We start from the raw sequence: 119,667 nt of genomic DNA on the forward strand, positions 1-119,667 counted from the left end.
TTTTTTCCCATTGTGCTGACACTTTGATGCCTGGTTACCTGAACTTAAAGGTTCAGTGTGTAGAATTTTGTGACATCTAGTGGTGAAGTTGCATGTTGCAGTTGAATACCCCTAATCTCACCCTCCCCTTCCAAACATGAAAGAGAACCTGTGGTAGCATTCAGTTGTCATAAAAACTAAAAAGGTGTTTAGTTTGTCCAGTTTGGACGACTTTAAAAAACATGGCGGCACAGTTTAAATGAAACACACTAGTGAAAACATCAGAAGGATAATTTTATATTAAATTTCTGCCAATAGATCCTTTTCACGTTAATGTTAAATACTGAACCTTTAAAACAAATATTTTGCCAATTAGGGATTTTCCCTCATGGAATCACGTAAGCATCTCTTGTGTACAGTATTTGTGTGTTTGTCAATATTTGTATCAATGTAAACTCCAGATGGAGGAGGCAGTAAACTATTACATTCCATTGTGTGTGTATCTGTGTGTGTTTGTGTTAGTGTGGTTTTGCTCATGTTGTGGGGACCTAAATCTCATCTCACATCATAGGGACAAAACTGCAGGTCCCCATAATGTGATGATTACATTTTTAGGTAAGTGATTAAGTCAAATCAATGTAGGTCAAAGTAATATCATGGCGACATGACTTCAGAGGATATTACGTGTGTGTGTCTGCGTGCATGTGTGTTGGCTTGGCATCTTTCTGGGGGATCCATATGGACAAAAGAGTGCACACACACAAACACACACTCCATTATACTGTATGTAGCCTACCAGTGTTGGCATTAGTCCATGATATGTATTTGTTGCTATGTCAAGTATGTCACTGTAAAATAAACTTGCTGAACCTTTAAAGCACTTTATTCTACCTGTCAACACGACTTGGTACAAACTGCACAGGTCCACTTTCATTTCTGAAGCCAAAGAGGGCAAATACTTTAATCTGCAGTAGAATAATCAAAGCAAGCCCAGGAGAGTGTGATTAGGTCTGCTTGGCTTGGCAGTCGTCCCAAGAGTGTCTAAAAGCCTTCCAAGGCGGTAGGAAAAATATCAAGTTGTGGTTGACCTGCCCATATAATATATCACCCAATGTCACAGAGTGACGGCAGCATAAAGCACAAAACAATACCCATATGATTTACTGTGTCTTTAGTGTAAAATATGTAGCTGCGCATACATACAGTACATGCTGCCTGTTATTCTGCTATAGGTAAAAAATGATATCCTGGGTTTGGCACTAGTCAGAATTGATTACCCACATTTTCAATAAGATCAACAAACTAGAACGGCACTCAGAGAGCGTTTACTCCCACCAACGCCCAACAGTCCCTTTATGAAACCACAGTTAAATTCAATAGATTCAGATTTTTATTTGTATCTGCAGCAAATTGCACACACTCATAAATATCAGTCCCCAAAAATTATTGATTTGTTTTCAAGATCCATAAACCATTTGCTGAGAAATCAAGGATGATGAAAAACACCCTATCTCTCATGTTGAAGAAAGTGGGAAAAAAATTTAATAATCTGAATCGGAACCAAAATATAATGAGTTCTTCCTCGACCAATACCACATCGTTTCACCAAGTTTCATGGTAATCCTTCAAGTAATTTTTGCGCAATTCTGCTAACTAAAGGAAAAAGCAATCGAACGCAGATGAAAACATAACCTCCTTGGCAGAGGTAATAAACTAGCTCCTCTTTTAGATACAAATCTGAATGAACATGTTTTGCATTACATTCACTCAAATTCACTACAAATTTCCTGTCTGCATCCAGGCGTAAAGTCACTCAAGTGTATTTATTGTATGTCACGACTGAACAACAAAATATTCACTTATTTCTTCCGCCAAGTAAAAATGTTCCACTTCAGTCACACATTCTGCCAACGGACACACAAACAAGCAGAACTGTCTCTTTAGATGTATTTATTCTTCTAGTAACTGTAACCAAGGGTGGCATTTCCAAAGCTTTCGCATTTTAGGCTGTTCTGCGTGTTTCACACTGCAGAGAGGCATGTTCGGTATATTGAACTCTTTTCATAACTGCTCAGCAAACACTCTCAGGTATTCTAAATATTTCTTCTGGGAATATCTTAAAAACAGTCTGAAGAGTGAACAAATACGTCCGCCTCATTGCTCAATCGAGATCTCTGTCAATGTTTTTTGGATCACCTGTTTTAGCTTGAGGGTTTGTGGATGCAGTTACTCATAAATATGGTAAATATACAGGGAATCAGAGAGAATGGAGCTACTTTCAGTAGTAAATAAGTGTATGATAATATCGACGATCAGGTACAACATTAAGATATCGAAGGCCTGGTTCACACTAGAGAATTTTTAACTCTTAAACCATTTTAAAAACCTGGGAGACCAAAGCCATAATGACAGATTGAACCAGTTTTTAATATTATAGTCGTCAGAACGCACACACTAGACGATTTGGCCGTAAGAACACGCACTTTCCGGTTTTAGGCAACGATTTCAGAAAGGCAATTCCAGGGACTTGGGTCTCATAGAACGTAATGTTATCAAACGTGACTTCAGAAGAAAAACAAAGATGGAAGAGGATCGACGACCAGTTGGAAATTTTTGGCGCAATAATACAAGAACACAACATTTGGTGACGCTTCCTGGTCAGCTCGCACTCATTGGCTATGCGGGTTTATGCTCAGTATTCCGTCTGAGCCAATTTTCGTAAATATCAAACATATTATGACACAATCTGGAGCATAAAGTTATTTTGTAATCCCCTCACACTTCAAGATTAATTTGGGGAAATAAACGGCTCCAACTGGCCTTGAAGCGGGACAGCCCGCCCCAGCCGGCGAATCGGGTCGGATCATCCTATAGTGTGCACCAGCCCTAAGGATACACATTTATAAATCACAGTTTTTTCCTGACTTTAAGGCCTCCAGGATTTAAAGAGAAGGGAGAACTCAAGTATAGCTGGCCTAACTCTCAGAATCAGGAAATTGGTTTCATTACATTGTTTCCTCGATGGTCTGTGTTTGTACTTCTCCTCTTTTCATTATGGCTCACGAACAAAGGGACCACCAGGCGGAAGCCTGATTTTGTGTAGCGCCGGTTTTGGAGGAAACACTTAGGACAGGACCAAACACACAGAGCTCAGAGGATCACAAAGAGCCTCTTCTCTTCTTTGTGAGAATTTTCACAAGCTCAGGTTAGTTTTCCTCTCCTTTTTTTTTTTTTTTTAAACAATGCAGATCTTTCATGTTGGGCTGGACTCAGGGCTGGGAATAGTAGGTTCAGGTAACACTATGTTCTCAGAGGGAGAGTTGAGTGGTTGGATGAGAGGGAGCCCCTGATATGAACACAACTGTTTTTGTATTTATAGTTGTATATTTTCTTTGTGCAGGCTTCTGTTCCTTCCACTTGCAACGACCATACAGTTGTGCCAAAACAAGCAAATGCACTATACGGCTGAATGTACAGTATGTGCTTATTTTGTGTACTTTTGTTCTGGGGCTGATTTTCATCATCTGCGCCCCTTTGTTCCAGTAAAGGGAAATGTCAATTACATTTTAGACAATTTTGTGCATGTTACTTTGCAGCTTAAAGGGATAGTTCACCCAGAAATAAAATTCACTCATTATCTACTCACCCCTATGCCGATGGATGTAAATGACCTCGTTTCAGGTTGAATTTGAATGTCGGGGCTTCCGGACACTTGGATGACACCACAGGAGCAGTATGGAGGCATGTTATGGTTTTTCTGTTGTTTTATTACATCTGAAGAAGGACTCACCGTTGACTTCAATTGTATTGGATTCTGCTCTTACAAAGTTTACCCCTGAGACTCCAGAAGTAGAAGGCCCTTCTCTGGTTCAACATGATGGTATAATCCTTTGCACAATGGGTTATGTTGATTACCTCCACACAGGAGGTTTTGTTTTCACCCCTTGTCCGTTCGTTTGTAAGTAAGATGACACAAAAACAACAGAATGGATTTCCATGAATCTTGGTTCCATGAATCTCAGCTCAGAAAAATTTAGCTTTTTTTTTTATTTTTATTTTTTGAATGAATTATTGCATTCAAGTGAATGCAATACGCTTCCGTACTTTGTTAATGTGGAGGACATTTTTTAAAATTTCTTTCTATTAAAATGCAACATTTGCTATTTTGACACTGCATTGACTATTTGCTACTACAACCCTATAGATGTACCCTATACCAAACTGCAGAAAACTACAAAGGTGTGTGTGAAAACACTCTAAAGGTCAGTCCAAACAAAGACCAAGCATCACTCTCTTTCTTTGGAACTCTTTCTTCCTCTCCTTCTTTTCCCCCTCCCCCTGCTTCCTCCAAGACAATTGTAATTCATCAGGCAGCAGCGTCCAGAGGAAACATGCAGTGGGTGAGTGAGGATAAGAGTTTAATCCATCAAACCTCTTCCACTCCCGCCTCGCAGCTGACTCAACAACTTCTCCCCAGGATTACAAACTATTGGGTGGGGGATTGATCCAGTGTGTATATGTTTCGATCAACGTCGCTGTAAGCCCACGGGCTTCTGGTGGATGTACAATCCGACCCTCGAAAGACAGTCTGATGCTGGACTGGCCGTATATGTTGATTGTTCTACAGTGGTATGAGTGAGGCCCACTGTGACCTCCACCTCTGCTCATGTGCAGATGAATAGGTCAGCAAATGTACACAGATCAGAAGGAGGTACTGACCTCTGCTCTTTGTTCTCCACTTTAAGGCGAACGCCACCAATTTTTACAAATAAGGTTCAGTTTAGTTGACTCTATACTCAGCCTATGAAAACATTTGAATGTTTACTGTGGATCTGAAGGGAGTGTTTAAAGCAAGAGTGGACCAGAAATAGCAAAGGAAAAGAAGAGAAGTATTCCTCCCTCATGTAGCCACTGTGAATATTATATTTAACCAAGAATGGGAAACTGGCTGGACACTGGACTGCTGTGCTATTTTTACAAGTGTCCCAGTGCTATAACTTGAACTGGTACCAAACCCAGAAAACCAGCCTGGTATGTGTCAGTGATGTGGACTTCAATAGATATGAAATTAATCATAACCCTTTTCGACTCTGTTTTAAGGGCAGGTTTGTGTTTCAACAGCCAAAGAACTGGTTTTCATACAGAAAAACTGGTTTGATTCTGTCACCAACACTTTTCTAGTCTACAAGACAGAACCGTTTTTTACGTCATGGGCTGGGGGCAGAATAATCATGACCAACAAGACCAATAAGAGCAACCACAACATCGTGACCACCATTAAATAGCTTATGTAGTGTGTAGTCTGCGAAGATTGAATATTTTTATGGAGGCCAAAGCGGGGCAGCAGTGGTCCTTTCTGTGGAAGAGACATGAGAAGTGTCTCCTTCTCCTGTCGTCATCAGCTGAAGTGCAGGATAAACTAGAAGGAGCTTCATGAACAAAGTCTGAGTTCGAGCACATATATTAGTGAGAAGTGGCTGCAGCAGAATAAGAGAGGAGCACAAAACAGATGAACAAACTATAGAAAGGGGGTACAGGGACCACAAAAAGGACCTTGGGTAAAGCAGCAATATGAGATCAGAGACACATTCAGTGACGTAATGACGTGGCTCTAGAGGCTCTAGCAAACCGGTTCCTCAGAGCTTCGCAAGTTGAATCAACTTCGAACCAGCCTTAGCACCGGTCCAGCACTATAGCTCCAGTTTCTCCTTAGTTGAAAACAGGTATGAGAGCCGCAAGTCATTCAGAGCTCAAGTGTGATCAAACCGTTGAAGTTCGTCCTTCGTCCGCTCCACCCACTAACCCCTCCTCTGTCACTCCCTAGCTAACACCCTCAAAACCGGATTAAGAATTCACATTTGTCAGTCTGTCGTCTCTAAATCTGACAGCACAACTCTCCCAGCCTGGGAAATTCCATCATCATGGTTCCTCCGTATTTATCACACATTTTTAAGCTGATGGCCTCATTGTGAAATTCCTCTTGGCTCACTGTGGATCTGCTGATGCTCTTTAAAGGAGTTGATTCCTTCCACATGCCCTAAGCCTAGTGGTTTTGCTTTCACTGGAAGATCTACCAGTTTTTACCCTAACTAAATAGTTTTGAGAACGAGTGATGTAAGAATGTGACGACGCTGACAGAAACCCATGCTGCTGACGAACTTACATTTGTGCAGACGCAGATAAACACTGTGTACGGACACTATAACCTTAAATAACCCTTCAAACACAACTCTTTCCAATCAGTGAGAATACATTTCAAATCTCTGTTTTACATTTAAAGCGGAGCACAGTTCTATGACTTCAACTTTAGACAGGGAGTGCCTCACCTTCAAACGGCGACACAGATTCACCCTGAGCCCTTTTGTGTTAAGGATTGGTGTGTTCTTGCATGTGAGTACGTCATTGTCAACCGAACACACCCCAAGGCAATCACATCAGCCCGACACAAAGGCCAGACGTCTTCCAAGCTGTGTCAGTATGTAAAAAAACCACATCTGCACTGTGTTACACTGACCCATTATTGTGGGGAGATTAGAGGCGTTGTGGCGGAGAGATAACTCCATCATCCCGGGAAACAGACACAAGCTGCTTGTCTACTGTGAACCTGACAGAGTTGAACTTAATAATCAGCCTGCTTATGTACCTGGTATGCAGGTATGTGTGCAATCCAGGTATTACTCATGTTGTGGGGACCTTCCTTAGGCCAGTCCCTGTGACGTCAATCGTTAAATGTTAAGGTAAAGACTTGTTTCATGGTTAGTTTAAGGTTAAGGTCAGAGTTGGGGATAGGGTTATATTTAGGGGTTAGGCAAGTAAATATGGTTAAGGTTTGAGTAAGACTCCCATAAATCAATGTAAGTCCATGAAGTCATTAAGACACGATTGTGTGTGTGTGTGTGTGTGTGTGTGTGTGTGTGTGTGGGGGTGCTAAACCAGTAAGTCAGGACAGGTTTGCACACGTCTCTGTCTGTGAACATGTCAAGCTTTTGGTAAAAGGAGATGTTAGAGGAAGGCAAGAGGAATTAAAGTAAAGCACGGAAAAAACGTACTGTCAACAGCAGACGGTTTAAATACTTAAATCTCCTTTGGTGTGTAAACCATAGCATTTTTAGAGGTTCCTCATTAGCAAATATTTCACCCTGAATGCACTTTAACAGTTTAACATTTATCTTTGAGAGTGATTTTTAACACCTCAAAACATGCTGCGATTGCACAAGCAAGAGAGGAGAGGGATTACTCGGCTCTGTCTGGACTCCTCAGAGCAAGTCTACAAATGAATAATAACTTTGTATTTGATCAGTGCAATGGATGTCAACACAGGGCTGATGGGTAAACGTGATAATGTCATACGTCCGCGAGGGGACAAAAATGAGATGAGATAGAAAATGGGTGAGAATTACTTTTGGTAATTCAGTGTCATTGCAGTTGTGTACGTGATGAGTGTGTTGGCTTGTTTCTTCATGCTGTGCCATTTTACCAACACAAAAATTAAGCCACAGGTAATGAAAGTGACATAAACAGACAAATGAGAACTGAGATGCTGCAGAGCTGTAATCAGTTCCAACATGTCTTTCTTCAGCCACATGCTTTTATTTGATCAGCTATTCCTCTACATCCCCACAGTACATACAGTCGTACGAATGTAATCGCTCTGTGTGTGTCAGCCTGTGCCTGTGGTTTTGACTAATCTGCGAGCACATGCACACTGTCAACACAAGCAGCTTGCTACTGAGCTGAATCCTTACATGATGCTTTGGCAGTGGATGGACACATTCAATCAATATAATCCACTTAGCTGGGATGGACACAGATAACTTCAAGGTTAAACAACCTGGTGTCTGCGGAATGAATTGCCTCTGATGGCAAATCATGATCAACATTAGAGCATGCTCCATTAGTGCCATGAGAGCATCTATAACAAATAATGTGATCTATTAGTGTTTATTTGCCTGGTTGTTGTGTATCTGACAAGTTGTTATGATCCAGCCGACATATATCCTGGAGCCCCCTTTGCACGGGAAGCAGGTGGACTTATCTTCGTCCAGCGGGCCACTTAACAGCCTCTGTGCGCGTAAGCACGGATGCACATTAATAGGCAGGAAAAGGAGCGAGTTTGCATAAACAATGCGACCAGGAGTTGTTGCCGGCAAACGGCTTACTGTAAAGTCATTATGTGTCAGAAGTGGCCCCCGCGGTGGCTGCTTCAGCGGCCCACCCGGTGCCCCCGTGCCAAGTTCCCCACTTCCCAGTGACGCACGGCGGGCGCGCAGAGATGGAGGCTGTAGGTCTCCCTGCGGAGCTTTCACTAATCAGGGTTTCTCTTCTCCTCTGGATGGTGATTGTCGGGAGCGTGTCTGAAGGTTATCCGGTTGTGTCTTTAGGTAATTCTGGGGATGTGTAAACAGCTGGAGTACACGGCCAGTTTACATTGGTAGTATTGCCTAAATATATTTATCTTTGTTTGGTCATTATATTTATTTATAGGCTATTGTGTACCTTTAACAATGTTTTTGATGCATTGTATTAACCGTAGAATAGTTAAGTTGTAACATCCCAAACACACAAACTTAGATACATCACACAAAACATGTAATTCCAATAGTGTTGAGCACCAGCCCACATTAAAGCAGGGTCATCTTTTCACTCCACTCATACCAAACCACAGGGTCTCACCTGAAGCTGCGAGTCCGCACAGGACGGTGAAGAAATAGAGCCCTTTTACGCACATTGGATGGACGCTCCGACCACCAACACACCGGGAGTCAACTAAACCGCACAGAGACTCCTCCGCCACCGGTTCACAGAGACAGGGCACACGACCGACGACTCTCCAGATGCCTTTTCGAGGGGGATGAAAACGTGTGTTTACGCCGAGTCAACTCCACCACCTCGTTTCTCCAAAGACGCGTCCCAACTCGCCGCCGCCCTCATACACTACATTCGAGCACCCTCCCACTACAGTTTTCGGGCGGAGTAACAAAGTCACCCCCTCTCCTCGCTGCCTTTATCATTCTTTCTCTCTCACACACACACACACACACACACACACACACACACACACACACACACACACACACACACACACACACACACACACACACACACACGCACGCACATGTCAAACCCAAAGCCAGCAAATTCTTGATGGTCACCCAACCGGTTCTGCTGCTGCGTAAAATGCGTGGCTTCATGCCACAGCTGTTGCGCAAACACTTGTTCAGGTGTTGTACAGTGGAAACACCACATACAGTATAATCTAATTCTGTGAGTGTGAATGCTGACAACAGTCACACTATTGTTTAGTTTGATTATAACTATAATAATCACCTCCGCTAAGGACCCATGTTTCCGTTTGCTTGGTTTTAAGCAAGATTACGAAAAAACTACTGCACTGCTAAACACAAAACTTGGTGGAAGGATGTTTTTTTGTGTCAGGGAAAAACCCAATAGATATTGGTGTAGATCATGGAGGATCCTGGATTTTCTTAAACATTGTGAGATAGGGTGTTTTTATCTATCTATCTATCTATCTATCTATCTATCTATCTATCTATCTATCTATCTATCTATCTATCTATCTATCTATCTATCTATCTATCTATCTATCTGTCTGTCTGTCTGTCTGTCTGTCTGTCTGTCTGTTTGTCTGTCTGTCTGTCTGTCTTTTGTAGCATCTAATAACTAATTAAAACCAAACTTATATAGGAAAAAAGCCAGCACTTGTATTTTCACTTTTTGGTTTGGTCCCTGTCCCTTCTGCCAATGTGGAGGAGGCAGGATTTATAACCTATACTGCAGCCATCCACCAGGTGGCAAAAGGGAGGCTTTAGCTTCCCTTTTTTGGGAACAGTCATATCGTCCTTCTTTGTATACAGTCTATGGTTTGACCACAGACATACGAATGACAAAAGCCTTGATGTCAGTTTTTCAGAAAATTCACTCATTATCTACTCACAACAATGCCGATGGAGGGGTGGTTGAGTCCACAAAATACTTTTGGACTTTCAGGGGAACAGTGTTGCAGCCAAATCCAACACAATTGAAGTAACTGGTGACTCCCTCTTCAAATGTAAAAGAAAAACAACTATACAAAATGCCCCCATACTGCTCCTGTGGTATCATCCAAGTGTCCGTAAGCCCAGACATTCAAACTCAAAACCCCCCCGAGCGTACCCTTGGGCGAGGGCTTGTGTGCGGTGTGTGCGCGGGTCCAGAGGAGGATATCAGAGGACATTTAAGCCTAAAAGATTGTGTAAATGACGCTTACGGACACTTGGATGACACCACAGGAGCAGTATGGAGGCATGTTATATATTTATTTCTTTACGTTTGAAGATGTGGACACCAGTTACTTCAATAGTATTGGATTTGGCTGCAAAACTGTTCACCCCTGAAACTCCAAAAGTGTTTTGTGGACTCATACATTTCACCCACCCCTCCATCGGCATAGTGGTGAGTAGATAATGAGTGAATTTTCATTTTTCTGTGAACTATCCCTTTTAACCAGTTAAAGTGGAGATGATCCAGTCTTAGAGGCAGGATCATTAGTCGGAGTCAGAGTCAGAGTTATCCTATAGGTACACAAGAAAATTGTCCCCAGGAAGATGAAGACCGTTAACTGATTCCCTCACTTCATTATCTCAACGTGTCTCTCACTTCGTAGTGCATGAGCAGAAATGTAGAAAAGCGTATTGTATTCGGCCCTGTTTTTCTGAAGTGACGAGATAGCCTTAACCTCCCAGCTTCTTTAATTCATGATCTTCAGCTCATTTAAGATTTTAAAGCCATGTTTTTCAGCCAATTCTGGAAATTGTAGTACAGCTTTGAATTTTCACTGGATTTCAACTTAAAATCAATTCTGCTGTTAAATAGTTTTTTCCAGTGAGTTAATTTCAGTCGTCTTCTACTTTAGGTACAGACGTCCACCTTTTTTCAACATTCATTTCATATTCAACTGTATTCTTTTTACTTTTTTCTGCATGACTCTGCAAAGCATTTCACCAGCTCAGCTTTCCCCTTCCATTTTCAGAAAGGAAATGTATTTTATATTTATGATTCAATCTTAAATAATCTGATGTGCAGTAACACAATAAATCGTTATGAAATACACAGTCATCCTTAATGACTGCTGTAAAATGTTACATAGTACCTGACTTCATGTTGAAGGCTGTGACCTGGTGTTGACAGGTTTATTCTACTGTAAGAATAATGATTGACTTTTTGATTCAAATGTTTGACTTCAATTATCCATTAATCTTGTCATTAAGGCACAGTGTGTCGGTTCTTCACATTTTATCAGATGGTTAAAAGGAGAATTTCATTTTACCCAGTGAATGTATGTGAAAGACAATAACACCAAAGGGACAGTGAAAAGTGATGAGACATCTTTGAGATCAGAACGAACACTGATGGGATGCTGATGTGATGTGAGAGCAGCAGAGGACTGTGCAGCTTTTCACTACTGCATGAAACTGGTTACTGGTTTGAACCACATGGGGGCAGAGCCGCACTTTGATGCGAAGCCTGTCAGAAAGATGAAAAACGCTGCAGTTCTCTGCTCTATATGTCTGTCATGTCAACATATTTCACTCAACTATACCGGTCCCACTATGTGAAACACTGTGGACCGACAAGTGCACCTAAAATTATGTTCAGCTTCAGAAAGATGTGTAAAAACCCCAACAGACAACACAAAATAGTTTACAGTTTACTATACAGTAAATATCACAGTAAATATCAGTTTTGTAACATTCATGAGCTGAGAGCAGCAAAAAATGAATAATAACAGCCTTTATTTGGTATCGGGTTTATAGCTTAGACATAACTTACGTTACTTATGTTTCAAATGCAACACAGTTTTAACAGTTTTTAAATAGCTTCTGGTTTGAGTCTGGAAATCATCTTCCTCTCCAGGAAGACGATTTCCCTGTTCGATTAGCTCCTCAGTTCATCACGAAGAGGCCGTGGACTGTTTGACCTCTGACCTCTGAACTCATTAACACTTACAACTTAGTGGACCACTGTAAGAGCTCTTTTATTGCCTTTTATTATTAGAGTGTTACATGATTCACCAACGCAAATGTGTTTTTTTTTTTAAATGACTTATCTAAAACACTTTGTTGGCTATTCATTCATCACTAGTGTGTGACAGTGTGTGTCGTACTTGATCACCAGTATCTACTTCAGCTGAAAAGTAAAGCATTTGCTGTAAAAAAAGAAAGTATGTGCGGGAAAGCTCAGTTCTTGATCTGTGACCTGCGGAAGATAGGTAAGGCTGAAACCAACAGGGTTTAATCACAAAACTATGAATAAGACTGGAGTGTTGCTAAATGACAACTTGATGTCATAAAAATATCTTCCTCAGTAAAATGTTAACCTTCACCAAGGCCCAACAGTCCCCTTATTAAACCAGATTTAAATTCACGAGATCCCGATTTTTATTTGGATCTGTACACAATTACACACACTAAACGTGTCCGATTTTTTAAACTTTGACATTTTGTTAAGGGTTGGGGAATGACCCAAGGAAGAACCTATGAAACCTTAGTGCAGCTTCGGATCAGGGTTACTTTTCACTTACTTGTGTTTTTTGATATTTTAGTGAATTTTTTGAGGTAATAAATAATATGTAATATACATATCAAGAGTTTTTTTTCATAAAAACTCTTGATATGTCTCTCAGTATAAAATGTGGAGATAAAGTGGCCAATCAGCCTCAGTGGAGGTATATGCGCTCCCTGAGTGCTCTTTCAGTTTTGTAATGCATTACTGTAATTTACTCATTTCTTTTTCTGCACTCAGAATTATTCCAAGAAAAAATTCACTTATTATCTTAACATATGTAACTTATTAACTTATATTATGAAGAATCACCCTCAATGCAATAAAGAACTTGACTTGTTTACTTGTAATTGAGTTTTGGTTTATGCCAAAGAAATAAACGAAAAGTTAATTCAGAACAAAATTGATGCATAGTTTAATGCAGCGATCCTGACTGATCCTGACTCTGACATGAGAAGCGTTTGAGTTGCATTAGTGCATTTAAAATGTGAGATCAACAGTTGTGCTGAGCTGCATGTGAAGTATAGAGACCTGTCTGAATAGTTCTGCAAAAGTACTAATATCTCTTTTACACTGCAGCTGTAGCATCTCTCTGAAAATAAACAGATCAGGAATAATTTAGGAAATACATTTTAAATCAATTGTAATAAATAATATTTTCCTTTTTACTTGAGGTTTGACTTAAAAAAACAACACTTCCTGTGTGTGTGTGCGTGTGTGTGTGTGTGTGTGTGTGTGTGTGTGTGTGTGTGTGTGTGTGTGTGTGTGTGTGTGTGTGTGTGTGTGTGTGTGTGTGTGTGTTGAGAGAGAGTAAGAAAGAGAGAGAGGGTGAGAGAGAAGGTCGTCTGTGTTACGGAGCAGGCAGTTTGATGTTTGTATCTTGTAGAAGACACTTTGTCGTATCTGTTTTAAACAATATTAACATATAGAAACTAAGAACAAAGTCAGGGGTCGTCTGATGAAAATCCACAGCATGGGTGTCCGGGCAGTCATCGCCATGACGCTCCTCCTGTCATTAGCTGCCAGTGAGGAAGAGACTGCTAAAGGTTCAGGTGAGATTTCGTAATGTTTTACAAAAACTATGTTTGAGGGCTACAAGTGTACAAGTTTTTATAGTATTGTATTGTGTATTGGAGTATAGGAAGGCATGTAGAGGCATTTGCTACTGCTTGAAGTTTTTCACTCAATATATAATTTAAAGACAGTTTACACTGTCTACATTGTTTACAGTTGCTATACAATATGTGATGATGACTGAATAAATCAATCAATCAAAAAGAGATTTCAGATGTACATAAGAGAGGTTTAGTCTTGGACATCCACCTGATGCCGCTAAAAAGTTACGTGGAGTAAGGATGTTGATTACGTGATAAAATGAAGCTGAAACTCAACATCCTGCCATGTGTTTTTCTTTTTATGTCTTTTTTCAGTAAAATTCAAGGGGGGAAATTTCACCATGAGCTGTCCAGGGTTAGGGAAATGGTACAGAAGGAGCGCACAAGTGGGAAACGGTGAAGAACATGACAGTTTGGAATTGGACTACAACAGTGATACCAAGGGCTTATACAAATGTGTATACAAGGATAACGGAGAAGATAAAGAATATTATTTCTATGTGAAAGGAAAGGGTGAGTAAAGGGTCTTTTCAGGTCTCATCTGAGTCAGGTGTCCTTTTCTGAGCAAACACTTTTGCAACTGCTGTTCTTTGTTCCTTAGCGTGCGCAAATTGCATCGAGCTTGAGGCAGCTCCGTTAGCCTTGGCCATCACTGTGGACATGGCTGGGACGATAATACTGATGATGATCATCTATAAGTGCACGAAGAAGAAAAGCTCAGCTGGATCTACACAGGCCTCAAAAGGTAAATCTTTTCACTGTTTGTGTGCTGGACGTTGTTTCCAGAGCTTTTGAACAACAGTCAATGGTGCAGAGTGAGTTTAGAAAACTTTGTGTTCATCCTACCGAGTTTATCTGCGATGAAAATCTTACTGGCAATTATTTTCATAAAATGTAACTGAATTTGCTTTATTACTGTTCACGTGAATGGTTTATAAACAAGTTTGAGTGATTTACTGAACTGCTGTTATTTTTCATACATTGCATATCGGCAATTTCAGATGTCTGTTCAGCAATTGACACAATATTTAGAGTCAGTTCACTGATGTCGTTTGGACCGAGGCACATGTAATGCACGTTTTCTTGATGCATGCTGATTTTTAGGTGAGCTTTCGCAGCTGATGCAGCCCTTTGAAATTCTAATTCAGGTATTGAAAATAATATCTGACTCTGAAGAGTGCTGACTCGTCACATAGATTCGATTTTTGCTCCAGGGACATTTTACACTGATGTAATAAAAGCTGACAACTTGTCTGCATGCACAATGAAGCAGGAAGCATCATTTAAAGTAAATCTGTGCTTGGTCACAATATTGTTGTATTTGCCTTGTAGCACCAGCTCGTGCAGGAGGCCGTGCTCCACCTGTCCCATCTCCTGACTATGAGGTAGGTGTTGTATTCGTCCATTGTCCATTAATTTCTTGATGACCTCAATGAAAGAGTAGTGCCAGGCAAGAAAAGGGGTCAGAAAACAACCCCACAGGGGGATAGTTTCTCTTAAGAACGTTTGTGACACCAGCCACATGATCAGATGTCCATCTACGAAACAATAAAAGGTGGATGCCTGGACATCTCATCTGATGCTTGCAGTGATCAGATTCTTTCTCAGGTGTACTGAAGAGAGGACATAAGTTTGGATATACCTGAGAACTTGTTGCTAAATGCAGAAGACAGGGTCAACTAGCACAGTTATTTCAGTATCTGTAGCCATACTATACATATACTATATTGTTACAGCCTCCCAAAGGTGATGAAAAAAGGACAATTCTAAAAGGCATTTCATTCACAGCATTTTGAATGTGAGATGAACTGCTGTGTGCAGCTGCATGATGGTAAAGAGCAACTAAACAGATCTGAAAAAGTGAACTCAGCATAGAGAAATGTGGGTTTGCATTTGTTAATATGGAGAGTTGGAACTTTTTATGTCGGCTATTCATTTGTTTAAGGCAGTCCCAGCTGACGTTGGGTTCAGCTCCAGAATTATAGTTCAGTACTTTTTCATTGTAAATAAAACTGCTTCATTTATTCAAAATGGATAAAGTGAAAATCATTGAAAATCTTCCTCCTGACAAGGTTCATTTGGATTATCGACAAGTTCCCTTACTCTCCTATGGCAAAGTTTGATTAGGATTTAGGGGGAACGATGGTTCAGGAGGAAGAGCGGGTTGTCCATGGGCACCAAACTAAACCCCAAATTGCCCCTGACTGCTGTGCAGAGTTATGTATGATGGAGAGAGTGCTGCACATAGATGCACTGTGTGGATGTGTCTGTGAATGGGTGTATGGCAATGCTGTGAAGCTCTTTGATTGGAGACAAGAAGAGCTCTATGTAAACACAGACCATTTACCAATAATATGGTGTATTGCTTTCTAACCATCTTAAACAAACAACTATCACACAGTAGTGGTTATAAGACTGTGATCCACCTAACACTGTTTATGTTGTGTTCTGGCAGGCACTGAACCCTCACACTCGCTCCCAGGACCCTTACGCTATTGTGAGCAGGACGGGATAAAATCACATGACCTGGCTGCACAAGGACACTGGTTTAAAGGCCCAACAGACAAAAGCATTAACAGCATGCTCCCATGGTCCCAATTTGCGCAGAGGTGACTGGAATTTAGTTTGTGATGTTCTCAGTATTTACAAATTATACTGAAAAACTACTTTCCTCTCCAGAAATCATCCCTATGGAATCCATCACAAGTGTGTGTAGATTCAGAGGAACACACATTGCTTTTGTATGTTGCTGTAGATTAGTCATTTACAACCTGGAGGCACTTCAGCAGCTCAGCTTATTTGAAAATGTATAATTTGAATAATTGTAATTATGTTTATGAAGGAAAAGAACACAAATGCCATAGGATTACAAAATTGGTGTAGTGCTGATCTCCAATGTGTTTATTGTAACAATAATCAAGACAGTGTTCTCCTGGATCAGCTGTAATTCCTTGACACAGAGTTCATGGAAACAAGTCATCAAAATGCCTAGAAAAAGATCAAAGTACAAGAACAGTACGAACGGCTGAAACTTCTATTGTGTCATGACTGACCTTTAAAAGACAAGGGGGAAAAAGACAAGCATCTCTATGATCACTGTATCTACTGGTTTTCTTTGCTGTTAAATGAAAAGGAACAGTTCTATTAAACCCTCACATCTATAGCTATTGAAGGAGAGGGGACAGTGAAGGGGTAGTTAAATAGTTAATTTGTTTTTAATGACACAAAAAAATTTAACTTTTGGGTCAGAACTATATAAAAAGCATTTATAAAGAAAAAAGAATATATATATATATATATATATATTAAAAGGTTATACAATGTGATGCAGCGGGCAGAGGCAGGACGTAACGTATAAATTCCTCTGTGGAGATCAAGTGCTTTTGTTTACAGCACATCCACACTGGCCTCGGACCTCATCACCCCAAACTCTCTTGACATTTTCGTCGATGTGTTCTACATGTGTGGCTCCGCTTTTTCATCCTGAAATATTTTGTACATTTCTGCGTCTGTCGAGCGTTAACCTCATCAACCTCACCCGCTCGATCTCCTGCTGTGCATCGGCTCCTCCGGACGTCCTTCCTAAAAAGACTGCAGGAAGTCCGAAGGCTCTCACTTGGACATTTGTGTTCACACATGGAGAATGTCCTGAGGACCCCCTTAGTTCAGAGCATGTCTGAAAGCAGCTTAACATAACTCAGGTGCTTTAAACCGTGTTTAACCACAAAGAGTAAACTCAGTTTAGTGGAGTATGTGTCCAGGTTACGGGTCTGTCTTCCCATTTCCACACACAGGTACATGAGCCCATCTAAAAAGGCGGTGTGGGATATGTCAGATAAAAAAAGAATGAGAACTAGCGCTGTCAACTAATTTGGAAGAAATATTTGAAAGCAGTGAGCAACACAGGTTTACCTTCATGTCTGTTGTATATCTGTGGGGAGCCAGAAATCTCTCTCTTGCTCTTTAATATCCACTCACTCCTCTGTACAGTCCTGCAATCCAATACAACTGTTCTGCCATTAATCTGCTGTAATGATGCCATTCATTTTCAGGTGTTGTAAAGTATATATATTTTTGAGTGTACTGACCCTTTAATATAAAAAGTTTACAGAGGTTACTGTAAAAATCATTATTTTTCATTTTGAATAAAGAGATATAGACGTGTTTCCGGTATGTGCAGTTGTCCGTTTATTAAGTGCACCTCACCAAACCCATGTAGTCTAAATACCACAGCACCACAACACAAGTTACAGTGTTGGCTTCTGGTTGTAACTATATGTAAAAAACGGGATGGTCACTTCACAGACTGCCGTTTGTGGTGCTGTCAAACTGTATTGCATTACACAGAAAGGGGTTTCTGTTATTTTTAAGTTTTCACCTTGTTTTTTGGTTGATTTGTATGTTTCTTTGTTTTTTCAAGCAAGATTACACAACGGCTGGACGGATTACTATGAAACTTGTTGGAAGGATGAGGTTTGGGTCCCATTAAAGGTTGATGTCGATGCGGATCAGGGGCGGATCCAGGACATTTTGTTAACTTTCTATCAAATTGCAGGACAGGGCATTTTACTAAATTTTCACTGATTTCTCTGAGGATAATGGATCAATCCAAGACGGATTGATTTATGCTAAAGGGACCATTGGGCCTTGAGCTCTACTGAATGCCATTATAGTTATTTCTTCTAGTGCAGCGCCCGTTCATAACCTGGCTGTTCCAAATAGGCTGTTTTCTTGGCTGTGTTGATGCTCTGGAGACCTCCTCAAACAGTTCAACAATATACTGTCACTTTTTATTGTTTGTGTGCTGGACGTTGTGTGCAGAGCTTTTTATAAACAGTCTATGGTGCAGAGAGAAGTTAGAAAACGTTCTCATCCTACCTGGTTTATCTGCAGTGAAGATTTTATAGTCATTTTTTCAAAAAATACTGTGCATGTGTGTGGCTTATATGCAAGTTTGAATGATTTACTTGACTGGTGTTATTTTTTCATGCGTTGCACGTCGGCTATTTCAGAAGTTTGTTAAGCAACCGACACAATCTAGAGCCCCAACGTTTCTGAACGAGAGCTCTATAATCGGTTTTGTGGAATTAGTACGTAGATTATTTTGTCCACCAAGACTAAATATCACAGAAACACCTCTCTGTATATCACAAAATAGCTCAACACCACCACAGTCTACATATTCCAAAATAACCACAAGTACCTGTTTGTTTTATCGTAAATTCGGACTTGTTCACTCTGTATAAACAGCAGTCAATTGTACTTATCAATTTAATGTGAAATGCAATGGAAACAAGACGTGTCTCTACTAAATAAACAAGTCCACATTGTTCATATTCTCCTCTGCGCTCATGGTTGGAAACAGTACTGAGATTCTTCTATAGATAGTATGCAGTAAATGAAGCAGCCTAAAGCCACAGCTCATATCCGCAGCACACCAAAAAGCACACAATCATCATCTGTATGCATCTTCATCAGACATGTTTGTGTGAGTGACATTCTCTCGTTGCACACGTCTGTGAAACATTCCACAATGTTTATACACATGTTTCATAACGTAAGAAAGAGTGGAAATGTTTTGTCACAATTTGGCCTCCTGTTTGTGTCTCTCTCTGTGTGTGTGTGTGTGTGTTTTCCCCTGAGCACAGCTGCACTGATGGAAATGACAATGGGAAACACTATGTCACATAATATTCATTTTTCTTCTGAGGACTGATGGTGATAACTTACACTGAGTTTTAGCTCAGATGTGCTGTGTTTAGTGGAAACACAGCAGTTACTTGCTCAGTTATCTTCATCTGCTGTGTGATCGTGTGTTGAAGAAACAAAGAGGTAGAGGGTAAAGGGGGATGTGGTGGGGGTGGTGGGGGGTGTAAGGTGTGATCTTCTCTCTGAATGTCTTGATTCAAACTGCTCCCACACACAGACCTACATCTGCCTGACGAGTGTGTGCGGTCGTGAGAGTGAACATCCGTGCATGAAAGCACTCGTGTGTGTGTGTGTGTGTGTGTGTGTGTGTGTGTGTGTGTGTGTGTGTGTGGTGTGTGTGTGTGTGTGTGTGTGTGTGTGTGTGTGGTTGATCAGGGTCGTGTTTTTTTGTCTAAGCTCCGGATCTTTCTTCTCCTCCTCAGCTTCGGCAGAAAACAGTTTGTAGCAGCAGCGTTGCGAAGTCAAAAACTATCTTAAGTCACTTTCTCAGCTCCTCCATTGCCTTCTCCTCTTCTTTATTTCTTTCTAAATTGTTAACCTTTCTTTACCCTCTCCTCTTGTGCCTTGCTGTGTAATTATTTCTATTACTTCTCTCTCTCCATCACTCTCTATATTCTTATCTACTTGCATCTTTGGTGCAACAGACTAAAATAGACGTCTGAAAGCCCCTCCCCCTTAGCAAATAATTGTTGCAGCAGTGGCTCGTTGTGGTCCAAGTATTCAGATTACCTAAAGTAAGTAAGACTACCAGTGCAGTAATGTGAAAATGCTATCATAAAAAAAGATTATAGCGTTTAAGTGTCAAGCGTAAAAGAACGCATTGTGCAGATGAATGGCCTCACAAAATTATTTTCATTCTTGTTTCTCAAATCTTTGCTTTGTGTGAAATAATCCGTCTGTCCATGTGAGAGGTTTATAGTGAACATTTATCTTAGGCTATATTAACTATCTATACACCCGATAAAAAAAATTCACAGACACCTGATATGGGGTCTGTGGTAGACAATGCTTTTCAAAGAATTTAAAGACCAGTGGTTTAATGTTTAACAATGTTTAGTTTTTTTCTCTGAACTAGTAACTAGTAACTCATGTATGAGTATAGAGTATAAGCAGCATAAGTACCTCCATGTTAAAATACAGTCCTTGAGAAAATGTACATAACAACAGTAGCTGCAGGCATCATCAGACAAGACAGGCATTTATTTTATTGCAAAGTTTCGGGAACACAGTAACATTTTTAAGGTTTATTGTGATGTTGCTGTTGTAGCAGCCCAATATATGAAGAGAGAACATGGTTAATTAAGGAAAATAACACATGGTCAAAAATACTGCTAAAATAAAAATGATGATGGCTGCTACTGAACTTGACATGCAACAAGCTCATCAAGCAAGCACAGTGAAAATAAACACAATTTAAAAAAAAAAAGAGTATCATAAAGAGCAAACTACATCAGGGTTGAGCGACAATGCATCACATGCTACACATTAAAAAGCGTACTGTGGGCGGGGGGGCCATCCCTCTATCTAACGTTGCCAATAACATCATATTCGTCCTTCCGAGCACCATTTTTGAATCTCAGACGCTGAAGGAGAAGGGATTGAATATATTAATTAAAAGAATTACAATATATATATATATATATTATAATTATAAAAGAAAATTAATCAAAACATATCATCCATTCATTTAATTTAAATGAGATTATCACATATGGCAGTGGAAAGGTCGTCGCGTCATCTTACCTGGTATGGGTCGTTTGGGGTTCTGCTGCGCGTGTCAGTTGGAGGCTGCCGATTGGAAGCTGAGGACAGACGAACTGATGATTACACTAATACTATTTTCTTCAGTAGTATTAGTATTTATATTATGATTATTATTAAGATTGGATTAGCCATTTTTCATAATGAGACCATTTTATTTAAGTTATTAATTTGGATGATATATATATATATATATATATATATAGTGTATGTGGTAAGTGAAAATGTATTACTTTCGCCCAATAATTAATGAACTAGTTAATAAAGAACGGGAACATCTCTGAAACAAAAATATGTACGTAGTCACAGGACAGGCTGGTTAGCAAAGCCCAACACAAAGATTGGAAACATTACATATTATCTAACTGACACTTTTATCAAAAGCGACTTCCAATAAGTGCATTCAACCATAAGTGTACAAACCTAGAAAAGCAAGAAGCATGTGAATACATTAGATTTTAAAAAGCCAAACTACAAAGTGCTACATGTAAGTGAAACAGCTATTTTTGTCAAATCTTTTTTATATAGAGTCTATGCTCTGAATATGGTTATATTTATATAAACAGATTTTTTCAATCTGGTGCATTTGTAGAAACTGACACTGAATTATATAACACAACAATAAAAATCAACATAATAATAATAACAACATAAAAAACACACAAAGTTTGACACAACAGCATTTCACAAAACACGTCAACATTTCAGATTATGGAAAAAGTGAGACATTGCTTTTTGTTTCCAGACAGAACCCAATTTCCCGACAACAGCTCAATGTCATTTCCTGTTTCTATTGTTCACTTTTCTTAGCAGCGTCCTTGCAGGAGTTTGAATGGATGGAAGAGGAGATGGAAATGATCAGCAGATCTAGGATTCTTTATTTACTTCGCTGTTTGCAGTGTTTCCCACAGAGTTAATTCAAACTATAGCAAGTACACACAGAAAATGAGGTGAATGAATAAAACTTTATGGATATGATAGCATGAGCGCACAGCAAATAGGGCTGCTCACAGCTATACAATGCAGCAGTGGAGCACATCAAGTTAGAGATCTCAAATTTTAGTATGAGTGTAAAAAATGTTTTGGCTCATTATGAAAACTGTGGTAGGCAAAATAGAATATGGGCCACCACAGTCTAGATGATTAATGAGAAACACTGCTTTGACATAGCGAGATAGAGCATTGGCCTTGGCAGGGGTATGAGCTCTAAGAGCAGCCCTCTAATTCTCAATATGTCTGTTAAAAGACTCATCAAGGCGAAGTTATTTCAGTAAAGACACAATCCCACAGGATTGACCAGTTAGCCATCTCAGTTAGGCTGCTTCTGTACAGCCAACCATGCCCCAGAGGGACAACAGCTGCCCAATAGCCAAACAACCAGGGGCAATTCCAGGGGTGGGGCTTGGGGGGCACTGGTCCTGGAGCGCCCCTGTACTTTTGTTGACATTACTAACAATGTGAACAATAAATATGACAATGTGTTAAGAACCTTTATTTTCTAAGCTTTTTTGAAGTTCACAATGTGCTTGAACAAGGAACAGTTTTCAAAATATATTTAAAGATGTGTGACTGTGCTCAAATACAGAGCTGACAGTAAACAAGGAATGACTTAAATATTATACTATTGAATCAGGGATTGTGCACAGATGTAGGACAGAGAATTGGCCCATCTGTGTAAATCGTGTTGGCATCTGATAGTGGTGGTGGACCACGATTGAGGTGGCAGCTGATGGTGGATCCTGATGGCGGCAGTGGACAATGACTGTGGACTATAGTGGCATCCGATCTTGATGGTGGATCATGATCGTGGTGGCAGCTGACCATAGACTATGATTACAACAAGACTGCTTGATACATAATATTTCTCCTCAGATACTCAACCATTACTGACAATAATCCATCAATTCATTGACCTTCAGTTATGCTATAAAGTGTTTATTCTAATCAATGCTGCAAATACCCATATCTTGTTGATGTTCTCCTTTACAAGTGGCATCTATTGCACTTCTGTCCGTCCTGGGAGAGGGATCCCTCACATGTGGCTCTCTCTGAGGTTTCTACCTTCTTTTTACCCTGTTAAAAGGGTTTTTTTTAGCAGTTTTTCCTGACTCTTGTTGAGGGTTAGGGGCAGAGGATGTCACACCTTGTTAAAGCACTATGAGACAAACTGTGATTTGTGAATATGGGCTATACAAATTAAATTTGACTGATTGATTGATAAATTGTGGCCCCTTTATCGCCCTTAATTCAGAAAAAACTGCCAATGGAAATAACCAATCACCGACCAAAGTGAACACATCAGCTGAATGAACGCTGACTTTGAACACAAACAACTGAGAGTACTCTGAAATGTTGTGATTATCAGTATTATGTTGTTGTGTTTTGACCCTCAGAGCTACCGTAGAGAGTAGTTCCTTGTACTTATTATGCAGGGGGCTTACACAAAACTAGTTGCTATGATTTTAGATTCATTGATATGAATGAATTTTCATAGATAGATAGATAGATAGATAGATAGATAGATAGATAGATAGATAGATAGATAGATAGATGGATATACTTTTCTTGTGAGGGCTGACTGGACCAGCCTGAGACGCGACAAGGTAGACAGCCACTCCTAACACGATTGTTGCCACCGCATCTCCAATAGCGATGCCGGCTATGGAAGCTGGGTTCAGCTCGATGCAGGTGTCACAGGCTTGACACACACACACACACACACACACACACACACACACACACACACACAGAGAGAGAGAGAGAGAGAGAGAGAGAGAGAGAGAGAGCGAGACAGAGTCTTGAGAATCTGAGATTTTGAAAAGTATGATCAATGTAAAGAATTGCTGTACTCGTGCTGTAAACATTATCACACAGTGTGAAGACAAGTGCTACATATAACATGCATTGCACATAAAACCAATGATAATGCACAACAACATGAGTGCTTTCATAACAACAAGATACTTGTTTGGAACTTACTCCGAAATTTCACAAAGATTGTGATGAGTTTCGTTTCGTTTTTGAGGCAATGGTACTCTCCTGTGTTCTCATCTTTGTAGATCAGATTCATAGATGGCTCCTGTGTACTTGGGAAATATTCACCTCCGCCCTTGCAAGTCATCTTAATCCCGTCTAATGTTGTTGTGACTCCAATCTTTTCAACTGCTGCTGTGTCTGTGTAGGAAACAAAAACATTAAACACATTAAGCCTGTGCTCCTTACTGAACGGCTTCGTAAAAAATTCTCTGCAGGCAAACTTTCATTAAGACAAATGTAAACATGATTTCACTCATGTAGTCACTATTGCACAACACCATTTATCTGTCCAAGCTGTTAAAAAGCATTTACTTTTATGAAGCTGATCCACAATTGGCTGCCATTCAAATAATTAAAGGTTTTATTTTTATATAAATCCAATTAATATAAGATGTTTGAAGACCTTGTTATAATTTCATCTAATTGAAAAACATTACTTATGACAGAGGCCTTACCTGGCAGTGTCCAAAGCAGCAGCAAACACGCAGGCACAAATGATTTAAATTTCATTGTGTGTGTGTGTGTGCTCTCCTCTTTCTTCTGAGTTCTGCTGATGACAGGTGGAGATATTTCAGATAGCTGTAAGTAAAAGCGAGGATACGACAGAAAACAGGAAGGCGCCATTTTCTAGTCCCGGTCGACCATTTTATTAACTTACTGCGACAGATAGTTGATGATAAAAGACAAACACAATATGATAATACAATATGATCGAAGCAGGACATTTTAAACAAAAGTACAGACCTCAAGATAAGAAGACCTGCCTTGTTTCGGCTCTCAAAGCGTTCAGTGTCTTTTATGTCAGTGTGTGTTTGTGTGTGTGAGTGAGTGAGAGGGAAGTGAGTGTGATTGGTGGATTTTCCGTCTCTGTTGAGCTCTACATCTGGAGGATGGTGTCACTGTGACTTGAAGCAAATGACACCATATGTTGATGTTGTGTGACACTGGTGGAATATAGTTTAATTGACTTATCTAATTGTTCTTCACTTCATTTTTCTTTTTGATACTTTTGTTTAATTATTTTGTTACTTACATACTTTTACTGATGTAGCATTCACCGTGCTTTTTACAGGACTTTTGCTTTAAATAAAAATAGATAATTCAATACAAAGATCAGAATATTCCTCCAAATCTTAGGATATACTGTAATTAGAATAGAAGTAAGCCTGGAATGTAATTCGCAGCAGGAAAACAACAGAAAATTGTTCACTCTTTGTTCAACACTAACCAGGGCCTCATGTTCATGGTTGGGAGATTCATGGAAATAAATGCATCAAGAAACTGGAATTGTTTTTCCATGTGACACTGTTATTTTTGTCAAAGCGGTTTTCACATTTCTTAAAAAAAGAGACAGAAAGCAATCTGTAAAGAACAAAACATCTTCATTACCCCTGTTAAGGTGAAAAGCCCTGTTTCACCCATGTCTCTTACCTTGGCAAGGAGGTAATGTCTTCATCTGCGTTTGTTAGTTAGCAGGATTATGCAACTACCGGATGCATTACCATGAAACCTGATGGAAGGATGTGGTATGCTTTAGGGAAGATCTAATAAAAATGTTGGTGCATGTTTGTGATCCAGGATTTTTTTCTCCACTTTGTTTTACATTGCATCTTGAAAATGTTGCATTGATCTGAGAATAATTCATGAATATTGATGAAAAATAATCAGGCATGTTTAGGGGATTGATATTTATGAGTGTGTGAAATTTGATGCTGATCCAAATTAAAATCTGAATCTGGTGAATTTAAATGTAGTTTCATGAGGAGACTGTTGGGCCTCGGTGGAGGTATACGCTCTACTGAGCTCTATTTATTCTAATTTGTTGTTGTAATTTAAAGTGTGGATAATAAATAGTGATTAGTACACAACCCAGAATGTTTTTTTCAGCGATTCCAGAGTAAAAATCTTTACAGACACAGCATGTATGCATAGATACACATCTGAGAACAAAGACAATAAATGATCAAGGTCTTCCCAGGAAATAATTCAAGGATCTGGATGAGACCAAATATAGGCATATTTAGGGGACTGATATTTGTGTGTGAAATTTGGTGTAGTTTGATTGAATTTGAAGGCTGTCGGGCCTTGGCGGAGGGATGCGCTTTACTGAGTGATATTCTAGTTTGTTTATACCGTATGTCAGCAGGTTTCCAAAAAGTACTGAACCGAGTTGCACCAAACTTGGAGGAGGGGTGGTACCCGGGTACTTTCTCAAGAAATAATGTACTGGCATCTGACATATTTACGATTAGTACAATTAATCGCAGATTTTTTTTCTATTTGCATTCTGACACTCTATGGAAATACCAGCTTCATATTAGCAGAAATGACTCATCAGTGTGTTAACGCTGGCTGCTGCTTGCTGTTGACTTGCTGTGGGAGACACAGGAATCAGCTCCAATGCGGTAAAACAGGGACATGAGCACAACTGGGTGTGTTCAGATAAACATTTGAATTCCCTGCATGATGTCAACGTTTGTCCCACTGTCTGTGACAGACGACATTCCCTGTGAGGCACTGAAGAAGCAGCGGAAACAGAGAACATTGCTCCAGCAACACCACAACTCTGTTTCCTGTTTGAAGAGAAGCCACAACAACCCAGAGTCAACACCTGGTGCACACACATACAAACACACACAGACACACATAAACAGAAAACTCTTCTTGCACCTGCTACTGAATGCAACAACACTTTCACCATCACACAACACACTTTCAAACACCAATCAACCTCTAAGCTTGACTTGTTTCCACCTAGTAATTCGTCTTAGACTGCCCCCTGGTGAGCACTCATAAAACCACAGCAAGTCCAGCATGTACTTCATACAGTTTCAACTCTTTATTGGACGTCCTCTATTATACACATATACAAATGCATACAAATATACAATGCTCGACATGTAACATGTCCATATACAAATACACACTCTATTATTATGTTCCACCTTATATAGGTTCAATTGGTCAGATTGTATAATTCACATACAGTACATTACTTTGGACATTCTGGTGTTAGCATAGAACATTTAATGCATTCAAATAATGCAACAGGGAGGACGACACTATGAGCATGTGGTTACAGGGGGAAATCATAGCAGTCCCATAATATGAGCCTTTTTTATGTCCAGTTCATACTCAGCATTGTTGAGACAACAGAGCAGCAGTGTAAATACCCGAGAGAGGAAAAGCATCAACAGAGGTCTGTGCTACGAAGCGAGTTCAACATGGATATCGAGATCCAGCTGAACTTAACCTAACAATCACAGTCAGGCTAAGTGGTCTAAGGGGTGGGGTTTACTGTCTATGACCAATCACAGACATGGGGCCAATCCCATTTCACCCCTTGGCCCTTCTCCCTACCCCTTGTTTTCGAGGATTATCTTGCCCCTTAAAACGGAGTTACGAGGGGTAGTGGTTGAAATCTTCCCCTAGGAACTGGGAAAGCCCTTCCATAAGCTGTGTGAGGGAAATGTAACATTTTGATCATGCACAATGTAATCATGTTAATGTCCCCTTTGATTGATCATGATTGAATCTTATACAATGTAACCTTGATCATGCTGTATCCTGTACAACTGAATGAATCTTGGCCTGATTGCCTAAACTAAGGCATTGTTGCCTTGATGTCATCGGAAGATCCTGACCTTTGGCTTAGAAACAACCTCAACCAGGGGAGGAAGGAGCCAAATGTATAAAGAGAAAGAACAGCTTCCCATCGGTGTGCATATTACAAACCAACCTTTGTCTTGTGCACCATGCTCTGAGCATTAAAGTGTGACAATACTGTTCGAGATTTGTGTCTCGTTCCTCGCTGTCAGAGTGGGATTGCAGAATTGCCACGACAGCTGTTACATCATCAATAGTCGTCGAGGAAACCTGACACGTCATCAGAAGTCATCGATTAAACAGAAGCGACAAAAGGTTTTGCCGGGGATGTCATTATAATAGCATTGTTGAGATCTTAAATAAGCCAATGCTATTGTTTGCAGCTACTAAAGTGACCAACCTATAATATCCAAATAACATCGTAATAAATTTAAACGCTATTAAACTAAGATATTACAATCATTATTAATTTAATAATCCTTATTAATGGAGAAATTTATACATTTCTGGGTCTCTCTCCCAGCTTGCCAGTGATTCGCAAGGCATTCTGGGAAGTTCTCGTTGCCCTGGGTTTGCAGTGTGGGTCTGAAAAATCTCTGTTTCGAGGGCTATACTGCCCTAACACTTGGCCCTACACCTCTGTCCCAACAAGATTTGGGACAAGGAATCAAATTGGATCAAACTGTTATATTAAAAAATGCGAGGAGACCAAACACACATTATCTAGACTAAAAGAAACAGTTAGAGCTGTGAATGCAGGAAGAACAGCTGGAAAAACATCTCTGATTGTGTAAGTTACAGAGCCTCTGGTGACATTTGGTAAAAAAAATATATGACGTGACCACGACATAATAACGCATGGGAACGAGATGAATAACTCTGGGCCAGGAGATATGAATCTGTTCTTTACTAACAAGACCTGTGGAACTGAAGTGAAGAAGCCTCTTGATGAGAGATGAAACTTTTCTCTGAATCACATGATGTAGCCTCTATAATGAGCTTTAGTTACACACACACTGTCTGCACTGACTCTGGGGACACACTGTGGTGGAAACCTTATTTCTAGTGAATATACACATACGGACCTATAGATTGAGATGTACTGGGTGTGTTAGCGGTGGAGAGATAGAGGAGTGGGAGGGAGGGAGGGGCGCTTTCACAAGGTAAATCTGTAAACTATCTATCCCCCTTCCAAATAAATAAACCTACTTAAAGGGAAAGAGGTACCTAAAAAGATGTACCTAACTAGACTATGTCTAGTTTTACCGCCGCTAACACACCCAGTACATCAAAATCTGTAACTCCCACAAGTAAAGAACCATAGATCAATGCAGACAGTCTGTGTCACTGTGAGCACATTGCTCAGTCAGGTTGGTTATGTTCAGCTCCAGCTATTGACAATCATTCCCTCTGATGAGAATCTATATCTTTCATAATGATATTCATCAGAGTAGCAGAAAGGATATTGTGGGTCTCTGAAAACCCCAGAGACTCTAACACTCCACACCCAGCTCCACGGGATCCTCTAAGAAAGCTGATTTTATACTGCTTGATCTCTTATCTGCAACTTAACCTGCTCCGGACCAGGTTAACTGTTCAGCATTAGTTACCATGGGGATTTACCCCGATAAGAAGTAAACGAGCTTCGTAAGACCGGAAACCCCAAATTTACTTCGAAGTTACCTCGATAAGCTCAAATCCGGCTTCGTAGTACAGACCTCAGGTTTGTTTAGTGGACATGAAATTCAACAAGTCGGAGTCGGAGAAAGAGTCAGAGTGTGTTGATATAATATGTGGCCCAGAAACATGTAAGAGCTCAACAACAACATGGTCTGAGGGTCCTGGTCGTTCCTGTCCAGCTCAAAGGGGACTGATGAGTGTTTGAAAGACTGACTGGCAGTTGTTCTGAGTTTCCTCTTGGACAACTGCATCTGTTGGAAGGAGTTATGCATGCATGTGCTGTCTGTGTGTGTGTGCGTGCGTGCGTACGTGCGTGCGTGCATGTGTGTGAGGTAAGTCAGAGCCAGATCTCCTCGCTGCTTGTGCTGTTGACCTTATAGATGTAGCCCACCATCGGATATCTGGCAAAACCTGAGAATCATCAGGGAAAAGAATTCAGAACGAACACGTCACGGAAAAATGCTGCCGTTGCACCACAATGAGGCTAAAGTATAAAAATAATGGAAAGTGTAGTTCCCTGACCTCTGGCGGCGTAGGCTAAAGACAGATCTTCCTCCTCCTCTTCCTCTTTCTTCTTCTCTCCCACACTGTTGTGCTGGGCAGCCTCTCGGGCTTCGAGGAGAAATGCAGGAAAGATGGAGGAGATGGTAAAAGAGATGTTACCGATGAGTTAGAAGGGATAGCTTACCTTTATTTATATAATTTCTATTTCTTTGTTTGATGATGCGATTGATACCACTCTCTTGTATCCTTCCTCACCTCCATGTGAGGAAGGATACAGTGCATGGTCATTTTCAGAGTGAGGCTGCTGCCATCACTGAATCTTAAAGCGGTCGTATTTGTTTTTTGGTGTTCAAGTCACCTTCACATGCATCAGTCACAGACGAGAACACTTCCAGGCTCTCTATAAATCTGTCATCTTTTTGCTTATGAAGAAACCAATGCGTGAAGCTGATGATGATGATGCTGTCCTTCAAAGAATCTTCCTATGAGTTCACGTCTTCCTGTCACAATAAGCAAATCATAGGACCTTTTAAATAAAAATGTGTCTGTGTTTGTTTGTTACTTAGTGGGATGACACAAAAACAACTCAACTGATTTTCATGAAATCGGGAGGGTGGGGTTTGACCCAAGGAAGGTCAAGGGAAGGTTTTTTTTTTATAATTCTATCACTATAACATTATTCTGTGTCCAAGAGATAAACAGCGACTACAGTGTGTGTCTATGTCTGTGTGTGTGTGTGTGTGTCATCACGGAAAAATGTGATCTAGGAAACAGCTACTGTTGTGGGTAGATTTTCTAAATGCAATATCGTCACAAATGTTTAATATGAAGCCACAAGATTGTACAGGAGTGTAGCTGAAATCAAAATGAAGGCTAATGACAGTGTGGTCCAACCCAGCGCAGAATACTGAGTACAAAACGCATACCTGGACCGACCCATTAGACCAACCACTGATAATCATATTGTTTAATCAATTGATATATCATATTTTAACACAGGTTGCATATTACTGCTTCATAATAAAAAATCATCAGAAACTACAGAAACCCCTGAGACTAAATTATGATTATAATAACATGCTGCATTCAAGACTTGTAGGAATTATGGCCTGAATAACTCAATTGTTTGCAAGTAATACCTTCGTTGATTGAGCTTAACACTAACATGGTGTTTGTCTGAAACTTTTGTTTGGTCATTCTCATCAAACTCCATCATGTAAAGAATCGTAGAGTGGGGACCTCTCACCCTTTCTCAAAGTGCTGAGGTCGTTGAGCTGCATGTTTGAAGGCAGAGACATGTTCTCTCTCGGGATGATGGTCTTATCGCCCTTCTCTGCTTTCAGGTTGGCAGAGTTACTGTGCAAGAAGCATGGATTAGACGTGTGATTGGCCTTCAGGATGCACAAAACGTATTTATAAGAGCACAAAAAATGCTTTCATCAGACTTTCCCTTCTGTGCTGAGGTTATAACTATTTGATTGAAAGTTGGGGTCAGATAGTGGTGTGTGATACTCTGTCAGTGTGGTGTCAATGAAAGGAAGGTGGTGGTGAGAATAAAAGAAATACTCAATCTACAATTAGTTTCTTTCTATATCGAAGGCGTTTTTATTCTCTACAAGTGACATGTAGATGTGATTATGTGACTATGTGTCGCTATATGTGTGAGTCGTTCAGTGACCATGACTGAATCCATGTTAAATATCCCTTGTACGTTTGAAGGTCTTCTGCACATTATAGGTAAACATTTTGGAGACATGAACACTTTCTTGCTGAGAGCCAGTTATCTTAGCTTGGCATGAAGACTGGAAACAAGGGGAGCAGCTCGTCTGGCTCAGTCGGGCCTTGTGCAGTCACTCCTTCGAGGCTGTGCCGGTTGTCTGGTTATCTCACAGTGAAGATATTACTCATTGTTAGCTTTGTATTCTTTGGTCAGAATCAGGAAACTTAAAACCCTTCACTAAAATAAGCTATTCCACTGCTGGAGGTAGCTATTTAACCTACATTTAAAGTGTTAGTGCCGCACCTGATCTAAACTTGCCTGTTTGGAATGGGCTGTTTGTTTGGCCTGTAGTGATACTGGTTGCAGCTTTCTTTCTGAAACTATAAAAGTGACCCACAGTAATTTAGCTGAATCCAGTAAAGACCTGCTGCTGGACTCAGTCCACAGAACAATGACGCTACACCACTGTTGCTGCACAAAGAGCTGTTATCTTCTTTATTCTATATTCAGCTTAACGCAGTAAGCAGAACCCTGAACTGGAGAATCAGTTGTAGTTGTTAGCATCGTGAACGCACAACCATGCCCTGGCTGACTGGAATTCAATCTTTCCTGTTTGGCTGCTTTACGATGTGATCTAATGACAGAAGTCTGATTACTTTGTTTACCTTTTCTTGGTCATCAGAATCTCCACTGGCTCGTCTGTAACACAACACAAGGAGATGCATTATCCTGCTGAATGATTATTATGCGCTACAAGTTTTCCACTGCACAAACACAAACTGCCATCTCACCAATAGACTTGCTTTTGTTTTTTTGCATGAGGCAGAGAACGATTAGACTGAGGATGAGGAGGGCCATGAAAGCCATGGCTCCCCCAGTCACTATTCCCAGCATGGGCACCTCTACACGAGACTGCAGGAACTCTGGAGAGAGATGGAGAGAGAGTTAAAGGAGTGATTCCAGGGAGCTATGCTAATTCATTGTCTAAGAATTTTAGTACCACTTTCATATTTGTGCAGTAAATATGAAGCTGCAGCCTTGACATGGTTAGCCCACCGAAAGAGTGGCCTTATTGGTTCCTCTTTGCCTTTCACCATCACTGACCTGCTAGTGTGAGGTTGTTCTGCACCGCTCCGACACTGTTGCTTGCGTTCAGTGATAAATTCCCTGATAGGCTACCGAGCGTCACCCTCAGCGTGTGATTGGTCAGCCAAGGGTAGCTTCGCGAGTCCAGGATGAAGAAGTCGGAGGTGTTGGCCACCAGATGGCCAGACTGGTCAACGAAGGTGATGGTGGCAGGCGGGTTGGACCGTACCAGGGCAAAGAGGATCAGGGAGAGGCCGGGGTCTGAGGTTTCAGTGTAGTGGGCGTTCAGCCTGAGGATCTCTGGCTGAACTGGGGAACAGAGGAGAGGAAGGACTCAGCAGTTTATTCATCGTATCAAAAGAAATTAGCTGGGTCCTGTTATTATCCTGAAACTTTTTACACTGGACGTTGAGTGTGACTGTGGCATTGTAGCTCTCTCCTGTCCAGGGGTTCGATGCTACACACACTAGCTCCCTGTCCCACTTTCTGGCCTGCAGAGAGAAGGTGCTGTTGTGATTGGTTCCTGGTCTCATGAGCACTGAATCTTCCTGTGATGTCATCACCAGGCGTCCATGGTTGGGTGACGGCGTTCCCTGTTGCTCCCCATTCAGGTACCAAGTCAGCAAAGGTGGAGCATGAGGATCCCAGCCGTCCGCTTGGCAGTTAAACCGATGTGTCGTGTTCTCCTGCAGCGTCACTGCTGCCCGGTGCCATCCATCAATTTTTGGGGCGGGCTCAATCGCACCTGTGGGTGTGTAATGTTGGATTGGTAGGGCAACAAGGGTATGAATTCAAACATTTTAAAATGATCTACCCTGACAGTAAAGACAGCACAAATCAATTTCTCTATATGTGTGACTTTATAGCCTATGTGAAGCATTTCAACACATATATTTCAACTGAGCTGATTAGCTTAGCTTAGCACAAAAACCAGGAGCAGGGGGTAACAGCTAGCCTGGCCCTGTCTAAGGTTACAATTAAATCCACCTACTGGTACCTATAAATTTCAAGAATCAAGATATTATCTCTTTTTTTTTATCTGAGCAAAAACCAAAGTGTTAAATCAACAATTTGTGCTGCAACACATTCAAGATAATTAGCTATTTCCACCACCTGCAAAAACACATTATATTATACATGTAAACAAAAGAACTGTATTGAGTTCAATAGAGAACTGTAGAGGTGCTGCTTTGTGACTGTACAACAGAGCCAAGCAGCAGTCTTTATGCTAAGCTAAGCTAACCAGCTGCTTGCAGGAGCCTAATATTTGGCTCACAAGCATGAGAGTGGTATCAATCAACTTCTAAAAAATGCTTATGAAAGGTATTTGTGTTCAAATCCCAGCTTGGCCAGGGTCTGTGTGCAGTTTGCATGTTCTCTCTGTTTCCTCCTGTTTCAGAAATTTTTCAAACAAAAATGATATCAACAACTCTTGAAGTTAATGTTTATCTTTTTATCCATTAACCTTTCATCAAAAGATACTTTAGACCATCTGTTAAGATCACAGTCCAAGCTACACCTATTAAGACTGTTTTGTCTTAAATTGGATGAAGCAACTGTCATGTTTATGACTATTATTATTGAAATAGTTGTAGTGTAATAACCTCAACATCCCTTGAATTGAAAAGAACCAGCTGTATAATAGATTACACTTCCTGTGTACCTCACCTGTCCAGGATAAGGCCAGAGTGTGAAGGAACACGACAGCAGAGCCCGAAGCCCACCTCCTCAGACACACACACTCCATACTGGCCCAGCGGAGCACCGCATACACACACACAACTACCTGCTGGAAGAAGAAACCACATAATGTGAACAACAGCAATGATAACATAGGATTGAACATTCACTTCACCAAATCCACAGCCAGTTGGAGATAATTAGGGTTTAGACCCCTGAGGTTGTTCAATGTCTGCTTTTAAAAATGGTGTCATCATCTCAATACAGGGTGAAAGGAGAGGTATTTAACTTATGATGCATAAAGTCTTGCAAATGTATATCAGGAAAACTCTCAATATTGAGTATGATGTGATCATATCTCTTGGTTCTACTTAACTAGCTGCTGGTTGGTGGGAGCTCTTACCAGAGCTGTTCAGCTTGCTCCTTCACTCAGTTTGAGACTAGGATCTCAGGGCTAGATAAGCACTAATAAGCATAATGCACCAGAACCTCTGATCTTACAGTCACCAAATAGAGCGTAACAGTGACCATCCACTTTAGTATGTAATAATGTAATAATAACAACATGACAAAGGTACAAGACTGTGTGCATAATTATCTTACAAATGAAGGACCCACACATCCCACAAACCATTGCAAGCCCACAAGCTGGCCCTCACTAGCGCTACGCTCCAGTACATGACAGGACCCTTTCCTCATGGCTCACTGTGGGCAACATAGTGTAACACTGAACCTTCTGATTGTAGCCAACATGATTTTCGTGATTGTGGTGAACATTTCTATTCCATTTCCAGCACGCTCCACCAATCAGAAACGTCATTATCAAACCTGAGGATTGGGGGTTTTTTTTAAATGTACTTGTTATCATACAGACTTGTGGCTTCTACAGGAGCATATACAATAATTTCACAATCTTGTAGCTTGTGGTAAGTCTACCTTGGATGGTTACAACAGTATGGCTGATATTCAAAATCTCTGGGGTTTTTACTTCCAGAACCCCCATTCAAACTTTTTAGCTGTTCTTCATGAGTCCAACAATGTTATTGAAGTGCAGCCTTAAACAGTGGAACACTACTATTGTTACTCTACCTTACTTACTCTGGATAGTCCACAGACACACTGTAGACAAGCTTCCACTGTGACACTGAAACACCACAATGAGGTCTGTGGATTATCCAGAGGAACCACCAGCAGCACTCTCAGAGATGGATGCAGCAAAACATAAACACATTAAACCAGAATGAGCTCAAATCCACTGTGGGAACAGAAGGATGTAGGTGTCAGTTTGTGATTCAAGAGAATTCATCCTGAAGACACAATCAAGATTCTGATGTTTAAGACAGAAGACAGTAAAGACAAAAAGTGTAATACAAAACAGGCCTGGTGGGAACAATGGTGATGATCTCACACACACACAGAGCAAGTGCAGGGAATTAGCCATGTCTAGTGCTTGCTTGCGATCCGGGTCATGTGATCAGTGTGAGCACCTTGCAGGAAAACAGGAACTGAGCCATCAAGGAAAGACACACACACACACATACATACATATGGGCCGAAGCAAGACAATTGTCTTCACCACATGCACACATGATAGAAGGTGTCACAGCTCTTGGGGCAATTTGATAGGCTGCGAGGGGCTATACATTACAGTGTTGGTATACACACACACACATACTGCGCTTTGCAAGGCTGCATGAAGGCATTTCAGTAGAGATGTGTGCACCTACATGCAGAAATAACATCCTACACAATACACACACACACAGTATTACCTCAGCCCTTTCTGCAGACGCTGTTGTGATTCAGCCTGCTGGAGCTCCATGGCAGCAGAGGAGGAGAGGAGGGAGAGTGAAGGATTGTGGTAACAGCAGAGAGATGAGAGGCAGCCCTCCCTGACTCAGTTGCTCTCCCATCTGCGTACACTCATGCACTTACACACACACACACACACACACAAACAGGGTTCTCTGCAGGGTATACGGCAGCTCCAGTAGCAGCGTCCACAAGCTGGCAGGGGCTGCCAGAGCCGGCTGACGCAGGCAGTCACGCTGTCGCCACACTGTGAGAGTGGGAAGGGAGGAGGGGGAGAAAAGGAGGAGAAGAGGAGGAGGCAGCTGAGGAGATGAAGGGAAATGGGAAAGAGAAGAGGGAGAGGTTATAGTAGCAGAGGATGCAGAGAGGGAGATGGAGAGGAGAGGAGAGGAGAGGAGGATGTACAGGCTTGAAGACAAGAGAAGCTCTGTGTAGAACATCAGTCTGTAAGGATCTAGGACATGGTGTTGTGGTGGATAGAAGAGAGGAAACTGTCAGTTCAGAGGGACAACACACATCTTTTCCCATCATCCACTTCTCCAGTCTGTCATCAGGCGTGTTAAAACAACCCCTGAGACACAAACGCTGACACACTACAGGGCTGATGCTGTCTGAGCTCAGTTACTTCAGACTGGAAAGACTCTGCACTGCAGCTGTTCAGACCAGAGCAGCAGCATGCAGAACACTGCAGCCATAAGACAGACCAAGAACATGTTTTAATGAGAAGTCCAGTGTGAATCTAACAAATACTACGTCCTTACACTCAATACTGATCGAGCATCAAACCACCTTGAGAACCAGGTCAGCAGAGGGCAGGGAAACATCAAGACTCTATAAGTGGAGGTTAATCAGCTGCATATGAAGACACACAAACAGATAGAGACAGTGCAGCACACACACTTGTGTGTTCAGACTGTTGACAGGACTGGTTGGTGTGAGACACAGTCAGCTATCTCCTCTCTTTAAACCTGCTGGATGAAACGGCAAATTCCTCTAACAAAGAATGCACACACACTGAACAGCAAAAAGTAATCTTAAAGGGATACGTCCCCCCCAAAATGAAGTTCACGGATTATCTACTCGCCCCTATGTCGATGGAGGGGTGGGTGAAGTGTTTGAGTAAACAGCGTTGCAACCAAATACAATTGAGTAATGGTGAGTCCTTCTTCAAACGTAGAAAAACAACAGAAAACAAACTAAAAAAGCCTCCATACTGCTCCTGTGGTGTCATCCAAGTGTCCGTAAGCCCCGGCATTCAAATTCCACTCAAAAGGGTGTCATTTACACCATGTTTTTAGCCTAAATGTCTCTGATATCTTCCTAAACTCAATTCTCAAATGTCCGATTTTTTCCCTTGAAGTGGCCCTAATACTCCGTCGTAGTAACAAGACATTGAAGAACAGAATGGCTGAATTCAGATGAAGGTAATGTAGAAACACTATTAGTTCGTCCACCAGAGAGCACAGACACAAGATTTGTACAAAGTAAAATCTCCCACTCAGCATTATGGTCGCATTCCTCGACTGTATATGAAGACGAGTCTTCACCTTGTCCCACTATCCAGAAATGAAGCCAAAGTATCCCAGATGCGAACGCTACCTCTTCTCTCAGAGTCTGCGCTGTAAAGATCAGAGGATGGAACCGCGGCATCAAGGTTGTGCTGATACATGTGCTTGAACAATCGCGAGTCAGTCTCAGCTGTCAATCGTAGAGTTTCACCCCAAACTTACCAGAAATATTAAGACTTGGACAGTGTCATAAGAATTAATTAAATGATGAAACCATCCCTGAGAAAAATGTATTTGATGTGTACTTACTTTAGTATGATCATGTCCCATCCACTAAAATAGATGAGGCAGGATTTATGATGTATACTGCAGCCAGCCACCAGGTGGCGATCGGGATACTTTGGTTTTACTTTTGGGGATCAGTCATTTCTTCCATCTTTATATACAGCGTATTATGACAAAGCTTTACATCAATAAATCTGAGGAATCTGTTTTCACATTGTTTGTCATAGGTTGATCATACTCTTAGCATTTTAGCAAATCAACATCAGTGTTGTCAAGTGAATATAATTACAAGACACTTTCATTTAAAGATCTTCTCTACATTTTTATTGCATCACATGGATGTTTGAGATGTACAGTATATGCAGTGATTTACACTAGAGGCTGATTTCACATTCAGCTGCTGAAGTCAGTGGAACGTTTCTCGGTGCTCGTTTCAAAAAGAGAATCGGTATCTGTTGCCCTCGCAGGACTGTAATAAACACATCATTTCATCCAGATCAAATGACCGACCTGCCTGTGTGTCGTCCCCATGCTCTCAAAGTGCATGACCGGAGATTTCAGCTAGAGAGACATACTCCACTGAAGCAGACGATAGCCAGAAGTTAGCGAGCGAGTCACAGAAACGTCGGCTTCTAGCAGTCGTCAGTCAGTGCACGTTCATGTGTTTTGGGGCTGTAGCTTTGATGAGGGGGCTGATAGGAAGTGGTGGGATGTATCATTTTTAAAGTGCAGCCCGCTTTTCTAGGATTACCAACCCTAGCTTTAATGCCTACAGGGCACATGCACGGCACAGGATTGTTATGTTATTCGTTCAGACAGGTTTGTGTCTGGTAACACAAAGACACACAAGACATGACCTTTTTAAATTATTTCTTTATTTATATATATTTATTTATTCATCTCAGTTTGGTTGATATTCTTTTTAATCATTGTTGTTGCACTTTAGTATTTTTGTACTCAACAGAAATGAACATAAAAACAAACAAAAAATGAACCAATTGAAAAGAAAATGAACCTAATGAGAGGAGCAGAGAGCTTGCTGCCCAAAAAGTGAGGCCGGGATGGAGAGAAATAAAAAACAAAGTCAGGGATGGAGACAATCAGACAGAAAAGAAAAGAAGGAGCCGGGTCAGTCTGATCGGGCAGGAGATGTGTGCGTGAAGCAGCTCTCCCCCCATTACCTCTGAATCATGTGCAGTGCTTTCCATTCCCTCCAGCGCTCCTTTCCTGTGTGCCACTGGTCACAATATCAGACATAGTGGAGCCGCTCGTCTTTAATTTTAGAGTTTCTATCCTGTCATGAGACAAGAGACGTGCAGACGTTTCCTCTGCAACACATCAAAGTACTCAGTTCTTTCTCTTCCAGATCTCACTTTATGGGCTTGGTGTAAAGAATGAGAGAAAACAGCAGGTAAGATCTGAGAGAGGAATGAATGAGAGCGGGAGGGGAATGTGTGATGAATGAGAAGTTTGGTTTTTCCTCCCGAATGAGACATTGATTTTGAGAGAGAAGCCAAAAAAAACGCATCAGATCGAATTCATTCCATGAATCTATCCCACTCCCCACTTAACTCCTGCTCTTGTTTTTAGAGATAAAGCCCACCCCGTCCAGTCTGAATAAGAGCAACTGCTGGTAAACAGGAAGTGACGCAATGGGAATGGAAAGCAACAGGCGCTGCATGACACCATCTACAATTCTCTCATGTACATAGCAAACGATGTCAACCATGCAGCCAGGTATTGTGAAATCTGGCCAGTATAAACACAAACAAGTGGAACAATATTTCTTTGCACCAGTCTCTTGCTGGCCCAATATAGACTCTATATCCAGGGGTATTGTACTCTATATGGGAGGATAAATAGATGTTAAACAATAAAGAAAATTAAAAGGGGGGGGCGTTCAATCCTTGTCTGTGGTCCCCAGGGTGCTGTAGCCTCCATGTGGCTGTGTTCAAGCTCCACTATGCTCAGGGTGCACAGACCTTGGTAGACATGTTTAAGGTGGGCACGCCTCGCCCTGCACTCACCACAACCTTGTATTCCTCCGCGGCGCAAAAACTTCATTCATCTGTGGTCGCCTTCTGCAACAAATGTTTCCCTTTTAGGCTTTGGAGGTTTGTCCAAAGACAGGATCCATTAACCGTTCATGAAATGTAACCTCCTGGGATCGTTCCTTCCAGGCTTGAGGGAGGGAGAGGGGGCTAACACAAGTTAAAGAAAACCAAAAGAGGGTTGAGGGCAGTTGAGTAATAGCAGTTGTAGTTTCCTCCTTGGTTGCAAGAATAAAAGATTAGCTTGCGAGGAGGGGGCCATGTCCGGGATGCTTCATCTAATCAGAGGCTGATGTAGTAAAAGATGGTGAGGGTCACAGCGGACAGGAAGGGCAGCAAGAGAGAGAAAGAGAAGTGGGTTTGTCCATCTCCACACTTGTGATGTTCAGGATGATATGTCAGCTATTTTACAAATTATTCCCTCTTTATTTGTCTTCTTCTTCTTTTTTTTTTTTTTTAAGAGTGTCAAGTCTCTGTAGCACCCGAGCCAACCCAGACAAAGCCCAAAGCCTGACCCTGTATAGCCTGCCGCAACTACAACGTTAACAGAAAACAGGCCCAAACATCAACAAGAATGACAGTCACGACAACAACGACTGAAATTATTCTTTCAAGAGCAACACAAAATAATTACTCTCCTCTTATTCAAGTGTCTCAATATAATAATATTAGAACAAATAAGGACAATCTTTTTTAACGGGACAGAAAGAGCAGTGTCTCTTCTCTCCGTCCTCTTTTGGCTAGAAATCTCAAAGATTCATAAAACAAAAAAACTAAACAAAAAGAGAACATTTTGAAGTACAAATGATAAAACAATACAAATATAAAAAAGCCTCCCCAACAACATCTAAAAACAAAAAGAAAGTAACAAAAAAAAAAAAAAGAAGTTTGATACAGAAATTGCAATAGCATTCTATACATGGCATCACTGTACAAGGAAAGGAGCGAAGGTCTGGTAAATCTACCCACAATGCAATACACTGTCACTGACGTAGGGGAAAAGGAGGATGGCGAAAGAGGTGAACACAAGGTGGGGAAAGTTAGGGTTGGAAAAGGGGTGGGGGTGGAATTGAGAGGCAGGGTAACATCGTGACGGGTAATAAGGAACTGTGAGGAGGGGTGGAAACAGAGAGAGGATAGAGATAGCTTGAACCGAAAGTGCAGAATTACTTAAGTAATCAAAGAACAATGTTGTCTTTCTCGCAACACAGAACTGTAATAATAATAATAATAATAACAATAATATTCATCAGAATAAAACTTCTTTGACAGAAAACAGTAATAACAACAAGAGTAACAATATTGACCATAATGCCTAGATGGACATTAGCCGTAAAAATGAATATTAAAAGAAAATTAAAAGAAAAATACCAGAACAAGAGAACAAACAAACAAAAAAACAAACTATGAGAGCTGGTTTGTCCTGTGCGATGTCACTGAGCTCTGTCTTTGGAGAGAGAGCGGTTTTGTTGCCAGTTGGAGCTTGATCAGAGCCTAAATCCAAAACACCACCCACCACTCGGTCAAAAAAGGGGGGAGGGGTCGCAGCAGTCGAGATTTCGGCCCGTGTCGGCATGATCTGCCGCATGGCCAGCAGGAGGGGGGAGGGTGGCAGACTTACTCTCATAGACAACCTTCATGTCCGCTCACGCCTTCTTCTGAGTCACACATGAACACTCACGCCTTATGTGAATACTTTGGGTTTGTGGCAGCAGTGAGTGTGTGTGTGTGTGTGTATGTATGTATGTTTGTGTGTGCGTTTGTGTGTGTTGGACTCCATGCGTTCTGTGAGTGTGACTGCACCGATGCGTTGGCCGATGCGGCACATAACGAAGTATGCCAACAGTTAATAGCAGGATGAACGGTGAGAAGTAGAGGTTAAGGTCAGGGCAGCAGGTGGGTGTGGGGGGTGGGGCAGGGTACAGGTTTGTAAGGGAGTGAGGTGGGGGGGAGGGGGCAAAGTCAATGATCACTAAGTGTTAGAGGGAGGAATAGGAACCCCGATCTACAAACACGACGGGAGGTGAAAAGAGGAGACATCCTGCAGCAGTGGACGCTGGATGTCCCTGCAGAAAATGCTGGCACTTTGACCTTTGAACCCCAGGGCCCTACCTGTGACCCCCCCGTCCCCCCCTATCTGATGTCTACACCTATCCACACTCCCCCTCTCTCGCGTAAACTGCTCTCCCAAAGACAGATGGAGACAGACAGATAGACGCAGAGTGTCCCCCTGCTTAGGGAGACGAAGGTGGTTTGGCGTGATGCTGCTCAACACAAGTCAACACAACTCAGGATGGCTGATATGGACCGCTGTACACAGGAGACACGATTTCCTGCAGGGAGACACAAGGAAAGAAAAAAATACACATTAATTAGTTTAACAAAATAATTATGCTGCAAGTCTTTCATAATATCTAATGTGAAATATGACCCTCCAGCGATATCCGCCCATTTGTTTTGTTTTATCTTCACAACAAAGACATTTTCACACAAAACTGGTGTTTTGAGACAAAACTGGTGTCAATACCGACACTGGACATTTTGAAAGAAAAGATGTGTGTCTGCTCAGTATCTGTTAAGCGTGTACTTCAGGAAGCGTCTGCAGTTTCCCATTAGGGTTGCAACTAAAGAATATTTTGATAAATGATTAATCTGTCTTATTTTGTCAATTAGAAAGCATAATTTGATCCTTTCCAGCAATTTATTCGAAAAGCGACTTCATATTCTTGTACTATTCTGTTTCTATTTGTATTACAGATATCGGCGACTTAATTATGATGATAATTCCACATTCAGACAGCTACAATTTAATTTTGACCATTCATAATTCAAGTTCATGATATCCATAACACTATTCAAACTAAAAGTTCAAACAAAATTTAAGGCATCTCTAATTGAGGCGAATTAAAGATATCTTGAACTAGAATTAAGATAATAATATAATATATAATAATATATTTCAAATAAATTGTAGATATCCATAATGAGAAATCACACACACGTCTATAACAAAAGTAGTTTGAATCTTACTGTGTAACTACAGATGCTGAAATGTTTTGGGTAGTTAAAACACAACACACAGTTTTTGACAAGTCAGAATAATGTTATATATATATATATATATATATATATATATATATAGTCCGGTTTGTTTCATTTTCATTTAAATCTGTTAGCTGTAATTTCCTGTGAGTAGGTAATGATAAAATTTTCCCTCTGTATAAAATGAAAACATCTTTTCTCAGAAAGTGCCATTTTGTTTTAAACAGGAAACTTTATATTAACTGTCAGTGCACAGCCTAAAGCACAGAGTACCGTGCATTTGGTGCGTATCTTGTTATAAAGTTATTTTTAAAGCCTGAAGAGTGTAAGTGGAGTCCGATTTTCTCCGCAACGTGGTTCTCCTTTCCTAACTCCTTACAGATTCTCCTGCACATCTTTCCTTGACCCTGTGACGTAATCGATTACTAAATTATTTGTCAACTATTTATATAATCGATTAAATCAATTAGTTGTTGCAGCCCCATTTCCCATTTCGACCTGCTGCAACATATGCGTGAATATACCTTTAAGACTGGCTACGCTGTTCATGTGCTTCTCCTTTTAGAACTGTATGAGATGGGATGTCATCGTTTTCAAGACATTTGACTGATGAAATACAACGTGATTCGCTGAAATACTCGCTTTAAAGGCAAAGTGCTTTATGAGAAATCAAGTTTGTTTTTCAACGCTCTTAGTCTGCAAACAAGCTTTTCAAGTAGCGTTTCAATATTGAAGCAGAGCACAGCATAGTTTCACTGACTCAATCAACAATGGAAATAACAATGAAGAAGATTCAGACCCACAAGATGATCCTGCTGACCAAAGCTCAGTCAGTTAGTGACATGTTTGAGGAGGAGGAAGAAGGAAGGGATCTCTGCAAGTCTGATTGGTTTTTTGTTTTCTTTTTTAAATGTTGACAAAGTTTATTGAAACGGCAATGGTTTACAATGAAAAGCCTCAGAGGACGAGAAATGTAAGTTTTTGTACATGCTGGCATTTCTCTCAGCTCTTCAGAAAACCCTCCGATTTTAGGTGGTTGTTTTTAAACAATGCTTAGATGTTAGAATGTGTTTTCATTCAGCTCCTCAGGTCTTGATGGGTTACATGCATTTGTAGCTATCCAACTAATTCTGGTATATAAAGTGAAGATAAACCTTTTGATCTGTTAGTGTGTGTACCTGTGCTAGACCCCAGCCTGCTCCATGCTGTACTGCAGGTCCGGGGGCTTGTAGCTGAGGAGCATGTCACTGGTGCAGGAGGAGGGGTAGCAGGCTGCTGCATGGAGCTCCCCTTCAACATCACATACTGCAAGAGAAACATTTATAATTTAGTCACACACAAAGAGAAAATCCACAAATAGTTTACGATTATCTCATATCTCCTACTGACCTGACTCTTCCCGGTGGCGCAGCTGCTGGCTTCCTGTCAGTGATGTCTGGCTGAGGATGTCTGACATGCAAGCGGAGCTTAATGCCTTCCCAGCCAACAGGCTCATTCCAGACATTGGCTCTGCCTGGTCCTGAGCAGGAGGTAAAAACGACGATGCTTAATGAACAGCTTCTACTCAACTAAGGACTTTGTCTTGGATGATTGGTTTTGCTTACAGTGCATCAATGCCTCCAAAAAGTGAAAGTCACAGTTGTTACGTAGTTGTTAGAGTGCCAGTCATACAAACATTTGGTTTCTTCCTTCAAGCTACCATCCTAAACAGGATACCTCCTGTATCTCTAGCACAGCACTGGTCAGGAAAATGGGCCAACACTCTAATACACACACAACAAATATTAACATGCCATCTAAATATGAAATGGTTTGTGCTGTTTTTGCAAGTTATCACCCTTACACTACATTAAAGCCCAGTCTGATCAAACATTTTTTATGCACCAGCCTTACTACAGCTTCTCATAATGAAATGTGGCCAATCTGGATTAAGTAGCTCATTAGCAGACTCACAAAGGCATCATCACAGGTCTGGATGGTGTGGTGGCGCTGTAGCTGTCCACGGGACCTATAGGCGTCACCCTGGGGACCTCTTGAATATCCCACTCCGTTATGATCAGGCACCTCCATGGCCTGCCCCGGGGGCCTGCACTCCACATGCTCAGATTCTAAAATAAACATTAAGTACATTATAGTGTACAAAAATAAGAAAATTGAAATGCTCTGATGTTTATCTTTCAGTCTTTTTCAAAGAATGCTAGCAACACAAGGTAAACAAATATATTTTTGTTAGTCAGGACAGAAAATGCAACAAGTTTTATAAGACACATGTCAACAGGTCTTACCTCTTGTTGCGGGAGCATTCCTGATGAAGCCGCCATGCCTGTGTGTTGGGGAATTGTAGGGTGGGGTGCCTCCTCTGGGAGGCCCCAGGAGCTCATGACCTTCTCCTGCCTTGGCCAGCAGGCCCTCGTGCGTGTGGTGGTAGCCAGTCGGCACCTCATCCTCCTCCATGCTCTCTGAGTGAGGTAAGCTGGGGCAAGGTGCCTGTGCTGGGTGCTGCTGCGGCTGGACATCTGGGGGTCGAATCTGGAGGAGGTGGAGGTAGTGCTGCCCTCCGGAGGCACCTTGCGGAGCCGGGGGATCCAAACTCTCGCCCTGAGTCAGCTGGTGGAGAAGCAGCATCTCTCCATACTCTTGGGGTGGACCGCTGGGTGGTGTGGGGGTTGCTTGGCAGCGAGGGCTCTGCCTCTTCAGCAGGGCAGCTAGGTCTTGGGGGGGCAACCTGGGATCGGCGTGGCCAGTTAAAGAGTGCCGGGGGGAGAGGAGGCCCTGCAGAGTAGGAGTGACGTGCTGTTGTGGCGGGCGGTAGTCCAAAGGAGTTGGGGAGAGCAGGGCCTGCTGTAGTGTAGAGGGGGGGCCATAGCTGCCAGCCCCCACTGCCCCGCTCTGGTAACCCTCCAGGCCGGGGACTTTAAGGGAGGCTCCCTGCAGGTATGGGCTGAAAGAGGCGCCCCGGGAGGCTGGGTCAACACCAGAGAAGATGTGGGGATTGAACTGTGCCTGCTCATAGCCTGATGTGAAGCGGCCAAGACTGCGACTGGATTGGAAGAGGGAATGCACAGGATGATTAGTGACCTGCTGTCTTACAGCAACATGCTCCTACTCCTCTTTAGGGTGCAACTTCAACACCTTGCTTTCAACAATCTCCATTAAATCACTGCACACAGAGACACTTCACTTCAGATTCGGTCCAGGTATAAATGTTCACTAAGAGGTGTAAAGATATTTCAAGTGATCAATTATGATTGGTGTGTATTTGAAGATTGTTAAATGTTCTCTCAGTGAAGGCAGTCCTGGTTACCGGGGAATGTTAATGGGATAGTGATATCAGGGGTCACAGGATGACAGATCTCCTACTCCAACTGCTGGGACCTCAACATATACTTTGCTCCTAAAACACCTACATCCAACCACTCACCCAGCTACTATGTAGTGGAGAATTTGTCGAGGATATCATCTCTGGCAAACTCGAAGTAGGATGTTAGTAATTTTAAATACAAGTAACAAACAATGTCCTCATTGACTGCCCCTTCATACACAACATTTCTGGGTGTAACAGTATTGATATCAAGTCTCAAAATACAATTCAAAAAAAAAAAGTTAACACAAATAAAACAGAAACATACAATGAAAAACGTAAAAATACATTAAATAGCATGCAGGGTTCAGGGCAGTGAGGTCATGATGAGTATTAAGACAAAATAAAACAAAAAGATGGAAGAAGACACCGAAACAGAAACAGTCCAAAGGTATTGCTGGTAGGGTTTGGCAGCCATCGGGGGACTTGGTGAAGGGATGGGTGGGGTCACCTGTGCATCTCGGCGTTGTCTGCACTCAGCTGCTTCCCGAGGACTCTGTGTCCCCCTGGCGTGGACAAAAAGCTGCACTGTCTCTGCACCCCACCTCCGAGTTCCACTTCCTGCACTTGGATGGTCACCTATACAAACAATCAATGTTAGTACTCATTGTTGATCAGGAAAATGGGTTATGAGCCTTAGTTCCATGGAAGTTTAAATAATACATGTTCTCATCAGCTGAGAAACAAATGACAAGCACATTAGTTGATCGGCTCTTTGTAGTCACCTGCTGTTGCTGAGGTACACCCTGGGCCAATGGGACAGTGGATGGTGCTTGTTGATTGGTTGGTAATGTAACTCGGGCCAGACCTGTGGGAGGAGGGCTACCACTTTGTCCCTGGTACATAGCTGGAGCGCAGTGCTGGTACTGCACCTGTGATGGACCTCCTAGGGAGGAGAGGAGAAACTTAAAAGTAGAAGTTTTCCCCCAAAATAAAGTCAGGATTTGTATACAGATAACAAAAGCTAGTGAGTGTATAAAGTCAAACTAACTCTAAAAAATATAATTAATAGTAATCCACCGATGACTGGAGAGTAAAATGCACCACTTTACCTACACCAGTTACAATATGAGAGGTATTGCACTATGCCCTCTAGGAATGGTATTACTAACCATGTCCTTGCATTATGCCTGCAGAGCAAGGTGGAGGGCTCTGATTGGTCTGTCTGAAGAGGTGGTTGCTGGGATGTGTTGGCGGAGGGCTGGAGGGCTGGATACGCAACCTGAGGGAGGACAGGACAGTGTAGGAGAGGAGAAGAGAGAGAAACGACAAAGATGTGATGTAACACGGTATCAAGTTCATTGTGCAATAGCTGATGAGTAATGTGTGTGTGTGTGTGTGTGTGTGTGTGTGTGTGTGTGTGTGTGTGTGTGTGTGTGTGTGTGTGTGTGTGTGTACCTCTGAAGCTGGTGGGTTAGGTGACTAGGCTGGCTCTCTCCATGGCCTAAAGACAGACCCTGCAGATAAAGAGAAATTCAATTGCTCAGAGCTTCAAGTTAACATGATGTGTTACTGTAATTATGACCATGTACAGCTATTGCATCAAATTATTTATATGCAAATAATAAACATGCATGTCCCAAAGGAAGGACACAAGCTGATGAGATAAATGAGGCCACGATAAATGTCCAATGTCCATGTAACCTGCTATTATCGCCAAGTCAAATCCGGACCTGCCACCTGTGATTAAACACACATATTACATACACAGCCGCACACATTCAAATTGTTTATGGCCTCCTTGTGCTCCTGTTCAAGTTGTGGCACTTTTTAAAAGCAGCAAAATACTGATGAAGTATTCACCACTGACCATTTCAGTCTTTATGTGATCTGTTTTAATGTACTAGCTAGGTCGGTGTGAGTAGTGACAAAAATAAATCCTTGCATCTGACTGGGTTTCCTATAAACTGATTTGATCATTTTAATTTCTTCAGAAAAAAAATATTCTTAGGTTCTCACACGCTGTCTGCCCACGTTTCTTTAATTTTTACTCGTACCCATGAATTTATATAAATGTACTTTTTACCCATAACACATCTTTTATAGGTACCCAACCAGGTGCAGGACTGTAGCTTATATCTGAGCTTTATACTTTATATTGTATGAGTTGCTGTCACACAGCTCATTCCATCCTGCATGAAATATCATGGCAGTTTCTGCGTAGTTTTGGTTTGTTGCATCTTCAGGAAACATATTGATCAGCTTCAGATACCTGGATTTGCTGGTGGAGGATTTGTTGCTCTTGCTGGTAGAGGATATGCTGCTGCTGGGTGTGCTCCAGGAATCGATCATCGTGCTGGGCAGCATATATTTTCTGGAGCTGCTCACACTCCTGTAGGAAACACAGACAGGGAGTGCAAACAATATTAAACAAAAAAACCTTCAAACAACAATCACACAGCAATAGAGCACAGACAAGTAAAATGTTACAGATGAGAAGTGAGTAAAAACAAGATAATATAAAACATTATCAATTGATTAAAATAGTCGGTAAGATCAGAACTAGGAGAAAGCACACCTATAAAAATGTGTCTTCAAGAGAGATTTGAAAAGAGGATAAGGAGTTTGCCAGACAGATCTCCTCAGGAAGGGATTGTTCCAAAGGCCGGGAGCCCTGACAGAAAAGGCTCGGTCACCTTTGGTCCTCAGCCCGGACAATGGAATGGCGAGCACATCCTTCACTGAGGAACTGGGGTTGCAACCGAGCACATATGGTGTCAACAGATCTGAAATGTACTTAGCTGCAAGTCCAGAACGAGCCTTAAAAGTCAGCAATAAAATCTTAAAATGAACCTTAAAAGTTACTGGAAGCCCATCAACAGAAGCTGAAAACTAAGTAACATGCTCTCTTTAGCAGATTTGGTGAGGTGCCTGGCTGCTGCATTTTGGAGTAGTTAAGTCGACACTGTTGGCTCAGGCAGGTGAAGAGAGAATTGCAGTGATCCAAATGAGAGGAAATGAAGGCATGCATGACAATCTCTAGGTTTCTTTAGGATAAAAACAGGCTGATCTTTGAAAGTTTCCTGAACTGCAGAAATCATGACTGGACAAGGTCATTAGGTCATAATCAAAGATGACACAGAGATTTTAACATGAATAACTTTGGGTAAAGTTATTTATGTATCTGTATTTATTATTTCTATCCTGCTACAATACAAAATTATTTATCAACAGTCAATCATAAATTTATCAGAAGTAAGCTTTTCCCATCTTGCTAGCAATTCCTGCTGCAGCAGATCTCAGCACTAACCAGTCTGCTTAGTGTAATTAGTTCACTCTGTTTAGTGTTCAGAGGAACCAAAGTTTAACACCATGCGTCACCTCCTGACTGTTAGCCTAAAGCTGCTCGAATGGCATGACCAACACAGGTGCACTCAAACAATTAGGCTAATGATACTAATCACATTTAGCTAATTCAACTAGTTGTGCTGCAAATTATAAAAGCAGGTCCTTCTACAGAATTCCAGTCTGAACCACTTTTCTGCTGCATATGATTGAGATGCGAAAGCCTATTGCCTCTAAGCACTCTGTGAAGTCCAGACTTCCAGAAAACAACAGGCTTGTCAACTTGTATGACCTGCTAGAAACACATAATACACACTGAGGTCATGTCATTATCCCTGCGCTTGTTTACACACAGTATCTTCCCAGATGAAAAATATGTACACTCATAATAGGAGAAATATCAGTAAACATTTAAGGTTTTCAGGGGTCCCGAGCTGGGTGTAGGTCATGTGTGTTAACCTCTCCTCTATCCTTATTAACCCTCTTAACACTTGAGTTAAGATAATCCGGGCATGTCAGTTCATGCCTAAGATGAAGCACCCACTGCGAACATGATGATTATCTCTTCCTTTCCTACGCCTCCTACTGGGTGAGGTAATCTCAGTGCACTGTCACTGCGAATGATGTGATGTCTCGAGAAGCAGCTTGAGGTTTTCTCAGGTGAAAGAATTCCATTGACCTCAGCTTAAGAAACTCTCTCCGCTCTGCATCAAAAGAGTGCACAGCAAGTCGGAATTGTTTCAGTGTTTTACTGGCAATCTTTGCAATGTTCATGACGGTCAAATAAAGGGGAATCGGCAAAACACAATCTTTAAAAACAGAGAAACATTAATGCCAATGGTCCTTGGTGTGGGACCAATAAAGGAATCTTGAATCTTGAATCTTAATGCTTGGTCCCTGCTCTGCCAAATCTGCCTTAAGACCATCAGAAAAGCATTCCCCATTATAAGTATAAAGTGTAAAGGATATTTACATTTACTGCAATGAATGTGAAATCATTTTTTCTTCCCAGTTTTCAGACTGTTTTTTTTTTCCTGAGGGAAGTTTTAGGAAATCAAACAGTTACCTGTGGTTTTAAAGAAAAAAATGGATCACACTTCGACAGGTTTGTGCAATGTATAAGAATTGTCAATATATTGTTTGTTACAATACTATTATAATGAGATATCTTATATCATATCAATGCTATTCACTGTATCCTTGAACCTAGCTCCTTGTCTACATTCCTGCTTTCACATATGCACTGAACTCTGGACAGTTTCCTGAGGCTGAATGTCAGAATTCAAACCTCAGAGTCAGTAGTTGCTCTGTATATTTTCCGGAACTTTTCTTGGCAGCTTGGCGGAAATTTACAATGAGCGAGTGGGCTTGTTGATGGAGTTTCTAACATGCAATTGATGCAAAACTGAAAAAATAAAAATAAAAAAAAGAATACAAATATCTCAAGATGAAAAAGAGGTGCCATACCCATGGAGGACGCCAATGAAGATATTAATTTGGAAAGACAACTAGATCCAAGATCTTTTGGCGATAAGGGCATATGCTGGTGTTGAATTGTTGTACACAAAAATACTTGATTTCTGCAGCGGAATTTATACATAATTTCCTGTCTCCTGCATGCTCTACCCAGATGCCACCCCTTGACCTTTTCCTGTTGTTATGAATGCACCTGACCCAGACTCCTTCAAATTTCTTCATATATGAGACCCAAGGCAACGTTTTCGAGAGCGAAAAAAGCTATAGAGTAATATACCTGCTTTAGCTGCTTAATGAGGCTGCTGTTCTCTAGATGAGCCTTGAAAGCCTGGATGGTGGCGGCGCCATCAGAGAACCGTCTGACGGGTGAGAAGCGCTCCATGGGAAGATGAAGGGTGTTACAGTCCTTATAGCTGGATCTGAGGAGGGGACCACAGACACAGACACACACACACACACACAGACACAGACACAGACACACAGACACACGCACACACAAAGACACAACGTAACACAGACACATTGACACACACATATGAGACACAAACACATGACATGAGCTCTTTAAACTTCAAAAATGTATTTAGTGAATCGTAGCAAGTATCTAACAGTGGAACATTTCATGTGTATGAAACAGAAAATCAGATTCACACAACTGATAGGTTGAATGAATCCATGTAAAAGGTATCCTTTAAATAATTTAAATCCAGTTCTCATGACAGAATGACCATCAGTTTTTAGTATTATTACTTTATTATTAAATATCATTTAGCTGAAGCTTTTATCCAAAGCGACTTTCAATAAGTGCATTCAACCATGAGGGTACAAACCCTGAACAGCAAGAATCACGTAAGTACAATTAGCTTCAAAAAAGCCAAACTACAAAGTGCTACATGTAAGAGCAATATATATATGTGCAACTAACTTATATATATGTATATACACCAGAGTTGACGATGGTTATTAGACCACCATCTTCTTAACTAAGGTGTAGTCGGAAGAGATGTGTCTTTGTCTGCGGGGGAAGATGTGTAGACTTTCTGCTGTCCTGATGTCAAAGGGGAGCTCATTCCACCATTTGGGAACCAGGACAGCAACCTGTCGTGATTTTAAGCTAAGTCAACTTACCATTTTTACAGTCTCTGTGCTGTGCTTAGGACACAGCAGATAGATGTGGAAAATGCCCCATAAACAACTACTACATGGTGGTATGATTCATAGAAAACTAAATTACTGGACAAGATGACTTTTGGATAGCAGTGATTTTCATCAAGAAGTTAAATTTTTCCATCAAAAAAGAGTCCGCTTTTCTAAAAGTACTCCATGAACAAAGATAAAAAGCCTCTAGCTTCACACATCTATTCTACTTGACAGAGGATGCTTTCTTCAACGAGCACAAATTTACTCAACTCAAGCCCTTTATTCTATAACAGGTCCTGCCTACCACTGCATCTAAACACAAAAACTCACTTTTCTCACAAGAAAAGGTTTGCCCAGTTTCTAAACTGAGTTGGAGGGAGATGATACTCTCAGGGACTGACAGCTAGAATTACTACATGGACAACACAACAAATATGGCCACTACAGGAGATAATATACACAGAGATAGTAGGGGTGTAACGGTACACAAAAATCTCAGTTCGGTACATACCTCGGTTTTGAGGTCATGGTTCGGTTAGGGTTCGGTTAGTTTTCGGTATGTTTTCGGTACAGTAGAAACAAGGAACAGAAAACATTAAACTGATTTTTTTTCTTCTTTTTCTTCAACCCTGGTTAACTACGGCTTTGTCTTTCTTACCTTAGTTTTTACAAAGTAAAATTGCAAAATAAACACTAAAATAGTCAAATAAATATCCATTAAGGTGCAGCATGTAAAAAAAATAACTGTACTTAACCTGCAACGTTATTGTATTGTATGATTATCATTATTAAATATATGTATTTTCTTAAAAAAATGATTAACTACCACATAGTTTGAAGAGAGGGTTTGATGCCCTGCTGGTACTAACAATGTCTCCACTGTGGAGAACACTCTCACACTAGGGACAGAGGTTTATAAAGGGCTGGTGTGACTCGCTGGCTGAAATGCGGACGAGAGGGAACTTTGTAACGGGGCTCGGTTACTTTCTGTGTGTTTGAACCCTGCGTTCTCAACATCAGAGAACGGTCGCATATCCGCTGCTATGAAAACACCTATTATTACCTCGTTATTGCTTTGACACGGTCTGAATTATTCGCAAGCGGCAGCTTTATTGTTGTGGGGAGCTGGGTTTGCACGGAACTCGTTTTTTCCTTGTCCCACTAACGCTAGTGTTATTCCCAACGTTAGTGGACATTACTCCGGTGATACCGTTTCAAACAAGTCGGCATGTTCGATGTGCTACCAGCTACATATCCCATAGCAGTCGCTCAGTGTCTGCTTTTGTAAAATCCACTCATCTATGTCCGTCATCATTATAGTTGAATGATAAACTAAACTGAAATTCTTCCGTTTCGGACACATGTACCGTTACACCCCTAAGAGATTGTGATTTAAATTCCAGGGGTCTTTTGTACAAAAACAGGCATACACCTGTCACATACCTGCTCTTTCCAGGTTTGGGGAGAAACATATATTTTGAATCGAGGTTTATTGGTAATATGGAGATATGTCTGCCATGTGCCACACTCTACTACGATGCCATTATTTTCAAAAAATATCCTTCTTTGGAAGGTGCACAACCGTCCCCTGTTGTAGGTACTTCAATAGCAGCGTGTGTGTGAGTGTGTGTGTGGGGGATAGAAGAGTTAGGATTGAATTGCCCACATTTTATTTGTGGGTTCTTGCATTTGTGTGTGTGTGTTTGTGCATATACAGCGCAGAGCGGGCGTGTCCCCTCACCGGGTGTATGTGTCGGGGGCCCAGCCCCCCCTCTGGCGGGGGCCCTGGGGTCGCTGTGACTCTGCTGAGGGCTCGCCATGCGATGTGCTCATGAGAGCATGCGTCGTGTGCCGCTTGGAGCGGTTCGCCAGGTACCTGGGCCGCAGGGAGGGGGGAGGACGGGGTTGAGGGTGAAAGACAGGAAGCAGCGCTGGTCAGCTCTCTGTCCTCATTGGCTGGTGAGGGAGGGGGGGAGAGGCCCGCCCCTTCCCACCTCTGCCAATTGGTGCCATCATTCATATCATCTTAGCCAATCAGAAAAACAGTTAAATTACACCATAGATGGATGTTAAGCTTGAGGCTATCCCACAACCCCCCAGCTTCCAATTTAAGGACTGGCCGGGTTGCCTTTTGTTATCACTGGTTTTGCAAGCTTCAGAGTTAGCAAAGCTGTGAGAGAAAGAGCAAGAAATTATTTGGCACTTTATGAAAGAGATAAAGAAGTTTTCGGCCAAAGAGTTTGAGAGATAGGAGGGCTGGATTTGGTGGCAGATTGAGTTTGGAATTGTGGCAGAAGGCACTTGCGCGATGGACAAAGGAGGAGAGATGGGATAAGCACCACAGCCGAGTGGCCACCTCCCGTGGGAAAAGCAGAGCAGCCTAAAGGCACTCACTCCCAGCAACCCAGGACACCAGCGAAGCCTGCAGAGGCTACTGTCTGAAGAGGACCAACTGGGAAACCCTAACCTGGACTTCTGAATCCAAAGCCCTATCTCCATAGACCAAACCTGTGGCTTGCTCTTCAATGGTTACACCTGTTCTTTAACAACCCTTACTATAGTTTCTGCTCATTCTATTACAGCTTTTTCACAGTATATCAGAAAAAGGTCCCGTAATCAAAATTTTCAGGATAAGCTGTTGGTAGGTAAAAAGTATGTTTTGCATGTCACTGCCCTGTTGTATTTAAGACCTGTAAGAGGTTAAACTCACATAGAAAGTCATGATGCAGATGTGTATTTAGATGTACACTTTGTAAATTATTTTAAATAATATTTAAATAATGTGAGATCAAGGCTTAAATGTAAATCTAACTAGCAATATGAACTGAAAATTATAGATCCTAATCCTTAACTTAACATTCATAGCGAACCCATCAGTCTATTGTCACAGGCTATGGGCCTTCCAGAGGATCCAGTATAGACAGCACCTTTGTAAAGAATATCCCAAAACCATCACTGTGGGTTACCTCTGTACTGCCTCTTGGTCTGGTTCTCCGTCCGAACCCTCTTCGTCCACGGGAGCTACTGCAGGGATAGGGTGCTGAGAGAGGCAAAGAGTTTACTGGTCAGCACCCCTACAGCTTACATGATGGGAGAGTAACAAACCTCACAAATACTGAAATCCAGACCCTTTGGAATAACACCAATACTCACCGGGCTAGCGACAAGCGGCGAGGGCCCCCGGGGCCTCTTGAGGAGCTGAGCGTGTAGTTGAATGTTAGCCCCACCGTCGGAAGCTCTTCGACCCAGAGGCCCCATGCCGTTGAGCAGTTGCAGAGTGGGTGGCTGTAGCAATGACTGCTCCTGTGGCATCATCAGACGTAAGAAGTTAAACCAAAGACAAAAATCAATGAAGTTGATATTTAGATTCAACCAGTACACACATTAGAGGTTTCTGCAGGTAAACTGATTGACACCAGAAACCCTCTAATTGCTAACCGAGAGACCCCGACTCACTGTACCTTGTACTCCAGCTGTTGTGTGGGCTGCATGCTCTGTGTGGGCATGAGAGTGTGCATCTGGCCCATAATGGGGGCCAGTGGGGGGAAAGGGGGCTGTGGCACTCCACCACGTGGGAAACCCGGTGGCAGTTTCTGTAGGTCCTCCTGCATCTCTGTCCTGTGGTAGGAGGAGAGAGAATTACAGGAAGGAGTCAATGGTTTAAGTTATGTTCAAGAACTAAGCTCATACATGAGTTGATGGTTTATATGGGACAAATTACTCAAATCTATCTTAAATAACCCAGACGCCACTACCCTTGTATCAACGTACCATCAACTAACCCATTTAGATCGGATGCAACCGGATTGAGAAATGCATTATGGGATATGTAGTTGATTTTTAGTGAGTTTGTACAGTAGTGTTTTCATTCAGGAAAACAATGATGAAAATAACAATGAAGATTCAGACCCCGAGATGATCTTCCAGCTGACCCACTGAAATATTCACGTAGTTTAGGGAAACAACAATTATTTACGATAAAAGTCAATGTTTAATTTGTCAAATATTTTTATTTAATGTCTCTATCTGCTTAAGTGGCTGAGAAATTGAATCAAATGATCATTTCTGTCAGCCCTTCAGAAAACCCTCAGGGTTTTGCTTAGGTTTTAGAGGTTGTTTTAATTTGGGCACCTTATGTCTTAAAGGGTTAACATTTCCCATATGTGACTGAATATTTAATACTATTAATTTGATTATTTGCAACCAAAATGTGTTACCTTTGGTCCGGTACCCCCACAGTGTGCCGCCTCATTGAGAGGTAGCGAGCCATGGCCTCAGGAGATGGCTCCTCTCCTTCATCACTGTCCAGTGCCATGCTGCCATCAGGCTAAACATAACAAAATAAAAAAAACACATATAAACATATTGTCATCAGTAAAGTCTGTAGTGCAGAAAATGAATCTAAAGTGAAACCTAATCCAAATATAATATACATGCTTCAAAGTCCAGGTCTTCTATTAAAATCCCTGGTGCAATGCAGCAATATGACACATTCTTGTGTTTCACAGCGTTTGTGAGTTTGTCTTGAGGCTCTGTATGTGTACACGTATGTGTGATTGTGTCTGACCAGTCTTGAGATGAATTTCAGGTTACACTGACAGTTGTAAACTCCACTGCTAAAGCTTAAATAATGGACAGACAGCCAGTGACCTATAGGGTCGGGTACGTTCACATCTAAACCGGTACCGGTCCTGGTACCCATCTCAACTGGCGTATCTGATCCGCTATATTTAATCGTCGATTTGTTTGAACTGACCACCACATAATGATTGTTCCGACTGTGCACACTGATCGGAAATGAGCTTGGCTTGATCACGTTTCAGGGGTGAATCACATAATCTTGCTCTCTCTCTACTTAACGTATACTCTCTCTTTTACTCTTACTCATGTTTACATACTCTCTTACACAGATGCGCTCACAGGTACCGAAATTTGGCACCGATATATTTAGAGTGAATCGGTACCTGGTAGTACCAACGTTAATCAGGCGGTACCCTTAAAAGTACACAGTTCAGTACCCAACCCTAGTGACTTCGAACAAGCAAATCTACAAATATATGACGAGCATATGTTGTTGTGTTTACTGACTTATGCTGCAAAGAGCTTTTCCGACAAATTACTTGTCAAAGTCTAAGTAAAAGCCATGATTAGGATTTTCGGCTCGTTGAACAACAGTTCTGATTGATCTCAGCTTAGTATCAGGCATGATCAATGCTGCCCGCACACTGAGGCTACGCCGACCCAAGCCGGTGGACACCATAGTCAACTTACCTCAACAATCTGGTTCTCTGGGTTGATGAGCTGGACATGGGGAACGGTCATGCTAACTGGATTACCCTGTGGATCTGTCTGCTGGACGGACACACACAAGCACACAGGTGATGTGAGGATTGCACCAATTTGCTAATAATCTTCTTAGTGCAGTGGGATTGGCAGATGTGGGTTAAAGCCAATCAACTCCACTCAATGGACAGACATGCTGCCTACTGTAGGTCAGGCTGATGTAACAGTCATGTGAAACACTACACTCTTCAGAAATCAAAGAAAAAGAAAGATGCTTCTTTAATACAAAAAGAGTGAAGAAATCTGTCTGATGGTTCCTCCGGGTCTCACAAATCAAACTCTACCTTTATACCAATGATGAATCTCTTGCGTTGGTTTCACATCAAACACAACAAAAAAAATCCGCGCAACATTACTTACACAGAATAAACCAAACTCATTAAAAATGCTGTCAAGTAGTGTCAACACGGATAAATGGGCTGTAACCCCCCCATCATATAATGGCACAACCAAAGGACAATGACTCACCTGCACAGCATTAAGGGGATAGCTAATGGAGCGCGGCGGAGGCTGGGCAACACGCAGGGTCTTGTGTTTCTTGAGGCGGTCGGCCAGCAGACTATAGATGGCACTGTAGTGATCATATGCATCTGTTTGTAGAGACTATGGTGTAAAAATAAAATAAAAAATGATGTTAAAATCAAGATGACTTTTGACGAGAAGTGCTGAAAACCTAAAATACATAACGGCATATTTGTGTCCAAACCTGAAGTGTGCGTTCTCTTTCCAGGCCGATCTCTGACATGGCTATGAGCACCTGCTCGTTGATGAGCTCTGTCTCTCTCTCCGTCTTCACCTGCACACACTCTGCTATCAACTGGAAGACCGAAGAAATGGGGAGAAGAGTTGAGGGGGGATTGTGAGCAAAATGGTGAAAGGCCGTGTCAAACTTCCATAGCCTTTCTTACGGACACAATTTGAAACATACAACCACTTGTAAACCCCCCCCCCAAAAAAAGGAAATAGTTCAGAAAAAAGATAAACCAAAAACAGTGTGTTTGAAATAAAATTCCTAAATAGTGAGGTGGAAAATTAGATGGGTAGAGAATTATTTTCACTAAATAATTCTATAGAGGCCTCACCCTGTCAAAGTCAGGGTCCGGGTCTCCTTGTCTCATCCACTTGTTCTTACAGATCTGCTCCATGGTCAACCGTCTGCTGGGCTCCAGAACTAACATGTGTCTGATCAAGTACTCACAGTCTGTGGCAACACACAAACATGCATTCTCACATAAGATCACTTTAACATAAATAGAGTAGAGTATACAGTGTAGTTTATTAAAACTAGTTTAAGAGATAGTGATAATAACCAGGAAATAGGTTTTACCAGCTTAAATCGCTTCATGAAAAGCCATTTTCAAGTTGTTTTCTTCATTATACTAGTAACAATAATGAAAACTTACTGCCATTTGTTAAGAAAATGTCTAAAGTATACTGAAAATAAAACTGCAGTCACCATCTTTTAATCAAAAACTCAGGCATGTAGGCCCAAATTGTAGTTGGAAAAAAAGATGGTAACAAAAACTATAGAGAAAAGTTGTTAATGTTGAGTCCACTCACGTCATATAATAGCAGAAATACAAATCTCCCATACACATGTTAACCCTCTAATGCAGCTTAACCAGATTCTATCTACTTTCTCCTTATTTAGTTTAAAATCATATTTTCTGCACTTTTTTATATTTCTGCAGGAGTGGTTTCAGTTAATGTTTGATATGTTTTCTTTAACAATGTGAAATCATGTCCCTGTTGGGATTAAATGTAAGTGTTGAGTAGGAGGAGTGCTTCACAAAAAAGTAATAGAGTCTTGGTTGTGTTTGAATTTGCTTGGTTACATAGTGCAGCAGTAGGGATTTGTGCTGGAGGAGAAGGTGGACAGAGGGAGTCAGGTTTGACAGAAGTCCTACCTGTGGACATGAAGAAGGGGATGCGGAACTTGCCACTGAGGACACGTGCCCGTAAATTTTGTAGAGTGCTGCCATCAAAAGGCAGGGCGCCACACACCAATACATACAACACCACACCTAAGCTCTATAGAAAAGACAGCAGGAAACGAAAGTATGAGTTTAGTTTTTAGGCAGGCTTCAACAAAGAATAATTTAGTTAAATTTTAATTATCAAATGATGACAGCCCATTAAAGATTCTTAGTTCTTTCTGGAAAGTTCAAGTTAAATAGCTACACCCTGCGATGCACCCCAGCAGGGCCTCATGTGTGACTAAAAGTCTACTCACCCATATATCTACTTTTGGCCCGTCATACTCCTTTCCCTCGAAGAGTTCTGGTGCGGCATAGGGAGGGCTGCCACACCACGTCTTCAACAGCTGGCCTCGAGAAAACAGGTTACTGAAGCCAAAATCTGACAGGGGGAGAGAAGTTTATTAAATCTTATCACACTCCTCAGCAGAGAAAATTGAATCAAATAAGGAAAATGCTCCCAAAGTACATGCTGTCACTTGCCTACACCTACTCACTAGGACGGCCCAAAACCACTAAATTAAGTTAACCACCCTTACATTCTTAAGCGCAAACACACACACACACACCTGCGATTTTGATGTTGAGGTTGTGGTCCAGGAGCAGATTCTCAGCCTTCAAGTCTCTGTGGACGATGTTGCGGCAATGACAGAAATGAACTGCTGCCACGATCTGCTTGAACTTTTTTCTGGCATCCTTTTCTGCCATCCGCCCGTGAGCCACCAGGTGGTCTACACACACGCACACAGACAAAGTACGGCTCAGACATTTGTGTTATACGGGCAAAGTGCATCTGCAGCTAAAGGTTTAGTTAAACTGAAAGCCTGTTTTCCCCAAGAGACAGACGACATTAACATACAAGAGACTGGACCTGACTTACAGCATCAGTAAGGCACATTTGAACTTAATGAATGCTTAATTGACATAAGAGACAATATAAAGATAACCGTAAAACAAGAAACCAAGCAGTGTCAATAAAAAAAAAAGTTTTTTTGTAGTGTAATACAAGAATGAACAAGGAGTTTAGAGAAACAAAAAATGAAGGACACAAATAAAAAATAAATCCCTCTCATAACCAAAATTCGAATTAGATTTAGATTTTATTTAGCAACATTTAAAGATATTTAAAAGATGATGGTCTGCAAGTTTTTTGGACAAACTGCATATTTGAACAGCACTAAAACAACAACAGAAACGCAAACTAAAAAGCACAGGCAATAACAAAAATGAAGTCCTAAACAAGGCAACAGTGGGGAACTCCCTTACCAAATATCTCTCCACCGCTCGCATACTCTGTTACCAGATAAATCATCCTCTCCGTCTCCATCACCTAAGGGCATAAACAAAGGATATCAAACAGGACCTACAGACCATCGGACAGACCAACATCTGAGGTTGGTGGTTCGCCCGTTACACAACAGAATGAGTAAGCTTTCTTTGGCATACAAACAGGCAGATTTATATAGAATAAGAATGCCTGTGTAGTACTCAGTATATGTATGTGTTAGGATTTACAGTCAGCATTAATTATCCAAATTTTACGGACTACATGTTCTTGTGATTAAGTGGCAGGTTAATTGGATTATGTTTGAAACACTGACGGCTGTTTAAGACAAGTTGCTGGGCACGTCTTGTGAAATGTTGGCTTGAAGACTGGGTTGGTTTTGTGTTACGATCCCCATACACCTGAAGAAGTGAAAGCCAATAGGAAACTGTTTTCCTCAAGAATATGGTTATACTGGACAGCCCGCAGTTCTGCATCAATGAATGTGAAATAAAATGTTTCCTTTTATTTTACAGCTATAGCCAATATTTTTGTGCAAATAAGTCAAATAGAAAAAAGGCAGGTAACATCAGGTCCCCCTTAACCAACACATTATATTTGTTTGTTGTCAATTGGGCCACAAGTCTGAGGTGTAAGATCTGAGCAGTGTACATGTACCTCGTAGCCTTCGTGGGCTAAGGTGTGTACCTGATAGAGGCGGATGATGTGGGGGTGCTTCAGCAACTTCATGATTTGCACCTCTCTGAAGATCTTTTTCAGGTTCTCATCGTCCAGCTGGGTCTTATCCACTATTTTTATAGCCACCTTGAGACAGAGAGAAGGGAGGGATAAGGATGAATCATAAGAGAGGGTGAAGTGGTGAAATGAAAGTGCAAGATTACGAAGGAAACGGTGAGGGATGGAGTGGTTGTACGAGACAGGGGGAGAGAGAAAAAGACAAAAAGTCAGCTTTAACCATGCAAAGTGTTTATAACCTCTTGAGCTACCTAAAAGTAGACAATACATTCGGGGTAATGGTATGTAGCTGACACTTAACTACAGGCAATAATTCCAGAACACGGCTGTGGTGCCTGTGAAAATTACTGTGATGACACAATGATCACAGAGTCAGGCTCAGTCTAACCTGACCTGGCACAGCACATCTATTAACAAAATACAATAAATACAACAAGAAAAAGAACAACATCAGTAGCAACAACATACTAGAACTACACACTTGCACTTTTAAGATGAACAGCCAAACTATATAAGGACCAACATAGTGCTTTCTTGCATTCCAGCTTGTTTGGGTAACCTGACCTACGCCATGACCTTCGACTGCAAGAAAGAATATTGTGTAACTGCCGAGCCCTCGACAATGGCTTCGGCGGTGTGGACGGTGATGGTGTGTGACAGGAGCTTTGCTCTGCCACTTAGGAATGGGTAGACGACTTTAATGACTTAATCAAGCGAAGCTAATGGGACTGCCCCAAAACACAGCTCCTGCCAAAAATAGACGGATCGAGCTCAGTCTGTGTGGAAAAAATGAAAAGCATGCATCCTGCATCAACACACACATACTCACACACAAACAAAACACATACATGAGTGCAACCCTGAGCTCCCCTTTTCCTGATAAGAGACATGAAGATGATGAGTCCATCTGAAGCCCGACAAGGCTGACTTCCTGTTGCAGACAGGAAGGGGAAGTGAGGGAGAGCAAAGAGGAGGCTCCTAGGAGAACACAGAGCCACAGCTAACTGGCATTAATCCAGATCAGTGTGCAACAGTTATGGAAAACAAGCATTTTAGTTTAGTTAATGTCTTCCTTTATGTTAATGGTAAACTGAGGTCAGTTGACCAAAAATGGTTCTTGAACAGTTTATACAGAACGGACTCTGTGGAAGAATTCTAAATTTAAAAGATGAAGAGACACAGTCCATATGTTGCTTTATAGTGTAGGTAATCTCACTTTGTGTGTTTGTACCCATAAATGTTTGTTTTACTATTTGTTGCACTTCTTGTCCTGAAATGTATCACACTGAGGAGCAACATTTCATTTTCCTCTAAATTGACATTTATGTGTGAAATAAATCTGCACTTGAACATGAAAGAGTTCGGTGACACTTAACACAAATAAGTGTCTCATTTGTTTGTTTGTACTGACAATCAGTAAATATATATAAATATACATAGAATTACTGCTTTGCAGTTGAATGTCTCCACCAACCAGTTGAATTGCAGGTTAAATCCATGTGAAAACTTAGAAGAGTGAACGTTCACAGAGAGAAATAAAAAGCAGTCAAATTCCCTGTATGTGGTCATATAATTCGTCAGTAGTGCTGATTCTGACCAAAGTAACTGCATTACCGTCATCACTGTGATTTTCTTTCTATCTTTCCTGCTGGTGAAAGTTACAGGAGTGCATATGCAGCGTTTTTTCAAGCCGAAAATGAGGTATAATTCAGTTATAGATCAAGTAGTCCTCTTGGGTCTTTTCATACATGTTTTATTTTTTCAGTTTTTACCGTCTCTGTCAGTAATTAACTTATCCTCTCGGTGTCTCCATCATTCGCGCGAAACACTGCCAACCGTTCTAAGTCAAACCGAGCATGATCAAAAGTGATCACTATAAGCACTGCCAAACCATAGTAATATGTCGCTTTATCACCACGATGAGAAAAAATCCATACGGTCACAGCCGAAATTCTGACAGAGACATCCAAGATTATTGACTCCAAATTTGGACACAATCTCTTTCGGTCCTGACTAGGGATGTCACGATATGAAATTTTGGTGCAGCAATATTGTCAGAGGAAAAATCACAGTTTTCACAATTATCGTACTATAGAAGGAAAAAGACACACAACAAGCAATATATAGCTACTAGAATTAAGCTAATGAGCAAAAATATTTGTTATTATCACCAACTATATCCAGTTAGTTTTTATAGTGTTACATTTGGCTATTTAAAAGTAAGTTATGTAAATTATGTTATTTAGTTGCCTTATTGTTGAAGGTTGGTCAGTGAATCTGTGTTTCCTGTCATCACAGTGCAGTGTATCTGTTTGGGACTTTTATTGTGAAGGGGTCAGCAATGGAAGTTGTTCTGTTTGGGGAGCGACGTGTTGACCAGTTCCCTCTTCTCAAATAACGTTTCAGTGGCTCGTACACACAAGCGCACTGCGCACACACAAAACTTGACTCATGAGAGATTTCACCGCACAGCACACACAAATTACGTGACTCGCGAGAGGCAGGAAACCGTTAGATATCGTAGTTTTTACAATTCTTAAGGATATGAATACCGTTGCGTTATGAAACCGTGGCTATCGTAAAATCGGTTAATTCTGACATCCCAAATCCTGACTTATGCTTTGAATAATGGCCAGACGTGTTTTTGCTGAACATAACAGCGTTTCCCACAGAATTAATTTAATCTATGGCTGTTGTGGGGGTGCACATGACATGCGCATGAAGGTCACTCTAATGTACAACAGATTCAGATTGACACATACACAGACTAAAGAGTGAAATAGAACCTTTTCATGTAAAAGAAAGAAACTGCACTGCATGCCATTGGTGGGTATGCATTTACACCTGCAGCTGAAACAATGAGGTCTAACCTCTCTGTGGATGGTGAAAACTTTATGGACGAAGCAAGTGTGTGTGCATGTGTGTGGGACCAATAAAGGAATCTTAATCTCAATCTTAGCATGCAAATAATGCCTCACAAAGTTATATAATGCTGCGACGTCACAAAGTGTGTGTGTTTGAAATTGGATTTACCCATTTGAAAAAAGGAAAGTCAATATGTGGTGGTCAGCATTAGTATTATGGCAGTGGACATGAATAAACATGCGTTCCAGACCACCTCCAAAAGTGGTCTGAGTGATCAGATTTCAAGAACCATTCAGGACATATGTTGGTGCATTCACACATTGTCCACTTGTTATCAGATCACTCAGGGCAGATGTAAATACCAAGTCTTGACGGTGTCAAAGGCAGAAAGGGAGCAGGGTACATTATCAATTTAATCGCCAGTGACTCACATTCACCGCAACACTAAACGAAAACAATTATCAGCCTTTTAAAAACAGCGAACGTTTCCTGTGGAGGATGATGGGCTCACATCCTACAGGATCTATGCTACACTCAGGGTAAGGCTGGGCAATTGACCAACATTTTATCAAAACCAACATTTATAACCTGTAGCGGACTCAAATTGCTCATGTCGGTTAATTCTTTCCCCAAACTGTCGGGTTTCCGCTACATTCAGTACTGTATCACTGTACCGCATGTCCCTCCTCAACCCCCCCGCTGATCTGTATTTGGGACACATACAGGACTTGAAGTTTACTTTGTGTTTATTTGATTCGCTTTGAAAAAAAGTCCAACATTTTGCACGCACGCAGATTACACACAACTCCAGACGTAACATGACGCACAAAGCCAGGACATCAGGATTGAAGTGACTGGAACGATCCAGATTCATGATCCGACACCACTGGTTAATTACTAAATACAGGTGTATGTCAGTTTGTGTGAAGAGCGACAGAGACGAGGAGACACATACACACACAAATAACGATCCTGTGGTGGTTGTGATGGTAGATCAAATAATCGGCATTAATTGTAATCGAGGTAAAAGTTTGAAAAAATCATGATATTGATTTGAAGTCATATTGCCCAGCCCTAAATCAGGGCGTTAATATTTCACTGATGTATGCCTACCATCATTATAAAAACAGTGTATACATGTCCACAGCCTTATGAAACAGTAGAACTCTAACTCGTGTTCTTGAGAAAACAAACACCGACTGTTGCGTAAACAGTCCAGAACAGATTATGTGACATTCAATCTGAGTGCCTGTACACCATCGCTACAGTCCCCGATGAGATGGGAGAAAACTTCTTTCACACATTCTACAAATTCCAGTCTATGTGTATGTCCAGCCATGACGCTCTGAGTAAATTAAGAGCAGGTGCGAAAGCAGGCAAATAACATTTAAATTGATAGAATTGACAGAATTGATATACAAAATGAATAAACTATTTATATTGCGTGCATATGTAGTATGTATTTTGCATTTTAATTATGTTTTATTTGTTGTTTCCAGCAATTGGTGAACAGTTAAAAAAATTATCAGAGCACTGATAATGCTAAACTTTTAGGTTTAATAATCTATTCTTGGCATTAACACCAAGTTTCAATCCCGGTGCATTCAGGAACCGTCAGAAATCCTAACGTCCCCTAGCTGAGACACTTCCTGCGGCCTTTAACCAGTTGAGCTGGTTAAAGGGGCACTGTTAAGGGGCAAACGCTTAACAGCTTAAAATGCTTCGTAGAGCTAGGTACTGATGCGACATATCTTTGGAAAGCTAAGATTCTTTTGATTCGATTGATGCAAACCATTTCAAGATACGATCACCACAGCAGGTACAATCAATGCCTCTGCCAGACCACCAACAAAAACAAAACAATAACAAAATGGAGGTCACTCACCTAAGAAGCCTCATCGTAATCCACAGATCGATAACATTCCAACAAAAACGGTCTTGTTACATTTCCAAAGGTCCAGACGATCCAATCCAGTAACATATTTAGTCCAAAACACATTATTACATCAATAAATACCCACAGACTGCTGCTGCATCATTTCAAACTAGCCAGCAGCTATGTGTAACGTTTGATGTATTTTCCCTCGTAACTCCCGTTTGCATGTAAACACAGCACTCTGAACTTTAGATTGACAGCTCACTTGACCCAATAGAAGCTGGCATGTCCTGTCCACAGCCTACGAGAGACCTCGTTGAAGGACAGTGCCTGCCCTCTTCTGTCGTGTAAAGAGTGAGCCAATTGCAACCGATTGTTCTGATGACTGGCACTTCGTATAGCCAATGAAATTTCGAACATGCAGATATGCCGCTTCAGGGGGTAAATTTAAAGCCACAGCGAGGAAATCACTGCGTAAAGACGAACAGCTGTGCGTAAAAGGCAAAAAAGTGTTGTTTTTGTGTATGGCCCTCTGTTTCACTGTGTGTGTGTCTTTAGGTGTTACTTCTGATCTGGGGGAGGTGTGTGTGTGTGAGTGCCCCTTTTCTTTCACTGTGTATGTGTGTGACCATGGTTACCAAGGGCCTTTGGAGTCTCCAAATGGCCTTTTTTGGAAAACGCCTAGACATATCCTTAGAAAAACGTGTAAAATATTCATTTTATGTGGTATTGTTATCAAATTTGAACTTGGGCTAGGTAAGGCTTCATGCTGTGGTCCCATTGTGTTTTCCAGCTCATAAGTCCCAGCTAGAGTTATCTGCAGGCATCTGTTTACCAAAATTTTCAGGCGGAAATAAAAACCTTCTACTTCAGTGTGTTCCAACTTCTATTACTCAATGCCAGTAGCACTTACGATGATTCTGACTGTTGGGGGACAAAATTCAGAGTGTTACCTTTCAAAAGAGACCAAAACCATGCATGTACTCCAAATGGTTCAAGAACAGCTTTCAATTTACTTTGGGTATGCCTTTTAGGCGAATTTCACCAGAATGAACCGCTTCTTAACTGGTTAATGAATTTAACTTTTGTACAGTGATTTGGAGAAGATTTCAAAATATCGAGATATATATTGTGTATCGCGTATATAGCCTAAAAATATTGTGATATTTGTTTTAGGCCATATGGCCCAGCCCTACATGAAGTTACAAACACAGACCTGACTAGATCAGTGGTAATGCTCGCTTGTAAACCGGCCAAGGTACAGTTAATGTGTTGTGAGTGAGAGTGAGTACCTTTACAGTAATCTGCTTTGCATTGCCGTCAATGACTCTGGAATCTTTTGGAAGATCGCGCACGCACACACGCACGGGAGGCTGACTGTAATGAGATGACGTGTCACATAGTCCCTTAGATCACAAGACTATGACCTCAACATAGCAACATGCCAGAGCAGCTGGTGCCCAGAGTCTCAACCAGTTACTGTACATTCTCACACACACACACACACACGCGCACGCGCACGCACACGCACACGCACTCAGGTGATTGATGCCTAAACTACGGCAGCCTGCAATACATTTATATCTCCCCCCAGTTTCAAATTCAACTAAAAATTTAAAACAAACTTTGTAAACCAATCAACAATCAATTATTCAACAGCACAGGGAGAAATCCCACCACATTAGTAGGCCTAGATTTGTTGCGTCATCACACCCAAGAAGACTCAAGGCTGTAACTGCTGCCGAAAGGTGTCAAGAGTAAAGGGTCTTAATACCTGTGTCAAAGTGATATTTAAGGTTTCAACCTCAATCAAAAATACTTTCTTGATGCCCTGTACATGGACACAACAAAGCATTGACTGGATGAGGTAGACACTGAGCTGTACACAGCAGCATGTACTGAGAAGTTCATTGTGCAACACACCTACCCTCATGTAAACGTTTGTTGATGAGGATATTTCAATGCCATTGTTTAATTAACACTAAACAAAGAGTAAAAACAAATACCTGCATTTTCAGCCCAGTTTTATTTTGGACAAACATTAAACTGACCTATTAAATGTGTATCACTACACGTCAGATAAGGGCACAGCTTTTGCCATGTTGCTTGTTTTTAAGAAACCATTTACAGAGCAAAGCATAATGTGGATTTTTCAGAGTTCAACTGCACGTATTAACCACATGTTTAAATATCGGCAATTCAAATTCCCCCATCTAACTGAATGTGGTTCATTGAGCCATGATGAAAACGGTTACAAATATATAAAATATAACTGAAACTTAATATTTAAAGCCCCTCTCAGTATAATAGAGTACAATGAAACAGTAAAACATGCAGCAGCCCCAAAATTAACCATTAAGGTGTATCGACCCTTGTAAAAAATGTTTCACAAAGACATAATTATTTCCTTCGTGAAGGTGGAGATATATCATTTTGCTAATATAATGGTCCGCCTCAGAGAATTCATTTAACTGTATAAATATGCATACAAACTAACACACACACACAAACATTCATTCATTCAGTCCACCCTGACGCAGATCACTCACCTTACTCTCTCGCTGGTACACAAACACACACTAACTCAGCTGGCGTCTCTGACCAGCTACAGTTTAAACGTTGATTTGCTTGTAACCACCGCCGCAATATCAACACTGATCACTACATAATGATCGATACTTTTCCTAAATTAGTAAAAACTTTCTTCATAGCTGCACGAAGTCCGTCTTTTGATTAGTCTCTCTCTCTGATTGAATTTTCCAGCATATCCCCTAATGCACTGTGTGAATGGGTGAATGTAAAAACTGTATTGTAAAGCGCTTTGACTGGTCATCAAGACTAGAAAAGCACAATACGAATACAGAGCATTTACATTTAGTTGAAGCTACTGTATGTGTACATAAATCAGCGACTTGATTTGATAAATATAATCACAGTTCTGGATAATGCAACATTTATTCCAATAGTCACTGATGAAATAATACTGAAAGTATATAAATATTATTGGAACACAGCCAAAAAGCTGTACACTCTGAAATTATATAGCATTTAAAGTTGACTAAGATTTTATGTATAATGTTCATGGTGCCTTCCAGGAATCTTGAGAACTCTCCAGATTTTGAAAACATTCTCATGACACAACTATAGTGTGGCTAATCCTACATAGAGAATTAGGTCTCTGGTGTATCGTCAGTACAGTGGAAAGCACAGGTAAGTGCATGTTACATGTTCATGTGTACACACACAAACACACACGTTTGTACTTCTATCTTAGTGAGGACACTCATTGACATAATACATTCCCTAGGCTTTTACCCTAACCATCCAAACTAAATGCCTAACCCCAACCCTTACCCTAACCTAATTCTAACCCTAACAAGTCTTAACCCTCAAACAACCCATTGAAAAAGTGAGGACCTGTCAAAATGTCCTCACTGTAGGGTCTATGCTTAAAATGGTCCTCACAAATATATAGGTACAGGAATACACACAAAGTTGCTGTGACATAATGTATGAGGTTAACCTTCATCCAGAGGTCACAAAGATAACACCTCACTAGAGGTGTAATGCTTGAGCTTAACCTTTATCAGAGCATGGGAGAATGTAAGTATATATGTACACACATATACTTGTTCTGGGATTATGCTACCTTTTATTTACAATAATAATAGCTAATAAGAACTTTCTTGGTACACAAAGGTTATTGTTGCTGTGTGTGTGTGTGTGTGTGTGTGTGTGTGTGTGTGTGTGTGTGTGTGTGTGTGTGTGTGTGTTGTGTGTGAGAGAGAAGGTCACAACACTAGAAAGGACCAATGCAGGTCAGCACTAGCTCCACTCCTTTATGACTGTAGTATGCATGCGCACATGCAGTATGAGTCAGCTCCATGCCTTTCAGAGATGTTCTTGTGTGTACGAGATTGTGTGGAAATGACTCAGTCGAATGTGTTAGGATGAAAGTACAAGACTGGGGACATGCTACAGAGTGGCAAAACTGGGCATCACACATTTGTCTGCAATTAGCATTTTCCCGTTGGTGTAGGGCTGGGCCATATGGCCTAAAACAAATATCGCAATATTTTTAGGCTATATCGCGTCACACAATATATATCTCGATATTTTGAAATCTCCTCCAAATCACTGTACAAATGTTAAATTCATAGTCCACAGAAAGTGGCATAGGTAGCGTACTTTAGCATTTGCTGAATGCACCTCGTCAGAAGATATCATTAAGGCTTAAAACAAGGTGTAAATGACCTTGTTTCGAGTCGAATATAAATGTCAGGGCTTGCCTTATGATCATTGAGCAGAACAAACTGTCAATAACCGTCTCTGAACATTCGTAAACTCGCTGGGACTATTCACTTTCTTTCTCTCCATGCTCTCTGAGTCTCTTCCCTCCTTCTCCTGATACAAAAATACACACGCGCAGGAGAGTTTTATGGCTGGGCAGGGGAGCGAGCAGTCTGTTGTGAGAAGGGCATGAGAAGAGAAAAGAGAATTTCATGCTGACGGCTTAAAACATTCACGTGACAATTTATACTCAATAGTCTTGAGTCTTTTAAGGTCTTAAACTTCTAGGTAAAGTGCCTTGAGATAATGTATATTATGATTTGATGCTACACAAATAAAATTGAATTGAATAGTCGCAAAATAGTAATTGTATACATCGCACGTGGTACAAGCCGCGATACATCGAGTATATTCAATGTATCGCCAACCCCTAACTTGATGACAAGACAATTTTGACATGCACCTCTAACCACAAGCAGTACCCGGTGACTAGTTTTGATAAACACATATCACAATGGTCAATTGCAGTGTGGAACGAATTAGTGCCATAGTAACCAGAACTTCAATACCATCTTTGAAGAGAAAATCAATGTCCAAATGTAGGACATAAACAACATTTTCACAAATATGTTTGTCGATGACAATATTGTAGCAAAAGCCAAACCGACTGACTCTGCATTGTCGTAATTCCCATCTTGATATGGGCATATCTCAAAAACTTTAAAAACAAACTACAAAGTTCAAATAACAATTTGGAAATCTTTATAATCAAATTTTATCATTCATCATGGTTTATTGACTTATATACGCTTTTAATGTGATATAGACTTAAGTAATATGAAGTATTTTAGGATCCTCCAAGAAATGACATCACAGTAAACAAAAATACCAAGGGCGGCACTGGCAGACCGTTTCTAGTTGAAAGGGTTAAGAAATGCTACAAGGATTCACAATTCAGTGTTTTAGCCCACCACAGTCTAGTTTGTCTTCGATGGTTTCACAATGATCCGAATACAATTCTCATAATAAAATTACAGTGCTCTGCGGGGCAGGCAGAATACGGTATAAAATTAATAAATACCGACTTCGCTTTGTGTGTTCGTTGCAACGACAAGCTTACAGTTCTCAGCAGGGACGACACACCTGCCCTCTCTGTTTTTCGGGTGCTCATGACAATGTACATGTTCATTGAGCAATCCTAACATGAACATTTTCATAAAGAACCAAAAACATTTTTACACTTCTCATAATAACATAAGAGATCTCTAACTTGGTGTTTTGCTTCGTTGCTGCATTATATAGCTGTGTGCAGTACTAGTCCAAAACGTTAGCTCAAGAACTTGTCTTTAACTTTTTGGTCTGTCACTTGGAATCTGTTGCTCGTGAACAAATCTGCCTAGTTATTTAATTCAGAAACAAACTTTAACTGTTTTTTCTGACAGTTTGCTGTGTCACAATATTGTTATTGGGGCATAAAGTAACATATGCTATGATAGATAATTTTTTACATGTTATGAACACTGCACAGGGCCTTTTTTGGACCAAAAAACCCATATTGTGTCAATCACAGCAGTTCTTCTGGCTGGAAGCAATAAATTCAATGGCCTAGTTAAAGGTGGGATTTCCCAGCTCACTGTACAAATTTTACTGAATCTGCAATATGTCAAAAAAGACAGACAGAATAAGACACACTTCATGGCAGACACTGGCAAGTCACTTCCATTCAGAATTGGTGGTTGGGGTCTGCAACTATCATCATCTCTATGGAAACCAGCAAGACTTCAATGGAACGACCTTTCCCCAACTAAGAGCCTTGGCAACACAAATCACCTCTAACAACATATAGTGCTGTGGATGATGATGATGATGGAGCAGAGTTGAGATTTTGAACTGTGTATGCTCAGTTGCCATGAACCGAAGGGGGGTATAACCATAGGTGCACTACAGAATAACACTGATAAAGGCTTTAGTGTCCTCTGTCATGTCATGTAACAGAGACACACACACAGTTTGGACTGTGTTATTTGCTGCAAATTATCGCAACTGAGAATGTAGGAACAGACAAACTGAGGGCAACAAAATAAGTGAAGCAGAAACACAGCCTTTATCATATTATTTACCTAGATAAAATCACGCTCGAGTATGCCTCTGCGTGGTTTGGAGAAACAGAGAGGGGATGATGTATGTTAGAGAACTGTGTGCGAGTGTGACTGATCGAGAGAGTGAAATTGTTACACAGTACATTAGGCCTGTTACCTAACGCTTGCCATCCTGCCTGCCCTCTTCCTCATGCTCATCCTTTTCTTGCCTGAAAAACACTCGAGAGGAAAGGGGAGACGACAGGAAAAACAACAGGGGGGAAAAAACGTTTCCGCACAGAGGCAGGTCAGGACACGCAGCACAGTGCCATCTTTTACCAATCATGCTCACCTTGCTGTGGGCACAAAGAGATAGAGGGCTCTTCAAAGCAAATCTTTACTTGATCGTTAGTCAGCTGCATTTTTAGTAATTACTACCGATGACTAGGGATGTCACGATATGAAATTTTAGTACCACGATTATTGTCAGAGGAAATATCATGTTTTCACGGTTATCGATACTATAGAAAGAAAAAGACACAACAAGCAATATATAGCTAATGAACTAAAATGTGTCCACCGCTGCTTTGGAGCTGGTCAGAAACCGAAAGTAAACAAGGATTCTCCTCTGGATGTGAACTCCTCCGATGGAGTATTTTGTCCAGCGTTGGTGGAAATAAGGCTGTTACGTCAGTTCCCTCTTCTCAACTAACATTTCAGTGGCTCGCACACACACCATAGTTGGATATCGTAGTTTTATTATTTATCAGTGGAGAAGTGAAATAATAATTCACCTGCAGAATGTATTAGAAGTATAGTCAACGAGGAGACATCTGCAAGACTGGTTGTATCACAATATACTTGAAATATCATTTCATATAAAGTGATGTTAAACAAAAAGTTACTCTTTTATCAAGTTGGATATCTTTCTATAATTCCCTAGAATTAATGTGTGCAATGCCTGAACATTTCAAAATTTTCATTTTTATATTATCCAGGACATTTTCCATTATAAAGGATTTGACTAGATTACATCACAGAATGTACACATACTCTGAATATAGCATAGTAGTAAAATATATAATTATATTTTGAGTGTGTGTGTGTGTGTGTGCACTCACATGCACACCCAAAAGTTACATGGGGGGGGGGCGCAGGTGACATGTCAAGGTCTGCCTGCCTGCTCTGAAATGTATGACCATTGCAGAAACTACTAATGAAATGAGAAAAAAAAAATCATAACATTATGAAACAAGTCACAGTCTTGGTTAAGTAATGGGAAACACTGATTAATTCATTTAAACATTTATGTGTTGACAGCTTCAACTAAGTTCGTCTCTATGTTCGTCAACACTTTTTCCCAAAAAACGAATTGGCTATTGGTTGCTGCTGCAATAATTGAAAAATAATCATGAAAAGCAAAAGCATTGAATGTTTGCTCATTCTCTATTGACTTCCCAAATTCATACAGTAATTAGTATAAAAGGAACACCTTAAAGGAGTTGTTTTAAGCGTCACCCTGAGACTCTGCAATGAAATCAACATTAATGAAAACAGCAGCAATGCATGGCGTGAGAATAAAAACTCCTCTTTTGACTTCCACTCTACTAGTTGACCTTTGTGGGGAGAAGATGAACTTTCACTTTTACAGGTGCAGCACACTGGTTATCTGCAACTGAAGATTTGGTTGTATGACTGCCTCTATGTTAGTAAGAATATACACCAGCAGTCCTGGTCAACAATTATTGTCAAAATACATGCTTGAAAGGGTTGTGTGTGTTGGGGAAATCAACTTAAAACAAATTGCTTTAGGTTTAACAATCCAACAGAACATAATGGCACTGTTCCTTTCTGGGCTTCTAAGGCAATCAAAAGTAAATAACCAGGTTCTCGTCAGTGTGACTGCGCTGCAGGGTATCATCCATCTCCATCTCACAACTGATGACGTTGTTAAGGTATTTTTGTCGAGTCAGCTTTTCTCATTGGATTGTTATGAAGCCTAGGCAATAAAACAAGGCTCCAAAGTGCATTTCATCTGATGACTGGTAATTGTATCCATATTCATGACATCCACAGGCATGCAAAAGCAACTGGTGATGCCGCCGAAACCCCTGCACTAGATGACGGAAATCATGAGCCTGTATGAGACCACCACCAATAGACAACAAACAAGGCGTCTCTTTCATTCTGTAATTCCAAGTTTGACTGTAATTTTGTCCTCTGTCTCTCACTCTCAGTTAAACAGCCACACACACACACACACAAGCATTGACAAACACACAACAGCTACAGCTTCATAACCAGCTCATTAATCTGTCACTATCATGTTGATTTGTCTATGTATTTATTCCCCCTAAAAAAAGCTTAAACAAACCACTCTCATACCCATTAGTATTTAAACACGAACCCAATTGAAGCTCTTCAAGAAATGTCATCTGCAAATCTATTCCATAGCATTCACTTACCCCCGCTTATTTTGTCCTCATGAAACTGAATGAAAGCTTCCCTGGGCTACGTTGCGCAAAGCAGACAATGACCCATGTCTGCCGGTCTGTGTGTATGTCAACAAGGGCACAGAGGAAAAGCTGCACACTCAGCTGCCTTGACACACCTTTATTAGTGCCATTGGAATTAAAGGATCTTCACCATGTAATAAAACTAAATTATTGCAGAAGTTGTCAGTAAGTTTAGACTTCAGCAACCACTATTTGAGCGTTCAACCAATTCAACCGTCATAAGTGATGCGCACAATCAAGAGAGCCATGCCTCTGATGTCACAATAGTTAAAGTGTGGCCCTCAACAGAAGCATTTGTAACAGACTGGAAAACAAAGCGCCGACTTGCTGTTGTTGTCAAGTGCTCCAAGTGAGGCTTTCGGAATAGTTCTTTATTCTGACCCCTTCTGGGCTGATGCCACCACCCTCGTTAAGAAGACATAATCAACATATTTGAAGTCACAACAGACAGCTTGAAATCAAATGAAGCATTGAAACAGTGAGGCTCTTCAACAAATAGATCACAACAAAACAAAAAACACATCTTGGCATATTAGAGCAATGCATTCCTCTTGAAATGCCCCAAACTCTACCTGCCATCAAGATGCAAACCTTCCGCTTGCCAAAAACACTAAAAGGCCCATTTAGAAAAAGCCTGGGATTCACGATAAGTGTCACAATCAGAGACTTTATAGAATACAAGCGACATCTGGCAGACCCCAATACAACGCACATATTCATCAAGAATATGAGAGTTTTGCACTTATATAGAGTGAATGCTTATTCAGGATTCACACGATTGTCTTCCTGTTTCTTTGGGATTATTTATCTTCTTTGAATAGCACTAATAAATGTTGTTATATAATAGTGTCTACTAGTAAATGTGTCACATCATACAGTGTACTGATGACTAGTTCCCCACTCTTGGTGAAAGCAGCTCCTCACAATAAAAACGTGCTGGGTCTTTTCTGAAACCACTACTTTTGCAATGTCACTGTTTTGTTGTCCGGCTTCGTGAGACTGTCATCTGCCCATTAACGGAGATATCTGGATACCACAAAAAGCTGGTGAACGACGGTGAACTAAAGCTCTGACACCGTGTTAAAACGACACGTGATTTTATTTAGAAAGACGTCAGAAACTTCCATAAGACCCCGCGATAAAAAGACAAGCTCCTTGTTTATTCAAAATGAGTCTGTGTCAACTAGTCAGCGTCGAATTCTACGGCTAAATCAGTCTTCGATAGTGCATCTAGCCTGAATTTCACAGATAGTTTCCAATACTTGGGCAACTTACACATATTAACTTTGGAGGTGCATTGTTAATAAATGTTTAGTTACCCAGCAGGGCTCTGCAAACTTTTAACCTTGAGGCTTGCGTCTAAAAGATTTCTGACTAACCAAATAGCTAATTAGCTACGAAGCTAAGCTAGCAACTCCGGTCGGAACGTTGAGAGTCTCCCCTTTTTCATCTTCGTCGATACCCTTCTCTCCGTCCTCTGCGCTCTGCCACACATTCACCCGGGCCTCTGTAGCTTCTCTTACGACACTACGACTTCATGTATGTGAAACCATCTGGTGCTAAATGTGTGTGTCTCCTGTAGTTAGAAGTGATGCCCCGTGTCGAACGGACCCCCCTCCCTCCCTCCAACACCAAGCAGCGGTGTCACCAAAGCGGGCTGGCCGTTGTCTCCCCGGAGCCTAAAGGCCCCAGCGTCATCCTGACTAAATGGTCGAAAAGACTTGAAATAAAACAATGACAACTTCAACTTGTTCACCTCTAACGCTCGGCCATGAGCCGTCTTACCTTTGCTTTGGTAATTATGTGTGTGGCGAGTTTAACAACCGCGAAATTTCCCTTGCCGATGGTCCGCTCGATTTCATAGTGGCCCACTCGGGCTGGGGGGGGCCTGGTGGCCGAAGAGTGGCCAGGATTGGTGATGCACCCGGTGGCCGTGCTGGTACGACTGGGGTGGCTGATCCCGGAGGATGGCTGGGCTCGGTTCTGGGAGCCCATGACTGCGTGGGTCGGTCGGGCAGAGTGCGTAATCCCGGCCGCAGCGGACCCCGCAGCACCTCCGCTTGACACGGCCGCCATCTTCTCGCCTCTCTGCGGGAACAACAAGCAGCCTTGCGCAGCGCGCAGCGCGGGCACGCCCCCGCCCTGCGTCATTTTACGTGGAACGCTCCTCCGCAGCGCCCTCTCCAGGTTGTAACCATGGCAACGATCAGCGTAACAAATGACTTCATCCACAGAAACGTATTGTGGTTGCCTTGACGACAGAGAAGTGCGCATTATCACTGTGGTTCCCATGATTCAGTGATTCCTGCTGCACTGTGTGATCACACAGGGTTTAAGGATATACACAGCAAAACCACTATGATAATTTACAATGATCAAGTTGAGCCAAACAGACTTTCTCAAGTTTCAACACGTCATCGAATACACGTCTGACATTATTAATATTTACCCAGTTTATAGTGGTAAATATAATGTTGTCTAGGCAGATCTTGGCTATTAATACAACAGTTGTTCTATTGTAATTTATATTTACATTCATGTCTTCAAATGTCATTTGGTGTGCTGAGAAATGTCACACTACCTGAGAGGATCACCTCGTGACTGACTCTGTTTCCAAAATAAATAAATCGTCTTTATAAAGGGAACACACACACACACACACACACCATTCACAATATTGTTTTCCTGTTTCTCTATTGTTTCATTTTCCTCCAAGCGATTTTATAGGTCACTTTTATAGGTCACATTTTATAGATTTTATAGGCACCTTGTGAAATTTTTAATATGAAGTATCACTCGTTCAAGGCATTTCTGCAATCATTTTCTTTTTCAACTCTATATAATTTTTAATAGATTTTTTAATTGGTTACTGTTCTTCTTTAAAGTTGAAACTCCAATCAAACCATTTCGGTTCCAAAGACTTTCAGCTACTCATAATTTATTCAACTTTTTTATATTTTGAAAAGAGGCTGCAAATACGCAAATATATATATATATATATATATGCCTACTTTTAATTTTATCTCCAACATATCTTCATTTTTGGCTAATTTTTCGCTTATGGGCTGATTTGTAGGACTGTTTCCCCCCAAATCATACTTATATTAAGTTGGCTTAAACTTTGCTTTTCAGCAAACTCAGCTCATATATCGCTTTCTTCAACTTCAGCAAAATGTTAATGCATTTTCAATACAATTCAGCAAAGCATTTCAGCAGCTTAGTAGTTACACTGTGTTTTCATTAGGAAATGGACTTTCAAATTAATTAGCTAAATCTGTGTTTTTTTTTTATTTCATGATTTTTAGGGTGCAACTTTGCAAATGAGCCCCACTGGAAAGTACAAAAACAAAAATCTAAATTGTGAGTATGAGGGACAAAAAGAACAAAAGAGACACCAGCAATAAATTAAGAAATAGATATGGGTTGAAAACCTCACAAAACCCCCAAATATTTGTAACCTATACTTCACCAACAATACAAATATATTACAAAAATGATTGATGTAAAATAAAAGCATTTCATACCAAACAGCATTTTTTTCTATTCCACAAAAATGCTTTAGGCTACGGCTGATTTCTAACTGGGCTCCATATGTGGGGAAAACTGATTTATATTCTATTCTATTTGATGGCCCTCTCACCAGGATGTGAACAGCACCACTCCATGTCCAAGAGGCATTGCTGCATCCTGTTTCTTCAAGCTGAATTACCAACTAAGCACAGAAGACAGCTGCTCTGAGAAATAGCAGGTTCTCAGTGTGTTTGATGGCATTGGTCAATCAAACTTGATTTTGTAAATGCATTGAGAAATAACACTATTGGATGAAATGAGCCTATATGTCTAAAGGCAGGTCCTGCATTATTAAACAGCAGGATAAATTAGGCCCAATTGCTCATATATCCAATAAATGCAGGTTTACATTACTGACCAAACCATTGTTTGAATTAAAAAAACGTTTTATGTACATATCCAACATTATCTTCCAACCATTAATTGGAAAGTAAGGCTCTGTAATGTATGTTTCCTTGTCTCAGTGACAGTTGAGACAAGGACACATTGTGTTACTGTAGACATTTATCAATTTATTGTGACAATATATTACATTTATTGATTTTTGTATATTCTGGATGTTAGAATATATGTTATAAGATGAGGCTGCTGCAATGTCATTAAGGAAAAAACTAAGTTCTTATATTTTATTAAAGAGAATATTTTCAGCTGTTGACTTCAACCAACCAAGGAGTTTTTTTAGTGTCCATGTGACAAGAAATAGAATTCCTGTGAACAATTTATTATACATTTGCTTGTGATACTAGCTATTGTTGGCTCGATTTGGCTTTAAATTGTCTTTTCAGAGCTCAGTTTTAGTGTGTCATCCAAAAACAATTGGTCCAACCAATCTAAGTGCCTTTTGAAAGCGATTTTAACAGGTTTTAAACCAACCCAATTAGATAGACAGACAGACAGATAGATAGATAGATAGAATAATAGATGAGGAGAGATAGATAGAGTCTAAAAAATTGTGCCGGTTGCTTAACAGACCTCAGACATCCTCTCTTGTTCGTGTGAACCTGAGCAGATGAATCCTTGGGATCAATAAAGTTGTCTGAATCTGAAAAAGCTCACATGCAAATAATGAAAAAAAAACTATATCCCTAAACTACTTTACATTACTTATTCTTGACTCATTTTGACCTTTTGTTATTCTTATGCACTTGTGTTTGACTGTTTTGTTTGCTAGTAAAATGCCAAAATTTCCCTCAGGATCAACACAGTATCTATCTATCTATCTATCTATCTATCTATCTATCTATCTATCTATCTATCTATATCAACACAGTATCTATCTATCTATCTATCTATCTATCTATCTATCTATCTATCTATCTATCTATCTATCTATCTATCTATCTATCTATCTATCTATCTCCTGTAGAACAGTTTGAGGAGGACTCGCTAATGACAAGGAGTAATTGTGAAGTAGCTCCAGAGAAATAACGACAGGACGAACAGGCAGGTTTACAACAGGTACTGCACCTGCAGAGGGCAGCCACATGACGTCATGACGTCGCGTTGGGTTTGTTTACTGTCTGAACGTGGTGCTGGTGGGGGGGGGGTGCTAATCGCACTGATTCTTCCACACTGTAAACACTGAGCATGACAAATGTTTCTGAACAAAGCCATGACGCCGTGACAGCCCTTCACTTTGACTTGAGAGAAACAACAACGATACGCTGTATTTATTTCCCACTCAGTGGACGGTGGACCTGAACTGAGATTCCAAAACACGGAGCTACATTATTCAGACGATGCTAGCGTTAGCTGGCTAGCAGCCTGCTGGGCTTCGGCGTTGCAGATGAAGAGGAACTGGGTGTCGCCTTCATCGTAACTTTCGTCATCCGCTGCATTGTTGACTGTTTGTTGTTGCGGATGTGAACGGGACGTGGAACGAGCCTGTATATTGAGGCGAGCACCCGCTGCCTCCTTAGCTCGCCTGTTAGCATCTGTTTGTTTCTGGTGGAAGTGGAACAGCTGAGCTAGCCAGCTTGCTATCAGAGTGTTTGTTGCTGAATGGGGAGGAGGTTTTATTAGTATTGCCGCACAGGCTCGAGCAACGGGGGGAATCTGTCGGCGGTTCAGGAGGACGGTGTCGGCCAAAATGCTGTGGAGGAGTTGCTGGAAATCTCGACATAAAAACGGCTCTGGACCTGCTGCTGCCTGCTGGATCCGACATGGACTGGCAGCCCTGCTCTGGGTGTGTGTGACCCACTTGGTCTGCGGCGGTGCGGCGGTGGGGGAGACCAAGAACGTGGTGCAGAAAGATGCAGAGTTTGATGTCACCTACAATGACACGGTCACGAGTGAAAACCAGACCATCTACGCGTTCAACCACACCGTCTCCAGGAACAAGGCGAGTTCACATGCTCACACCAGAGGCTCCTGTTTCTCGTGTGATGATGACAAGTGACAGGGTGTGTAACTCTGATCCTCTCTTTTCGGTTTCAGACGGAGGGAGTACGCGTGTCCGTGGATGTGCTGTCACAGGGGTTGGAGAGTCCTATTCTGTTTGTGGTGCGGCAGAAGCAAGCTGTGCTCTCTTTCCAAGTCCCCCTCATCCTGAGAGGCCTGTAAGTCGTCTCCCCCCCACACCCCCCCACACTGATATTTTTATTCAGCACTCAACATTTAATAGAAACTAGATTGTGTTTTGTTTTCTCTCTTTCGTAAAAACCTACCCTTTCCTATTCAGCCTGTCCTAGTCTTCGAACTGTCCAACAATAGTTATGGTTTATTTCATGAGATAGCCACTATAATGTTTCATAGCCCTCCACTTGCCATAGTAACTGCATATTAGCCAACATTTTACTCTCAGTAAATAATATACAATAAGTGAGTCACTAGCTTCTTTTAAATCAAAGCTTGAGCCGCAGTCCCTGATTTGATCTGTTTCTACTGATTTCATTTCTATCACGTTTATTTATTTTATTTATACTTTTATAACTGAGTTTTTATTTGTTACGGTTAATTGTATTGTATTACTATATTTACTATATAAATACAGATATCACAGACCTCCAAAAGAGTAGAGCATGTAGTTAAACCTGCCATTGATTCACAGTATGTGTCACAGCAGCTAGTAGCACAAATGTTTTTTAGGTACTGCTGCATATGTTGAACATACACGAGTGATCCATGTTCGGTGGTTTATGTACGTCAACTGGAGCAATGACACAATCAGCTGCTGAAATGCAAGTGGAAGTTGATCTCCACATCCACCATAGAGAACAAGAAAACAAGGGGAACACAATAGCTGTACTTGTAGATTAGTCGTGTGTCATGGCATTATGTCAGAATGCCTAAACTGAAAAAAAATTGATTAGGCGAAAAGGCTTGTGTCCATCCAACCTAGTTTTGAATTGGCTTTGACTGTATGTTTTTACTGTGCACACAGTAACCTCAAATGAAATAAAAAATCTCCTTGGGTGCGCTGGGTGTTGCTGCTGTTTTTGCTTAGACTGTGAATAATTACGACTCCAGGTCATGTGATGAACCTTGTTTGGTTTGGTGTGTGTGAAATGAATAGCCCTATAAGAGAAGGACATGTGTAAATGGTAGCTGTGCTCTTATCACAGTGTGGTTGAGGGAGATGTAGCAAAGTGTAACTTTGGTGAGAATTGCAATCATATAAAATAGAATCATCAAAATCCCAGTCTACAAAATGCCCTTGACTGTACCTTTGCAGTTACAGGGCACCCAGCATTTGCAACCTGACTTAATCAGGTGGTATTACATAACAGGCTAGAAGTTCAGCTGTTTATTAGCCATTAGCTAATTAGCGTATATGTGAATTGACCGGAGTCTTCCACACTCTGTGGTCGTGCAACATCACAATGTCCATGCAGTCTTGCTTAAACAGTCCCTCATATGTCTCCAGATCTTTCATTAACCTTGGACTTTCACTTCCTCCTCCTCCTACCCGAGCCATAAACTCATCTGAATGGAGTTACTTCTGTTTCATTTAGCCTTTGTCACATGCTTTCTTGAAATGACAGAAAGTGAATCTGTGTCGGTGTGTTAGAGAAGTACCAGCATGTTGCTTTGTTCATAAAGATCATACTGTAAGGGTAAAGTATTAGTTATGTTACCTCAGTCAGCAATAACGTGACTAGATTCTTATAATAACTGTAAGGCTGTCTAACGTTAATAAGAAGTCCCTTGTTCATGCAGCGTTACTACGGCATCCTCCTGCATTCTTCTCAGTAGCTCAGAACACGTACCACGGTTAACAGTGGCCAACGGAACTACAGAATTGATTGAGCTAATGTTAGGCACACTTTTGGCTAATGACTTCTTGTACAATGCTGTTTCTATATGTATTACAGACATCTGCAATTTAATTATGACTATAATTCCAGTTTCAGATACCTACAATTTAAATCTGATTTGTTATAATCCAAGTTCAAGATGTCTTACGTTATCCTCAATAGGTGAATAGTGTGTGCGTTTTCATTTAAGTCTCAAAGAAAACCTGTGTAAAGATGATTTCACATGACACAGCAGCACTAGATCACTGTGGTATGAACCTCAAGTTGTTTACGATCCACCAGTAACCGGAGAGAAGAAGAGGATACAACACGTTTTCTCTTCAGGTTCATACCACAGTGATATTGTGCTGCTGTTCCATGTGAGATCGGCTTTACACAGTTTACAGCTAATGGTCTTATCTAAAGACTTTAATGTAAAGTGTTCCCACACTTTTGATGACCTGTTTCCGCTGTATCATTAGCAGAATTTGTCGCTGCCATGTTTACTCCAGAGAGGAGAAGGTATTGTCACGTTAGCTACACAAGGCACGGCATTGGCTGGTTTACTGCCCCCACATCGGCGTGTGTGCTATGTATTATATCAGACCCGACTAATCGATTACTAAATTGATTGCCAACAATTTTTATAATAGATTCAAATCGATTGGTTGTTGCAGCCCTAATTGTTATTATCATTATTATTATTATTATAATACTTTATTTCAGACTCCTACGTCCATATCAGTATTTAAAATAATTAAATAAATAAAACGAACTGAATAAATTGTTATCATTCAATAATTTAATACAATTTATTTTCAGTTGATACAAATTCAAGGTCTTGTAAGTTGCTAAACCCTAAACCCTTTTTCACACTGAAACAATTTGTCAACCCTTTTCTCTCTCTGTCTCTCTGTCTCTCTGTCTCTCTGTCTCCAGCTACCAGAGGAAGTACCCTTATGATCATGTGGGCCGGACATTGTGCCAGCCTCCGTCCCGGGCCGCCTCGGAAACCCAGTACTTTTTTGTGGACGTCTCTACCCTGTCCAGCCAGGGTACAAACTACCAGCTTAGGGTCAGCCGTGTGGAAAGCTTCACCCTTCTGTGAGTAATATTTGATAAAATTACACAAACACACTCTGCAATAGCTGCTTTAAGTATCTGCTCAACGCTTCTGCCTTTAGGTTGGGCTTTGAAGGGATCAACAAGTGAAGTGATGTTGCTGGTATGTCTAACATGTTATTGTGACATTCGATTACAGGACAGACAAGAAATTCAGCTTTACTGCATCACCATCCCAACCTCAGGTATACAGCTTGTTGCCATTGTTTTGTGTGTTTATGATAATAAGTTTTACTTTACAAAAAACAAGTTACAGATGACATGATAAACGTGAGAGAAGCTGAGGAAAGTACAAAAGAAAAGAAGCTGTTGGGAATTTCTGATTTTACACAATTTTTCAACATGTAATGACTTTTTTTTGCCTCCGTTTCTTGTCTGTAAATTTTTTCATCACGTATAATAATTTCGCTTTCTTTTTGACCTTTCAAGTAAACCTTGTAATGTTGTCTTGGAAGTAATCTCACACTATAATAGATAGAAAGAAAGACAGGTAACTGAAAGTGTGACCTCCTTTGCAAATACAACACATCCTTTCTAATCATTTCCCCTCTAATTACTTCCCTCCCTCTGTCTCTTCCTTTTTTGCTCTTCCTTCCCCTCTTTCCCTTTCTCTCAGTACTTCAAGTATGACTTTCGAGATGGGGTGGACACTGTGATCGTCAAGGTCAACTCAGACATGACCTTCCCCTGCTCCGTGATGTCCGTCCAGGACATCCAGGTACAATAACTCCTGCTCCCTGTTTCCTCAACCAGACGTCTGCTGTCCTCAAGTGGCCTTATGAGAATGGTCAGCATGTAGAACCCCTCTTGGACCACACAAGGACATTCTTGGGTTCATTGTAACAATGTAGTGCAAAAACAAGCTGCTTTCAGACATGCACTGAACTCAGAATTATTTCCTGACATTCTTTGGAGGGGCTGTATGTGAGAACACAGCAGGAGGTCCTCCAGAGGATTCACCACAGCAAGCTAGTGGGTGTGTTGACACAAAAAAGAAAAAGAATACAAATATCTCAGGATGAAAAAACGGGGCCATAAATGTCAAGAGAGCTTTTGGGGATAAGAGCCGACGCTGGTGCCAATGTGATGTAAACATGTGATCTCCGCACAAATTGATACATTACGTCCTGCTTCTGCCTGCTGCTCCACCTATCACCTGAGCAGCTCCAGAGATTTCTGTGTTGTGATCGTGTCTGAGCAGAGAATCTGCTGCTGCGTTGTTCATATGTGAGAAGAAAACTCCAGAGAAAGTTCAGACCCACTTGTGTGGACATTCTCTGGAGTTCTTGTGTGAAATCGGCTTTAGTCAGTGTTGTAATCCTGTTAATATCTTAATTACCTTTAATATTTTTATATTATGTCTTTCTCGTTTTTATCTGTGCATCTTATCAGTGCCCTGTCTATGACCTCGACAACAATGTGGCCTTCATTGGGATGTACCAGACTATGACCAAAAAAGGTGCCATCACTGTGCAGGTAGTGTTTCTCAATGTGGAAGCTCCTGTGACAAAACCACAGTGTAGATGCCATAACCACATGAACGGAATCGTATTACATCTCCTCACATCTCTTGGTGTCTGTTTTCAGAGAAAAGATTTTCCAAGCAACAGTTTCTATGTGGTGGTCGTGGTAAAAACAGAGGACGAGGCATGTGGCGGTCCGCTGCGGTTCTACCCTCTGCGGCCTGATGAGCTGTTTGATGCCGGCAACCGCAGCAAGCTCATCGATGTGGTGGTCACCCCTGCCATCGATTGTAAGTTGCATATGAACTGCTGGAGTAAAAGTGCATTTAAAAAGCAGGTAAAAAGCTAACACGTCAGGCACTATTTTCTTAATTATCTGCAGTTTCAGGATTACAAACCTGACGGTGCATCTTCCCAGGAGAATATTTTGATCCAACGCATGGTTCTTAAAAGCAGCAGATAAAAGTTCTCTAGAACTGGAAGACTTTTAAGAAACAATTCATGCATATTTTTGATGTCTGTTTCACTTCTAAGCTTTCTGTAATGATGTCTTTTTAGGGGTGGGCGATATGACCTAGATCCAATATTACGGTATCTGTCACTTTTTGGAAAGTGATGGTATTATATTTAGGCATTTATATTCAAGTTTTGGGAGGAGAAGCCAGTCGTGTCTTGTGATATATTTCCATTGCTCCGGGGGCCCCGCCCCCACTCATTCACGCACAATGATCAGCGTCGCTGCTTCATGATCAGAGCAGAATCAGCAGTTGGTTTGAACTGGCTGGAGTTTCCTGTTTCCTCCCTCCACTCTCCTGCTGACCTACACTCGCATATAAACAGGATTTTGCTCTAATATTATATATTTCTTTCAGTGGTGTGAAATTGTTTCAAAGCGTGACAATAACATAATTTATCACAATCATTTTTGGAACAAAATATCATCCAACAAAATATGTTATCATGATATTTGTAATAATGCACCAAGTTAGAGGTTTCATTGCACAGTTTACAGCTTTAGTTCTCTGAGAATTTCTTTCGAATCAAATTAAAATTGGTGTTGTACACTGAAATATCCCATAACTGAATCCATTTTGAAGTGAGTCGGAAATTCAGGCAGAAGAATGACGATGACTGGTGTACTGCCCACCCCTAGGTATTGTTGCACTATGCGGAAGACTCAAGGTCATGCAGTGTAAGCATGTGAATAGCCTGAAATATGTCTCCTTCCTCTTCCCTCCACAGCAAAGGTGTATGTGATGGGCATGCTGTTCTGTCTGGGTATCTTCTTTTCCATCTACCTGCTCACCTTCCTGGGGGCCTGTCTGGAGAAAAAGCGGTAAGGTTTCACGCCTTTATCAGCAAACTCGTACAACATTTAGTTAGTGCATCCATTTCATGTACACTGTTTCTTCTCACAGCTAAAATATTTGTCTTCATGTGTCTGAACTTATCTCTTGTGTCTGTCCTCATGTCTCCACTACTGACTTTGCTCATTACATTGGAAAAACAACATGACGTTGTCTCACACAAGTTTACATCAGCTGTATAAGTCTCTACCCCAGTTTAACCCAGAGGTTTAAATTTGTGACTGAAGTATTTATTTAGACCAACACTATACTAAATACAAATACTGTTCATTTGCATCTCTTCCTGTCTGTTTCTGCAGGATGAATAAGACGAGAGAAGACTATCTGATTCCTGCTGACATGTCGCCTGCTGAGACAGGTAACCCAGCAACTAGCTATAATGGAAGCTTCTATTAGGGGTTCCTTAGAGGGCGTGTGGAGCATACCAATATTCTGAACTCACTATATGCTATAACACACTATGCAAGATGTTCAACTATACTTAACATGCTCTTAATTTTTCTGTGTGGAGTTTACCTGTGTGTACTAAATGTTTCTTTCACTCTCTCTCTCTCCCTAATGTGTGGCACAGCCTCTCTGCTTGGAAAGAACGGGGATGGTATAACAACACTGTTCCTCCTTATGTGATCTTGCTGCCTTTTCTTGCACTGTGTTACTTGTCTGCAGATGCTCTGCATGCATTAGCTCGTATACTATTGCTCTTTTTTTTTATAGAGAAGGAGATAGAGTAATATTCTTGGCTGTAGTGCTTTGTGGACTTTGTAATTATATAAACGTGGCAATGTTTTATGACAGTATGTTAATGTTTAATGGCTTGCATCATAAAGACACGACTCAGCTGAGCAATTGTTAAACACGGGCCACACTGGCTGCGTGTCCATCACATGACGGCTGCTGTGCCGATCTGCTGCGTCTCACACAGGGAGCCTGCCTGCTGCCTGTGTGCTGCGTGAGGTTTCTGTTTCTAATAAAAACAAATAAAAGTAGCCTATGTACTCAATTAAATGCCAGGACTCAAGTCATACATCTTCTGGTCCTACAATAACCATGAAAACCTTGTTAAAACTAATTAATGAATTCAGTCAACAGAAACACTAGCGTGCTTTTACTATGAAACAGACCTCGACTCTCTACAAGAGCAGTGTGGCCCACACGTGTGAGATGTGCCTGAGACGTGCGTCTGACGCACAGTGTGGTCACTCTAATGAAAAGCATTACACTACTCACGCAGCCAGTGTGCCCCACGCGTTTAGCAGAAGTGTCTGCAAATGAATCTCACTTTCCTTCTTACTAAGGTTTTTTCACATTGTCACATTTCTTAACACTCACATTTTCACCCATTCACTAAAACAGCCATTTCAAATGTGTTTTTAAACATTTGGAGCGTGAAAAAACCTTTGGACTCCAAATTTCCGTTCCCTGCAAGCGTTGATGCCAATTTCGACTTCCTGTGTTTATGTACTAACAATTGAGCTACAGTGGTGTGTTAGTATGCAGCAATAAGATATCAGTGGTAGTATCATGGCTTGTTTGTGCATGTGCATTTCATCAACATGTACTCACCTTGGAGTTAAAATGTGTCTGATCACATCTCTACAGGCAAGACTCCAGTCTCACCGGATGAATATGGCTCCTTTGGTGAGTTTTGGGTACTTTTCGTGGAAGTCTTTATTTGTGTGGACATTTCATAAATAATCTGTTTCTCTCTTGCTGCTCAACAGCTGACAACGGCAGCACTCTGAGCTCTGAGGCCATCACTGACAGCGCCACCTCAATTGATAATAACTACGGATACATGGGTATGCACAAACATGGACACAACTTGTTTCTGGCCCACCACTGTCACACTGCAATATGTCCACAGAGCCTGGCTTGCCATTCTGCTTCTTTGCAGGCAGCTCACTGGCCTTCTGTGTCTTTGTTTATCAGGACAGGAGACTTTAAAACGTTGACCAATCCTCAGTCACCTTAACCACATAGCCGTCCGTATCGGTGACACGCTGCTTGCATTTGGCTGAATCAGATCCAAGATTTACACCAAAACAACTCCTCTGTTACTCCTCTGTCCCCCCCCCTTCATCAGAGCGATCACTGGACAGTGTTGGACGAAGCAGGCAGGAGTCTCTGAGCTCTGTGGAGGAGGATGACTATGACACACTGGATGACATCAATTCAGACAAAAACATAGTCCGCACCAAGGTCAGGCACCTAACTAAAATGTTTGGTAATTGCAGGTCAGCTCTGCTTGTATATGATGTTTGAATGTTACTATTCCTCACTGTTGCCAGTTTTTACCTGTTGACTGTCAGTAACATGAAGTCCTTTTCTGATTATAGAAATTTCTGTACGTGTCTGATCTGTCCCGCAAAGACAAGAGGGTCCTCAGCAAGAAATATCAAATATACTTCTGGTGAGGACACAGACCAAGAACGACAAATACCATTGTCAATAATCAATCAATAACAAAGATTCCTCTTACATTATTCCTATATACATATCAGCTGCAATTATCATGCAGTACAACGAAGATAGTGAGAAATACGGGGCTGTTACAGTAAGAAAAACACAGAACACTTCCTCTTGTGTCGATTTCTTAACAGACCTCTGAAATAGCCGAAATTCAATATATGAAAAAATAATTTAGAAAAATCATTACATTTTAAACATGCAGCACAAAACAATAAAAAGTGGCAGTATATTGTAGAACAGTTTGAGGAGGACTCACTAATGAATTCTGAAGAAGCTCCAGAGCTTTAACACAGGAGAAGAGAACAGAACGTTCCAAAGGTTTCGAACAGGTCCTGCACGAGTCTGTAATAATGAAACAAATCTGTCATCATCATTTTCTTAACTGTCAATTGATCCTCTCTCCAGGAACATTGCCACCATTGCTGTGTTCTACGCCCTGCCAGTCATCCAGTTGGTCATCACCTATCAAACGGTATGAGAAGTAAACTGTTCCTCCTGTTTGCTTGTGTTTCATATGTTTTGTAAGAAAACATCGCCACATTGACTTACACTGTACGTGGATATTAAACTGACTCTTTGCTCTGCAGGTTGTCAATGTCACAGGAAACCAGGACATTTGCTACTACAACTTCCTGTGTGCCCACCCCCTGGGAGCTCTAAGGTTTGGAGTTAGCATGGCTGTTGAAAATGTATTAATGATTTATTACAGCACATAATGGCTCATGGATGGCATGCTTATGTCGTCATTTATTGTCCTACACAGTGCATTCAACAACATACTCAGTAACGTTGGTTACGTGATGCTGGGACTCCTCTTCCTTCTTATCGTCCTCAAGAGAGATATTGTCCACAATCGAGCTCTGGTCCGCAACGACCTCAATGCTCTGGTAAGGCCCATGTACACAAGGAGACAGACACACTGTAAGGATCAGATTAATGAGCTCACACTCTGTGTCGTACAGTAAGAATGATTTTCAAGTACTTTTCAAGACTGAATTGTAATTGCTAGTGGTTGAACATATGAATGTTTGCCTCATTTGTGATGGCATGTTCAGGTAGTGTGATGTTCATAATAACACCTCTTAGTTCATCTTCTTCTTTGTTTGTCTTCCTGAACCAAAGCTTATTTTATAAGTAAATATGAAACAGGCACATCCAAATACACTCTGTTCTTTTGGAATCAACATGTACGACTCATTTATTACTTCAATGTCCCTCTCTTTCACCCCCCCTCCCCAGGAATGTGGTATCCCAAAACACTTTGGTCTGTTTTATGCCATGGGAACTGCACTAATGATGGAGGGCTTGCTCAGTGCCTGCTACCACGTCTGTCCCAACTACACCAACTTCCAGTTTGGTAAGTGTGTGCCTCTCTTCCCTCTATTTACAATAGAGGACAAGTACCAGCAGTGTTTCCTCTAGAATTTTTTTTTAAGCAGTAGGGGCAAAGGAACACTGTGTTGTGTGTACATTTTCAACTCCAATTTCCTGGCTGTGCACGTCTCATGTAGGGTGTGCATGGCAGGTGAACTGCGCAAAATCTTGGACTTTTTGTGTGTGTTCATGAACAAATGTGTGCCTCATTAATTCTAGAGTGGATCAAACAAACACACAATAAACTTCAAGTCATGGGCAGGTCCTAATAGCTTCTTATTAGTGTGGTATGTTTATTGTTAGAGTGCAACGTGAGTGCAGGCCGGTTGGGGAGTGGGGAGGGAGGACAATCCTGCAGGAAACTACTGCACCACAGAGTTTTGCATACTGCAGAGGGAAAACACTGTCATTTTGAGAGACGGTGTAGGGGGTGCTAGGTGTAGTTTCCCTGAGCTGTCTATGAAGATATATGGTGTCGGGAATAGTCTTTTGATTTATTGTGCTCTGGCTCACATGCAGAGAATCCCTCTGGTTATGACATTTATGGAGCGTAACTGTAAAATATGCTCACCAGACAGCCTGTTAATGTAAAACAATGACTCTGAAAGTTAAAGCTGCTCATTTGAAATGAAGACAATAAATCGGAGCTGTGATTCAGTGATAACCATCTGCAACGACTTGCTTCTCATCCTTTTATGGTTTCGGATGATTAAGCAGTAAATGTGTGTCGTAATATCCCTTTCCGTTTTTGCAGACACCTCCTTCATGTACATGATTGCCGGGCTGTGTATGTTGAAGCTGTATCAGAAGAGACACCCAGACATCAATGCAAGTGCTTACACTGCCTATGCCTGCCTGGCTGGAGTCATCTTCTTCTCTGTGCTTGGAGTGGTAGGTACACACACCACAAAACGGTTATAATTGTTTTTAATTATTGCTTTTTGTTCATAGTCGTTATTGTACCAAACCAACACATTTCATGATAATGGTTTGTGGTTTGTTTGCAGGTATTCGGGAGGGGAAACACAGTCTTCTGGATTGTTTTCTCAGTGATCCACATTCTGGCCACTCTCCTCCTCAGCACACAGCTCTACTACATGGGCCGGTGGAGGCTCGGTAAGATCACAGCAAAGCTGCTTTCAGACACGTACTGAAGTCCGGATAATTTCCTGGCATTATCCAGAGGGGCTGTATGTGAAACGCAAATATCTGAGTGAGAGGTTCTGGAGTTTCTCTGGCCAGCCCCATATTAAAAAGAAAATGGCAGGAAATCCTCCAGAGGATTCACAGCGAGTGAGTGGGCGTGTTGATGACGTTTCTAACACACAACAGACGCAAAACTGAAAAAAAGAAAAGAAAACAAATATCTCTGATGAAAAAGCGGTGCCATACATGCAGAAGACGCTGACAGAAATGTCAAGAGAGTTTTCGGTGATGACAAAAGCATTTGATCTCTGCAACAGAGTTTATTCCTCTGCCTGCTGCTCCACCTCTCCCCTGAATGTTCTGGAGATTTCTGTGTTGTTGTGAACGTGTCTTAGTAGCAAGCTCCAGAGAAAGTCCAAACCAGATTGTCACGACTTTCTCCGTAGTTCATGTCTGAAAACTGCTATATCCATGTACATTTACACGTACTTACTTTATCTTTCTCCTTTTAGGTATATTCAATGAAATCCATGCCTTCATTCTTAAAAAAAAATCTGTTTAGATAATTTGAGAATCAGTGGAATATTTGAATAACATAAGGCTTTACAATAGATGTGTTCAGCATAAGAGGAGAATTGTAAGTGTGTCATGGAAATCTGCAACTACACAAATTAACTGCAGATTGCAAAGACAGAATACTATTTAGTTTGTTCTGGTAATATATTATAAATGCTCTGGATGATTGTTTTTACAGTTCTTTTTTGTTTTTCACGCTAACAGGTGTTTGTTTGGGAATAAGGTCATCATTTGATAGTGTTGGCTGTTTCATCCCCGTGTTTATTTGACTGCAGCTATAACCTGTGTGTCTGTGTATGTCTGTGTGTGTCTGTGTGTCTGTGTGTGTCTCAGACTCTGGGATCATGCGGAGGATGCTGCATGTCATCTACACAGATTTCATCAGGCAGTGCAGTACACCTATGTACATCGTGAGTAATGACTTGTGCATCATTATGCTGAAGAGTTTTCATGGTAACATAGAACGAAGCAATTTCCCCCATCACCCTGCGTTACAAGGAATCATAGTATTTGTTTTAGTTAGTCGATGCAGCAAAAGTGAAGGTGAAAATGAAAATATTGAAATGATTCTGTAACTAGTGCAGTACCTGTTATACACCTGTCTCTCTGGAATGGGCTGTTTGTGACCTGTGTTAATGCTTCAGAATGATTCCTTGTCATTCGTGAGTCCGCCTCAAACTGTTCTACAATCAACTGACAAGACATTGCTTGTCGCCCATGTCAGAGGTCTGTTAAGCAACCGACACAATCTTCAGACCCAAGTTCACTTTCTCAAAATAAAAGCTCTATAAATCAGTTCACTATAAAGCATTGCAGCAACAAAACGAACGATGTGCCTTTACTTTGTAGACAAACTGCTAAAGAGGAAATTATTCTATGAATGCAGTGGCCATGCTAGAGATCAGCAACTGTGACACCTGTGAATGTCTGTGTTATTCCAATAATCCCATTTTCAAACTGATTTGGCTGTGATTTCGACCCGCTGTTTGATCCAGTTGCTGATCACTGCTGTAAGTTATCAGAGGACGTAGAAGAAGACATGATCAACTCGGTCCACAGACTGGAGGCACACTGCCCTCGCCCCCACTGACTGCTACACAGCACTGTTCTGTTTTTTTTTAATTGTATTCATATTGAACGGATCACGGACAAGTCCAGATGAGGTGCTTGTGTCTGTCTTTCAGGACCGCATGGTTCTACTTGTGATGGGGAACATAGTCAACTGGTCTCTGTAAGTCGACACAGTTTCTCTGGAAATGAAGTAGGAACAATATAAATTCAAATGAAGGATGCAGAAAAGGACAGATAACATCTTTTTTTCTTTTCTTTCTCCACAGAGCTGCCTACGGCCTCATAGAGAGACCCAACGACTTTGCCTCCTACCTGTTGGCCATCGCCATCTGCAACCTGCTGCTCTACTTTGCCTTCTACATCATCATGAAGGTGTGCTGGAGTGTATCCATACCTTAAACATTTTTTAGATTTATTTTTTATAAACACCCTCTGTACATCTAAAGCTAGTTTTATTTTGTATGTGTGTGTTTAGCTGCGGAGTGGTGAGAGAATCCAGTGTCTGGCATTGGTGTGTATTCTCTTCACGGCTGTGGTGTGGGGATTTGCACTCTTTTTCTTCTTCCAGGGTCTCAGCACCTGGCAGGTCAGTAGAAACACACACAATACAAACACACACACAAAGGAGGAGAAACTTCATTATACAGCAGTTAATTTTGTGGGTTTCTCTCGGCTGCCATAGAAAACACCAGCAGAGTCTCGTGAGCACAACAGAGACTGCATCCTGCTGTCATTCTTCGACGACCACGACATTTGGCACTTTCTCTCGTCCATCGCCATGTTTGGATCCTTCCTGGTATGATCGAGTGTATTGTGTGTCTTTTAGTAAAGGAATTATTATTGAAAAGTTTTACCAATTAAACAAATGGCTGCAGGACCATTAATATTATACTATTACAACATTTATATTAACATTCAAATAGAAATAAAGAACAACATACCAGTTAGATGTGGTTTCATATTGCAATTTAGGGAGCGCACTAAAGAGTGTGACACGTGTACATGCTCTTGTCAACACCTACGTGGGCTGCGGCTACTTGTACTCGACATTGATTGGTTTATAGACGAGCGTGCGTCTTGACGTCACGGTGTTGTCAATTCAGTGGGTCGTAGTCTTTCCATTTGATTGGAGAAAATTAATTAAACTTTGAAAGTCATTCATGTTATGACCATGGTTCAGTTTGACCCAGACAGCAACCGCCTGTTTTAGTCGGACTAAATGTTGCTCTTTTGGTCTGGTCCAAGGCCCCTTCCACGTCTGTTATTTTGGTCTGGACCGCACAAGATCGGTGTGAAGGCGCCCTAAGATTTATAAGTGGGATTATGCTCTTTAAATTGCAGAACTGAAATTCTATCTGCAGGTGCTAAAAGTAAAAAATGACTAAAACGTTCAAATATGTCAGTGGAACTACACTTTACTATCTTGGCCCCTGAACACTAATGAGTCACGTCTCCTGTTCCTTCTCAGGTTCTGCTGACTATGGATGACGACGTCGACCACGTCCAGAGAGACAAGATCTTCGTCTTCTAGATTTGTCGGTTCTCTGATGAGGAGCTCAGCTCGTCTTCTCTGCCTTACTGCCCTCCTCCCTCTCGCTCTCGCTCCGTTTGCGTCTCCTTCATGTCCTCAAAGAGCACAGCCTGTGTTTTCCCAGGCGTTTCGACAGGCGTATCTCCACCCCCCACGGCCAATCAGCCAGTCAGGGCAGGGGTGTAGCCCCTCCCCTTCCACTTGTACAGACACTAATGTGCCAATGAAGAGCCAATGAAGCGCTGGATCAACATGGAGCGATGCTGAAGTGTTTTGTCCTCTCGCTGTCACCGTCGATATAAATGTAGTACTTGATGTTTACTTACTGCTGACAATGAAGATAACAATGTACACACTTTCTAAAAGAGAGAAATATTAACTTAATTAATTTTATACTGTCCACATTACATTTGACCTACAAATCAACTGCATTTTGAAATGACTGTTTCTATGCTATGTGTGTGTGCGCGTGCGTGTGTGTTTGGAGAGCATGAGTGTGTGTTTACAAACATTGTGACAACATGAATCCTGTCCAGACTGTCAGTGGCCTTTAATGTTCTTATCACATACTGTGCTCTGATTGGTCGGTTCCTCCAGCTAGCCATCCTTCTCACTAGAGAACATTGATGACGATGATTGTATTTACTTCTCGACTGCAAAGGTATATTTTGCACTGTCCTGTTTGAAAAACAGATTTTAATGTCCATGTCGGTGCAATGAGCGGTTACTAAATAAAAGTTTCATTTTCAGATTTGGTTTTCCTTTTGCTGTTTTCGCCCTTCAGCGAGGACCTTTGACCTTTGAATCTTCATCCATGAACAAGTAGCTACATAACAGAGGCCAACGATAGCACGAGCTTAAATCAAGAACACAGGACATATAAAACTAGATTTATTAAAATATTTTATAAAAAAATACAGAATTTACACTATATAGTTTATGCACAAAGTATGTTTTGTCTCTGTTCCTGAAATGACAAAACATTTTTAAAACATGTTCAGTTTTCAAACAAGTATTTTACAAAGTGAGCGGCATTAATACAAAAGGTGTAACATTTGATGCCATGAAACTTGACCTCTGTGCATCTGTAAAGTCATTCTATTTAGTGCTGTGGAGTGTATTCAAGATGACGTATGACATTTTCATATTTAAACATGGAGATGATTCTCTATGATTGTCCAACATTCAGTAACCAACTCCCATCTGACTTCGACAACAGAGTATGAGGGCCATATTAAAGAACAAACAGATTTGAGAATAAAGTCATAATTGAATGAGATAATAGTTTTTTTCAGGAAAAGGTGAAATATTAAACTTGCTTGAGGTTTCTGGAGAAACTACGAAACCGCTTAGAATATCAGACAGACGAAACCAACAATCGACCACTTCCAAATATTTCTCCACCAAAGACACAATTTCCTCAAAGTCTGTGCGGTTCTTTCTTCAGAATAAACAGTTTCTTGTACAATCTCTGAAAAGTTCAGGTCTGGCATGGAGCTCACATCTGTAAACATGTTGTCAGAAGTGGACTGCTGCACACAGCCATATCTAATCGGGGATAAAAGTCCTCAGGCCTCTGTGACATGTGGCTCCCTGAATGTACCACGTCCTCTTCTGTCAGCTCTTCCTCCAATCACAGCAGAGGAGGCTGGACCTTCCCTGAAAACCTTTACACTGAAAGTTTGTTTTTTTATTATTTAAAAAGGAATGAATCACAGAGGCCACATGACTCATGTGAGGCCCTGCATGTAAACGTCACAGCTCAGAGCCGACACAGTCATTAAAGTCAGTCAAAGTCCTCAGTGACAGACACAGAACAACAGGACTGAACTGTGCGTAATGTCCTCAGTAGTGGTAGACTCTGATCTGGTTGTTATCGTCCAGGCCCAGCTGGACCAGGCTGCTCTTGGAGGACGGAGCTTGATAGCGAGTGAACAGAGGTCTGGAAAAGTGAAGTTAAAGACAAATGACCGTGACAATATCGTCTGACATGTAGCAAAAAATGCAATGTAAAGATTTCTCGCTGACAAGCAACTGTCATCTTAATTGATCTATTTATCTTTCTCACACACACTCTCTCTCACACACGATGAAATCTGACCTTAACCATAGTTACTACTTGCCAAACTTAACCTAACCTTAAAACATGTCTTCACCTTAAAATGTAATGATTTACAATGACATTATAGGGACTTTTTTTATCCCAATAACAGGATAGTGTGAACACATTTCACCACAATATGAGTAATACCTGGACCACACGCAAAACCCTGAACCTAAAAACGGGATTTACAATAAGACTAGCTTTTTGTCCCCATAAGGAAGACAAGGTCCCATAATGTGGAGACTTATAAAATAAACTTGTGAAAAATGAATACAAGAATAAAATGTATTCAGTTATTTCTATCTCAATTTATTTTTATCAAATATTTATATTTATATTTTTTCGCGTTTTACCACATGATGAAGGTAAGAGTCACCAGGAAATCAATGTAAGTCATGGAGACACAACTGTGTGCGTGTGTGTGTATGTGTGACAGAAGGATACATGCTGGTGTCTTTCTTGCGCATCTCCAGCCACCTCTTGTTGCCATCGATCATCCCCTGCAGCCTCTGACCATCGATCTCTGCTGACTTCTGCATGGACCGCAGGCTGGGACTGTGTTCACTGAGACACACACACAGGTTACGGATTGTAAGTAGATTTGAGGAAGAGAGGACGTATATATATACGCTGTAATCAAGATGAAAAGTGCATTGCCAGTTACCTAACAGGAGTGTAAGCTGAGTAGGCTGAGCTGGTCCTCATGGTGCTAGACGCAACTGGGTCCACAGCTGCTCCTAAAGAATAGAGCCACAGTTGAGGTTCAACAATCAATTACAAATGTATTGCTGCTCCATTCATTTATAAGCAGAATGGATCATACCAGGAAAAATCTGGCTCCACCGGCTGTTGATGAGGTCGTCAGAGGCCTTCAGCACGCTGCTGATGGGGGCATTGTAGAGGGCGTGGGCTGCAGAGCTCCCAGTCGCCCAGTTCCACGAAGGGTTCAAGAGCCTCATGGGGGGAGGTGGGGCTAAGGAGCTGTGGCCCAGGGTGTGCATGTGGGACGCGACTGGATTATAGGTGGGAGTGGGAGCTGGCACGGAGAGAGGCTGCGACACAGGCAAACTGAAGGCTGTGTAAGGTGTGGCACTCTGTGGCCACTGAGCTAATGAACCCAGTGCACTGAGAACAGTGTTGAGCTGGCCCGAGATCTGCTGCAGGGAGTCTGCTAACTCTTGGACTTTGGCCGGGACCGTGGGATGAGCTCCTATTGAGAGAGAGAGAGGCGTAGAGATGAGATGACAGAGGCCGGTCTCGCTACAATGCTGCAGCTGAAAAAATGTTACTCTCTAAGGCGAGTGTATGGAACGTCAGAGATCTGAATATATATAGCGTAAATAAATGAATGCTGCTGTGTTCTACACTCAGTGACCAGTGTTACCTGTCCCGACCGGTGGGTCCGCAGTGCTGCTGAGGTCCGACTCAGTCACATCGAAGGTCACCTTCCTCTCTCCCGCCAGCCGAGACACATCCTCTGACAGAGGCTGAAGGAAAGAAAAGAGAGAATGACACTGTGACCCAGCTGGTTGTGTTTGCAGAGACTGGGAATCTAACAAACATGACCAAAAATTAGTGGTGCACCGATGTATCGGCCGTATATCGGTGGCCGATACAGCACAGCGCCAAGGAAAGCCAGGTGCCTCCCATCCCCCTGTTAAACCTTTGTGCGGTTCACATGGGCTGCGATGCGCCGCGCCACGCAGCCTGCACCCTTCACCGATGGTTGGCGTGCGAGCGGGCGTATCGCGCCAGGAAACAGACTGAAAATGATTTTAAACGATATAAATGACATATTTGATATGATATAAATGATCAAATATGCATCCCATACTTTGTATTCCCTTCTGTTGTCCTGGAGTTTTAATTTTCCCAATTTTCCCAATCACATAATTAAACGTCCCCTCTGCCCATCCACTACAGCCACACAAGCAGTCATATAGATAAAAAGAGAGAGGGGGCTAAAGGCTTGCTTGGAGAATACGTCATTTACCCCGACACCCGACATTGAACGGGTTACATACAACAACAAGCGGAGAATCACGGGCTGACCGGCGCGGAGAAATGCGGGTCCGTGTGAACAGCCAGGCGGCTGCGCGCTTGAGAATAACGCTGCGCGGCGCGGGGCGGCGCTTCAGCGCCCGGTGTAAACCCGGCGTTACACACCAAGAAGGCCACATGCAAGTAATAAACAAATATCGGTATCGGTATCGGCTATCGGCTAGATTGTTGTTTTAAATATCGGTATCGGCCAAGAATTTCCATATCGGTGCATCCCTACCAAAAATGAATAAATACAAATTCCTATTTGTTTTAGTGACGAGGTTAAAAGTCATATTTGACTTTGGTGCACCTAAATTCAGCTCAGTAAATTACTAGGAGCACAAATGTTGCCACAGAGAGAGCAAAGTACACTGTGCCACTGACCTCTTCAGCGATCGAACTCTCCAGCTGCTGAAGCTGCTCCTCTTTCCTCCTCAGGAGCGAGTTCCCTCTCTGAACCGTCCGCTGCATCTCCTCCACATTTTGGGCTTCCTGATGAAGCAAGGGGAAAAAGCAACCAGTAATTAACGGACCCCATCACACCAGTCATCCCGCCAATTCTCATTCTGTAGAAGGTGGCCGTCACCCCCCCCACACACACACCTGCATGAGGCTTCTAATAATCTCCTCAGTCACCCTGGTGTTGTGGTTCAGGTCCTGTGAGGAGCCGGTCTGGGCCGCCCGCAGAGCTGCCTGTCTCTCAATCAGCCGGCTGCTCTCCCTCTCCAGGAAGAGTTTGGTTTTTTGGATGGAGGTGCCGTGTGAGGAGATGTAGCGTCGGAACCTGGACACAAAGAGGTGTATGAATGCAGGCTGAAGGTGGATATACAGCGTGACCCGGGCTCATAGATTCTCATTAATACAGTGTTCTTATGGACAATAAACTAGTTATTATTTTATATTTTTATTTTTGCAAACAAGTAATGTTTGACATGACTTTTAAACCTCCTCCAACCTTCAACCCCACAATTAATAATTTCTTTTCAATTTTAAATAAAGCTATAATCAGACAGCTTTGTTCGGAGACAAAAAACGACTTGTAGATGTTCACCCTGTAAATACTAAATGAGCACGTATAACCACTTTTGTGTTCTATATCTCTCCTTACTCGTCCACGCTGCTCTGGCTGTCGGGTACAGGGGAGAGAGGAGGGTCGTCCAGGTCCTCCAAATGCAGTAATGAGTCTCTCCTGTCACTGGAGGGCGCCGTCATCTCTGTTTTCTCTCCCTTAGTTTTGACCTGCCTCGGCTCCTGTCTGGTGGAAGTACTTGCACCTTCACCTTGCTCCAACTCACTGGACACACAAAATGCAAACAAGCCGGAATTTGTATCAGTCACACGTGTCTGCTGTTAACAAAACTCTTAGGAATGATGATGTTTTTCCACAATACTCAAATCCGATCGAGTTTTAAAAGGGTTCTATTTCACTTCTATTGTAGTTAACCCACTAACTGAAAAGCAGGAGAATAAATTAAGTCAAGAAGGTTGTCAGCTTTGTTTTTTTGTTGCTACTGTTGTGGACTTTTCATTTAAAGAACTGCTGGTTTAGGATGTGCAAGTTTCCCGTGTAAGTGAACTGTACCTGACTCTGCGGCTGAGACGGTCGCATCTCTCATGCAGCAGCGTCACCTTGCTCTCCAGTTTCTCCTTGTCCTCCTTCACTCTCCTGCTCTCATCTCTGGCCTTGTCCCTCTCCCCTCTCAGCCGCTCCTCCTCCTCCTTTGCCTCGCTCCTCTCCTCCCTGGCTCTCTGGACGAGTTCTCTGGCTTGATGTTTCTCCTCTCTCATCCTCTCCAGCTCGTCCTTCAGCTGGTCTCTCTCCTGGATCAGCCGGGGTAAGGCCTGCATGCGCACGCGCACACGCACACGCACACACACACACACACACACACACACACACACACACACACACACAGGAGGTTGATACTCTTGATGGGGGAGTTGGGTGCATAAAATAGAGAGAAAAAGTAGGGTCTCACACCTCTATCTGTGTTTCCACCTCCTCTTCTTCGTCTATGAGCTTCTTCCTCCTTCTCTTCAGATCTACTACCTGATAAGACAGAGCTCATTATTCCACATGGTTCAGGTAAGAGTATCACTGATTGATCGTACATGAAAGTGTGGGATCTAAGACCTTGATCTGCAGCATGCCCTCCTGGCTCTTCAGCTCTTTGGCTTTCAGCTCCAACTGATCTGCCAGATCCTGCAGTTCGGACTCCTACAAGACAGAATAAGACAGATTTATTCTTTCTGTAATACTAAATTCTCACTGATGCAAATTGGAGTAATGCTTCCATTTGCAAGACTGAAAATGTATTCCACAATCTGATTTAGACATGGAAAGGAGTCCTTTTTGAGGAACTGGCACTTTGAGAGGCGGTGTAATGTTCCCAAAGGTTCATCATCGTAAGTAAATCTCCGTGTCTGTGCCGCCTCACCTTGCGTGAGTGTGTGAGCTGCGTCTTTTGTATCTGAGCGTTGAGCTCCAGCCGCAGTTTCTCCAGCTGTAGAGCGTGGGAGGCCTGGAGATGCCCTCTTTCCTCCTGCAGAGTGGACAGCAAGCGCTCTCTCTGTATGGTCTCCTGCAACACACACACACACACACATCTTTTATTTACCATATGGCAAACATTCTATGGACTCAGTTAGGAATCATGCTGCTCATCTGTTTATCCATTAAACACCCCCCCCAAACAAAGAAAACATACATTTTCCTATACTCAGGAAGCATAAATGTGTCAACTTCATGGCTGCTTTAAGTTCATTATTAACACTTTATATTTCATTTGTTTAATTTAAACATGAGTGTAAAAATGACATGAGGACAAACCACACAGCCTTTGTAGGGAGCCAGGATAGACATTTCTCCTTTAGCTAAGCTATTAAACATGTCAACACATCTAAAGGTTCCTGTTATAGCCACTTGTACATGATAGGTAAATGCAACAGCTGACTGTAAAATGAAAAACACCTTCTGACCTCATCCAGGTATTTCTCTCTGGTGTTGTTCATTTCTCTCCTGTGGTCTTCCCTCAGCTTCTCCAGCTTCCTCTCGTGATCCCGCTGCACTTCCTCCCGCACTTCCTGGAGCACGCCAGTGAGCTACACAGATGAAGACGAGGTCAGCTGACAGCACAAAATATTATGTTCCACTGATTCACTTATACTTAAAGCCCATTCAGACAGAACTCCACACGACGATGATGTAACTCTGTGCAGTGTGTGTGTGTGTGTGTGTCCTCACATCTCGGTGGTAGTCTGTCAGGTGCTGTTCAGGTCGTGTACTCATCATCAGCTCCTTGTCCCTATCTGTGCTTTTGAGCTTTACACGGTAAAATTGTGCAAACACAGAGACAGACACAATTAGACAGATCATTTATTGTCCCTAAAGTCAAGGGCCACCACTTACCATCAAAATGTCTCCAGTTACAGCTGTTTTTTATATAAATATTAGAAAGAGGAAATATCATTTGTCACCACTAGACCAATAATTCTGTCAAGCCATTTTTATAACATCTTTGTAGACTAAACTAAATCATTTACTCTTTTCACAACTTAATTTCAACACTGTTCACAAACTTCTGTAACACAAGATCTTGGGTCAAAAAATCCACTGACACCCACTAACAACTGGCTTTTGTCTGCAATGGGAATGGACACATTCATCATTTACTTCTGGATCAAAAGACTCTGCAGTAGACGCATGTTTCTATTGGCTCCTATCTGCAGTGATAGAAACATCACACCTGGGTGAACGTATTAATGTGGCAGACAGTGAGGCGAGAGAGCCCCTTGATTGTCGCTGAGTAAAAAAAAAAAACCTGCGTATACTCGCTAATTTTGGTGTAGAAGAGTTATTGTTGACCTTTCGCTTAAAATGAGGGATCCAGGTAAATATGCCAACCTGCTAATATCCAGCAGTGATCAAGACGCTCCATGAATCCCCTGTGACAATATTTGAATTTTGCAATTTACTGACCTTTAATTCTATTGATTCCCTCTACAGAGGCAACAGCACATGCTGATCTTTGTCAGGCTATTTGCTCTTGTGTTTGCTGTTCCAAATATTTGTGTTTAGCTTTTTTAAAGTGACATGTCCCACATTAGTCATGCAGAAAAGTATTATCAAGGCAGTCGTGCCAGATGCAAATGCTAAATTTAAACAATGACATTTTTTATGACAATAAGAGGCAGGTTATTATTCTCTTTTACCTCCTGTTTGAGAGAATTCAGTTTCTCCTCTCGCTCTCCTTGGAGTCTCCTCCTCTCTGATTCCAGCTCCTCTTCCTGCTCAGCCTTAAGGAGTTCAACATCCTGCCTCTGCTGGGCTTCCAGCCTGTCACGCTCCGCTGCTCGCTCTTCCTCTAGAGTTATTTGTAAATCTTTCAGGATGGCTTCGCTCTCCTCCCTGAGAGAGACACACACACAGTTATTTTGGGGAACTCATTAAAGTGTAGCTGATTTCGAAAGGCTTTATTCTATTCAGTAGAAATTCTCAAATGTTTCATGTCTGCATGTGTAGTAATAATTAAGACCATAATTAAGTCATTACACACCCATTTGGACAGTGCATGTGCAGTGGTTCTTAAACTAGGGGTCGGGAGTCCAGGAGCGGTTTGCAAGATTGTCTTGTTTTGACTTATCTGCTGTTTTGGAGCCCCTGCTCTATAGTGCACGGTGGAACAGTGATGCAGTGGTTTACACTGTCGCCTCACAACACCTTCTCCCTGTGTCTGCGTGGATTTTCTCCAGGTACTACGGCTTCCTCTCACAGTCCAAAGACATGCAGATTGGGGTTAGGTTTATTGGAGACTCTAAATGACTGGTGACTTGTCCAATGTCACCTGGGATTGGCTCCAACTGTACAGACAATTGATGGACAGATTGATGGATGGACTCTACACATTTGCAACTAGGGGATGGTAGATTGTCCAATTGTGACTCAGTCTCCACAGTCAAGACTCAAATAACTCTTTTACACAAAAGTTTGTGGGTGTCAGCAGGGATTGGCTCCATTCCCCTGCGACCCCTCAATACCCACAGTGGTATTGATAGTAGATGGATGGAGGGATGCTCTAGTCATTAGAGGTGAACTAGAGTCTAGTGAACCTTTGCTCTATTTTTTATTGTGCATGTCTGACCTGAGCTTGTGCTTCTGCTTCTCTCTCTCCCTCTGGATAGACTCTCTGGTTTCCTCCAGCATCCTGTCAGACTCCTCAGTGAGCCTGGCCTCCTCCTCTCTCCTCTTTAACAGGAGACGCTGCCGCAGAGCCCTGAGGAGACGTGTTATGTACACACATTTTACTCAAATGAAGATGTGTCTTGGTGAGACCTGACTAAAGGACCTTTTTTTACCTAACATTTGATCACTTTAATGTGTATTTGCCTCATATCACGCATGATAATAACAGTGGGAAGTACAGTATACAATCTTTGTATGGGTAAACTCGGATACACAAGAAAACCTGTTGAATAAAGTGTGGACTTATGTGAGAATACATGTGGTTTGTGGGTGGGGTGTAATCTGATAAAGCAGTGAACGTGTGGTGAGGACCACATGCTCCCGATGCCTACCTCAGTCTTTCCTCACTCTCCTCCTTCAGATTCCTCTCCTCCTCCTCCTCCTCCCTACTCAGCTCCTCCTGGAGGAGACACATCCTCTTCTCTTTCTCCCTCATCAACTGTTTCTTCTCCTCCTCTACCTCCTGATCAGCCTCCCTCCTCTCCCCTTCCTTCTCTTTTTGTTCTCTAAGACTCTTCTCCTCCCTCTCACTCTCCTCCTCTTTCTCTTTCTTCTCTCTGTCTTTCTTGATTCTCCAGCTTGGCTCTTCATCCACTGGTTTGTCAAGGGTTTTTAAGGGGGTTTCAGCATTTCCAGGTTTGGTGTTGGAAGTGCGGATCGCTCGACCTCTGGCGGTTCCAGGCCTCTGGAGCCCCAGAGAGGCTTTGGGTCGGAGCTCGCCACTTCGCTCTGAGTGGGAGGGGCTGGAGAGGGAGCGTGAAGGGCTGGACTGGTGGAGGACGAGTCGGTCAACTTTAGAGGCTAAAGGACTGCCTCCATCTTTAGCCAGCATATACCTAAAAAGAGAGAGAGAGGGAGTGTTATAGTAGTTCAAGGAAAAAGTCAATGTTAAAAAATATGGCTAACTAATTTTCCATGTTATTCTATAAATGCACAAGTTGTGCATATTTCAGCAACTGCAACTACTTTTGACTTGCTCATCTAATTTTCACAACTTTTGGAAAAGTAAATTTAAAGACTTCCAATTCCTCAATAGATACCAAGATAGGGTTGTTGGGTTACACTGTATTACATGGTGTGCAGGCACATATCGATTATATAACTTGCCCACCAACCACACAGTCTGTTTCATTTTTTTATAGACATAAAGTCATTTGGTTCTTATTTGTGTTTCAGTGGTAGCACCCACATCACCAGTTATCAATACTTAGTCTGAAACTGCAATTGGAAAAAGTCGAGTAGTCACGCATCACATTACAGAGTAACAGAGACTTATCACATAATGAGAGGAGAGTTGGTCGACGAGGTTGATGAGGATTTGGTGTCAAAAGATGGTAAAAACTTTATGGATGTTTTGAAGGTCCCCGACACCCATAGACAGGTCAGTGTGTTGGGAGAGAGAGAGAGCAATGCAGAGCGCTGTACATAAGCAACAGCGCACAACTTCTATGTTCACATGAGAAGTGGACCATCACAGTCTAGGTAATTAAACACTGCACACAACTTCAAGTGCAGCAAACAAGTAAAGCTGCTCACTGTGAAATCTAATGTACCAGTGTAATCACTAACACTGGTGTTTTCACAAGTCTATTCCCAATGGTTACAATTTCACACAATTTCTACAGTCAGACATAAGAACACACCTCTTTAAGAGAAAGTAATTCTACCTAAAGAAAATCAAAACAATAAGAAACCTGTTGGCAGCTTCTGAAACCTTCGTCTTTGCCCCCTCCTCATTCTCCTCTTTGTCTTTTGTTCCCTGACTGTCATCTTTTTCCAGTGGACTGACAGCACCCGACAAGTCATTGATATCCAGAACCTTCTCCGACAGCTTTGGGAGACAAACCAGAACCATTACGAGACATTACAGATCAACAGCTGCATGAATGAGTGAATGAACAAATGAATGAATGGTGATGGATGGGTGTCACACTGCATGACATAACTACCTTGACATCAATGGAGGATGAATCCTCCTCAATGTTTTTATCCGTCTCAGACTCCTGCAGTAAGAAAAACACAAACACACTCATCGACAAGGAAACCGCTGAGAATGAACAACAACAAAGTGACCAAACTGCACAAGTAACACTGAACATCAAAGCGTACTGTCTTTTCCAAAGAGACACAGAAAGACACACAGCACGAGACAGAAGCGGCGTGTATATGTACACAAAGCCAAGGCAGGTAAGCTGGCAGGCAACCTGTAATATCAATTGCCAGTGTAGAAGCAGATAGACTACCAACAACAGACAGCACTGCCAATGGGAAGAAGGATCAGAACCATCCAACCCAGTCCTGAGGGGCTCTGATAGACTGCCCTTTGACCAATTTATATTCCAGTGTGTGGGTGATGGCATCCAGGCAGGGAATCAGGCAGAGGACGAGACAGCCCCTAAGGCAGTGGGGTTGGATTCTGGGATCTGCCCTGGACCCATGCATGCTTTGAAGAGGTCAAAGCAGAGCCAGGGTGGGACTGAGTAAAGATGGGAGCGGTAGTCAGCAGGCACAGAGGCAACACCGAACCCTACCTCTTCTGGAAGGAGGCATTTTTCTGTCTTCGTAGTTTTTCTCTTTTGGGTGAGCGCTTTGACGTCACTCAACATCATCCTCTGGCCTAGGTTTTCCAGTGGCACTTGAGCCGTTTCCGTCTCAAAAACCTCCACAACGTCCGCCTCACTCTCCGATGCCGCTGGGGATTTTTGAGCATCTGATTCACCCTCAACGTTCATTCCTTCCCTCTCGGTTTCTCCTTCGCTCAGTGCACATTTCTCTATGTCCCTGTCACTCCCCGTCAGGTTCAGGGAGCATCTCTCCAAAGCTTCCTCGCTCTCACCACCCTCCTCCTCCTTTTCCTTCTCTTGCTCTCCTTCGCTATTCACCTCTGACGCTTCTTCCTTACTTCCACTCTGCCCCTCTTCATCATTGATGCTTCCACCCAGCTCATTTCTGCTTTTGTCATTTCTGTCCTCTTCCTTGCTCCCTTCATCCTTATCACTTTTAAAGAAATTCTCCACATTTGCGTCACTGTCTTCCTCAAAATCCTGTTCTCCATCTACTTTTTGCACCTCTCCCTGCATCTCTTCTTTCTCCTCCATGAAACTCTCCATATTCTCCTCTCTGTCTTTGGCCTTGAAACACCTCTCTACATTCTCATCGCTGTCATCCTCCTCTCCCTCATTGCTCTCCTGCTTCTTAATGCACCTTATATTTTCTGTAACTCTGCCATCTCCTTCATCTCTTTCTTTATCCTCACTTTCACAGCATTCCTCCTCTACCTCATCACTCCCGGCCGCCTCCTCCTCTTTCTGTTTTTTGACAGCTTCCTCCATCTCATCCCCCTCCTCTCTGCTTTTCCCGTGTCCTTCCTCCCCTTTTCCCCTCCTGCCTCCCTCCTCCGCTTCGCCTCCTCCTTCATCCTCCCCCCTCTCTCCTTTAGCATCCCCATCTTCCAACTCCTCACCCTCCTCCACTTCATTCAAATCCTCTGCTGAGTGTTCAGGCTCAGGGCTGATAGGACCTGGACCCTCCTCATTGACATGGTTTCGGATGCCCGCAAGTGGGGACAGGTGGAGTTGCTTCTGCTATTTAGTTTGAGACAGCAAAGCAGTAACAGTGACAGTAGAAGTCAGCAGGACAAAGAGGAAGACACAGTAACAGCAAGGACATGTCCCAGCCGCAGAGCAGCTACAGGAGACAAAAACGTTTCACTGCGGCTGATAAACCATTGAATACTTAACATATTCTGCACAATTCTGGAATGAATACATGATCATACAAACTGAATCATCATCAGTCATATCACAAGTAGAAGGCATTGAATGGGGGATTTTCTACCTGAAATAATTCAGTGCAAGCCTTGCGGTAAATATTATTTAGCAGCAGTCAATTCTCTCCATATATGATTTCTTCTACAATGATGTGTCACAAAGGATGAGTACTGTAAAGAGCAAATAGTTCTTTCTACCTCATACTGAAGGCCTCCTCCCAGGGCATCCTGGTCCAGGTGAAGGTTCTTCAACAGCCTGTCTGAACCGCGAGGACTCAGCTGGAAAATAGAAGATTATAAGAGTTTAAAATATGAAAGCAGATAAATAAGAAATGTTCATCATCTTCAGGATGCACTGTACCTCATTTTCTGAGAGTTTGTCGTCGTTATTGTCATCGTCATCATCAAAATCGGGCAGAGTAAGGGAGACCCTCTCCTTCTGCCTGCTGCCTAAAACACTAGACACCCCAGTACTTCTAGGACCCTAGCAGAGTAAGAAATGTAAGTACAGTATATTTACTGTGAATCAAATGGTCTGTCAAAGAGAACTAGGATCTTACCCTTAGGGAAGTCTTGAGGGGCTCCAGCCCACCAGAGCTGCTGAGGGACCCTCGAAGAGCAGGGGCAGATCCAGAGAGTGGGCCAGGGCCGGTGATGTCCAGACCTCTCAGAGGGGCCAGGCCACCCAGGGGAGACGGTAAGGATCCCAAGGCTGAAGTCAGTGCCTGAAGGGAAAGAGAAACAGCCAAAGAAGTAAACAAATCGACCAAGCGTTTTCAAACTTCAGCAAATTTTACAATAAATAACTAATTAAATTTACAAACAGTGGTTGATTATGGATTTGTTGAAAGCAAGTCTGAGTCTGGGATGAACTAAGACTGTTTCCCATAACATCTTTCCCATGAAGATTTTGCATCAGGTTAGCAATGAATACTCACCAGTGTAAAAATATTTATCTTATTTCATTACTTTTATTTTTTTAAGAGGTACCACCTCTCTAATAATAAACGAAACCATATTATTTTACACTATTTTATGTTTTGCATTTGTCGCAGTTTCTTCTGCTCTCCCCATGTAGCAGTGACAGAAAAAACTGAAAATATTAAAACTGTGGACAAATACAACAACTACTCACTCCGGAAGTCTTTACTGGCTCCCTCTTCTTTTTCTCTTTCTTCTCCTTCTTTTCTTTCTTTTTCTTCTTGTCCTTGTCCTTCTTTGCCCCCATGCCTCCTGCAGCTGCAGTGAGCTGGGTGCGCTCACGCTCCTGGGCCACCAGGAGGCGGTAGTGCTCATCGCAGGGGTGGTCCCAGGTGGATTGGCCTGTGGAGAAGTTGAAATAGTAGATTTCCCCTGTCACGTCCTGACTGTGGGGGAGAAAGAGGGGGAGAGGGGGGAGGTGTATTTTAGCACCTCCAAAGACAAATGGCCCAGGACCGACGGGGAGATGGGTTGGTGAACAGTGAGACCAGAGGTTGCAAAATCACCTGAAACTAAATGCTGAACCAATTCTATATACTAATTTTATATAACCATATCTGTTAAATGTATTGGTTCATAAAGAATGACAGCTGCTTAATTAGTTTATATAGTAATGACTGTGCAATTATTTAGTCAATAATAATTTAGTTTACCAGTTTTATCCATAAAATCAATTTTAATCTTAGTGTGAACTCATTGAATCTCAAATATAAAAAACTACTCGCGAAATGTAAGAGACCATTTTTTTCACTGCAGCTGTCTTACATTACATTTAGCTGACGCTTTTATCCAAAGCAACTTACAATAAGTGCATTCAACCATGAGGGTACAAACCCAGAACAACAAGAGTCAAGTAAGAACAATTTTTTTTTTGTTAATCTTGCAACACGCCTCCAGCTTCCCGCATCAAGAACAGACCCTCACCCCTGATTATTTGCAAAACACAAACACTAACACTACAGTCTGTCAAATACACTCAAATAAATGCTGGTGTGGCTTAGATGAAATCCAGATTGTGGCCTCATCTTGCATCAGCAAGACCATTTGCAACATCAAACTACATCCATACGGATTTAGACAGTGGTTCACTAGTGTGAGCATACTATGTCTCATACACAATAACACTTCCGTGGGTGGGCATGTTGCTGGGACTTCATTACCCAGCCTTCCTTACCAAGGCTTCCACTCTGGAGGCAATGGTGCAACGACGCCTTCCCTGGCCAGCCACAGGAGGTCCGGCTCACTGCCAGGATCAATGCCAATCTCTCTTGCATACTCTTGAATCTCTGATGACAGTGAGAAAAAGAAAATGGAGGGATGTGAGGAGAGCTAAGTGTAACCCTACAGTATCATATAGCTGACAATGACACACCATCACACTTTTGTTTCACACCATCACAGACTGCAATGACCTGTTGGATGCTTATTCTGTCCCATGAGGATGTACCAGGGGGCACCAAATTTGGGCTTTTAAGGCCACGTGTTCCCTAACTGGCTACTTCTCCCCACTTGCTTACTACTCCATATGATTGTGGAAAGCACTGTACTTAAAATACTGTTTGAACGTTGTTGGCACACAAGAGTTATTAGACCCGAAATGACCCAGAATGAATACAAAAATTAAGATAAGTGAGACTGCAATCAGAAGAAACCCTTCGTTATCCTCCTGTATGCAATATTATCCAATACGTGAATGAATTATAGAGTAATAAGTATGAGGTGGTAGTGATTTTGGCTGTGGCTGGAGAGTTCCTACACATATTATATACATATTTATTTTACATCATCTGTGCCTTGTGGGTCAATCCTGCTCCAGCCTGATAACATGCCCAGGTTTATCACCCTGACCCCTGCAGTACCTTGTTCAGAAGGTGTATAATTCTCATCGTATTCCTCTTCAAGGATCAGCTGGCCTCCCATGAGGTCTGGAGCACTCATGGTTACTGTAGAGACACAAGAGGATGAATGGCAAAACAACGGGAGGTGCAATGTGTGCCCAGCTTTCTGAGAGCGAAAACTAAAGATTGCCAGTGTGCTTCAGTTTATCAGATTAACATATTAACTTCTCGAGTTTGGCTCGACAAATAAACGAGGGCGTATTAAACACTGCACATGACTGAACGTGTGACAACCTGTGCGGCAGCAAAACCATCATTCACATTCTTCGTAAACGAAACAAATGGACGTGAAAATCATTTTAAGGTCATTTATGCGAGGGGAAGCGAGGGAAGGGAAGAAGCTAATGAAGCTAATATCTAAGCGACTTCAACATTAGCTTGCCGCCGTCTAGCTAGCTCCAGCTGCTAAATGGATGAGTAATAACTTCTTCACGGTAAATGTATTTACCTTCCACACTTTTAATGGTTTACTCATTCGCCCTTTTGGTATTATGGATTAGTTGACAGTTGCTTGACAGCGACACTGTGTAGGCAGAAAGATGCGAGAGTTTCTCCACTAGCAACATATCCAAGGACGCTTCCCCCGCTTCCTGTTGACGATGAACACGCGGCTCTGATTGGCTGACACGGATGTGGCGTTCAGGTTTCCTCGTACGTTTCAGTTCCCTCGCAAATCATTGGAGAAATTGAACTTTTGAGTGATTATAAAACGTCACAGAGATCAGATAAAAATCATAATATCTATAATATACTATGAAAATAAAAACATTTTATCACTATATATATATATATATATACATATATTAACATATTGATTTCAATGTTGAAGTACCGGGAAAAAAACGACCAGTGGGGGGAAAACAGAAACAAAGAAAGACATAATTTATGTATTTTGGGATTTTCCAATATTAATGAATTCTTAACTTCCATCAACAGGCGTCTGGAGTGACGACGACAGCTTATATCAAATGGAGTTTGTGCACTTTGAGATGTCTGTGCATTTGTCTTGCATTTGATTTGGTAGCTCTTTGTGAATGTCCAGGTGTCTAATATGTAGTATTGCACTCAAAAGCACTAATCACTGTAAAATGCCACTGTCCACTTGTTTTTGCTTTACTCAAAAGCAGAACAATTGTGAAGGTACGTTACAGGGCATTCATTTTTTACGCGGGCCTCAAGACTTTTATAGATCCACGTCTCATTCTGTCCACAACTTATGTGATCTATGTGTCACAGTAATTTCTGTGATCTCTACTTAAAAGGGAGCTTCTTAGATTAGAATCCCTTTTCGGTAAACTTCAAATGTACTCCTTTCCACCATGTCTCTCTGTCAGTCAGTGTTCTGTAGGCAGGAGATGTTCCTGAACTCTCCCTGTCTACAGTACATTAAAGAGGAAGCGTTTTACACTGTTGTGTAGAAACAACACAGCCATTTCCATGCATATGTCACAGAGAAATGTCATATTTAGATAGATGGATGGGAGGGAGGTATGTAGGTAGATTGATACTTTTTCAAATTTACACATCCAGTAGCACAAAACACACAGTACAAGAAAATCACTCAAGAATAATGGAGGCTGTGCAGCTATCATCAAATAGTCAATTATTATCAAAAGAAAATACTAAACTCAAGTGAAGAAAAACGTAACCTATACATGTAAACCATACATTATTGTTTCTTTTTGTGACTTGTACTTCAGTAAGCTTCTCTGGTTAAAGTGAGTGTTCACAACTTTTAGTCGCAGTGAGTTTATTGTGACGAAGCATGTGTTTTGCATTTGTTATTGTAAGGCGAGGCTCCCTGTGGTGTGTCAAATAACACTTTCTGTCCCCCAGGCCTCACAGCTGGGCGCTTCATTAGCACCATGCTGCTAAATGATGCTTTTGTTCAGTCCCGGAGCCACAGTGTCTCATCAGACTTTCTCTGTTGACTGCTGTCTACGACAAAGTCAATCAAAACAGGTTACTTGTCTACAAGCGTTCACAAAATGGTATCCAGTTGAATATGTGCACAGAGTAAGATTACATGGCTTCAAATGTATAATATATTGGTTTGGCCTCTGTCCTGATCTCTTTATTCAGGGTTTTAACCACAAGAGGGCAGACGAGGGGAGACCTAAGGCAGCATGATTACTTTACTTAACAAGTAGTTGACCTTTCTGGGAAATATCAGCTGCCCTGAATTGAGGAAATATTTTCTACTCTCTGCCTTAATGTGGTGCCAATAAGGTTTCCAAATATTCGTCATTACTCGACATATATTTCCCTCCTCTCTCATGTACAGCATTTGTCTTATGTATCATCTAATGGTAAGTATGTAGCACCGACTAAAAGGCACCAAAAATATCGAGGGATTCTGCGCAGCTTTTTGCCAATTCCTGGGATCAGGTATGAATCATGCTTCTCCCCATCCTGTGCTTGTTTGATCTATGTGTGGGTGGTTTGGTTCTAGTATCAGGGTAAATGACCTCTACATCTTGGGCAATGATAGCTTTAGAATTACAAACAGGCCTTGAAACTCAGATGATCAACTCAATACCCACGCACTAAACTAGATGATAGACAGCCCTGCGTGTTAGGTTCTCAATGTTAAAGGTTTGAGTCAACTCAGCCTTTTTCATTTATGATGGTGGTGGATGCTTGATGTCTGTTGTCGAAAAACCTTAGATTTGGCATGCAGTTAATGACCATTTGATGAAATAAAAAATGTCTTAAAACATATCAACCATTATATGACATGGATTTACTTATAGCCACTAATTGTATGATTAGCAGTAATGAGTGTATGTCGAGTGCAAAAGCTTATTCAAAGAAGAGGAAACATATTTTCTATGTTCATTGTAAATCCAAATGTATCCATACAGTACAAGATAGCCCAGGTCCATAGTATATAAAACCCCTCTATAAGGTCCAGTATGACACATACATATACCAATAAAAAGGTTTGAGGACATCCACACATTATCCAGTAGTGGCACTCTATACTGGGTGAAGAGTGAAATAGATGTTCCCTCATTTGGTGTTTGCTGAAAATAACGATGGCCTGTGTTCAAGTGTTCGACAAGCACTTTGTCATGTTATAGTCAATATGTCTCGAGAATGGTCCTCATAACCCAAACTTGACCTTTTTAATATATCAATGCTAAGATAATAAGTGAAAAGTGTTGACAATTTAACATCTTGTGTAAAACCACAATTCATCTAAAAGGCTCATAAGTAAAACAAAAGCAGTCCAAATTCTACTGGAGAAGAAAAAAAAAACCCTTTTATAGTATAAAGCTGGCACAGGGTAAATACTGTTAATGTACATACATGAATACTCCAGTACATACTGCAATCAGATAAGAGGAATACATATTTTTCTCTGAAAAATAGTGGACCAGCATAACACAATATGTCAAAATCTCCTTTCATTTCTACCATCATTTGTAACATTTCCTCCTCTGGCAGTGTCCTTTTTGAGGGAACATGTAAAGCATGCACTGTGACCTGTTCAAAAGAATAACACAATATTGTGTGTTCACAATCTTTTTCGTGTAAGATTTGCTGTTGCATCAGAAAAATGCTCTTTTTATGCCAGCACTTAACTCTGCACTTTAATAAACGGCCTTGTCTTTGGAGAGGTCTTAAGAGCAGCAGATTGCTCCAGAGCCTCATAAACGTTGAAGATAATGTAACATATCTCTGGTCAGCACAACAAGTGCTCGTTGTTCAGTGCTCGTTGGTTGGCACAGAAGTCACACCCTTGTTATTGTCTGCTTATGTGAGTGTATGTGAGAGCGTGTGGATTATTTCAAGATCAAACAATAGTTCTTGGAGGTTGTGTATCAGCCTCATTTTGCTCCTCCAGTGATTTAGGTTATCTGAGTTCAGGATGGATTCTCTTGCTTTGTTGTCGAGCTGTACAACCCGCAGGGCCATGCAACCTACAGTGACACACTATGACCAGGGCTTCGGTCCAAATATCTGTATTAAAGCAGAAGCGACCTCAACAGATGTGACATTGCAAAACAACATCACGACAGTTAAGTAGGCTGTGGTATAGCAATCTGAAGTGTGTGCGTGTGTGTGTGATAGAGAGAGCTCCACGGTGTTGCTTACAGCTGAGATAACCTCCCCTGCTGATTTGAGAACAGTGCTCTGTCATGGAGGCAGCTGGAACAATGACTTGACCTTTGAACCTCAGTCAGCACCTGATCAAATGGTGGATTTACTGATTAAATATTTATCAGCTCCAGGCAATTACCCCACATCTGTCTTGCTGTTTGGTGGTCACTGTATAACTGGTTGTTGATCATCAACAAAGAAGTTACTTTTCTTAGTGGAGCGTCAGTTAATCCCATCATGAATATCAGCTGACTTTGCATAACTGCAGCCGAAACCACTGAAAAGGCCGAGTTCTTCATTTAGGACACCACTGTTTCAAATTAGAATTTATTTTGTCTTAAATTCAGTCCATATAAAGCCTGCAAACCCAATAGTGGCACTGCCCTTTGTGAATTATCCCAAAATAATATAATAATTTCCCCCTTTTAAAATTGTAGGAACATGCCTTAAGTCTGTTGTCAAAGTGATAAACTACTTTACTGAGTTTCTCCCATTTAAAGCTCCTGTCAAAAGAATGGATTGCTCAGTTGCCTGTAAAGTCTTGCGAAACATGCAACCCCAGCAATTAATTGTCCTTTCAGCTCACAGTTCTGAGGTCCTCCTGATAACAATTATGACAGCAGTAATCTCCACAGATCGCTCAGTGAGGATGCTGAATCAACGTGGTGCAATGCAAGCAGTCTCAAAGGTTGCTGTTCCAGATAAGTGTCATTCTTCTCTCTGAGCTTTCTTATCTCATGGGCCAGGGCAAACGCCCTAAAGACTACTGTACAATGACAGTACACGGTGAAGCCATTGAGAGGGGCCATGTGCTGTGATTTGTTCTGCCTCTTACTGAGCCCGGTGTGTATAGCGGAGGCCTACAATTAATGCAGATTTTTTTTATCATTTTGATCACTTGTTTGGTCTGAAAGATGTCAGAAAAAGTCATAAATGTCCAAAGTAGCATCTTCAGGTTGCTTGTTTTGGCCAACCAAAACTCATTCATTCAAATTTCTTGTAAAATATTTTTCTAATTATTTGTTTATTAATTTATCAAATAATTCAGTCTTACTACTGTTTTAAAGTAAGGCATTAAGATGTATTTACATGTGAAGGAGAGTATCCTTACTTTATATTTGTAATCTAACATTTATTGCTGGGCCATTTTTTAAATTTGTTTGGCGAAATTAGGCACTTCTTGAAAGCATTTCAGCGCTTCCATTATTGCACCATTCTCATTGGTTTTCTGTTTTTTACTAGCTGGTGTCAGTCAAATTGCTGCAGTTAGTAACAGCATTCTGTACCTTGCAGACATCTGTCGATGAGACTCTCGTAGGTGGCTGTTCTGTCACCTCTCTGTCCTCACTTGGTCGTAAGGCTCAGTTTGGCTCCTGCTCACATAAATGAGAGAGAGAGAGAGAATGAGTTTGATGTCGAGGCGTGAGAGAGAGGACACACAACTCTGTGTCAGATAATAAATAACATTGGCAAATGGAAGTGGGGAAAGTGTGATGTTGCTTTTAAGTAGGCCTAGAGGAAATGCTGCAGACACGATCACAAAACTATCAAGCTATCAAACTCTTCTCCTGTTAAGTTTTAATTCAGGAGGCAGACACCCTCTCTACGTTTAGGAGTCAGCTTAAAACCTTCCTTTTTGATAAAGCTCATAAAGCTGGCTCAGGTCTGCCTGCACCAGCTCTTAGTTATGCTGCTAAAGGTCTAGACTCTAGTTTGTCTGGGGACACACGCCACATGGAGGTTCTCTTTCCTCCTCTTCCTCTTCATCACATTAATGTCTCATACATGTTACTGAATTGACTTCTTCCACATGGTTCGTAGATAGTGATCATGGATTGTAGTGGCAGGTTCTGCCTTGCCCATTAAGGTACATTAGTATACTTCCAGGATGTTCCTTATTGTACTAGGCAACTACTGTATGACTGATCTTAATTTGAAACGTTTTTTCAATGGTCCTAAACATTATTGGAGAATTGTGGATTGAGCTGAACTTTGAACAATTTTAAACATTTGCTCCAAATTCAAGCAACAAAATAAACCTGCCTTCTCCATTTATTCACAGGGCTGGAACAAAATATATGAACCTCTATTCAATAAAATCTCACAGTTCTGGTAAAACTTAAGTCGGTCTGGGAGCAGGGTTGGAGCATGTAGCATCTCCATTTTTTTCATGTATTGTTCATCTGTTTTATTAACATCTGTTATATATATATATATATATATATATATTCTCTGTGTTACTGCGTTGACTCTTGCTGTTGTATCTTGTCACTAACTGTACATGTTGCAGTAACACAGAGCAATTATTGACAGTACCAGAATTCTAGTGTGATGGCATTCAGAGAAACGTGTATTGATTGTATTATACTGTATAGGCTACTAGAACTACCTTATGCAAGAGACACAGACCTGTCTGTTGGTTACAGCTGATTGCCACTGACCAGTGATGACAATGATTAACCTTGCACCTAATAACCCTGCACTATTAGACTAGCTTTTACTCTAGAGTTACCTGGGGCCTGACATTCAGAAGATAATTTATTTCTATCATGGTTCAACTATCCGCTCATACAGATAGTTGTGCTGATATTTCTAGAGCACATTAATACACAGGGGTTAATAAAACAAATATCACCTCTGTTTTATGTTAAAGTAGGTACAATTTTACTGAATTATTTGCTACTGCTTTCACTCTGTTTGGACTAAAATCTTGTAAAATCTGAAAATCCGATCAAATTGGAAAGTGATTGCCTCTATACATGAACCTGTAAATGGGCAATAATTGTATTTGAGTCATATTTGTTTGACAGGAGACATTACAGTTTCAATGATATGCACATATATGTTTATAATTAGAGACAACTCTGTATACTATAATCATTCTAAGTCCTCAAACTACATGAAGCCATGGTGACAAAGTCCACTGGTGATAGGACAACAAACAACAGCATGGCACACACCACACTTTGACCCATTAATCATCGCACACACACCGGACTCACATTTTGTTATCCGTTACCTGAGATAAGTATTGAGATACTCTGTATCTATCTTAACACATTATGTCGTGTTAGTTTTAGTACATGAATGTGTGCATGTGTGTGTGCATTTTTTATCCACAGTTTACTGAACAAATGTCAAATAGAATTACATTTCTCTGAGTCGATTGCGGCAAGTCACCATCTTCTGTTTGCTCGTATTTCATTTTGAAGCCATTTGGAAGCACTAAGACTGTAAATAACTTGGTTTTCCTGTCCTACACACTCTTCTGTACCAAATGGTGTGCAAGAAAATCCCTCTACCGTCTTGATCACAGCCTTTTGTTTATGTCTGCTTCTCACGTCTCCTACACAAATGCACAGACTCGGCCACAGGACAAGGTAGAAAAGTTAGAAAAGCAGAAAAACATTTAATAGCATCCTAGATGTGTCACCAGTTTAAATTGTTGTTTTAAATAATGTGGTGAATTTAGAGGATCATTAGTTTCTTTGCTGTCCTCTCATTAGCCGAAGAACAGTTTTTACTTTGGTAAAGGTTCGATGCCACTAATCCATTGTGAGTCTGGGACTGTGTGGTTCAGTGTGTGTGTGTGTGTGCGTGTGCGTGCTGAGTGATCTCTCAGCAGGTGACTATTGAACTCTTAGCCCAGTCCCCCCTGCTGAGGGAGATGGCTGGGGGGTGAGGTCCACCTCCACGGAGACACACAGCCCTACCACCTCCACCCCCCCACCCCACCCCTCCACCCCTCATGGGCTCATCCCTCATCCGAGCACTATAAAAAGTCTGCTCTTGCTGAAGTTGTTCAGTCTCATCAACTCCTCCAGGTAAGAAAAGAAACTGCTGTGGCTCTAACTGAAACTTGGGGTTCAGAGTATTCGTTAGGAAGCTTTGTGCACTCTGTTAGTTTTGACGATGTTGTGAGCTAGTGCCTCAAATAAGTTGGAAGGAAGATACACTCTAGTGTTAACTTTTATTTTTTGACCTGGAGGTATTTCATTGAATTAATTTTAAGTTTGGGATAATGCTTTTTAGTCTAGGAGTTACCCCCACTTCAAGGAAATCTGAAAACTAGCTCTAAACCGAAGTGCCTCTGAATTGAGATTATTTTTGGATCAAAAGAGCTAATTTTCTAATTCTATGACTGTGTTTTACTGTTAAACCAGGATTACATAGCAGTCCAGGGCTAATCTGCTTCATCTGTGTGTCTAATCTTCCAAGATTACAGGTTCTTTGAATAG

General features: G+C 41.5%; 7 protein-coding genes across 12 annotated transcripts in view; 2 read left to right on the top strand and 5 right to left on the bottom strand.

Moving 5' to 3' along the window:
• The window catches only part of LOC118106219 (myelin protein zero-like protein 2), a 17,124-nt gene extending 8,179 nt beyond the window's left edge, over positions 1–8,945 (bottom strand). Inside the window, exon 1 of the mRNA XM_035154607.2 lies at positions 8,653–8,945. Coding sequence (XP_035010498.1) covers positions 8,653–8,707 — 55 coding nt within the window. The 5' untranslated portion in view covers positions 8,708–8,945. The remainder of the gene's footprint in view (positions 1–8,652) is intronic.
• Positions 8,946–13,318: 4,373 nt separating this feature from the next.
• Positions 13,319–17,828, top strand: LOC118105721 (T-cell surface glycoprotein CD3 epsilon chain). The gene is made up of 5 exons (XM_035153512.2): positions 13,319–13,592; positions 13,971–14,168; positions 14,257–14,400; positions 14,988–15,040; positions 16,111–17,828. The coding sequence occupies exons 1-5, from the start codon at positions 13,499–13,501 to the stop codon at positions 16,168–16,170; spliced, it is 549 nt and encodes a 182-aa protein (XP_035009403.2). The 5' UTR covers positions 13,319–13,498; the 3' UTR covers positions 16,171–17,828.
• Positions 17,829–20,549: 2,721 nt separating this feature from the next.
• Positions 20,550–24,728, bottom strand: LOC118105782 (T-cell surface glycoprotein CD3 delta chain). The gene is made up of 5 exons (XM_035153614.2): positions 24,617–24,728; positions 24,105–24,299; positions 23,686–23,823; positions 21,108–21,166; positions 20,550–20,947 (listed from the first exon to the last, which is right to left on the bottom strand). Exons 1-5 carry the CDS (start codon positions 24,669–24,671, stop codon positions 20,885–20,887), a joined length of 510 nt encoding a protein of 169 aa, XP_035009505.2. The 5' UTR covers positions 24,672–24,728; the 3' UTR covers positions 20,550–20,884.
• Positions 24,729–26,978: 2,250 nt separating this feature from the next.
• On the bottom strand, positions 26,979–36,784 carry LOC118105770 (transmembrane protein 25). Of its 2 annotated transcripts, XM_035153584.2 has the most exons (9): positions 36,210–36,778; positions 34,426–34,546; positions 33,158–33,502; positions 32,776–33,066; positions 32,463–32,594; positions 32,337–32,370; positions 31,198–31,307; positions 29,970–30,059; positions 26,979–29,858 (listed from the first exon to the last, which is right to left on the bottom strand). In XM_035153584.2, the coding sequence occupies exons 2-9, from the start codon at positions 34,502–34,504 to the stop codon at positions 29,785–29,787; spliced, it is 1,155 nt and encodes a 384-aa protein (XP_035009475.1). In that variant the 5' UTR covers positions 34,505–34,546; positions 36,210–36,778; the 3' UTR covers positions 26,979–29,784. The 2 variants fall into 2 exon arrangements, with proteins under 2 accessions (XP_035009475.1, XP_035009476.2); XM_035153585.2 differs by lacking the exons at positions 26,979–29,858; positions 29,970–30,059 and having other exon boundaries at positions 31,256–31,828; positions 36,210–36,784.
• A 2,114-nt stretch (positions 36,785–38,898) lies between these two features.
• sik3 (SIK family kinase 3) lies at positions 38,899–77,471 on the bottom strand. 3 transcript variants are annotated; one of them, XM_035153792.2, is made up of 26 exons: positions 77,147–77,471; positions 61,689–61,805; positions 60,983–61,046; positions 60,286–60,447; positions 59,974–60,098; positions 59,648–59,771; positions 58,823–58,941; positions 58,447–58,557; positions 58,209–58,343; positions 57,669–57,746; positions 56,615–56,724; positions 55,859–56,015; positions 55,551–55,700; positions 55,364–55,437; positions 54,139–54,273; positions 51,535–51,676; positions 48,709–48,828; positions 47,895–47,953; positions 47,609–47,718; positions 47,222–47,382; positions 46,948–47,075; positions 45,421–46,175; positions 45,089–45,243; positions 44,525–44,654; positions 44,314–44,440; positions 38,899–42,426 (listed from the first exon to the last, which is right to left on the bottom strand). In XM_035153792.2, the coding sequence occupies exons 1-25, from the start codon at positions 77,435–77,437 to the stop codon at positions 44,319–44,321; spliced, it is 3,834 nt and encodes a 1,277-aa protein (XP_035009683.1). In that variant the 5' UTR covers positions 77,438–77,471; the 3' UTR covers positions 38,899–42,426; positions 44,314–44,318. The 3 variants fall into 3 exon arrangements, with proteins under 3 accessions (XP_035009683.1, XP_035009684.1, XP_035009685.1); XM_035153793.2 differs by having other exon boundaries at positions 57,669–57,749; XM_035153794.2 differs by lacking the exon at positions 54,139–54,273 and having other exon boundaries at positions 57,669–57,749.
• A 2,991-nt stretch (positions 77,472–80,462) lies between these two features.
• sidt2 (SID1 transmembrane family, member 2) lies at positions 80,463–96,034 on the top strand. 2 transcript variants are annotated; one of them, XM_035154052.2, is made up of 26 exons: positions 80,463–81,272; positions 81,368–81,489; positions 84,106–84,270; positions 84,428–84,473; positions 84,905–85,006; positions 85,681–85,764; positions 85,876–86,041; positions 86,994–87,087; positions 87,418–87,476; positions 87,690–87,716; positions 88,718–88,756; positions 88,840–88,917; positions 89,202–89,317; positions 89,455–89,528; positions 89,993–90,059; positions 90,175–90,248; positions 90,351–90,474; positions 90,827–90,944; positions 91,716–91,852; positions 91,969–92,077; positions 93,017–93,093; positions 93,868–93,914; positions 94,021–94,126; positions 94,230–94,340; positions 94,437–94,550; positions 95,223–96,034. In XM_035154052.2, the coding sequence occupies exons 1-26, from the start codon at positions 81,021–81,023 to the stop codon at positions 95,283–95,285; spliced, it is 2,571 nt and encodes an 856-aa protein (XP_035009943.1). In that variant the 5' UTR covers positions 80,463–81,020; the 3' UTR covers positions 95,286–96,034. The 2 variants fall into 2 exon arrangements, with proteins under 2 accessions (XP_035009943.1, XP_035009944.1); XM_035154053.2 differs by lacking the exon at positions 87,690–87,716.
• Positions 96,035–96,161: 127 nt separating this feature from the next.
• LOC118105968 (centrosomal protein of 164 kDa) lies at positions 96,162–111,917 on the bottom strand. Of its 2 annotated transcripts, XM_035154050.2 has the most exons (27): positions 111,771–111,917; positions 111,284–111,367; positions 110,599–110,710; positions 109,579–109,810; positions 109,004–109,168; positions 108,805–108,927; positions 108,642–108,722; positions 107,206–108,258; positions 106,624–106,677; positions 106,369–106,505; positions 105,007–105,510; positions 104,574–104,705; positions 103,645–103,840; positions 102,677–102,754; positions 102,412–102,534; positions 101,871–102,014; positions 101,567–101,650; positions 101,414–101,482; positions 101,015–101,274; positions 100,541–100,726; positions 100,036–100,216; positions 99,817–99,924; positions 98,774–98,876; positions 98,213–98,599; positions 98,054–98,126; positions 97,834–97,953; positions 96,162–97,227 (listed from the first exon to the last, which is right to left on the bottom strand). In XM_035154050.2, the coding sequence occupies exons 2-27, from the start codon at positions 111,360–111,362 to the stop codon at positions 97,131–97,133; spliced, it is 4,881 nt and encodes a 1,626-aa protein (XP_035009941.2). In that variant the 5' UTR covers positions 111,363–111,367; positions 111,771–111,917; the 3' UTR covers positions 96,162–97,130. The 2 variants fall into 2 exon arrangements, with proteins under 2 accessions (XP_035009941.2, XP_035009942.2); XM_035154051.2 differs by lacking the exon at positions 107,206–108,258.
• Positions 111,918–119,667: the final 7,750 nt, after the last annotated feature.

Source organism: Hippoglossus stenolepis, chromosome 4 (genome assembly GCF_022539355.2).
Source record: "Hippoglossus stenolepis isolate QCI-W04-F060 chromosome 4, HSTE1.2, whole genome shotgun sequence".
NCBI lineage: Eukaryota > Metazoa > Chordata > Actinopteri > Pleuronectiformes > Pleuronectidae > Hippoglossus > Hippoglossus stenolepis.

Coding starts and splice junctions, on each gene's coding strand:
- LOC118105968 (XM_035154050.2), bottom strand. CDS start 111,362: ATGAGTGCTCCAGACCTCATGGGAGGCCAGCTGATCCTTGAAGAGGAA. Junction 106,506..106,623: donor CATCCTCCATTGATGTCAAG/GTAGTTATGTCA, acceptor TGTCTCCCAAAG/CTGTCGGAGAAGGTTCTGGA. Junction 101,275..101,413: donor AGGTGGAAACACAGATAGAG/GTGTGAGACCCT, acceptor GTGCGCATGCAG/GCCTTACCCCGGCTGATCCA.
- sik3 (XM_035153793.2), bottom strand. CDS start 77,437: ATGGCGGCCGTGTCAAGCGGAGGTGCTGCGGGGTCCGCTGCGGCCGGG. Junction 55,438..55,550: donor CGCCGCTTGTCGCTAGCCCG/GTGAGTATTGGT, acceptor TGCCTCTCTCAG/CACCCTATCCCTGCAGTAGC. Junction 47,076..47,221: donor GTGTACCTCAGCAACAGCAG/GTGACTACAAAG, acceptor TTGTTTGTATAG/GTGACCATCCAAGTGCAGGA.
- LOC118105721 (XM_035153512.2), top strand. CDS start 13,499: ATGAAAATCCACAGCATGGGTGTCCGGGCAGTCATCGCCATGACGCTC. Junction 14,169..14,256: donor TTTCTATGTGAAAGGAAAGG/GTGAGTAAAGGG, acceptor TTTGTTCCTTAG/CGTGCGCAAATTGCATCGAG. Junction 15,041..16,110: donor TCCCATCTCCTGACTATGAG/GTAGGTGTTGTA, acceptor GTGTTCTGGCAG/GCACTGAACCCTCACACTCG.
- LOC118105770 (XM_035153584.2), bottom strand. CDS start 34,504: ATGGAGTGTGTGTGTCTGAGGAGGTGGGCTTCGGGCTCTGCTGTCGTG. Junction 32,595..32,775: donor GAACAACCTCACACTAGCAG/GTCAGTGATGGT, acceptor ATCTCTCTCCAG/AGTTCCTGCAGTCTCGTGTA. Junction 32,371..32,462: donor AAACAAAAGCAAGTCTATTG/GTGAGATGGCAG, acceptor GTTGTGTTACAG/ACGAGCCAGTGGAGATTCTG.
- sidt2 (XM_035154052.2), top strand. CDS start 81,021: ATGCTGTGGAGGAGTTGCTGGAAATCTCGACATAAAAACGGCTCTGGA. Junction 84,474..84,904: donor CATCACCATCCCAACCTCAG/GTATACAGCTTG, acceptor CCTTTCTCTCAG/TACTTCAAGTATGACTTTCG. Junction 90,249..90,350: donor CACCCCCTGGGAGCTCTAAG/GTTTGGAGTTAG, acceptor TGTCCTACACAG/TGCATTCAACAACATACTCA.
- LOC118105782 (XM_035153614.2), bottom strand. CDS start 24,671: ATGAAATTTAAATCATTTGTGCCTGCGTGTTTGCTGCTGCTTTGGACA. Junction 24,300..24,616: donor GCTGCTTTGGACACTGCCAG/GTAAGGCCTCTG, acceptor TTTCCTACACAG/ACACAGCAGCAGTTGAAAAG. Junction 20,948..21,107: donor CCCCAAACGACCCATACCAG/GTAAGATGACGC, acceptor CTTCTCCTTCAG/CGTCTGAGATTCAAAAATGG.